The 144,179-nt window shown below is 41.6% G+C and overlaps 4 protein-coding genes and 1 pseudogene across 8 annotated transcripts; 4 read left to right on the top strand and 1 right to left on the bottom strand.

Annotated features, from left to right (window-relative positions):
• The first annotated feature begins 20,092 nt into the window (after positions 1–20,092).
• LOC115202026 (skin secretory protein xP2-like) lies at positions 20,093–24,932 on the top strand. Of its 2 annotated transcripts, none has more exons than XM_029765884.1 (7): positions 20,093–20,193; positions 22,364–22,424; positions 22,938–22,961; positions 23,121–23,192; positions 23,722–23,745; positions 23,950–24,051; positions 24,257–24,932. In XM_029765884.1, exons 2-7 carry the CDS (start codon positions 22,371–22,373, stop codon positions 24,632–24,634), a joined length of 654 nt encoding a protein of 217 aa, XP_029621744.1. In that variant the 5' UTR covers positions 20,093–20,193; positions 22,364–22,370; the 3' UTR covers positions 24,635–24,932. The 2 variants fall into 2 exon arrangements, with proteins under 2 accessions (XP_029621744.1, XP_029621743.1); XM_029765883.1 differs by having other exon boundaries at positions 23,118–23,192.
• Positions 24,933–40,442: 15,510 nt separating this feature from the next.
• On the top strand, positions 40,443–51,447 carry LOC115202063 (synaptopodin-2). 2 transcript variants are annotated; one of them, XM_029765924.1, is made up of 3 exons: positions 40,443–40,574; positions 44,267–46,419; positions 49,700–51,447. In XM_029765924.1, the coding sequence occupies exons 2-3, from the start codon at positions 44,632–44,634 to the stop codon at positions 50,234–50,236; spliced, it is 2,325 nt and encodes a 774-aa protein (XP_029621784.1). In that variant the 5' UTR covers positions 40,443–40,574; positions 44,267–44,631; the 3' UTR covers positions 50,237–51,447. The 2 variants fall into 2 exon arrangements, with proteins under 2 accessions (XP_029621784.1, XP_029621783.1); XM_029765923.1 differs by having other exon boundaries at positions 40,443–40,587.
• Positions 51,448–56,256: 4,809 nt separating this feature from the next.
• Positions 56,257–64,078, top strand: LOC115202062 (myozenin-2-like; annotated as a pseudogene).
• An 8,109-nt stretch (positions 64,079–72,187) lies between these two features.
• Positions 72,188–124,224, top strand: LOC115202061 (inactive ubiquitin carboxyl-terminal hydrolase 53-like). 3 transcript variants are annotated; one of them, XM_029765922.1, is made up of 19 exons: positions 72,188–72,655; positions 78,201–78,391; positions 78,836–79,011; positions 79,279–79,371; positions 79,816–79,950; positions 81,718–81,831; positions 82,452–82,534; positions 90,915–91,020; positions 93,291–93,437; positions 94,742–94,891; positions 95,987–96,155; positions 98,176–98,283; positions 98,609–98,731; positions 101,626–102,433; positions 102,853–102,920; positions 116,281–116,359; positions 116,459–117,336; positions 117,694–117,782; positions 122,921–124,224. In XM_029765922.1, the coding sequence occupies exons 2-18, from the start codon at positions 78,352–78,354 to the stop codon at positions 117,768–117,770; spliced, it is 3,354 nt and encodes a 1,117-aa protein (XP_029621782.1). In that variant the 5' UTR covers positions 72,188–72,655; positions 78,201–78,351; the 3' UTR covers positions 117,771–117,782; positions 122,921–124,224. The 3 variants fall into 3 exon arrangements, with proteins under 3 accessions (XP_029621782.1, XP_029621781.1, XP_029621780.1); XM_029765921.1 differs by having other exon boundaries at positions 98,173–98,283; positions 102,856–102,920; XM_029765920.1 differs by having other exon boundaries at positions 98,173–98,283.
• A 4,784-nt stretch (positions 124,225–129,008) lies between these two features.
• Positions 129,009–130,994, bottom strand: LOC115202060 (fatty acid-binding protein, intestinal). The gene is made up of 4 exons (XM_029765919.1): positions 130,852–130,994; positions 130,281–130,453; positions 129,602–129,709; positions 129,009–129,306 (listed from the first exon to the last, which is right to left on the bottom strand). Exons 1-4 carry the CDS (start codon positions 130,916–130,918, stop codon positions 129,256–129,258), a joined length of 399 nt encoding a protein of 132 aa, XP_029621779.1. The 5' UTR covers positions 130,919–130,994; the 3' UTR covers positions 129,009–129,255.
• Positions 130,995–144,179: the final 13,185 nt, after the last annotated feature.

The raw sequence follows: 144,179 nt of genomic DNA, 5'->3' as shown, positions 1-144,179 counted from the left end.
AGATAACATTTTATTTGGAAGACTTTCACAAAAATGTCTTTAGTATTTTACAGAAAGATACAAAAAAGTCAGATCCTGGACTGTCTTAACAAAATGAAACAAAAATATTTAAGCTGACTTCATCCAGTGTCCAGAAATGTTTATTTGCGTCGTATGCAAATATGGGCATATTTATTGAGATATCGCCTGATTTGCTTCTTATATTTGCGCCTCTTCGATGGTCCAACATCCCTGTCTGTTGTTCGGTGCTTTCCCGGGTAAGGGGGCAGTTGCTCTTCATCTGCATCAGATTCACAACTGTCAGTGTCCATGCTAGTTGGGCTAACAACAAATGTAGAATTACTGATTCTAGCATTGGATGTGCTTGTGGAAGCAGAACAACTTGTGTCATCGACAAGTGCAGGTGTAGTACTGCTGGTAGTAGCAGTACTACCAGTAGAGCTGGTACAGTGGGGGAAAAAAGTATTTAATCCCCTGCTGATTTTGTACGTTTGCCCACTTACAAAGAAATGATCAGTCTATAATTTTAATGGTAGGTTTATTTGAACAGTGAGAGACAGAATAACAACAAAAAAATCCAGAAAAACGCATGTCAAAAATGTTATAAAATGATTTGCATTTTAATGAGGGAAATGGTAGGTTTATTTCTTTGTCAGTGGGCAAACGTACAAAATCAGCAGGGGATCAAATACTTTTTTCCCCCACTGTATGTGTCTCTATGGACGCATGTGATTGGATGTGAATTATTTGATCAAGGTACCTTTATCTGACATTGTGTTGTTATTTCGCTGAACATTAGATGGTTTAATTTTATTTTTGGCAGTGAAATGAGAAAGAAACCTCACCCAAATGTATAGCCCCTTTGGAAAATATAAATGCACTGTTTGAAAATGTGAAGAAAAAATTAAAACACTGGGCCAATTGTGCTCCACTCTACAAGACTCCCAATCACAGCCAGGTGTGATACAGCCTGGATTTGAACCAGGTACTATAGTGACACCTCTTGCACTGAAATGCAGTTACTCAGACCACTGCACCACTCAGGCACCCAATATATATGCATATCTTTTTTTACATTTTTTAAAACACAATATAAGCACATATATGGACACAGTTCAATGCCATTACAATTATTGAGGATGACACAAAAAGTAAAAAAAAAAATATATATATTTCCATTGTGGTCCTCATGAAAATACATGGATACTAATTATACACAAGATTATAACATGAAAACAAAATATATACATCTCAAATACATCTCATCAATAGGGAGGAAACCATAAAAAATTAATAAAATCGATTACCATGTAACGTTCATTGAAAACAATGATACTTTCTTTAAGCCTGTGCATTTTAAGCCTGTGCATTTTGCCCGTAAACCATTTCTTAAGGTTTATCTCTGTAGCGTAGCATGCAGATCGCGTGGGTTCAAACCCAGTCAGGCACATAAGAACATTTATCTGCTCTTCAACAAACAAACACACTTCCCCAGTGTGTGGTCATATATTGTGGCAAATCTGTCTTCAAGCGGAATAAAAACAGTCAGATGATATCATACCTATACCCTGTGATCAAAGTTGTTTGTTGTGAGTAGCTTTGTGTGGTACACATATTTAATTAAACTCAACAAAAAGTACATCTCAGAAAAGGAACTGAGGACTCAGGCAGTGTTTTGGCTCCATCTTGGCTACAACATGTACACTTCTCAATTCAAGCACAGCCATGCACTTGTTCACAACTCCAGAGAATCTTGTTCACAACTCCAGAGAAGCCTCCCAAATTTCTTTAGTCATTAACTTCTTAAATTATTTATCATTATCCTCACCTTCGTCATCCTTATCCTCATCATCCTCATCATCACAGTCGACCGCAAGCTTCCTCCAATAACTCCACACTTAATACTTTAAATTATATAAAGTTGTAGCAATTCCATTTGGTTGAATATGCGTCTGACAGTGACATACCATTTGTCTACATTCAAGAATGAATGGGTGAAGGAATGATTCATTTTTTTGTATGTTTACTCACTTTATCTTGAGGCCATTAAGGTTAACCCTATTACTGCCACGACACATCAACCACATACCATATTGTTTTTTACTATACTAAAATAATCACCTGAAGTCTGTCTTTTTCAGACATTACAGCATTTTAGAGATTTACAGTATAACAAAATGAGGGAAGTCAATTAAATATAATCAGTCTGTGGCCGCTATCACTCCACCTTAGTCAGGTAAGGAAGTGATTCAGAACATACCTATTTTCCTGGCATCTGATTGGCTGCTTCTGTCGATGGACAGTGCATACGTTTCCCTTCCCTTTATACAATGTCTCATGTGAACAGTACCATTTGTTTCTTAGGTCAAATTGTTCTTGGTCATATTCTCGATTCTTCTTGAACGTTATCAAAGATAAGGTAACTGTAAAGTCATTTATACAGTCCTTCTATGAGCTCTTTAATGAGTGTTATGGTTATGTTATTTTTGGCAATGTGTTTGGTGAATTGATTTTAACATTGTAATTTCTTCAAGGTCTTTGAGATGATTGTGGCAATTCAACTGACAAGTATTGCGATGGAAGTAACTGCTGTACTCGTAAGAATCTTTCTATTTGACAAATAATTGTTATTCTAGGATTTCTTTAGTATCCCCTTAAAAAGAGACATATTTTACAAAGTGTTTTTAAGTACATGGTAGGAACTAGGCAGGCCAGACTTTCATGCTTATTAAAAAAACGCTGAATTCTTTTTTGGGGGGGGGGGGCCGAAAATCAGGCACATGATGACTAGGAGGTTAAGAATATACATATGTCGAATTTGATCAGTTTCGTCACAGGGGTAAAATAATCCTGCAGCTGGATACATTTGGTATGTTTGTACATTGCCCTACAATAGTAGAACATATATTCTGTCTGATGCTTTAGCGTTTGAGCAAGTGAGAGAGAAAGAGGGTTTTCAGTGAATTTATGTAAATCACAAGGCTCGTTTGAATTTCCTGCGGTGCAGGAACATTCTCAGCGACCAAAGCGTGATACAATTAAGATACTACACCTGTATGGGATGTGAGAGCTTATAAAGCATTTGACTATATTTCACCATATAAGTACCTGGTACAGCTCTACCACAAGCAGAGCTAAGAGGAGACCTAGTGCAGAGACGCCCATCAGTGGAGGCCTCAGCTTCAGACCCAGTACTGCTTCAGACCTGTGTCGCTGAGCAGCAGGGTCCCCAGGGTGGATCTTAGCCCCAGACCTGGACCCTGCAGGGGTCTGTCGCCCAGCCCAGACCACTGCCCCCTCATCCTCAGGTAAATGGAACAGACTGAATTTAGGCATTTTAAAAGACAAACAACTGGTTCCTATATCAGGATACTTTTAACAAGCCTAAGCTACTTGTCATTGTCTTAAAATGAGGGATTATCAACACAATTAGGGGTCATCAACATTTAACAATCATTTATTATTTAGCATAACGATATGCAAGGCCATAATAGTTGTACAGATATTGAATTTTAACATTGATTTTTATTTTACTTTATCTTCACATTTGTTCCCTTCTTACGGATACTTCCCCATGTTCTCAGCACCACAAGGGAATCAGCTGGTAAGATGACTATGGTAATGCTAATTAGACACTGTGAGGTACAATACAGTATACTGTATAGATACAATATGTGACAGTTTGAAAGTCAAACTCAATAAAAATCTTCTATCACCTGGTTTTCATCCAAAACCACATTTAATTAAGGTAAAATACGTAGCAAGCCCTCAAGGGGTTTGTCTTCAACTCAGTTCAATAGAATGGGGATTTTTCAACTTGAGATCTACTGTCAGAATATTTAGTAAACAGAAACCATCTGTGTTTGTCCTTGACTTGACTCATGGCAGACCTTTGATTTGTTGGGGAAACTTAAACTCAATCTAATCATTATTTGAGTTATGACGACAGAAGGCTACACTGCAGAGTGGTGGTAATAATGATTTATTGTAGATGTTTGACACACTATCATTAGAATATGGGATTTTGATGCCTGCCTTTGTACAACATACAGTTCATGTAAGGACATGGAGTGTAGTTTAGATCTCTCTTAATCTCTTTCTGAAGGCTAAATGAATACTAAAAATCCTTAAGTATTGTGTACAGTTCTGCCAATATGAATACCCATGGTTTTTCCAAGCAGCAGTCCCACATGTTCTAAAATCCTGGCAAAGGCTTTCACAGTAAACCCAGTGGCACCAGTCGCTCCACAATCACAATCAGTGCAACCAGCACAGGTAACACAGTCTGACCAACAGCAACAGCAGCAGCAGCAACAGCAGCAGCAACAGCAATAGCAGGTAGATACGAATAAATTACGATCAAGTCTAAATAAACCTATTTCATGCAAAATAGCAATATGCTTTTGTCTTTTTTTATAAAAAGGTGTAGTTTCTTCAAAAAATTTCGACAACTAATGGTAAAGATTCAGTAAGACAATTTTAATTGTACTACTGGTATTTGTCTCATTATACTGTGTGCCAATACTGTTCTAGAATGCTCCATTTGGAGGTCTGAACTCTGAAGATCAAAGATCCCTATCAATTTACGTTTATTTTGAAACTCATTCAACTCAATAAACTCATTGAACTCAGCGATAAAGATCTATCTGCAACAATATATAAAGAATGCATTAATTTCACACATTCCTCTTTATTTCTCTCTCTCTTTGTCTGACAGATGGCAGGTAGAATGGGTCTCATTGGGGAAGTACTTGCCCGGCTTAGGGAGAAGCATGCCCACAGCCAGTCAGCCCATCAGCACTGTGGCCTGAAATCCAGAGCTTCCCTCCTTCAGTCTGCCCTCGCCTGGCCTCCTACCCACCATGGGGTTCTCTCTTGGGGGTCTCCCCAGCAGACAGGCCATCTATCCTGGGTTGGTGGCCAACGTAGGTCTGCCTATCCCTGGAGCCTTGCATGATACCACGGACCCTGCCTTTGGTCTGGACACAGCCACTCCCCCACCACTGGTCTAGCACGGTCACCAATCAAATTACCACGCTGACACACACCTGGAGACTGCGTCCACTACCCCGAGTGTTGCCATGGAGACCAACGCGGACATCAAGCCTTGAGAAAAACACCCACCCCCCCTCAGATAGAGATTGTGTTAAGATACAAATTGAAGTTGCATTGATAGTGTTAATATCTGAAAGGTTTTGTGTTAATGGGTAATAATGAAACATGTAGTCTTCGAGTAGTACTGGTGAGTAGGGGTTGTATTTATATGTGTTGCATTTGTTCAATAATATTTAAGTGTTTTACTATGTATTTAGAATTAACAGGGTTGCAAGTTAATTCTTGACCGTGTTGTGAGTTTCGGTGTATAAAGTCCTACAAGAAATGCAAATAAAACCCCAGACCAGCATTTTGACAACCTCTTCAGTCATCTTCAATCTTGTTGCAACACCTGTCTATATCTGTTGTCTCAATTTCCTTTCTTGTCTCCACCAGTTTATCTGTGGCATTGACGACATCTAGCTTTCAAATAATTAAACCCAAACATAATTGTTGCCAAGGTAGCTGAGAGCTTTACATCCCAAACCTCCATGTTGCAGGCTGTTTACGTACTAATTATCTCCTAATTATCTCCTAAATATATATATAAATACACATCATTCAGATAATCAGCACTAACTCCCTTCACTTCATCTATGTGCCTTAAATACCCACTGAGAGATGAAGAAAGACAGAAAACAGAGAAAACCACACATTTTCCAATTGAACTTAATTACTGTAGGTTTCATCACAAATGGCACAATATTCCATATGTAGTGCACTATATAGGGAATAGGGTGCCATTTTGAAGGCAGCCTAGATGAATCCAAGCACAGGAGGGCCCATGTGAAGCCTCTAGCTAGGACCTGGATTAGAAATGATGGTCACGCTTTATTTGGATAGTCCAGATGGTCCATCTGTAGATGCTCTACAGATGGTTATACTATGACCAAACTAAATGTTGATAAGAAAATGCTTGCTAAGGTTATGGTTAAGGTTAGGTTTAGAATAAGGGTTAGGGTAAGGGTTAAGGTTAGGGTAAGGGTTAGGATAAGGTTTTAGTTTAGTGTTAGGATAAGGGTTAAGGTTAGGGTTAGGGCTACAGTTAGTGTTAGTAGATTGTTATTTGAAATATTACTGATAGTCTGTAGACCATCGACAGATGGACTATCCAAATAAAATGTTACTGAAATGATAGACAGGTAGAGAGGCTATTTTTCAGCTGTTTTTTATTAAGTTTACTGGGATACCCACACGACAGGTCTAGGTGATAGAGGTAAAATACATGACTATTCACCAGAGAATGGAATCAAAAGCAAAAAGCAATGTGAATACTAAAGCATAGAGGATGTAACACAGAGATATACTAAGTAAATATGAATTTCTAAAATGCACACTTAAAAAAAAAAAAAATAACTTAAGCCACTTTCGTGTCTTTACTATCATTAATGTGATGAATTATGTTGAATTATTACGATGATTAAATTAATCCTGTAACAATGAACTTATTAGCAATCTTGGGGCACCACGGAAAAAGTTTATTTAATAAGTTACCGTTTTCCGAATTAACTCTTAAAGATCTCTTACATTTCAGTCATCAATAAGTCATTAATTAATTTACCTTCAGTCTCATTCTGAATGTCACAAAATCCTTGGATATCTGCACGAACCCTAGCGTAAATGATGAATAAGTGATATACAAATTGGCTTAACTATTTATTTACTAACTAAATAATCACACACAATTACATAAACACACAAACAGGATAGTTTACACATTGATTACTACACAATGCAATGAAAAGTCCCTTGTGGACTAACCCGATATGATGGCTTGGTAGACAATGGAAAGGGGTGGGGACAGATAAAGAGCGGGAAAGACAGAATGGACCCACCACATACAGTTGATAACTACGCTCATTGAAATGCTAATACTTTGCACATGAATGGCCGTTCATTCGAAAATAATTGCAATGTACATATTTACGCTTGTCATTTATGTCTTGTCATCTCTTTCTGTTGAAATCACCTGCTCCATTTTCTGTGGAGAGTACTCATCAGAAGTCTCTGGTTGTGTTACCCAGAAGTCACAATGTCTTTTGTAACTGGAGCTTCTCAGATTTCTCGGAGTGTCTGTTATAATGGGTACGTCAGACGTACCAATGGTCATTTGATAAGGAAATGTTATTTTCTCATCTTCGGTCGAGTTTCAAGACTATTTTACATATATAGCTACAGACTGTGAATGTGAAGTCTTTCGTTTTGTAGATTTCTTAACCATTTGTAATGTATTCAGCTGGTGCTGCACGTAACTGGTCTATAGAGTGGTAGCCATTTAAATTGCCAACCCTTTCAACATGTAGCTACAGCTCCATGCTCTCTGGTCTATAGAGATTTTCTTCTTCTCTGTTGAAAGTTTCAGTGTTTAACCATTTCGTACCTTCCAGCTCACTCTGTCGGTCCCGCTGGTCTAATGTAGAGCTAGAACCATTTTACATGCACGTAGAAACCCGGCAATGTACTGGTCTCTAGAGATTTACATTTCTTAACCATTTCAGGGTGTGGACACATCCTCGTGTTCTCTGGTCTAATGTTAATTTCACGCCGACATAATGTCTGTGCTCACATGGGCAGGGTCACAAACTGGTTAATACTTTATATGAAAAACAAGTCTTTCCTTTAGAAGGCTAACATCACATTTCATCTTCTCACAAATAGTTTCATATTTAATCATATAAGTTCCCCAACATTTGGACGTGAACCTGGCGGATCATGGGCTGGCGCCTATGATCCTCACCCAAAAGCACAAGTCATGACACCACTGTTAGGATTGATATTATAGATATGCTTAGCGATTCACAAAGTACACTGCAGTACTAGGCTGACAACAGTGATGCGCGAGGCTAAACTTCTCCACAGCTGTTGTCCCGCAGCTATGTTGCAGCAGAGGGGTGTGTATCAACAGACATGGGCAGATTGATACTCTGTATAAGTGCATCATCTTACATCGCGATTATCTGAAATAATTTGGTTCATCCTGCTGCTCATGGCAAACTCATATTGCAGAGTCTTAGTTTAAGTAGGCCTAGCTTTAGTAGACCTTTCTTTTAATAAATTCACAAATCTAACAAAATCCATATTTTATTGAGGGCTTCATTGGAAAAGTTTGTTAATAATGTACATTGACAAAAACTAAATGAAACATTTGTGGACCCTTTCTTGACGATAAAGGGAAATCTGAGGTAGCTCAAATCAAATCAAATCAAATTTATTTATATAGCCCTTCGTATATCAGCTGAAATCTCAAAGTGCTGTACAGAAACCCAGCCTAAAACCCCAAACAGCAAGCAATGCATGTGAAAGAAGCACGGTGGCTAGGAAAAACTCCCTAGAAAGGCCAAAAACCTAGGAAATAACCTAGAGAGGAACCAGGCTATGAGGGGTGGCCAGTCCTCTTCTGGCTGTGCCGGGTGGATATTATAACAGAACATGGTCAAGATGTTAAAATGTTCATAAATGACCAGCATGGTCAAATAATAATAATCATAGTAGTTGTCGAGGGTGCAACAAGGACGTCCGGTGAACAGGTCAGGGTTCCGTAGCCGCAGGCAGAACAGTTGAAACTGGAGCAACAGCGTGGACTGGGGACAGCAAGGAGTCATCATGCCAGGTAGTCCCGAGGCATGGTCCTAGGGCTCAGGTCCTCCAAGAGAAAGAAAGAAAGAGAGAAAGAGAGAATTAGAGAGAGCATATTTAAATTCACACAGGACACCGGATAAGACAAGAGAAATACTCCAGTTGTAACAGACTGACCCTAGCCCCCCGACACATAAACTACTGCAGCATAAATACTGGAGGCTGAGACAGGAGGGATCAGAAGACACTGTGGCCCCATCCGATGAAACCCCCGGACAGGGCCAAACAGGCAGGATATAACCCCACCCACTTTGCCAAAGCACAGCCCCCACACCACTAGAGGTAGCTCCATAGCTATATCTTTTCAGGGTACATACATCCACCTCTGTGCCAAATGTGGTGCTTTTATCAAAATGTTTACTACTTTTAGATCTGTGTGTATTGCTGTGTATTGTTAGATATTACTGCCCTGTTGGAGCTTGGAACACAAGCATTTTGCTACACCCGCAATAACATCTGCTAAATATGTGTATGCGACCAATACAATTTGATTTGATTTGATTCGAGTCCACATTTTCAGCTTAGCATTGCACCACTAGTATACAAAAGAGAGACTATTTTTCATTCCTCCATATAACACATAAATAATCATAAATTATGTTTTTATGTCGGTAAATAGTTTCTTGACAAAGTCCTACAATTTCAGAAGGATAAAATCAACCCCCGTTGGTGCTTTTATGGTTATGACTGGTCTGTGGCTAGGAATACTGTTTTTACTATTTGGATGATCACAAGAAAATGTTAATTACTTGAAACAGGTCAGAGACCAAAATGTTTTGTTTTAAATGAGGGGGGAGGGGGGGGGGCATCTGTAATTACAATCAAAGCCAAAACGATATTTGGAGATCGTTCATATAGATAAACAATAGCTGCCAAAGCATGTTTTGATATGATCAAAAAAATGGCTTGGCTGGTCACCAAGTCAACATCAGAAGTTGGAGCTCCTTTTGTTTTTGGGGAGAATAAAAAGGAGCAGATCTCATCCTCAAACATCACACCCTTCTTCAGCAATCCTTCGATACTCCTGTGGTGCTGCACTACTAAAGGTGAGCTTCAATATTTGTCAACGCAAAAGGGAAAATAAACTAGGGAAAACTACTTCAAAAAGTCATGGGGGATTTTCAAAACGTTAGATAATTTTTGTCAACAGAATCATTCAAGATGAAAACCTTCATTCTGATTGCCTGCATCCTGGGGACTGCTCTCTGCCGCCCTGTGAGTTCATTTCTCCATTGTATTATTTATAGGCTGAGTGTTGCCTTTCCTATTTTATGTTTCTCTATTATTCAGTACAAAATACCTCAACCATTGTGATATTCTGTGATATTCTGAAATTATATGTTTTTTATTTTCTTTCATTTACAAATAAATGGATTGGAAACATTTACAAACAGTATTCATATATTTATTCATTATTTACTGTGATTACAGTAAATTACTGGTTAAATAAAGGTGAAATAAGTAAATAAAATTACAGTGTCTTTATAAGTGTTCAATTTAACATTAATCTAACATTCATCTGTACTTCACAGCAAAGGCTGGTCATGGAGTTTGACTTCCAGGCTGCCAACGCTCAGGTAAGAAACACTGCTAGTCCACACCTGTTGTTTATGAAGCATTTGATTTTATACATAGTTACGGTGTACATATTAGGACATATACATAACTCGAGGTTGTCCTTCCATGGACATGTGATGCTGTCACAGTATGGGCACCATAACTGATGTACTGTGATGAAAAGGTTTTCAAATATAAAGAATAAGAATAATTGTGACAATATGAATGGTTTTAAAATCACAAAGTGTCTGAAAAGGGAATAGAACACTGAAGAACTGAATTTGACATAATAAAAATGTTTGTTTCCCAATTCTTTGTAGGCTCTCCAAGCTGGACAAGCCAGACCTGATCTAGAGATTGTGAGTGTTTGACAAAATAAATAGTTCAAATTAATCACAATACATTTCCCATTCTAGATTGAAGTCAAACTTCTACTTTTACTGTGGTAACCAGTGTGTTCCAATGTTATAGATCCTTCCTGTTGGTGGTGGAGTACCTGTAAGTAACCATAGCAACATAGTGAAATACATGTTTGTGCTGTTGTCTTAGTGATGCGCCTGTGCATCTCACTATAATAGAGGGAATGTTCAATCCAGTCAATATAACACGTTAACTATCAGAAATCAGAAAGTCATGATGAAAGTGTGCGTGTGTGTGTGTGTGTGTCAATCCATAGTCGGGTGGTTTCATCAAACAGGAGATCCCCCAGCCACTCGGCCAGGAGAGCATCGAGATCGTGAGTGATCATCACCGCCATTAACATACAGTACATGTACACAGTGTGACAAATGTATTGTGTGTCTGCTTGATTGCATCTATGACTCAATCCCTTTCTCTCCTCTCCTCTAGTATCACCCCTTCAGCATCCAGGTTGCTCCACCTCCACCTGCTCCTGCTGCACCTGCCCGTGTAAGACCCAATACCTATCTGCCTTTATGTCCGCAACGTACAGCAAGTGGCATTATGAACATATTTGAAAGACGTCCTGCTGAGATTGAAACAAGTCCTGCTGAGACTGAGGCTGTACTTACATGTACACCGTACATATGTTCGTGTAGGAGCTACTGTCAAAGAGTATCATTCAATTATGTTGAAAAACAAAGATTTAACAAATGATGGATATATAGTGTAATACAGAGGTGATTGTTGATCGTGGGCCATGTGATTTTAAAATTAAAATATACTGATTTCCAACATGTTACAGTGGGTTACTTTAAAGATGCTGTCAAAAAAAGCTGTGAACAGTGTCTTCAACCATTCATTTAGTCATCGTTCATCATTAGTTCATCGGGATGTGAAAGGAAACTGTTCAAATAGGAGTGCTTATTGGTTAATTGGCAACCACTGTCATTGCAGACTCATGCATCCGATGAGGAAGATGACTAGAGATGTGAGTAAGACCTTTGCTCTACCATATGACACACACGTGTACAGCCATATTTAAGCTCATGAATTGCTGAAACCCTGAACCGTTCTGTCACAGAGCAATGCAATAGGCGTGATAATGTTGTGTGGTGCTGTGATTAAATCTTAGAGATACAGAGAAGTCTGCTTTGTAAGGAGACTGTTGACTTTGCACTTTTATGTATTTCTGTTTTTTTCAATCCCCCATTAGTTACTCGTTTCAGATGACCGACACTTGGAGATCTACAGTACCCTTCGATGAAACAACGTTGTCCTTCAACTCCAGAGCTGCTTTTAGTGTCCTAGATTGATTCAGTAAATGCAATGCTTATTAAGCCAGCAATAAACTAAGAGTAACACGGTGCTTAATTAACCAATGGCTTAATGTACGAAATCTGTGTGTAATTGTTTCTACTTGGCAGAATAATGTTAATAAAACCCCCCAAAAAATGTTTGCCGAACTTCTCCATACCATGCCTCAATTTTCTTCCTTCTCTCTGCTTGTTAGTCTATGGCATTGATAACGTTCAGCATTCAAATAATTACAGTTCTTAATCGGATTACACATCTTCGGAACAACATTGTCAAATTTCTAAACAGGGTACACAAGACACAAAACTCAGTGTCGTACATTTTCCAAATGTTGTTACCTTCTCAAAACAGCAAATACTATAAAAAAACAATATGATACTATAAAAACTATAGGACACCCTCAAAACTGCAAATACATCCATAAAAAGAACAAGATGGCCTGCAAAAAGAAACACAACCATACATACATGATATATACAAAAGTATGTGGACACCCCTTCAAATGAGTGGATTTGGCTATTTAAGACACACCCATTGCTGACAGGTGTATAAAATCGTGCACACAGCCATGCAATCTCCATAGAGAAACATTGGCAGTAAAATGGCCTTACTGAAGAGCTCAGTGACTTTCCACGTGGCACCTTTCCAACATGGATTTCCCGACCTCTGCCTGACCAGAGCCCGCCTGCTGATCCGGTGCCTTACACCCTATCTGGATTATTGACCCCTGCCTGCCTTGACCTGTCGTTTGCCTGCCCCTGTTTAAAGAATAAACTTTTGTTTCTTCAACACTGTCTGCACCTGGGTCATACCTTAAAACGTGATAGTTATTGTGAAGTGGAAACATCTAGGAGCAACAGGGGCTCAGCTGCAAAGTGTGACACAAGCTCACAGAACGGGACAGCCGAGTGCTGAAGTGCATAGCTCGTAAAAATCTTCTGTCCTCGGTTGCAACACTCACTACCGAGTTCCAAACTGCCTCTGGAAGCAACGTCAGCATAAGAACTGTTCATCGGGAGCTTCATGAAATGGGTCTCCGTTGCCGAGCAGAAGCAAACAAGCCTAAGATCATCATGTGCAATGCCAAGCATCAGCTGAAGTGGTGTAAAGCTCGCCGCCATTGGACTCTGGAGCAGTGGAAACCCGTTCTCTGGAGTGATGAATCACGCTTCACCATCTGGCTGTCCGACAGACGAATCTGGGTTTGGCGGATGCCAGGAGAACGCTACCTGCCCCAATGCATAGTGCCAACTGTAAAGTTTGGTGGGGGAGGAAGATGGTCTGTGGCTATTTTTCATGGTTTGGGCTAGGCTGTTTAGTTTCAGTGAAGGGAAATCTTAACACTACAGCATTCAATTACATTCTAGACGGTTTTATGCTTCCAACTTTGTGGCAACAGTTTGCTAGACAGCCATTTTCAAGTCTTGTCATAGATGAAGTCAAAACACTAACTAGGCCACTCAGGAACATTCAATGTCATCTAGGTAAGCAACTCCAGTGTATGTTTGGCCTTGTGTTTTAGGTTATTGTCCTGCTAATGCCTCCCAGTGTCCGTTAGAATGCAGCTGAACCAGGTATTCCTCTAGGATTTTGCCTGTGCTTAGCTCTATTCCATTTCTTTTTATCCTAAAAAACTCCCTAGTCCTTGTCGATGAAAAGCATACACATAACATGATGCAGCCACCACCATGCTTGAAAATATGAAGAGTGGTACTCAGTGATGTGTTGTGTTGGTTTTGCCACAAAAATAACGCTTTGAATTCAGGACATAAAGTTAATTTCTATGCCACATTTTTTGCAGATTTACTTATGTGCCTTGTTGCAAGCAGGATGCATTCTTTGAAATATTTTTTTTTCTGTACAGGCTTCCTCCTTTTTACGCTGTCATTTAGGTTCGTATTGTGGAGTAATTACAATGCTGATGATCCATCCTCAATTTTCTCGTATCACAGCCTGTAACTGTTTTAAAGTCACCATTGGCCTCATGGTGAAATAATAGAGGGGCTTCTGCCCTCTCCGGCAACTGAGTTAGGAAGAACACCTGTATCTTTGTAGTGACTGGGTGTATTGATACACCATCCAAAGGGATATTCATTTTTATTTTTTTACCCATCTACCAATGGTGCGAGGCATTGGAAAACCTCTGGTCTTTGTGGTTGAATCTGTGTTTGAAATTCACTGCTCGACTGAGGGACCTTACAGATACAGTACTTGTATGTGTGGGGTACAGAGATGAGATCGTCATTCAAAAATCATGTTAAACACTATTATTTCACACAGCATGAGTCTATGCAACTTATTATGTGAGTTGTTAGGCAAATTGTTACTCCTAAACTTATTTAGGATTTCCATTATAAAGGAGTTGAATACTTAATGACTCAAGACATTTCAGCTTTTCATTTTTCATTTATTTGTAAAAATGTCTAAAAACATAATTCCACTTTGACATTATGGGGTATTGGATGTAGGCCAGTGACACAACATCTCAATTACTCCATTTTAAATTCAGGCTGTAAGACAACAAAATGTGGAAAAAGTCAAGAGGTGAATATTTTCTGAAGCCACTTACCTCAGCAGACAAATTCTCTTTCTGGTCTAGGCATCCTTCTCCTCGTCCTCCTCACCAGGGCCCTACAAGTAAGAACAGGTCTATTGTGAGAACACACTTCACTCTTCAAAATAGAAGGAGAGACAGAACTCCTTTATGGCTGTTTCACCTCACAAGTCGTTGCCTACAGTCTTGGATTGTTTACAGCACCCACTAGACCAGAATCACTTAGAGCTTTCTTCAAGACAGGCCACCAACTGTTCAGCCTGTCAAGAGTTCACATTGAATGGTAAAACTCCCTACATACCAACTCGATACTATCACAAACTGATCAAACTCAGACATAATTAATTGAATGCTCAAGCAGTTAAAGAAACAGACTGTCCAGTGTGTCTACAGGTTCTATAATTCTGCCCTCTATGTACCAAAAAACAGATAAGTCTAATAGTACCATTTTTATCATATGGTATCTTATCAGACTTGCAGCAGGGGCTGCCTGTTCGAAACTGAATGGGTAGAACTGGAGAAAGGCCATCTCTATTTCTATCCCTTCTGTGGAAAACCTACTCATGGAGAAGTCAAGAGGTTGATACAGTATGTTCTGAGAGGGGTCAGAGTTCACAGTGTTTACTCACCACCTTGAGGTCTAGCTTTACCGGGACCCTGAGGGATGTCACGCTGTGGGACAGAACAGGAACACATCAATCTTTACATTCCATTCTATCTATTGAGTCTTTGTTAATGTGTGTAGAATTGCTCATATGTAGATAAACATATCAGAGGCTGGTGTTTCACAGCTGTGGCAACATTCTAAACGTCCATAATATCCACAGGTTCCCATTGGCCCACTGTAGGTTTAAACTATAGCATTAGCATTCAACATTAGCTACTTACAGGGTCGGCCCTAGCCTTTTGGGGGCCCTAAGAGAGTTTTGGTTGGTTGACACTGCCTGGCTACTTACCAGATGGTGGTAAGTGCTGTTGACTGAAAATGATTGAATGTGTCTCTTAAGCATTTTCCATAATTAACTGAATAAGAATTCTGAATACGACGACTTAACATTCCAGGCTTCTGCTGGGCTCTACAGTAAAGAATGACATAAACAGGAAGTGAACAAAAGTGACACAACCAACCAGAGGTCAAAGGGGAAAGAGAATGACACATACTTACAAACTCCACACTGGTACGTCAAGGAGTTCCCCAGCTCTACATGCATTCTTATGTGTTTCTCTCGCTACTCTGGGTGGCTTTTTGAGTCAAATTATTGGTACATGAGTGAACGTTGGTTCTTTTAGAAGTTCTTACCTGTGCCCGAGGTGCCTCCTACTCAATTAACTGTATTGTCTACGAGAGAAGTGGAATCACACTTTCAACATCACAATACAATTCAATTCACATAAACATCAACCTGAGTCTGAAATTGTACATAAGAACATATGAATAAGGTATTGTACTTACAGGTACACAGAGTGATGTGCCGACGACACGTGCTATAAGGACAGCAATGGAAATCTTCATGGTAGCTGAGTCGTTCCGTCGAAAGGGAAGTCAACAGTAAACAGTCAAAATCTCTGTCTCTGAATGTACCTCTGGTAAAATCCCATCCCTCCAAGCACTATCTTAGAATATAATCATTTTATTGTACTCTAAGATGGAAAATATTTTATAATTGTATAATTATTTTATTTTACACAACACTAAACCAAAAACTCAACACCAAGACACTGACATTTGCATTTTATTCACTTTTCTCAAGAATGTGTTTACAAGTAGAGCGCAAAACTAGCTAAGTCATTTGCTCAGCTGTGGAACAACAATAGCTACTTACGGAAGATGCAAGTAGTTATCTGAAGATGTTGTTAACTGAATGTGTTGATGGAGTATGGAATTTATCCTATTTATTCACTCTAGAAACAGACTTTGATGAGCCAGCAAAATGAATAATACAACTGCATTTTTGTATAGCAGTTTTTTATAGTGATTATCATAATTGATAAATCAAAGTTTTGGTTGCCATTAATTATAATGTTCAGAGATAATGCTTCTACCAACTTCTATATCACATTTTTATGCGATACATAGCATCTTATGGCTGTATTTTCTGCAAAGTGTTTATATTATACCACATTTCATGCATTGTAAGTGCTTCACATAGCATTAGAGTGTTGGAAAATACTCTTTCTTAGCTACACCCTTAGAAAAAAGGGTTCCAAAAGGGTTCTTTGGCTTTTCCCATATGGGCACCCTTTTTGGTTCCAGGTATAACCCTTTTGGGTTCAATGTAGAACCTAATGTGTAAATGGTAAAAGTGTTCTACCTGGTCCGCATTGATTCTCCTATGGTGACAGCCAAAGAACCCTTTTAGATTCTAGACAGGACCTTTTTTTCTAAGAGTGTAGCTGTCATCTCCAACACTGTTAAAATAAGCTACATTTGACTATAGTATGTGAAAGCTTTACTCACACCAGCTTCCCACCCTCCCAGTCTGGGATGTCTACAAAAGTCTCTAAACAATCAAGGTCTGCAAAGCACCCGGCCCGGACCTAATACCCTAGAAACTGTTGAAACATTTTGCCTGTGAGATCAGTACTCCCGTATGCCACATTCTCAACCCCTCTTTCGAGGAGGGCCTAGTTCCAAAGCAGTGGAAAGAAATAGTGGTCATTCCCATCCCCAAATCCCGACCTGCCCATGTAAAACAACTAAGACCAATCTCTCTAACATCCCAGTTTGCAAAGGTTGCTAAAGGCTTTGCTCTCCAATTGATACCCATCTCTTTCGACCCCAGACAGTTTGGAAGTCTTAAAGGCCAGTCCACCACCCATGCCCTTATTGACAGTCTCTCCAAAGACTCAGAAAAACCAAGCTCAGTCTGCTCATTGGTAGCCATAGAGTTCAGCAAAGCATTTGACAGGGTTAACCACACTATTGTCATCAAAACGATCCTATCAATGGGGGTGAGGCCTGAAATAGTCCCATGGTTTTGTGACTTTATCTGACAGGAGACAACAAGTGCGCTATTGTGCTGCCCTATGTGAATGGGAGTCCCTCACATGTGGGGTAGCACAGGGGACCATTACATTTACATTTAAGTCATTTAGCAGACGCTCTTATCCAGAGCGACTTACAAATTGGTGCATTCACCTTATGATATCCAGTGGAACAACCACTTTACAATAGTGCATCTAAATCTTTTAAGGGGGGGGGGTAGAAGGATTACTTTATCCTATCCCAGGTATTCCTTAAAGAGGTGGGGTTTCAGGTGTCTCCGGAAGGTGGTGATTGACTCCGCTGTCCTGGCGTCGTGAGGGAGCTTGTTCCACCATTGGGGTGCCAGAGCAGCGAACAGTTTTGACTGGGCTGAGCGGGAACCGTGCTTCCTCAGAGGTAGGGGGGCCAGCAGGCCAGAGGTGGATGAATGCAGTGCCCTTGTTTGGGTGTAGGGCCTGATCAGAGCCTGAAGGTATGGAGGTGCCGTTCCCCTCACAGCTCCGTAGGCAAGCACCATGGTCTTGTAGCGGACCATCCTTGGCCCAATACTTTTCCTTGCCCTCATCAATGATGCTGCACATGACGCTGCCCTACCCTGTGTGGAAATATCTTGATTACATGAATCTTCTTGAAATCAGGAAACTGAAGCAACCATCATGAATGCTAAAGCAACTGGACGATCTCAGTACCTGGACCGCTTCCAATGGCATGCTCCTCAATGAGAAGAAATGTGTAGTAATGCATGTCACCTTCTCTAAAACCCCTCCCCCCTACACCATCCGTCTTCATCAACCGAGTCCCCTTGTCAGAGACACCAAAGGTCAGGATGCTGGGTACTATTGTCCAGCAGGTCCTGCGCTGGAGCAGCCAGGTTGACACCATGACCACAAGGACCAGCAGGAAGCTGTTCCTCCTCAAGTGCATTAAGCGCTTCTCAGTAACCACTGTCCATCTACATTGGCTACATAAGACAAGTTCTGGAGTATGCTGTCCCTGCCTGGTACCCTGGCTTCACTCAAACCATGAGTGGTCAGCTGGAGCGTCTCTGAAAGAGAGCTTGCAGAATAATTCTGGGCGGGTCGTAAACCAGCTACCGGGACGCCCTCGAAACCCTCAGAATCATGTCATTGGAGAGCAGATCTGCCTGAGATTTCCTAAATCCCTGCAGAACTCCCAGTTTGCAGACTGACTCCCAGACAGCGGATTACTGGGACGGCAACCCACAACAGCCACAAACTGAACACTCCGATGACACGCACAGGCCGCTATCAGAACTCTCACAATCCATACTTCACTAAACTGATCAATGCACACCCCATACTCTATAGCCCAGGGGCCTTAGAAATGCATACCTAAGAACTCTAAAGATGCATTTTCTAAAGCTGCCACCCCAAACCTTGTCTTTGTAGTATTTTTTTGTTGTTGTATATATGGGGTATTTTAACGTTGTATTATATTATAAGTGTTTTGCTAGTTTAGGATTTTACTATTTGAAAATTATTTATGATTAATGTTATGATTGTACATTGGTGTACAATTCAGTCTATGACTGTGAGAAACCAATAAAACCTACTACAAATAGACTATTGTGACCAGGTGTGAGAATATAGTGAAGTGGAAGATAACCGTTATGTTTAGTAAGGTACAAAGACATGCTGTGGCAGTCCTCTTCATTTGACTAAAAGGCACCCACTTTCCAAACCGCCCTCTTCCTTCAGCACAATAGTATTTTTCAGCTCACTAGACATAAGCAGAAAGCAACAAGTGGCCAAGATTCCTATCTTATCTCCATAAAGTCTCACAGCTCAGCATATTCTTAAGTGGCATGTGTGTTCGTTATGGATTGTGGAATGTTTAGAATACTGTGCCTGGTTTTCACACGCTGATGTAACTCCTCTTATCTGATTTGGTCCACACCACCATCGTGGCTAACCTAACCTTTACCTCCAACATTCAAAATACCCTTGTGCATCTGTGATATGAATCAGACATGCCCTAACCAATGAAGAGGGGAAAAAACAGATGGTGACAAGATAAAAACCTGTTGAAAATATCACTGTGTTCACAACAATGACAAAGGAGAAGGATTGATGTTTAATATCTCTCTGCACCATCCGTGTGTTCTAGTCAGTGTGTTGACAGACTGGTAATTAAAAAACATTAAAGGAATGTATGCTTTTGAGCTCCAATATCTATCAAGGCCTTTGATTTGAGTTTGATTAACTTGGCACTACCCCTTATACCTTTATGGAGATTATTGCCCTATTGCTAACAGACTGTGAGAACTTTTAAGTCCCAAAAGAGATACTTTATCAATGTAACCATGAGAGATACACTCGGTTGATACCTTAGTTTGAGAATCTTTTCAAGTTTGGGGTTTACTTGGGAGGGGGGATTTGTGGTGTGCTAAGCATAATTGCACAGTGTGTAATTAAAGATAATAGGGGCATTAAGACCCCACGTCTTGATTTTTGAAGAGAAATGAGATTTCATCAAACAAAAGCGGCATGCAAATGTTTCGGGGTGCAAAGACCTGATTGGTTGTCGCAGGCGGGTCTAGAGTACAAATTTACTTTGTGTGAGAAATTATGTAGTTCATTCTTTCCCACACAAGACCATTGCTTCACTTGCTCCTGATACCAAGACAACGGTGAGATTCTAGATTTTCATTTCACAGTATACCGAAAAGCATACAGTATACAGTTTGGGATAAAGCTTTTGTTTTGCTGTGTTATTACATCATAGACTACTTACAATACGTTACAATATTGAATGCTTTTAAGCATATACTGTATTTAAGATGAAACTGCTTCTGAAAAGAAATGTTGTTTAGCAAGTAATATATAATTTTTTCCAAATTAAATGCAACCCTATTTTCAGTACCTTTCAATACCTTACCTTGTGAGGATAACGTCGCCTTTTTCTAAAATGTTTTCCAAGATAGGAGAACACATTTGTGGGGATCTTAGACCATTTCTCCAAACAGAATCTTTCCAGATCCTCGTTCTCTTCAATTCAAACGCAACTTTTCAATGGAGTTCAAGCCCGGAGACTGTGATGGCCATTGCAAAATGTTGATTTTGTTGTCAATTAACCATTTCTTTGTGGATTGTTATGTGTGCTTGGGGTTATTGTCTTGCTGGAAGATCCACTTACGGCCAAGTTTTAACCTCCTGGCAGAGGAAACCAGGTTTTTGGCTAAAATGTCCTGGTGCTGGGTAAAGTTCATGATGCCTTTGACCTTAACAAAGGCCCCATGAACAGTGGAAGCAAAATAGCCCCATCACATCAAAGATCCACCACCATATTTTACAGTAGATATCGGGCTCTTTTCTTTTCTTTGGATGAGCACTGGTGTGCTTATCCAAAGAGCTCTATTTCATGTCATCTGACCATAGCACCGGTTCCAATCCAAATGCCAATGTCTTTTAGCAAACTCCAGGCCTTTATATTTCTTGGATGACATGAAAATAGAGCTCTTGGCCACGCACACCTGTAGTGGGTCTTGTATTGAAAGAAAGATGCATAAAATAACTCCATACCTACTTTAGAATATGGTGGTGGATATTTTGTTATACAACGGGTGGGTCTAATCCTGAATGCTGATTGGTTAAAACCGCATTCCAGCTGGTGCCTATCCCACAAGTTACCACTGGCTAAATCTATGAAGTTAAAATGTCTATTTACTATCTTCCTGACTGTGCAATCCACTGTCTCATCAGCCCAGCCAAGCAATTTATAAACTTGATCTCCACCATGAAAAGCATCTAGACATTATCTCACATTTCTTTAACACTAACATTTCATTTTCAACAGCAGAGATTTGTATAAACCTTGGTGTCTGTCTCTCCTACATGTGCAACGTTGTTTGAATATTCAAATTCGATCTCTAACTGTCCCATGGTAATGGATGAGTCGGGACGAGACAGACAGGCAAGCGGCATTTCTCAGCCAGTCGAAATCATAAATCAGCTGGCATCATTTTAATGGATATATACAAATAAAAATGTAAAACAAAACGAAGCGCAGCTAGTTTGCAGTCTTTCCAGCTTCAGTTTGAAGTGATTGTGTTAGCTATCTCCTCTGAACAAGTGTCCTGACGAGTGAGCACATTTTCTATGCCAGGCGAAATCACGCCTCATTAGCTCATTCTTAATGATGTATCCAAATACATGTCTCTATAAAACAGCTTAAACAAATGCATCTACTTTGCTGCTATTCTGGCTGCACTTTTTTTTTGACGTGACTGTGAGTTAGCTAGCCAACTACGGCTAACGACTGGGTCGCGTCCATAGATACCGAACCAAAAGACTGAACGGCTGAGTCGCATCTCTACTGAACCGATAGAACGAACGACCAGCCAGCTTGGGTAGCAACCCTATATTTGCATCGGGACTATATCTTGTGGAAGGATAAAATAGTAATTAGTAGCATTTACTAATACTAATTTACTAATAGTAAATTAATCGAAATAACTTTTTTTAATGAAAATATGTAATTCATTATTTTAATATGTTGGTAATTTGTTGTATAAAAGTGATAATGCCCTCGACTTTGTCTCAGGCCTAACAACACCCGTGCCAATATATCCTCCAAACACCGGCTTCTCGGGCATTATCACTTAATTATGGGGCTACTTTTTTGAGAGAAAATATTACTTGTTAAACAAAATCTCTCTTTCTCTGAGCAATTGTGTTAGTATGAAATAATATAATACATTTTTGGGAGGAACATACGATATTAGTATTTATTTTATTTTTTATCAAGGATGCCAATAATTTCAGACCTGACCATATATCCTCTTTCTTTCTCTGTTGAAGGATCAAGATGATATCTGTGGTGCTATTGATGTGCATGCTGGGCTACTCCCTGGCTGCTCCAGTAAGTCTCCAAACCCAGAACATGTTGTTTACATTATAATTGAATAGTTTATCTCCTCAATCAATCCAATGCATTACAATAGACAGAGTTTTTGTATTTTCCTTTTGTTAAAAAAGTATTTTTAATCCATTGCATTACAATACATTTGTTTGTGCATCTGCTTGAACTGTACAAGTTGACGTTTGCTTGAGCTTCAATTGTACAAGTGTAACCGATGTGAAATGGCTAGTTAGTTAGCGGTGGTGCGCGCTAATAGCGTTTCAATCAGTGACGTCACTCGCTCTGAGACTTGAAGTAGGGTTTCCCCTTGCGTTGCAAGGGCCGCGGCTTTTGTGGCGCGATGGGTAACGATGTGTGCAAGGGTCCCTGGTTCGGGCCCGGGTTGGGGCGAAGAGAGGGACGGAACCTACACTGTTACACAAGCTCAAGTCTCAATGGTGTTCTCTTGATGTTGACATAAGTCTGTGTGTTGACTGGATGATCATTCTCAAACTGCTGTGTTGTGCCTTGCAGGCTCCTGATAGTGGAAGCGATGAGGTAGGTGGATTTCAGTTTCGACATCTCTTAACAACCTCATGCAATCATCATGTCACGTCATGTCATCCAAGGCATGATATGAACATGGGAAAGGGGTTTGAATGACCTTAATACTACCTTAATTACATGTTTGGCTCCACGTCTGGTATTTCCCAGCAGGTTGCAGCACACGCCAACGAGGCCCTGAGGTGGATGGAGCTCTACAGAAAGTATGGTTCCCTCGGACAACAGGTTAGAGGGCAGCCGTTTTGGTTCGGATTGAACTTGCACGACATCTTAGGCATATAACAACTTTCAATGGAATAAAAAGAGGGTGACAGTAGCCTCGAGTTTAGAGAGGCAATCAGCGACCGTAGGGTTACCAGTTTAAATCCTATTGCTGATGAGAGGAGGGGGGGGGGGGGGGAATCTGGCGTCATCATTATCTCACGTGCCATTTAGCAAGGAACTTAACCCCCCTAAACTGCTATTTGGGCACTGCACCGCAGCCATAACCTAATCTGTTTGAATATGTCCCGACTAATTGAGACTGTTTTGAGAGCAAAAGTGGGTGCAACTCAATATTAGGAAGGTGTTCAGTATCTACATTATGCTGCAGTGTTTCGCTCTCCTTCATATTTAGGCCATTTCCATTTACGAACTCCTCAAACACCCTCACTCAACAATCCATAAATACAGAAACATAATGGAATAATTAACTCTGGATATCAACCATATCAGTGATCGTCTAATCAATTTAATCATTTTCTTTCCTCCAAAGGCTGCACCAGCTCAGCTCTCAATGGTAAGTGCTACTTTTCTAAACTATTTTAAAAAACTGTCAACGCATGCTGTAGAAAGATTCTTCTGATAAAAATCCCTAGCTTTTCTACCACTTTTACCACTCCTTGCGAGACTCAAGACTCAATACCCTGTTTTGGAGCTGATAGTGACACCATAATGTTGGCAGAAGTACTCTTATGGGCTGAACCATTTGTGTTGTGAACAGTTGAATGCCCCTGCTGCAGCCCCTGCTGCCCCACCTCAAGCCCCCAACTTCTACCCACTACCACCACCACCACCAATGAACTCGGATGAAGAGGCCCCGGCGGTGAGCATAAATCATTTAAATCAGTTTGAATTCATCTGCTAAGGTTCCACACCTTCAACAACGAATGCAAGTCATTAAAAATAGCATCAGTGGGTTTCTCTCCAAGAAAATAGATAAGAATTACTGTAATATATGTTTACAAATGTGTTCATTGTGATGTGGGTGTGTGTTCAACCCCTTCTCATGCTCACTATCCCTCTTTCAGCCCCGCTATGGCGGCTATGGCGGCTATGGCGGATACTATCCCTACCCTGGCCAGGCTGCCCCTGCTGCCCCAGCCGTCCCTCTGAACTCTGACGAGGTTGGAGAGGACGCGGCTGCCGCTGAAGCCGAGGCTGAGCCAGCAGTGGACCTTGCAGCTGAGGAACCAGCAGTTGTGGACACCGCCTCGCCTGTAGACCCAGCCGCTGCAGCTCCTGTCGACCCGGCCGTGGAGGTGCCTGTCAATGTTGTTATACCCGCTGCCGTCGACATCCCCGCCACCATTGACGCTAACGTCGTTGTTGTCGATCCTGCTCTCATAGCGCCAAATGACACCACCATGGTGGCTGGGCCCTCAGACCCCGCCCTCCATGTTATGTAGGCGCCACGGCAACAGTCGCCAGCTTGCTCCTGTGTTGAGCCAGGAAGACATTCCCTCCCGTAGTTATAGTAACACAAAGGTGGAAACAACAGTGATGGAAAAGGGGCAGGGTAGGAGCAGAGAAGTCTATGGTGAATAGGAACAAAATTAATTTGCCGAATATGTGGGAGCTCTGTGAACCGCCATGTATAAATGAGCCTGTACTGTCATTGTGCAGTCACAAAAAATATGATGATCCAGTCTTTTCTCTTTGTGCTTTTCTCATTCTTTAAATAAAAATGCCTGTTGAGATACTGCACTTGATGTTCTTTGTTATCAGCAGAAAAATTACAATGTTTTATGATGTGATACTTCACATTACGTTGGAACAAGAGACAAGATGTGTACCCCATTTCAATTGTCAAGCCACGTCCTCCTTAGATAATGTTACTATCCAGGTCAAAAGTTTCCCGGGAAGCATCATCTCCCATTCAACCAATGGAAAAAACGAAGATTATACTAAAATAATGTATTTCAAAAGAACAGAATAGCATATTTTGAGTTTAATGCATGTAAATATGCTTAGTAGGCTATGGCCTATGGCTATGTGCCTTGCCAATAAATCAACTACTTAATTTGTTAATTTAGCAGACAAGACACACTTGTATTACCCTGCCCTTATCACAGTCAACACACAGTAGGTCTACATATGTTTTATAGTGAGAATATAATATGAATATAACAGAATAGTATAGAAAGGATATTTTTCCCAAACAAGATTTGTTTGGCAAATGTTGTTTGGCAAATGTAGGTGTTAGAAACTTTACATTCTGCTCCTTCCGATGCTCTATAGAAATCAAAACATCTGGACTGCATGCATTTGAAAAGATAGTTTGGCCTGGACGTTGAACTTGAGCTTGTCACAGTTGTCGTCGGTGAAAGAGGACCAAAATGCAGCAGGTACGTGTATGCTCATTTTGACTTTTATTTAACTATCAAAAGAACATTCCAAAACAACAAAACACGAAAACAAACGAACAACACCAAACAGTCTGGCAAAGCCTAGGGCTGAACACAGAACAATCACCCACAAATCACAAACACACCCTTAATTATGGGACTCTCAATCAAAGGCAGATAGACAACACCTGCCTTCAACTGAGAGTCCCAACCCCAATTAACCAACATAGAAACACACTCACCAGACTAGACATAGAAATACATACACATAGACTATAAACCAAAACCCCGGAAATACTAAATCAAACACCCTTTAACCAAACACACCACCCTGAACCACATAAAACAAATACCCTCTGTCACGCCCTGACCAAACGACAAAACAATTAACCTTATATACTGGCCAGGACGTGACAGTACCCCCCCTTAAAGGTGCTACCCCGGAAGCACCTGAACAACAAAAAAAATACCCCCAAACAATACCCAAAAGAAAAATTCCCCCTTACTAAAGGGAGGGAAGGGAGGGTGGCTGCCGTCAACGACGGCACTGTGCTACACCCCCCCTCCCCAACCCACCTATTTTTGGAGGTGGCTCCGGCTCAGGCCGTTCCAGGCTGTCTGGGCAGTCTGGCAGCTCGGGACAGTCTGGGCAGTCTGGCAGCTCGGGACAGTCTGGGCAGTCTGGCCGCTCGGGACAGTCTGGGCAGTCTGGCAGCTCGGGACAGTCTGGGCAGTCTGGCAGCTCGGGACAGTCTGGGCAGTCTGGCAGCTCGGGACAGTCTGGGCAGTCTGGCAGCTCGGGACAGTCTGGGCAGTCTGGCAGCTCGGGACAGTCTGGGCAGTCTGGCAGCTCGGGACAGTCTGGGCAGTCTGGCAGCTCGGGACAGTCTGGGCAGTCTGGCAGCTCGGGACAGTCTGGGCAGTCTGGCCACTCGGGACAGTCTGGGCAGTCTGGCCACTCGGGACAGTCTAAGCAGTCTGGCCACTCCGGCAGTTCAGGGCAGTCTGGCCACTCCGGCAGTTCAGGGCAGTCTGGCCACTCCGGCAGTTCAGGGCAGTCTGGCCACTCCGGCAGTTCAGGGCAGTCTGGCCACTCCGGCAGTTCAGGGCAGTCTGGCCACTCCGGCAGTTCAGGGCAGTCTGGCCACTCCGGCAGTTCAGGGCAGTCTGGCCACTCCGGCAGTTCAGGGCAGTCTGGCCACTCCGGCAGTTCAGGGCAGTCTGGCCACTCCGGCAGTTCAGGGCAGTCTGGCCACTCCGGCAGTTCAGGGCAGTCTGGCCACTCCGGCAGTTCAGGGCAGTCTGGCCACTCCGGCAGTTCAGGGCAGTCTGGCCACTCCGGCAGTTCAGGGCAGTCTGGCCACTCCGGCAGTTCAGGGCAGTCTGGCCACTCCGGCAGTTCAGCGCAGTCTGGCCACTCCGGCAGTTCAGCGCAGTCTGGCCACTCCGGCAGTTCAGCGCAGTCTGGCCACTCCGGCAGTTCAGCGCAGTCTGTCCACTCCGGCAGTTCAGCGCAGTCTGTCCACTCCGGCAGTTCAGCGCAGTCTGTCCACTCCGGCAGTTCAGCGCAGTCTGACCACTCCGGCGACTGTTGACTGACGGGCAGCTCCGACGACTGTTGACTGACGGGCAGCTCCGACGACTGTTGACTGACGGGCAGCTCCGACGACTGTTGACTGACGGGCAGCTCCGACGACTGTTGACTGACGGGCAGCTCCGACGACTGTTGACTGACGGGCAGCTCCGACGACTGTTGACTGGCGAGGCTGGGTTTACGCACTTGCCGTTTAGTGCGGGGAGCGGGAACAGGACGAGTCGGACTGGGTGGACGCACTTCCGGGTCCGCACGAGAGACAGGAGCTGGAAACCCAGGGCTATGGAGGCGCACAGCCGGTTTAGATCTTACCTCCTGCACAACCCGCCTTGGCTGGATGGAACTAGTAGCCCTGTACGAGCGGAGTGCTCGTACAGGGCAGACTGGGCTGTGCAGGGGCCTGATGGTAGCCGTGCGTAGAGCGGGAGTTGGGTAGCCTGGTCCTCGGAGGCGTACCGGCGACCAGATGCGCTGCGCAGGCATCCTCCTACCAGGCTGGATGCCCGCTCTAGCACGGCACCTGCGAGGGGCTGGAATAACTCGCACCGGACTGTGCGTGCGTATGGGTGAGATAGTGCGCTTCTCAGCAAAACATGGCGCTCCCCACCTCATACGCTCCTCCATATAACCACGGGTAGCTAGCTTCCGGCTCTTCCTTCGCCTAGCCAAACTACCCGTGTGCCCCCCCAAAAAAAATTCTTGGGGGTGCCTCTCGTGCTTCTCCCTCAGCGCGTCTCTGGCCTCGTACCATCGCCTCTCCGCCTTGGCTGCCTCAATTTCCCACTGCGGGCGCTGATAATCCCCAGCCTGATGCCAAGGTCCGGCCCCGTCCAGAATTTCTTCCCAAGTCCACTTCTCCCGCCAGTCCAACTCGAACGCCGTCTGCTCCTTCCTCTGCTGTTTGGTCCTTGAGTGGTGGGTGATTCTGTCACAGTTGTCGTCGGTGAAAGAGGACCAAAATGCAGCAGGTACGTGTATGCTCATTTTGACTTTTATTTAACTATCAAAAGAACATTCCAAAACAACAAAACACGAAAACGAACGAACAACACCAAACAGTCTGGCAAAGCCTAGGGCTGAACACAGAACAATCACCCACAAATCACAAACACACCCTTAATTATGGGACTCTCAATCAAAGGCAGATAGACAACACCTGCCTTCAACTGAGAGTCCCAACCCCAATTAACCAACATAGAAACACACTCACCGGACTAGACATAGAAATACATACACATAGACTATAAACCAAAACCCCGGAAATACTAAATCAAACACCCCTTAACCAAACACACCACCCTGAACCACATAAAACAAATACCCTCTGTCACGCCCTGACCAAACGACAAAACAATTAACCTTATATACTGGCCAGGACGTGACAGAGCTTGGTTAACGACACTGCGATTGGCTCAGCTAGTCAATTAAATGCTAGTCAATGACAGGAATTCACACCAAATTCTCGGGCGGGGTTTGACAATGGGTCAGAAAATGCAAGGCAAGGCAACACGATAAGACAGCAAAAAACGATTGTTTAGCTTAAAAAGGCTACTTTAAGATGATTTGGACTAAATATGCTAATATCGGGGATATTGACTTGTATTGGTTTGGACAAAAATGCAAATATCTTAGCATTTGCAGACAGTGGCCAGATAAACGCAAACAAACTAAGTTTGTCTACTTTGCCAATGAAGTAATCATTAAAATAATCTGAATCTGTCTTTCTGCCCTTCATTTCCTTAAGCATTTTCCATCATTCTTTATATCATTGATCTTGGCTTCATAATAGTTTCTTCTTCTTTTTTTGGTTGAGTTTAGTCACATCATTTCTCAATTTGCAGTGTCAGCCAGTCAGATGTGCAGCCAGACTTATTAGCCACTTTCTTTGCCCCATCTCTTTCAACCATACCGTTTTTCAGTTCCTTATCAATCCATTGAGCCTTAACAGTTCTAACAGTCAGTTTCTTAACAGGTGCATGTTTATCAATAATTGAATCAATTTCATGAATTCAAGTGCAGCGTCTGGATCCTTTTTAATCACATCAGACCAACAAATATTGTTTTAAATCATCCACATAAGAGTCACAGCAAAACCTTTTATATGATCTCTTATACACTATTTTAGGCCCAGCTTTTGGAGTTGTAGCTTTCCTGAATATAGCCAGTATATTGTGATCTCTGTTTACATCACATACACTAGCAAGCATTTCACAAATATTATTTAGAAGCTGACTGTTAGCACTTGGCTGGCCTATAGCAACACACCGAAAGAAAAAGCCTTAGATGTGTCAGATGAACCTGCAACCACAACACTTAAAAAACACTTGACATAAGATGTTGGTGGTCCCGTTCTGTGAGCTTGTGTGGCCTACCACTTCGCTGTTGAGCCGTTGTTGCTCCTTGACTGGGGCAGCTCTAGCAGTGCAGAAATTTGACGAACTGACTTGTTGGAAAGGTGGCATCCTATGACTGTGCCACGTTGAAAGTCACTGAGCTCTTCAGTAAGGCCATTCTACAGCAAATGTTTCACTATGGAGATTTCATGGCTGTGTGCTCGATTTTATACACCTGTCAGCAACGGGTGTAGCCGAAATAGACCAATCCACTAATTTGAAGTGGTGTCCACATACTTTTGTATATATAGTGTACAGTGGTAGGTGAAATAATAAAACATAAAAACCCACAACCCTCTAATTGTGAATTCCTGTCAATTATGTTGAATTATTTCACTTACTGTTGTAATCATGATCATCAAAAAATCACTGGGTCCATATTTGCTTTGCCCTATGGTTTAAAGCATTGGTCAAATATTTAGCAGCTGTTAGCATTTCCATAGAAAATGTCACAATTAGCCACCTTGCTACCACGAGCTGTGCACACATAGTTATATTTCTGGAAAGAAAGTGTTTTTTTATTTTTTTATACTGCTGGTCATCAAATCTTCATTGTCACTGTGTTGGCTGCACTTCCCTTCTCAACACAGTACTACAATAAGTGTAACGTTAAAATAAAATCTCATCTGAAATTCCAACCCATCCAGCAAACTGTAAAACTAATCCAACGCTACATTAAGCTATTTTGCCAGTCCTTGTGAGGTAGGTGACTTAGGTGTTATCATACAGTGGATTTTTTCCCGGAATCTCTGGAGAGACCTGAAATAGCTGTGCAGCGATGCTCCCTATCAAACCTGACAGAGCTTGAGAGGATCTGCAGAGAAGAATGGGAGAAACTCGCCAAATACAGGTGTGCCATGCTTGTAGCGTCATACCCAAGAAGATTCGAGACTGTAATCGCTGCCAAAGGTGCTTCAACAAAGTACTGAGTAAAGGGTCTGAATAGTTATGTAATTGTGATATTTCCAGTTTTAATTGTTTTATTTGTCATTATGGGTAATTGTGTGTAGATTAATGAGGAAAAATAAACATGTTATCAATTTTAGAATAAGGCTGTAAGGTAACAAAATTTGGAAAATGTCAAAAGATCTGAAAACGTTCCAAACACACTGTATGAGGTGGCAGGTAGCCTAGTGGTTAGAGTATTGGACTAGTAACCCAAAGGTTGCAAGATCGAATCCCCAAGGTAAAAAGCTGTCATTTTGCCCCTGAACAATGAACCAATTGTTCCTAGGCTGTCATTGAAAATAAGAATTTGATCGTAACTGACTTGCTAAGTAAAATAAATGTCTCAAACGTTAATCCATGTTTCAGTGCCAACAGCACAGTTAGCATTGCTGTCAAAGTCCTGTTTTTTTGCTCTTGGCAGTGCCCAGCCATTTTCAGATATTCATGCTGATTTGCCAGCTATAATTATTCAGCTCACCGCTACCAAAATTTACCAAAGCTAAGTGGGTGTGGCCTATAGTGTGACGCGGCACAACTTTCTATATTCTAAGAGGAAGACTGGATTGAATTCTGGGACAGCCTCAGAACTGACCATCACCCAATTAGTACTGCAGATAAGAACCATGCAGGGTCCCTGTACACATCCCTGAGTAACTTCAACTGTTTGATCACTTGGATTAAATCAGAATAACAGTGCACTGGTTGCTGTTTTAAGGTTTTTCCCTGCAGGAAGTCATCATTGATATTTCCAGGTACCTAAGGTAGGTAATATTAAATAAATACTAATGACTACTAGTTTAAGAGTGTCAATACTTTGAGCAGTGTTAAGTGGGGGAGAGGTAATAGTGCTAGTAGTGTAGTTTTTATTTTTGTAGTAGCAGTGGGATATTCTATTCATTTATTTGGGTTTTCATTCAAGATTGCTATGGAATTCAAAACTGTTCAGCTCAGGGCATGTATTATAAAGTAATTTTACCATTGTAAATGTAAATCTAAAGATTAGTCATATGCATGGCCTGTGCAAGTAAAGTGTGTGCAGCCTGTAGAGTATTTGGCATATACCTCAAGTACAATACTTCTAACATTGTTAGAGACTAAAACAAGGAAATACGTCTACAATTAACTTTACACTATGAACTGAATCGTAATAGTTTTCAGCATGTTACTTGTATGTATGTGTATGTTTTGCATTTCACATTAATTTGGACCTCACAATGGGTTTTAAATCAAATATTATATTATGTAATGAAGATGCTGAGAGTTTTGCGTAATATACTATTCCTTGCTGCTGTAATAAATGCTATTTTAAGATAATACAAACATAACAAATCCATTCTCAATCCTTAATTTTACCTGTAGACTCATAATTGTACAATTGTTAAATATCCACAAAGTGTCTTAACAACTATGCCATATAAGATTTGTTGAGAACCTGCCAAAAATATTTATTAGTGGGGGACATCCCCCATTAGTGGGGGACATGAAGTAGTCTAATTGGCTGATGAGACCTTGGAAATAGCCAATCCCCTGACTCCAAGCACAACCCCCCAGATTATGGGTTCGTCGTCTCGAGTGGTCACGGATGCTTATTTCTCCTTGTCCTGGCAGGATGAGTCATGATACTGAGGGCATAGCCTTACTAGGTCAAAATGTAAGTCTTCTTACTGATGTAAGGAAGGAGTGCACCAACCTTGACTGTGGATCAAGACAGTTAAGGGCTATATCATTATTTACTGTAGAATGTGCTTAAAGGGACATTCCAGTCCAAAATCAATGGTTGACAGATGTTTTCAGACCTCAAAAGTGGTGTTCTCTTGAGATGTTGTATTTGTATTTATTAAGGATCTTCATTAGCTGCTGCCAAAGCTAGCAGCTACTCCTCCTGGGGTCCAACAACATTAAGCCAATTTTCCGAAGTCCCTCTTTGTGGCACCTGACCACAAGACTGGACAGTAGTCCAGGTGCGACAAAACTAGGGCCTGTATGACCTGCTTTGCTGATACTGTTTTTAAGATGGCAGAGCAGTGCTTTATATTGGACAGACTTCTTCCCATTTTAGCTACTGTTGTATCAACATGTTTTGACCATTGCAGTGTACAAACCACAGTTACTCCAAGCAGTTTAGTCACCTCAACTTGCTCAATTTGCACATTATTCATAATAATATTTAGTTGAGGTTTAGGGTTTAGTGAATGATTTGTCTCAAATACAATGCTTTTATTTTTTGGAAATATTTAGACCTAACTTATTTCTTGCCACCCATTCTGAAACTGACTGCAGCTCTTTGTTAAATGTTGCAGTGATTTAACTTGCTGTAGTAGCTGACATGTATAGTGTTGAGTCATCTGCAAACATAGACACACTAGTGTTAATCATGGCATGTAATTAGTAAAGATTGAAAAAATTAAGGGGCCTAGACAGCTGCTCCTGGAAATGCCTGATTCTACCTGGATTATATTGGAGAGTCATTCATTAACCCCCTAACGTCAATGTCCGTGCCCCCGCGGAAATCTAATTAGCATTAAAAAAATCCCCATAAAAATCAAGAGACATAGTTTTTTTGATGCATTTGATGCAGTCTTAATCCACAGCATTCACTTATATTGCACTTCCGCATCTGCGGTGAAAGGTGACAGAGCTAGAGCGGTGTTGGCAGACCATGAGACATCCCGAAAATCATCTGTAGCGTTCTGACGGTTTGGCGTACAAGCTATTTTTCCCTCTATGGAAAGGAGGTACTCTCATGAACACGATGGTGTTTATTCCGTTTTGCTCTAACACCCCCACTAGTCTAAAGTCGGTACAACCGATCTGCCAACTTCTGTCTGTAGCATCCGAAGAGTTTGGGCTACACACTAATATGAGCACCCGTGGAAAGGTGAGACTCTCACGAACATGTACAGTACAGTACCAGTCAAATGTTTGGACACATCTACTCATTCAAGAGTTTTTCTTTATTTTACTATTTTCTGCATTGAAGAATAATAGTGAAGACATCAAAATATGAAATAACACATATGGAATCATGTAGTAACCAGAAAAATGTTAAACAAATCAACAAATATTTAGTATTTAGATACTTCAAAATAACCACTCTTTTCCACTCTTGATGTCAGCTTTGCACACTCTTGGTATTCTCTCAACCAGCTTCATGGGGTAGTCACCTGGAATGCATTTCAATTAACAGGTGTGCCTTGTTAAAGGTTCATTTGTGGAATTTCTTTCCTTCCTGCATTTGAGCAAATCAGTTGTGTTTTGACAAGGTAGGGGTGGTATACAGAAGATAGCCCTATTTAAAAGACAAAGCCCATATTATGGCAAGAACAGCTCAAATAAGCAAAGAGAAAGAACAGTCATTACTTTAAAGGTCAGTCAATTAGGAAAATGTCAAGAACGTTTAACGTTTCTTCCAGTGCAGTCGCAAAACCCATCAAGCGCTATGATGAGAATGGCTCTCATGAGGACCGGCACAGGAAAGAAAGACCCAGAGTTACCTCCTGCTGCAAAGGAAAAGTTCTTTAGAGTTAACTGCACCTCAGACTGTAGCCCAAATAAGTGTTTCACAGTGTTCAAGTAACAGACACATCTCAACATCAACTGTTCAGAGGAGACTGCATGAATCAGGCCTTCATGGTCGAATTGCTGCAAAGAAACCACTACTTAAGGAAACCAATAATAAGAAGAGACTTGCTTGGGCCAAGAAACATGAGCAATGGACATTAGAAATCTGTCCTTTGGTTTGATGAGTCCAAATTTGAGATTTTTGGTTCTAACCGCCTTGTCTTTGTGAGACACAGAGTAGGTGAACGGATGATCTCCTCATGTGTGGTTCCCACCGTGAAACATGGAGGAGGAGGTGTGATGATGTGGGGGTGCTTTTCTGGTGACACTGTTGGTGATTTATTTAGATTTTAAGGCACACTTAACCAGCATGGCTACCACAGCATTCTGCAGCAATACACCATTCCATCTGGTTTGGGATTTTTTATTTATTTTTTATTTTATTTCACCTTTATTTAACCAGGTAGGCAAGTTGAGAACAAGTTCACATTTACAATTGCGACCTGGCTAAGGTAAAGCAAGCAGTTTGACACATACAACAACACAGAGTTACACATGGAGTAAATCAAACATACAGTCAATAATATAGTAGAAAAAAAAGTCTATATACAAAGTGAGCAAATGAGGTGAGATAAGGGAGGTAAAGGCAAAAAAGGCCACGGTGGCGAAGTAAATACAATATAACAAGTAAAACACTGGAATGGTAGATTTGCAGTGGAAGAAAGTGCAGAGTAGAAATAGAAATAATGGGGTGCAAAGGAGCAAAATAAATAAATAAATACAGTAGGGGAAGGGGTAGTTGTTTGGGCTAAATTATAGATGGGCTATGTACAGGTGCAGTAATCTGTGAGCTGCTCTGACAGCTGGTGCTTAAAGCTAGTGAGGGAGATAAGTGTTTCCAGGAGGAATTGGCTTTGGGGGTGACCAATTAGTGGAACTGTAATTTGTTTTTCGAGAGGACAATGACCCAACACACATCCAGGCTGTGTAAGGGCTATTTGACCACAAAGGAGAGTGATGGAGTGCTGCATCAGATGACCTGGCCTCTACAATCACCTGACCTCAACCCAATTGAGATGGTTTGGGATGAGTTGGACCACAGAGTGAAGCAAAAGCAGCCAACAAGTGCTCAGCATTTGTGGGAACTCCTTCAAATTATATATATATATATATATATACACACTTTAGACTACTTTTGAGATCTGAAAAGTTATGTTTTGGAGTCAACTTCCCCTTTTTCTTATACACTCAACATACAAACAAATGTGTTCCAAATGTATCTAAGCATTGATAGAACTCCATTCCAACCAATAGCACTCCGACAAACATTGCGACTCTGGTTGGTGATTACCCTGTAGCAAAGGTTCATAACAAATGGCATATAGCGTTTGGATTAAATTGTACCTGTACTTTACAGTCACATTGCTCTAAATTAAACTGTGAAAACAGTGAATTGAATTCACCTCTATGTTCACCTCAATGTTTTAAGTAAAAAAAAGTATCAAATAAAACTATGACTATAAGTAGAGATATCTCTCATATGTGTCATTGAGTACAGTACACTAAGGGAAGCATGAATTATGGAACTTTCGATCATGACCGCTAGAGGGAGCAAATGTACAATGTTATAAAAAATGTCAAACAGTCAGTAAATTCGTATCACACGTAATAGATACAAATTGTCCTAAAAAACCTGTAGGTATTTTCAAGGTATAAAATTAGGTGTTACAGTTTAATATCAGTTTATTTGTGTATTTGGATCCCTATTAACTGTTACGATCCCCCCCAAAATAACTATTCAAAACAACAATGATACAATAACAATACAAAGACAACAAAAAAAATGTATTAACCCATATAAGGACAAATTACTGATAAAAAAAAAGGTCAACAGCTGAAATGAATGTTTATCAAATCTGTTTTGACATTGTTGTTGTAATGACACAGTTACTGTTTGTACAGTAGGCCTTATGGTTGAGAGTAAGTTCCTGTGTTACTGGCCATGCCGTATTGTGTCATCTTCATAGCACATAAGCTGTATGTATGAAAAGTGCTTCTTATTCCATTGAGCTGCCTTCTTTCTTTCACTGTTGTGGTCTTGGACTGTAGCCATGTGCACCTAATTAGTTCCATGGTCCTGTTCAGTAGCCAAACGTTGTCGAATGGCGAAGATACAAATTCAATTAATAGAGCCAAAGTGATTCCTTATTCTACATGTCAGAGAGGCTTGTTTGTGCTACATGGCATATTTCTATCTGAATGTTCCAAAATGCTGTGTCTTGCTGAATGCGCCCCTGTTCATCCCTAGTTGAGGGATGAACACTCTCAACTCCATGGAAAAGAAAGACAGGTCTCTTGACCCACTCCTGAGAAACATTGTCATAGACCATATTAGCAATATGTTACCAGCTCGTGTCACAGACATCTCAGCAGCCAAGAGATGGCTGCACAGCCGCGGCTTGAGGACTGAAATATCAAAGCATGGCTGTGAAGAGTAAGCACTTCTTAGGAAATACAAAATATGCTTTATCTCAAAGTACCAGCGCTGACTCATCTCTCGTGGACAGATTCACGTGTAGGAAGTGACAATTTTGCCGATATTTTACTTCTTGGTAATCGAGATTATTTAAGAGGTGACTGACTAGCTTTGGAGACCCTTAAAGGGAGTCTATGTTAGTCCCAGTTAATGCTATATAGTACAGCATATCTTAAACTGTTGGCGCAATGGTTTCTCTGTAAATAAAGGATCATTACAGGTTGATGCCATCAACTTTAGGCTTAAAGGGCTCTTCCTTCCCATGGTAAAATGTGTAGCTACTATCGCATTTGCGGGCGATTCCACAAGGCGGGCTCAATGAGCTAAGTAAAAAAGGAAACATTCCATAATATACGTTTTGCAGATGTTTTCAGACCTCCACAGAAGTATTTTGTCAAGAAGAATCCACGTCTACGGCCATATGTCATGTATATCCAAATTATGTCTTAAACGCAAATTAATGAAAAATACAAGCACATCTGCAAATTATATGGTACTTATATTTACCATTAATTTCAGATTTTGGCATACAGTTGAAATCAGAAGTTTACATGCACCTTAGCCAAATACATTTAAAAACTCAGTTTTTCACAATTCCTGACATTTAATCCTAGTAAAAAAATTCCCTGTTTTAGGTCAGTTAGGATTACCACTTTATTTTAAGAATGTGAAATGTCAGAATAATAGTAGAGAGAATTATTTACTCCAGCTTTTATTTCTTTCATCACATTCCCAGCGGGTCAGAAGTTTACATACACTCAATTAGTATTTGGTAGCATTGCCTTTAAATTGTTTAACTTGGGTCAAACGTTTCGGGTAGCCTTCCACAAGCATCCCACAATAAGTTGGGGGAATTTTGGCCCATTCCTCCTGACAGATGGTGTAACTGAGTCAGGTTTGTAGGCCTCCTTGCTCGCACATGCTTTTTCAGTTCCGCCCACACATTTTCTATAGGATTGAGATCAGGGCTTTGTGAGGGCCACTCCAATACCTTGACTTTGTTGTCCTTAAGCCATTTTGCCATTTGTATGATTGGGGTCATTGTCCATTTGGAAGACCCATTTGCGACCAAGCTTTAACTTTCTGACCGATGTCTTGAGATGTTGCTTCAATATATCCACATCATTTTCTATCCTCGTGATGCCATCTATTTTGTGAAGTGCACCAGTCCCTGCTGCAGCATGGCCATTATGGCCAAACAGTTCTATTTTTGTTTCATCAGACCAGAGGACATTTCTCCAAAAAGTACGATCTATGTCCCCATGTGCAGTTGCAAATCACAGTCTGACTTTTTTATTGCGGTTTTGGATCAGTGGCTTCTTCCTTGCTGAGTGGACTTTCAGGTTATGCCGACATAGGACTCATTTTTACTGTGGATATAGATACTTTTTTACCTGTTTCCTCCAGCATCTTCACAAGGTCCTTTGCTGTTGTTCTGGGATTGATTTGCACTTTTACGTTCATCTCTAGGAGACAGAACGCGTCTCCACGGCTGCATGGTCCCATGGTGTTTATACTTGCGTATTATTGTTTGTACAGATGGACGTGGTACCGTCAGGCGTTTGGAAATTGCTCCCAAGGATGAACCAGACTTGTGGAGGTCTACAATTTCTTTTCTGAGGTCTTTGATTTTTTTTGATATTCCCATGATTTCAAGCACTGAGTTTGAAGGTAGGCCTTGAAATACATCCACAGGTACACCTCCAATTGACTCAAATGATGTCAATTATCCTATCAGAATCTTCTAAAGCCATGACATCATTTTCTGGAATTTCCCAAGCTGTTTAAAGGCACAGTCAACTTAGTGTATGTAAACTTCTGACCCACTGGAATTGTGATGCAGTCAATTATAAGTTAAATAATCTGTCTGTAAACAATTGTTGGAAAAATGACTTGTGTCATGCACAAAGTAGATGCACAAAGTAAAGTTAACTACAAACAACCCCATACCGGAAACTACTCAGAACAGCTACCACAAAACTATGCAAAAAAATAACACAGCATACCACAGACCACCCAAAAGAGCTTGGAGTAGCTGTTTGGGGTGACTGGTATTTTTGGGATGTTTGAGGTAGTCTGGGGTGTCTGTTACCTTTAGTTTCTAGTATTTTGGGGTCGTTTCTGGTATTGAAGTTGTTTGCAGTAACTGTTTTGGGTAGCTTCTAACATGTAGGGGTTGTTTTGAGGTAGTTTGTGGTATAGCTGTTTAGGGAAGTGTTTTGTGTTTTCAGTTATGGGAAAATTAGAAGTGTTATTTGCACATGCATTTCTTACATATTACACATTTACTGTGCCATTTTACTGTGCCACACTATGAAAGAAAGAGTTCCCTTAATAAAACATCAAAAAGAAAGAGCTTCCTTAGCAACAGTACTGTCAGATAAAGTGCTACCCTTAACTGTAATTAAGTAGCAGTGGCTTTGTTTCTAGTTGACTTTGAGAGTTCTCTTTGGCAACATTTAATCAAACACATCCAGGGTTGAGTTCTTAAATGGAAATGCCGGCACTCCAGATCCGCAGAGCCGAGTGATATGTTTGTATAGAGGAGGGGGAAAAAACTATCTTTGTATAAATCATAGCTTGGAAAACAGCCTTGAATGTGAATGCTGTTTCCCGTGTGATATTGCATACCATTCCATTTAGAGTGGTGGCAGTGCAGAAGAAATTGCTGACGCAAGCCACTGCGACTTCCTATTGGGGATAAGGAATGCATTGATCGCACAGTAGCTGGATTGCAAACTCAATTCCTTGTGAAATATGTGGCTAAACCGGCTGCGCAAGTTATAACTGTAGTTGTTGTTATTTGGTGTCATTAGCTACCTGATTATCACCAAATTGAATTGAAACATAAAATATTAACTTGACTGCTTGAGATAGTTAAAGAAATACAGGCACTGCTCTCTCATCAGAATTGACAATGAGGATGATGTGTGTGTGTGTGTTATGTGCGTGTGTGCATGTACGTGCATGCATGCTCATGTACGTGGATGCATGCACGTGTGTGCATGTGTCTGTGCGCGTGTTCAAATTGTATCACATTGCTTTTCTGCTTTGTGTTTACAGCTGCAAGGTGATTTTGTTGACATTGATACTGAATACTTCATAATGTGTACATGATCAATTTCTTAGTGGAAGGTCCCTTTCTTCTTATTTATCATGCTCTCTCGTCTCCTGTCTTGTTCTAAATGTTGCATTTGTCACTTCCAGGACCCTATCTGTGTCTGTAACATACAAGACATGGAGTCAGAAACAGAGGACCAGGAGATCATTGTCATGTACGCTTGGTCAATCTCTGAGTACTGCCACTCCTCTGACGACCTTTACATCTCAGAGTCCCGGGATGGATCCTACTATGAAGAAAGGAAGAGTGATACAGAGCTCCCCATAGATCTCCAGCACACCCACATTAGACAGACTGAGTCCCCCCATTCTGTAGAGTCACCTGAACCGTACACCAAGAAAGCCATGGTGGAACATCAGAGACCACCCTTCGACTACAGCCCAGAAGAATGTAGCCCGGTCAGGGGACTGAGCCCCAGCAGAAGCCAAGAGATAGACACTTTATCACAGGTGCCGTGTAGCGTCTACCCTGGGGAATCCGGGGTCTCCGATGCCGAATCCTACTCAATCCTACCCCCTTCACCGACTCCCCCAAAGACCCCACAAGCCCCCGCCCCCGAACCCCAACTTGTGTCAAATATCAAGGCAACGGTCCACCTCCTCTTCCTCCGTTGGCCTGAGTGAGATGACCCTAACCCTTACCCATGGGAAACCCAGGGGGGGCGGCAGGAGGCTGGGCTCTGGGACCGGGGCCAGGGAGAATGGGAGTGTTGAGTCTCCGGAGGAAGGAGGGCCCAGCGAAACACCTCCTGCTTATCTACCCTTGGAATTTCAGAGCAGGGTGCTGAGCAGGCAGAGGAGTGGGACTCTGCGTCTGAGAGAGATCTCCCCAGTCCCAGCAGACACAGGGTGAGGCACGCACGTAAGTAGCCACCCTCCTCCTCCCTCCACCCCCTCATTCATTTACTGTAGATCGAGTACCAATGTAAATCTGTGCAACTCAAAACTATGTGGTAATTTTCTCTGTGTTGCATTCGGCTTATAATGAAATAAAACAATGTTCGAAATGTTATTTTAATACAATAATTTGAAAAGAAAAGGCATGTCAAAATATAATTGGCTTGTTGTCACTTAAATCATGTTATTTGTATTGTAAAGGAACTACTGTTATTGGTGCTACAAAGTACAGTGACGTTTATAAAGCAAAATAGATAATGATGCAATGTTTGAATTTGGACTCCAGGGCATGACTGCTGGGATGTGTGCTTATTGGAAGTGGGCATACAGGCTGACTCTCCTGTGCATTTAATAGTCTGAGTGGATCATAATAAAATCCGACCATCCATGTCTCTGATGAGACTGGCAGAAGTTAATTTGACGGACACCACCATGTGTCATCCTGGCTTGACACCCGATCCCTTTTCAAGCCATTAGCCTTGACTGTGTAATGTTAAGTTAGCTCCTCGCTTTTCTTGCCTCAGAGACCCCCCCCTAAGTTAGCTCTAAAATGAGACTAGTGCTTTTATTGCATCTTGCAATGTGGACCTAAAAATAAAAGTCCACCGTTGCTGAGTCTGCAGGTCCAGGTGATACTGAAATTAAAGCACATTAAAAGTATCTGTCCGACTTTAGTGAATGTTTACCCTCATTGGATTTGCTGTCAATGTATGTTATATGCACAAAGCAAACAGTTTGTTGCAAAGACCATGCAAACTCTATATTTATTATTACATTTTACTTTTTAAATGGGGTCAGATGTTTTGATAAATATTATTTTAAATTAACAGAAAATGTTATTGTGTTTATACATTGTTATTCTTTTTTTAGTGTAACCCTCCAAGTAAAGTCTCAACTATATCAAATGCAATAAATAATTTGAGTTCATTCAGTCTACAACACTGGCAGATGGACAATAACAGAAAAACATGGATAAATCAGATTGACCGAACATAAATAGATACTTCAAGACATTTAACAGTAACTTATTTGAAGAGTTAAAGGAGAAGTTAAGTATTTTAAAATGTAATGTTAGATGGTTCCTCATCCTGAAAGTAGTCTATAGCCCAGGGAAAAAACATGAATCCATGGTTCGGTTTTCTTTAAACTTCAGCTACCTTTAGCCACCGCTAGCTGAAAACAATGGGAGTGATGGGGGCATGTGGTTCATGTTCAACAAACTGGATCACCTTTAAGTAACTTTAAACCAAATAACTAAGTTGATTAAAGTTGATTTGGCCGTGAACATTTTAACAGGCACTGCATGCATTCTCCCATTACTTCCATAGATTTTTAGTTACTGTATAATACTGAACATCCCTTTTAACATTTAAAGTATTCATTTAGCGACAATGTAGGAGTATAGCAAGTAACGTATTATTTTAATGTAAAGATGAAAGTTGTAATATTAACAGGTTGTGTCTGTTGTCTAATGTTGCAAATCCTAATATGTAAATTGGATATATTTGTCGGCAAAAATATATGTGCACTATAAAAACTTTATAGCTCTTCGGATAAAATAAAATAAATTCAAACTGTCAACTGACTAAAATCGAACTTAAAAAGTATCATATTTCTATTATTTGTATTAGTTTTCTACTTATAATATAACTATTTAAAAGTATTATTAGACTGCACATGGTCTTTATATAAGCCACAGGTAATTGGCTAGGTAGCTATAATGGGTTTTTCTTAAACTGTGTAGTCAGTTTACATGACATCCATCATGTCAATAGACCTCAGTGTTCTGTAGACCTTAGGGTGGAAGCTTCAAGTAAATTGAAGTGTTTGCTATAATACAATACGAGCCATTTGTCAGGAGCCATCGTGACAAGGTAATAAATAGGTCTGGAATTTGAACTTCAAATCTCTGGCTCTCTATTTGTTCCTTTATTTTGGAGTTAAGTCTAAATATTATGAAGAAAAAGGTTATTCTAAAATATTGGCCGTTAATGTTGGAATGATTTGTAATACATAATGAAATGATGGAGCTCGTTGTTTGGAAAGTGACTTCCAAAGTTGTCTGTCTCCAAGCCTTCTATTTATAATGTAGTAAACTAAGGCACTGTACATGATCAATTCCTTTCCTCATGAATCATGTAGGCTGTCATGATATTAGCATGATATTCATAAACACTAACTGTTTTGCAGAAGGGCAAAGGATGATATGTGAACCATACTAATTCAACTCAATTCAAGACAAAAAAAGGCTAGATTTACCATAGGTGCTGTGATCAACAAGTCAGAAGCAACTAAGTTGAACAATGTCAAATGATCAACCATTTGACATTGAATAGATATTTCTATTCAATATCCATTATATTCTGCAGCTAACCCCATGTACAATGTATTCGGAAAGTATTCAGACCCCTTCACTTTGTTACATAACAGCCTTATTATAAAATTAATTTAATCAATGTTTTTCCTCATCTACCCACAATCCCCCATAATGACAAAGCGAAAACAGGTTTTTAGACATTTTTGCAAATGTATTAAAAATAACAAACAGAAATACCTTATTTACATAAGTATTCAGACCCTTTGCTGTTTCCATTGATCATCCTTGAGATGTTTCTACAACTTGATTTGAGTCCAACAGCGGTAAATTCAATTGATTGGACATGATTTGGAAAGGCACGCACCTGTCTATATAAGGTCCCAAAGTTGACAGGGCATGTCAGAGCAAAAATCAAAACATGAGGTCGAAAGAATTGTCCGTAGAGCTCCGAGACAGGATTTGTGACGAGGAACAGATCGGGGGAAGGGTACCAAAAAATGTCTGCAGCATTGAAGGTCCCCAAGAAAACAGTGACCTCCATCATTCTTAAATGGAAGAAGTTTGGAACCACAAAGACTCTTCCTAGAGCTGGCCGCACAGCCAAACTGAACAATCAGGGGAGATTGTCGTTATGGGGTGTTGTGTGAGTAAGGCTGTAACGTAACAAAATGTGGAAAAAGTGAAGGGGTCTGAATACATTCCGAATGCACTGTAACTGGCAATTGAGAAAGCTACACCCTAAAAGTAATCGGTTGATGACATTCTCAGGACACAGATAATTTGAAATGGGTAGACAGTACTATTGTATTGTCCTTTATGTGGGGTACTTTATGTGATACCTCCTCACATTACATATGCATCATTCTGAGGTAGCAAAAAACTATAATTTATGTAATTATACTGCTGTCACGCCCTGATCTTAGATTGTCGTTTATTTTCTCTTTTTTTGGGTTAGGTAAGGGTGTGATGTGGGGTGGGCATTCTATGCCATTCTATGTTTTCTATTTCTTTGTGTTTAGCCGAGTATGGTTCCTAATCAAAGGCAGCTGTCCATCGTTGTCTCTGATTAGGAATCATACTTAGGCAGCCCTTTTTCCCTCCTTCAGTGTGGGATCTTGTTTTTGTACAGCTCAGTAAGCCTGCAGAACGTGACGTTCGTTTTTCCTTGGTTTGTTATTTTGTTTGAGTGTTCTGAGTTTCAATAAATATAAATATGAGCACTTTCCACGCTGCACCTTGGTCTACTCCTTTTGACGACCGTCACAACTGCATTGATAAAATCTCTCTCTTTTTATCTCTGTCCTCTCTCCTCATATCTCCCTTCTAGGGTCCAGACAGAGCAAGAGCCAGTCAGACAAGCAGGTGAAGGAAGCCAAGTCTAAATGTAAAAGCATTGCTTTGCTGTTGACCGATGCACCAAATCCCAGAAACAGAGGGGTGTTGATGTTCAAGAAGCGGCGGCAAAGGGTTAAGAAGTATACACTTGTCAGCTACGGGACAGGTCAGCACCAGTTTGACGACAAAAGCGACGAAGACATAGAAAGTGAAGACGGCAAAACGGTCAGGTTTACTTTGACCACTAATGATTATTCAGAACTTGAAGAAGACTACTCAATGAATGTACAAGAACGAGATGTCAATTTAAACTAGGAGAACCTTGGAATAGCCAACATATTTCAGCACCTGGAAGAGATGGAGCGACTGCCAGAGACAAGAGGCAAGGGCATGGCAATGTTTGCGCAGCGCCGCCAGAGGATGGATGAGATTGCCTTAGAGCACGAGGAAATGAGGCGCAAAGGCTTACCAGGCGAAGGTATTGTAGAGCTTGAAGACACAGAACTGCACAAGTCTTACAAAATGGATGAAGCTTACGTGCAATCCAATCATGCTCATGGCAATCAACAACTGCAGTGCAAAGAAAACCAACAGGAGGTGCAACAATGTGCTCACATGATGAACAGAATGCCCAACCACCTATCTAGTGCCATACCAAAGCCTCTTGTGCTCAACAGAACAGCGAAGCCCTTCTTGGGATCCCAAAACAGAGTGCCTATCCCATTTTCTCCTCTTAGTGGTGTCACTAGTCCAGTGAAGCATCATGAACTCAAATTCAAGGTATCAGTCCCTATACACACAGTTCCACAGGTTTGGTCCCCAACTGGGGAGTTCATAGCGTCGCGTGATGAACGCATATCTGTACCAGCAATCAAGACTGGCATCCTACCAAACTCAAAAAGAAGAGGTGCTAATAGAGCATCCTCTGATAAACCATCCAATGCCTATATTCAAAACAGAGGGGAAAGAAGATCATACATTGAGTCAGGAGAAGAGGAAGACTACTTTAGTCTTGGTGCTGAGGCATGCAACTTTATGCAACCCCGAACAGTCAAGCTCAAGAATCCCCCACCTGTTGCCCCAAAGCCTAGCATCAACCCAGCCTGTCCACCATGGCTGAAGGAGAGTCCTTCAAATGTGCTACTTCACCCGGCAAGGAGTCCAATCCCAGCATCTTTCCCAAGTCCAGTGGGGGCTCCTCCTCAGCAATACTTCAAACAACAAGACTGGCTTTTGCCTCAGCAAATGGCGAACCCCCGTGAACCACCCCAAACTCAGGCACGACCACAGCCACCCATGAACACCGGGGTACCAGTCAACTCAACATCACCCTCTCAACTTCAGCCAACCATGAATAGCTGGAGTCCACAGCCATCGCGGTCCCCAGTGAGTATTCAGGCCCCGAACCCAACTCACACGGCACCTCGCCAACCCACAGTCTCAAAGAATAAGTCCCCAAATCCTTCGGTAGCATCTTGCCCACCCCAACAAGGGATCTCTTACAGCCACGCAGCCAAGGCACCATCTACATCTCCAATGGGTCACATCTCTGAGGGCCATGTTAGTCCAGCCATAAATGGTCCAACTCTGAGGGGAAGAGGTGCCGAACTCTTTTCCAAGAGGAAGACCCGTATGGAGAAATATGTGGTGGATACCGAAACAGTTCAGGCCAACAAAGCAAAGTCTCCTTCCCCCACCACCTCCCTTCCAGGTGCTTGGAGATATTCATCCAACATCCGAGCCCCACCTCCTTTGTCATACAATTCCCATCAAGCTCCGTTCTACCCCCCTGCAGGAGCTAAGCAGCCCCCTTCAACAAGTCCAAAAATCAAGCCAAAGACCCAGGCGAAAACAAAACCACCACTCCACAAGCACGTGGATGCCCTAGATGTCTTGAAACATCGGCCTTACCAGCTGGACTCATCACTCTTTAGATATAACGTAGGCACTGAGGCTGAAGGCCTTAGCCCTAGCCTCAAAATGGCCCCCATCCCAACCCCTGAGTCAAACCCACCATTGAGCCCTAAACCTGCCCCTGTTGTCAGCCCTAGACCTGCCTTTGCCATTTCTCTTTACCCTGCCCATGATCTTCCCCCAGCAAACCAACAAAGCAAGCCCATAGCTCCTGCTAAGTCTACTAGATTGGTGAGTGTCCTATACCCTTTCGGCTGTCAATCTACACAGTCAAGTGAACCACTCCAATTTAGCAAGCAACTGGACTGGAAGCATAATGCTTCACCTGCTCTGCATGATATCCCCAAAAAAGCTCCCCAAGCTCCAAGCACCCACTGCCCTATACCCACAAGCACTCCCCATCAGCTGTCTCTTAGTGTCAACTCAGAATCTATGTCTTCTATACCCTTTGATGCTGATGTCCTCTCTAGAGGTACCATTCAAATGGCTCCTCGGCCTACATTTTCTGCCAAAAAGCAAGCGGTAACAACCAAGCAGTGGAGGCATGTCGTTCTGCAACATTAGTCCCAACCCACTGCCCCATTTCGATGTTTCAGAAGATGCAGAGATTATACACTATTTCTTACAATATCTAAAGCACCATTTATTTAAAATGGTTTCAATTAAATTAGATGTGTCCTGCCAAGTATTTCAAATAATATAATTATTTTTGGTAATATCTCTGCATTGTTGCGGTGTCAAAATGTCACCCTATATCTTCTTACTTTCTACTATACATACAGTAGTATGCAAACCTATCACAAAGCATTTTACATGACAACTTTGAACAATAAAACTAAACAATTAATTCAATATTTAAAGGATTTACATTATGCATGACAGGTCAACAAGGGAAACCAATGAATGCATTTTCATTATGTTCCTCTCTCTAGCTTTACACATTTTTTTTTTACAAATTGCAGAACATTTAGATTTATAGTAAATGAACATGAGAAAACAAATGCCTCTGTCTTTGTCTTATGGAAGTAATTTTCCAGACCAACAACCTGTGTTATACCAGTGATTTTATACAGATAGAACATTTCAGTAGGTATCACTGCGTATGGTTGTTATCATTCATTGGCCACTCTGCCACCCTGCCTCGATCTACCTCTTTTGCAAGAGTTAACGCCCCACTTCAACTTCATAATGCTATCTGTTTGCTTCATAGCTTCTAAAACAATGAAATTAGAGACTGGCTGTAAGTGAGTGTTTCAGAATGAGAAACTATTGAGAATGAGAGACTATTGTAGGTGTTGTTGATGAAGCTGTGAATTAAGCTAATGTTGGCTACTGCTAATACCAATGTAGTGTTTGCCAATGAAGCTAGATAGCAAATTTTGCTAGCTATTGATACACAGTTTAGCAAGTCAAGGTAGCTGCTATATTGTTGTCTGCAGCGCTAGATCATTAGTGAAGATACAGATACTAGCAGGGGAGAGTTATATACGCATTAGGCATAAGAGGAAGAATTCAACAAAAAAGTCCCCTCCATGGCTGAAGTTTTGGACCCACTAGGGATACGTCGTGTTGAGTATTCTCAGGAAATTGTGATCAGTTGTGTGTGCAGCTGAAAAGAGGAAACATTTCTAGTTTGTCTATGGTGCCTTGCCTCGCCTTTTTTTTGTGTCAATTAATTTATGTTTAGGGCAGCCTGTATTCACCAGTGGTGTCATGACCACATGCAACATTACCATTATTTCAACAGTAATGTTCATACCCATAGGAAATGTTAAACAGAGTGGGTAGGTTGGATGCTAGTCAAAATGATCTTTGCAATGTATGCAAAATGATAGCAATGATAGTGCCTAACATAAAAACAGGGGGGTTTGTTCATACTTTTATGATGACTATGATTAGAAGAGATATAATATTAATAATAGGCACTATATTTGGATGCAGACCTCTTACAATTCCTTCAGTCTCATTCCAAACTATATTTAATAGTGTGATACAGCTCAAAGCTTTTCCTAATTGTGTTTTTAAAGCCCCCACTACATCTTTGTGCTGTTGACAATGTGGAATTTTGTATTTTATTGTCAATTATGGCCAGTCACTTAGTAGTTTTTATCAACATATTCATTTTAACACTTAATCAAACATGTTTTATGTTCAGGTTAATTGATATATATGTTACAAATAATATTTTTTTAAATTTCCAATCAGATTGCTGACTTGACCTTTTCTGTCCTTTGTTACATTTATTTTTCCTCTTTTATGTGTTCCATTGTATATTGCACGTCTCGTACTCTGCACAATCTTGCAATTAAATATCTCCCTTTCCCTGTGTGTGTTTTCATATTTCGTTAACACTGCATGGACTCTTGCAACATTTTCTTTCATGAATGCGTCACGCTTTAATTATTGTACCACACACTCATATTGTTCTCTTTATTCATTTGTAATACCGCTTCTATTTTAATGTTGCTTATGTATTTGTTAATGTTGCCAATTCACGGTACCTTAAGCAATATCTGGTTAAAAACAGTCATGATAAAACAATGATTTCCTCAGTTCAAATTTTCTACTTTACAGCAAATTAAACTATATTTGAGTCCTTTCCACCTGTTTAAGACACTTTTGTAGGTTTATGTTTTCAATGACTTGTTAAGGCAATGTGTTACGTCCACTAAACAGGTATTTGCTGAAACCCAAAGTTTGCATGGAGACCTGCTATGAGCAAAGGGCTCACCCGTTTCCAAATATAGCTCAGACTCACCATCTTTAAAACATGCTATCCCTTTCAAAAAGTTAGCTCTGCTAAGCAGAGACCCGATAGGATCAACCCCTGCCAAAGGTAAGTGCTGAAAACAAACTCTCTTCCCAGCCATTGGTCTTAATGAGCCATGGGGACTCGTTTATTTTAAGGAGAAACGACCCCATTATGTCACCCAGCTATGTTTGGAACATGAACACTGAACAAAATGTGCAGTGATAATGCATCATCAGGTTTGAGGGCCCGTTCACTACTGTGATTATTTATAGGCATTCATCTCCAGGCCACAATGCTACTGTATGAGAGAGTGATATGACTTCTATGTTGTGAAAAAAATTGCAATAATCATGGGGAAAGGTAATGGATGGTGATGAACACCCAGTTGAGTAGAATTGGCCTATGTCCATATGAAGAGTTTGAAAGTGGATATCCTGCTCTTTCACAGGAGGCAATGCCCTCTGACACTGTGTGTGTGTGTGTGTGTGTTTTATTGGACCGCAAAATGAATCACCTTACTGCACAGGATGAGGAATCTTCTCTCCTTTCTGCTCAAGTAATCAAGGCCAAAGCAAGATGTATAGAACTACTGTTGGTTGGAAACAGAGGGGTACAGTGTCATGAACACATTTATTTAGTGCCTCATGAATACATGTGCATTACATTACTTTTGGTATTTTATATTTTGACCCTGAGCCCCACACTATGCTTTATATTAGCTGATTCACATCAATCAAGTACAATGTCCTTTTCTTCCAGGGTCGTGGCAGAAGCTGCTCTCTGTCCCTACCCAGACGGATGTGCTCCATGTCCTACATGCCCTCACAGTCATCTAAGTCCCCTGTGACCACCCCTGTGTTCCATCCATCTCTTGGGAGGCAGACCTCCTGGCAGGAAAAAGTCACCCTCAAGCCCCCCAGCACTTGGGAGGCTCCCTCCCAGAGCCCCCTGGGTCTGGTGGACGATGCCTTCCGATTCCAGAACTTCCCTCAGTCCATCTCCACTAACGTCAACTCCGCCGCCAGCCGACGATCTCTTCCGGAACCTCTGGACGAACGGAAGCGCAAGGTGTCATCGGACGCCCCCAGTGTCAGCGGTGGTTACTATCATGCTCCACCCCCAGCCATGCATACTAGGTCTATGAGCTTGACCTCTGCCCCTTACGGGCCTCCCTTCAGACAGGCCCAGCCTCTGTGGTCATATGTGAGTGCTACTGTTGGACATATGGGTCGAGGCCCAGGCCACCCGTGTCAGTCCCTCTACGCTACCTTGCCACGCACAACTATGAGAAGGTAATCTCGCACAGCCATTTGTACATCCTCAGCTAGAAAACAAAAACAAAAAAACACTGCACTTGTAAGAACAAACGTAGAAAATGTCATTGGATGTACAGAGGTAAACAATAGGGCCAGCATATTATAATTAACAATTGAATCCATGTAGTGTTTCTTTTTTTTAAGAGGGGTATAGTGTCATGAACGCAAAAACAGGGTTACTGTAGTTGTTTTTAGCAATTTTGTTGTTGTAATATTGCAAACGGACATGGCAGTTTCACCACTATGGATTCTAGTTTTAAAGGTTTTCATTTCTGAAAAAAAAGCACTGTCCCGGGGCAAATAATTATCTCATTCTCTACTATAATTCTGATCAGTGAAGTGCATTCACACACATTTATAGTATGTTCTAATGTATGTTCCATTGGATGTTCTGTACCAGAAAAGTTCAAATTCAAAACAAGTTTTATGAATTTGTATAAATGGATACATGATAGGCCTATTATTTATTTGCATGTGTTTTACATTGATTTACCTCTAAAAGTAAGAGGTGTGGAAGGTGATTGAGTGAGAAAATGACAGATGGCAGGGAAAGGAAAGTTAGATGTGTTGAACCTATAACTTACATGTTTTATTTTCCACATAGTATGAAAACTAAATTGGAAAATTGATTGAGTACTGTAACAGTATGTGATGTAAGCGGTAACATCTAAAATAGAAATAGTAGAAATAGAAATAGTAAATCGGATTTCAAATGTATTGCTAGGGTTCCTTGATGGTTTGTGTAATATGCACAATAGAACGTGTAGCAGGTTAGATAGCAAGTACCAAGTGCACATGCTGATGAAAACAATCAATATTCATGTTCACGTTCAGACAATCCCTTCTGTTACTATGAAAATGAAGGACATTTTCTTAAAATAATAAATCAAATGTCTAATTTTATTGCTGAAGTATAGAAAATGAACAGTGTTTTTATTCATATAATTCAGTCAGTTTGCAAAACATAGGCACACACTATATTCAAGACCACGTCATTGAATAGAGGTTGAAGTTTCTGTGATTGGTTGGGCACTTTTGTGAAAGACATATGAAATGTGTCACACTTTCATATGGACTGTGGATGTGTTGAAGATATTGTAACTTTTATCACTTGATTGTGTTGTTCATTTGCTGCAGCACTGAAGATGAATATTGCACTCTTCCAATAAAACGTTCACATGGTCGAGTACACCGTGCCTCTGACGTCTTATTTAATGAACATGTATGTAAGATGTGCAGGATTTGTGAAATGTTTCTTACACTTTGGACATTTTTTTTTTAGCCATTCAAAATGTTTGGTATGCTGAATTCGTTGAGAAACAAACAATTGCTGAATACCAATAACACATATATGAATATATTAGATACATGTATAGAAATGGAGTGGAATGTGGAGAGTTCGTAGAGAGAGTACTTTTATAAAGTTACACTCCACTGCAGCTAAAGTGTTTGTTTTGCTAACATGTCAGGTTATTGCCTCGACATCTGTCACAAAGCATCTCCACAGGTCCATCCAGGGACTAGTAACCAAAGAGAGGGTTACATAATCACATCAGAGACTGAGCTATAGGGAGATGACTGGTGGGAGATGAACAGTGGTAGATGATTCATACTAAAATAAAGTTGTATGCGAAAAGGACTTTACACAGTGTAAATTATGTCGAAAAGAGAGTTACAATTTTAAATATCATACATTTTTTAGGTATGAATAGAGCCATATGACATCCCAACCATTTTAAATCTATAGGGATAAAAAATATAAATGCACATGCATCAATTTCAAAGATTTCTCAGTCACAGTTTATATAATGAAATTTGTCTATTTAAATTAATTAATTAGGCCCTAATCTATGGATTTCACGTGACTGGGCCTGGGAGGGCATAGGCCCACCCACTGGGGAGCCAGGCCCAGCCAATCAGAATAAGTTCTTCACCACAAAAGGGCTTTATTACAGACAGAAAGACCAACGTTGGAGGCAGCTTATGGTAGAGAAATGAACATATAATTCTCTGGCAACAGCTCTGGTGGACATTCCTGCAGTCAGCATGCCAATTGCACGCTCCCCAAAACTTGAGACATCTGTGGCATTGTGTTGTGTGACAAAACTACACATTTTAGAGTGGCCTTTTATTGTCTCCAGCACAAGGTGCACCTGCGTAATGCTCATGTTGTTTAATCAGCTTTTTGATATGCCGCACCTGTGAAGTGGATGGATTATTTTGACAAAGGACAAAATGCTCACTAACGGCGATGTAAACAAATTAGTGCACGAAATTTGAGATCAATATGATTTTTGTACGTACGGAACATTTCTGGGATCTTTTATTTCAGCTCATGAAACATGGAACCAGCACTTTACATGTTGTGTTTATATTTTTGTTCAGTGTAATTTTGTAGTTTCATTTTTACACTGAATGTTTCAATATTAAAATGTATTGACACAAATCCCCCCGATAGCTGACAACAAGTCTTTGTATTAAGATTGAATAACATGAGAAGAACCAGTCACTTCAGAAGTAGTTTGACAATTCAAGCAGTAAGTTTGTTTCTTGGCAGCACTGTGAAGATCAATTATTTAGTATCTTGACAGCACTTATCTTAGAAGCCCCATGAACATACAGTTATTTCTATAACATTACTCCTGCTAAGTCGTTTGCTTGGTTGCTACAATACAGTGTTAAAAGTTGGGGGGGTTCGCCCAGGGATCCATATAAGCTAGAACCGCCTCTGGCATAAGAGGATGATGAGCGCATAAGAGGCAATCCGTAATTTTGATTAAGACATTCATGAGTGATCTAGGATGGACGTAGTCAATATAACTATTTGTTCAACACTTTTGAAATGTACAGTGACAGAATTCAGAACATTGTCTGTTACAGTATTCTCCCTGTACACCAAGTCAGAACCGTAGGATAAATAAAGGGGTTATATAAGCAGACAATGAAAACTCTTACAATATTCAACGATTACATTTCTCTAAAACAGGCTATAGGCTACATGTGCACCATTAAGTCAGAACAGTAGGCTAAGTTATGAGGGGAAAGGGACTAAATTATTAGGGTGAGGCACATGGGATACTAACAGCTTACTACACAACATACACTTAGTATTACTTTCTTTGCTACAGTATACATAGTATCTCCCTGGCATATTACATAATTTATGCAGCAGCATACAAGTCATTTTTGGGGTGCTCTCTTGGACAGGGATGTGGCGCAGCGGTTCTTGTGGGAAAATTTTGGCATTCTCTGGATTTATGTTGCTTTCAAGACAACTGGGAACTCGGGGGAAAAAAACAGGTTGAATAATGATGTCAGTGATCTTCAGGTCGGAGCTCTAGAAAGAAGCCCGAATTCCCAACTTGGAATTCCGAAATGGATGACCGTTCAAAACGTATTTTCCAAGTCTGAGTTTCCAATTGTCTTGAATGCGGCAGAAGTCATGCTGGATTGACAGCATGGTCAATGTATTCAGCCTTCTCTGGCCCATGGTGTTGAATGTTAATCCTTTTAAGATTGGAAAAGATACCCTTAAACCCAGACTTGGACCACACACCCATTTCACTGAATAGCAGGCTAATGATTACTTTGTAACACTTGCAATTATATTTACAGAAACATCTGTATTTTGGAGTTGCCTTACTTAAGAAAGCAAAGAGACCATGTTTGTATACGACTTCATTAACTTTGAACATTGCTTGTAAACTCATATGTGACACGTATTAATGCCAAAATAACATGCAACAAAGGTTACAAAACATAATAATATATAGTACCAGTCAAAAGTTTGGACACACCTACTCATTCAAGACAAACGCACCATTAAATAACATATGGAATCATGTAGTAACCAAAAAAGTGTTAAACAAATCAAAATATATTTATATTTGAGATTCTTCAAAGTAGCCACTCTTTGCCTTGATGACAGCTTTGCACTCTCTTGGCATTCTCTCAATTAACAGGTGTGCCTCGTTAAAAGTTAATTTGTTGAATTTCTTTCCTTCTCAATCAGTTGTGTTGTGACAAGGTAGGGGTGGTATACAGAAGATAGCCCTATTTGGTAAAAGACAAAGTCCATATTATGGCAAGAACAGCTCAAATAAGCAAAGACAAAAGACAGTCCATCATTACTTTAAAACATGAAGGTCAGTCAATCCGGAAAATTTCAGTCGCGAAAACCATCAAGCGCTATGATGAAACTGGCTCTCAAGAGGACTGCCACAGGAAGGGAAGACCTCTGCTGCAGACGATACTCATTAGCGTTACCAGCCTCAGATTGCAGTCCAAATAAATGCTTCACAGAGTTCAAGTAACAGACACATCTCAACATCAACTGTTCAGAGGAGAATCAGGCCTTCATAGTCAAATTGCTGAGAGAGAAAAAACACTACTAAAAGACGCCAATAAGAAGAAGAGACTTGCTTGGGCCAAGAAACACAAGCAGTATACATTAGACCGGTGTAAATCTGTCCTTTGCTCTGAGGAGTCCAAATTTGAGAATTTTGATTCCAACCGCCATGTCTTTGTGAGACGCAGAGTAGGTGAACAGATGATCTCTACATGTATGGTTCCCACCGTGAAGCATGGTGTGGGGGTGTTTTGCTGGTGACACTGTCAGTGATTTATTTAGAATAAACTTAACCAGCATGGCTATCACAGCATTCCGCAGAGATACACTATCCCATCTGGTTGGGACAATCATTTGTTTTTCAACAGGACAATGACCAAACACACCTCCAGGCTGTGTAAGGGCTATTTGACCAAGAAGGAGAGGGATGGAGTGCTGCATCAGATGACCTGGCCTCCACAATCACCCGACCTCAACCCAATTGAGATGGTTTGGGATTTGTTGGACCGCAGAGTGAAGAAAAAGCAGCCAACAAGTGCTCAGCATATGTGGGAACTCCTTCAAGACTGTTTGAAAAGCATTCCTCATGAAGCTGGTGGAGAGAATGCCAAGAGTGTGCAAAGCTATCATCAAGGCAAAGGATGGCTACTTCGAAGAATCTAAAATATATAATATATTTTGATTTGTTCAACACTTTTCTGGTTACTACATGATTTCACATGTGTTATTTCATAGTTTTGATGTCTTCTTTCTACACTGTAGAAAATAGAAAAAATTACCTTTGCCTGGTACTGTACATAGTTTTTTTAGACCAGAGGAAAGAGTGCCTCCAACCAGCCCTCCAACACCACTTCCAGAGACATGTCTTCCCTAGACATTCCTAGGCTCCAGGAAACACAAGTGCTCATGAGGGGAGAGGCCTCCCTCGGTGTGGGCCCGGTGGCACAGGTCGGGTGCCCCAATCTCTCTCTCTCTCTCTTATAGCCTCCCCACGTCCCCATTGCTTTGTGAGTGGTTTGGAGTGTTTGGCCTGCTAAATTTAGCCTATTGATGTAAGCTACATTCCATTGACAACAGACACAGAGACACCCCCCAACAGATTGGCTTCAGTGGCTGGGAGTGTGAAGTTCAGGTTGGATCGAAACTACCTAGGTTGACCCCTGAGCCTCCTTGCCTTCCAGTCAAGGATCCAGTTTGTTTGAAAGACAAGACAGACAGGACACACACACACAGGTATGGACTAGTCCCATCAAGGTGTGCAGTTGTGATTCCGAGGTATGGAAAAATAATAGTTTGACCATTCACGAGTAACTCGGATTATGCTACTTTCTGACGTATTCAGTCATATTAACTTTGTATTAATCAATATTTCACATCCCTTACTAACAAACTACATCCCTTACTAACAAACTTCTTTATTTTTTTGAGAAAACAAAACAAGAAGCTACAAAATAAATACAACTGTTAGGTTCTACCATAGTCACTCTGAAATAATGTTTATGTTTTATTAAGAGCTGATTTTGAACATTGTGTACAATAACGTCTTTCAGGTTCTCATTATATTTCTCATGTTCCATATGTTATTTTTGATTGTAAACAATTAAAGCACTATAAATTATGTACATTTTAGTCATAACATTGAGAGTAAACATTTTGTTCAACATGTATGAAACATGGAAAATGCAAATAGGAGAGGATATGAACATGTTGGGGTAACATTGAGAGCTGTAGTGAAAGTTGTGATGTGAATACAAAGGGCATTGTTGTTTCATTTCATTTGTTTGCAAAGAAAAACAATGTGCACAGTAACTTCAAATTCAATATAACAAAAACATTTTTTACAGTTAAGTTGTGATTTTTTAGGACTGCTGGAATTAGATTTAGGGTAACTAGGCTGTTATATTTGTCACGAAACAGTTTATTTTTTCTCCAAATGCCACCGTGCCGAATGAAAAATATTTACTTTGTCAAGATCACATTAAGGGTTTCCAGTGTCACGTACTACCCTGGGACGCAATGTTCACATCTCACCCAACACTGATGATTCACAACACTGAATGCCATGTGACTCCTTAATGCGCATCATCTAGCATTCGTTACAAGGTTATTTTAAAGCAAGCGTTGACTCTGCTCTTCAAGCACAAACAATGAATTACACCTGCCAATCTGAGTTATATGACTTAGATGTAATGTTTTGGTTTGGGGTTGACAGAAACCCTGTCCTTGAATTAAATGCCATAATGCCAAGCTAATGCTATCATAAACCTGACATAAAGGCCATCATAATATTTTATGACTTTTCTCACAGGACATTAATGGCATATCATAATGCGGTCTAAACAGCATGCAGTAGTTATCCGATAGGTCAACCAGTATTGCATGTGCCATGTGAGCATTACAACTTTACTTCAAACCCTCACTAACAGTAATCTTATTGGCTCTCTAATGTTCAGTTCATATCAACACCACAATTTGAAAACATTTTCCGCTGGGGTAGAACAGAGCACATCCTGTGTCCTTTATGTGTTTCCAGTACCCAGGGACAAATTGTGTGCCACCCTTCCCAAAGCCAAAATGTCGCAATTCTGTACAATGCCAGCTGGAGAGAGGAAGATGCATGCAGCGGCTATTTCTCGAGAGGTCCACTGTGCCAATGGTATGATCTGGGCCAGGGCTCAACGACAGCCTCAACAGCAAAGAGAATCAAACATCTTCTGGTGGAGGGCAGTCATTCATATCCGGGTTGAACATGTCAGGGCCGTTTCTCTAGCGGTTGCCATAAATAACTAATAGGGATGTTTTACTACCTATGGCAACAAATCCTTCTGTCGTTGTCCTTTTGAAACTGCTATTTTGGGGCGGGTGAGGTGGGGAGTTGTTGAGGGCAGTGTTGGACAACTGCGTGTAGCGATTTAGGGGACTGTGAGGGTTTGCGCCAGCTGAAGTACATTCTGTTTGGGTATAGCTCATTGAAGCAGCATCATGTTCAGCCTTCAATAAGTAAAAGGAACAATAACATAATAAAAATTGAATTCAATAAGAAATAATACATACAAAATTGTAAGACTGCATTTGTCTCAATCGGAGTTGAAAATTCACAAAATTCACCTAGACTTTCTAGAACTCGCAAATAGCAAGTAGCGTTAGCACCGTTAGCACTGTTGAGTGCAAATTAATGGGAATTCACAAGGCTATGGTTGCATTGTCCAAGGAGCATGCCTAAATCAACTCAAAGCACAATTTTGTTTAATAACCATACAATGTAGAATCAACTATTGCAGTATACTGTATATTGAGGCAACCAATTATTATTATTATACACGTGCAACCTTTTATCATATTGTGATGCTTACTATACAGCTTGGTTTGAAGCTACGTTCATTTGATTTAGGCATGCTAATTGCTCAGCAGAAAGCATTTTGAAGTAACAATATGTCATTGATATTATCCCTTCAGATGATATCAGACTAATAATGTTAATGAACTTTTCCTCTGATAAAGGTCTCGCTGTAATCATAAATGATTAAAAATGCATGCTATGTACATTATGTCTTAGGGAGAGTGTCCGAAAAAATATATATTCTGTATATATTTAGGGAGACGATATATTTTGTGCAACTAAGACATAATAATACAGTCTTGGGGGAATCTTGAAGGTTACAGTTACTTTATTTTTAGAGCAGTAGACTCATGAGATCACCATATATGACATCATTATACAGCTGGAAGACCTCCGGTTGACAATGCTCAATGACAAAATCTGACTGCCAATACTGCACTATTAGCTCATCCTAATATGGGTATATCTCAAAGGATGGAACAAATTGCAAAGAACCAATAGTGGCGGTTTTGGACAGATTTAAATTCTGTTGTTATTTATGTCTGTAAACAGGAAGTTGCCCTACTGTGTTAGATGACGTCACATTGCTGAGTCTACCTTTAATGGAAAGTCAGTCATGGGCATCTACTGGAACTTGTTTTAATTCTTTTTCCAGGGGACACCATGGACCTGGGGATAAAGGTTAGCACTCCCAAAGATATCATGCTGGAGGAGCTGTCACTGCAATCCAACAGAGGCTCTCGTCTTTTCAAAATGCGCAAGCGAAGATCGGAGAAATACACGTTTGAAAGTATCCAAAATGAGGCAAACGTGCAGCTGAGTGTAAGGACTTTTACATGTACATTTGTGTAATTTAGTAATCTAGACGCTCTTATCCCAAAGACCAACAATAAGTGGATGCAAATATGGAGACTTATAAGCTCTTGCTTGCATATACTGCACGCCCTTGCCATTGTGTAACAAGCCGTCAAATCAGGTTAGTCCACTATGGACTTTTCATTGCATTATGTTAGTAATCAACATAAACACAAACACAGGATAGAGTATATGTAATTCTGTGTGATTATTTAGTTAGTTAGTAAATATTAGGAAAAATGTGTGTATCGCTGAATCATCATTTAGACTAGGGTTCGTGCAGATTTGAAGTCAACGTTGTTCAGAATGAAACTGATATGGGGTAATAATAATAATTAATGGACGACTGGTAGGATAACTATATATTCTGATATATTCTTGAGTTCATTCAGGAAACTGTAACTCATTAAACAAACTTTTTCCATGGTGCCCCAAGATTGCTAATGAGTTAATTGTTACATGATAGATTTAATCACGTAATAATTAAACATAGTTAATTGATTTGATAAAATAGCCGTCATCACATTAATGATAGTCACTTCACGACACTACACACAATATCCCATAATGTCAAGTGGAATTATGTTTTTATAAATGTTTACAAATTAATAAAAAATGAAAAGGTGAAATGTCTTGAGTCAATAATTATTCATCCCCTTCATTATGGCAAGCCTAAATAAGTTTAGGAGTAACATTTTGCTTAACAAGTCACATAAGTTGCATGGACTCACTCTCTGTGTAATAATAGTGTACCCTACACATACAATTATCTGTAAGGTCCCTCAGTCGAGCAGTGAATTACAAACACAGATTCAACCACAAAGACCAGGGATGTTTTCCAATGCTTCGCACCATTGTCAGATGGGTAAAAAAAAAAAAAAAAAAGCAGAAAATGACTATCCCTTTGAGCATGGTAAAGTTATTAATTACACTTTGGATGGTGTATCAATACACCCAGTCACTACAAAGATACAGGTGTTCTTCCTACCTCAGTCGTGGAGAGGAATGAAATGGCTCTGGGATTTCACCATGAGCCAATGGTGACTTTTAAACAGTTACAGAGTTTAATGGCTGTGATAGGAGAATGGATGGATAAACAACATTGTATTTACTCCACAATACTAACCTAAATGACAGAATGAAAAGAAGAAAGCCTATACAGAATAAAACTATTCCAAAACATGCATTCTGCTTGCAATAAGGCGCTTAAAGTTAATTTCTTAGCCAATTTTGTTGCAGTTTAACTTATGTCCTGAAAACAAAGTATTATGTTTTGGGGAAAATCTAACACAAAATCTCACTGAGTACCACTCTTCATATTTTCAAGCATGGTGGTGTCTGCATCATGTTATGTGCATGCTTGTCATCGACATGGACTAGGGAGTTTTTTAAACGGAAATAAAACGGAATAGGGCTAAGCACAGGAAAAATCCTAGAGGAAAACCTGGTTCAGTCTGCTTTCCAACAGACAATGGGAGACAAATTCACCTTTTAACAGGACAATAACCTAAAAGACAAGGTGAAATATACACTGGAGTTGCTTACCAAGACGACATTCAATATTCCTGATTGGCCTAGTTACAGTTTTGACTTTAATTAGCTTCAAGATCTATGGCAAGACTTAAAAATGGCTGTCTAGCAATGATCAACAACTATATTGTACAATCCAGGTGTGCAAAGCTCTTAGAGACTTACCAAGAAAGACTCACAGCTGTAATCGCTGCCAAAGGTATATGTATTGACAGAGGTGTAAATACTTATGTGAGATATTTCTGAATTTCATTTACAATAAATGTGCCAAAAACTTCCACAACCATATTTTAACTTTGTCATTATAGATGTGTGTGTAGATGTGTGAGAAAAAAATCTATTTAATGAACTTTGAATTCAGGCTGTAACACAACAAAATGTGGAATAAGTCAAGGGTATGAATATTTTCTGAATTATATGCATTATATGTTCATGTGTACATTGGTTAGATGCCAGTCCACGTGGGTAGCACTGCTAAATGACAAAAATGATTTGTTACATGTAAATATTTAGTAACTTGTATGGTGATTGTATATCAACTATGGGCGGGGTTGGTTGCAAATTACTGTTTTTACTTTTGGCAACTGTTCAAATTGAGCAACATTGCACATAAAGTGCCATGTTCTCAACATTGCACATCAATTCTCAACATTGCAAATAAACATTAATTAGTTGCTATTTCAAGTCTTTTGATGGGCATTTTGGTGGTAGCTGATCCTGCTTTAATGTTATGCCCAAGCTTTAGCTCAGTGTGCTAAGCTAACATGGTCGTAAAATCTGTGAGCGATCTACCCATTTACCTAGTGGGTCTCATTTACACAAAGTGAACAATTTGTTGCAGCTAATCCCCAAATGAATAAATGAGATAGGTTCAGAACTGAGTGAAAGGGTAAAGCTTAGCTAATAACAAAATACTTTTTTCCAGAGGGATCTTCTAGCTGAGAATGTAGACAGTGCCGAAAACACTTCCTTACACACCCGCCCCAGGAAACCCTTCAAATCCAGAAAGCATTGCACCAGGTATGTAGCTACCACATCAATATTCAAAATCTATGAATGCTTATAAGGCGGAATAATATAGTTTAAGGGAATAATAAGGGCTTATTAAAATATATTTATTTCATTATTACGTAGTATTAAGCATGAGTAACGCTTCACTTGAAGGGAACCTACATAAGGACAACATAACAGTCATAACTCATACATACCGCATTCATAAGTAAATGTCGTTTTCAACAACTACAAATTGATATGTATGCTATGTCTTGCGATTGTTGACATGAACAGTTATGAACTGCTTATGTACTGCTTATGAATGGGTTGTGAATGCATTTTTAAGGCCCTATTTAGATGTTCATGTAACCTCTAAGGACCAGTCTAATTAGTGACTCAGCAGACCTCTGGCCTTTAAGCAGGATACATGAGAAGCATTTCCTTCCCCTGCATTAAATTATCCGCAGGAGATATGAACAGAACACTCTTGTAGAATCTGATATGACCAAGCATGGTGTCAACCCATGTCAACTGGACCAACCCGCTTTTCACACAAAGGATGAACGCACACTTATGGTGTGCACTATTTTAAGACATGAGATGATGGACAAAATTGTCTCAATCTGCCAGTGTTGCGTCCACATCACTTTTTTCACTGCTCTAGTTCATACTGTTATTTAACTATAGTGACTATTAATAAAACAGCACCGCCATGGTCATTTTGACACCTATTTTGTTCTCGAAACAATAAAAGCAGGTAATACTAAACAAAAACGTACATAAAATGTTTGTTATGTCTTGATGAAATTAGCATGGAGGAACAGGTGGTAACAACGGAGTGACTAAAGTGTTGTGTTTGTTACCTTGCTCTGTCTACACCAGGGATCATCAACTAGATTCAGCCGTGAGCCGATTTTTATCTGGAGCGGATGGTCGGGGGGCTGAAACATAATTACAAATCATTTGTGGACTGCAAATGGACTGCACAAAGCCCAAACACATATAATGTTTGACTAAAACATAATCATTCAAACCTTGCTTCCATTTGTATATGATCCTGTGTCTCTCTATAATGCTTGGGAATATTTGGGAACAGATTTCTTAAATTACAATCACTTGGAGCTGATTTCCTGGTGTTTGTACAGTCTTTTATGTCTAGCAATGAAAATTCAACACAAAAAAGCTTGGCGGGCCGCCAGTTGGGGAACCCTGGTCTGGACAAAATACAGGCTCAATGCCCTAGTACTTTTCACATTTCTTGTGCAAGGACGACAAGCAAGAAATTGGCAGTAATCATTTATCACACTTAAGTCCAACCGCACAGATATACTAATGTGTTGATAGGATAAGTGAGTGTCTATACGCTGCACTGTTGGTCTTATGATCCTATCTTCTTGGCATGTGTCTCAGGATATGGAAGCCCCTTGAAGGATGTCCCTGCAGAGACGTTCAACTCTACAGCTATACCCAAGTCCTACCACTCCCCTTGGGAGCAGGCTATCATTAACGACCCCAACCTGGCCGAGACCCTCAATATCAGCATGCCTGTCCCTGAGCCCAGACCAGAGGCTCCTGAATACAAGAGCTTTAACAGGTGAGGTGTTCTGAGGAGAGTTTTCAGACAACTGCTATTCAACAACTCAAAGTTTAAGCCAAAGATTTCCGCGCTACTTGAACATACTGCATCAGCCATGCACTTCTCTCAATGGCAGACTTTGAGTTAAGTATGCAAATTTCAAGGTTGGTTGATATTGCAAACATTTCCATGGAATGAAATGGTTTTCTTATAACACAGTTCAGATTCACTGTTACATGGATGCACAACTGTAACGCTCCATAAAAAGTCAGCTTTCTATATTCTATGCAACCGTCACATCTTTAGAGATCTTCATTTTGATTTTGTATTCACACTTGTATCTCCACATCTGATTTCCAGGGTGGCCACACCGTTTGGTGGTTTCGACAAAGACCCCCAGAGCAGTGGCATCAGGTTCAAGCTCCCTGAGATCGACCTGAACCTCCCCAACTACTCTGAGCTCCAGGACCCAGGGATGAAACGGCCCACCTTCAACAGGGTCGCCCAGGGATGGATAACCGACGGCATCCCACTGATCCTGCCCACCGTGCCTCTGGAATCTATGCCCATCCCTGAGTCCGATGACCTCTAGATTACCTTTAGATGACCCATAAATACCTGGAAAGACAAGAGAGCACCGGTCCGACAAGATCCACTGCTGGCACTTCTAACCTTACTGCCTGATCTGCGATATAGGGGTCGGAGCTGAAGCCTAAATCATGATTATTGAATATGTGCAACCGACGACGAACTGATGGTTTCAAATAGGGGTTCCCTGCTGTCCTGTTTCAATTCTGTGCCATTTGCCTAAGTAATGATGCTGATGGTTAGTTTTGCATTGTGTATTCAGAGAATAACATGTAAATAAATAGCACACATGGCAGAAATGTTATTGAAATGTCTAAGAGAAAAAATATGAGTAATACATTGAAACTTCAATACATCTTTTGGCTTATATTGGATATCAGATACAAAAGTATCTTTGTCTTTAATTATGTAGACATGTTGCCTATTAATCTTTTAGAATGGGCTTATCGATGTGCAAATAAAAATGTATATCTCTTTTCATGACATTGTATAATTAATTGGCTTATGTAAATCAATGTGTGGTTTGGGTATGTGGAACAAATGAACCTGTTTGTCACGACTTCCGCAGAAGTTGGTCCCTCTCCTTGTTCGGGTGGAGTCACCGGCCTTCTAGCCATCGCCGATCCATTTTTAATTTTCCATTTGTTTTGTCTTTGTCTTACACACCTGGTTTCAATCCCCCAATTACTTGTTCATTATTTAACCCTCTGTTCCCCCATGTTTGTTTGTGAGTAATTGTTTGTCTTGTATACGGTCTGTTATTGTGGGCTCTGTATTATTGTGTTGTATTTGTTAATACTTGAGTAAATACGTTGATTACTCATATCTGCTGTCCTGCGCCTGACTCTACACCAGCTACACGCAGGCTGATTACACTGTTATGTATAGTACTTTGACTTGAAACACACAATTCTGCAAATTAAAAGAAAAGTAAGTGGGCTACAGTGTACATGCTATTTGTTAATTAGTAACAATACATCATTCATTATGAAAGTATTGCTTATGTAACGTCATATGTACTGTACTTATCAGAAGAAAAAAACATTACTGAGTTACAGTATGCTAACATTAAAGAACCAACACATACCAAATTGAATTCGTACCAATTCCCTGAATTCAAATATTTTTTTTAAAAATGGGACAATGCTTAGTTAGTTCAGGGTACTACCCAGGAACTGTATGACCAACCTCAGACCAACAACCATACACCAACAACAGTTGATGATGGCTTATACACACACACACACACACACACACAAACACAAAATAAAAAAATAAAAATTAATATAAAAAAAATCAGGTATGAAGGTAAGACCCAGATGCAGACAACGTCGAATTAACAATGGTTTAATAATGGGGAAAAGGTACAGGTCAGCAGGCAGGCTCAGAGTCAGGACAGAGTCAAAACCAGGAGGGCGAGAAAAAGAGAGACTGGAAAGAGCAGGAGCTGAGACACAAAACCGCTGGTTGACTTGACAAACAAGATGAACTGGCAACGGATAAACAGAGAACACAGGTATACGTACACAGGCGATAATGGGGAAGATGGGTGACACCTGGAGGGGGGTGGAGACAACCACAAAGACAGCTGAAACAGATCAGGGTGTGACACACACCCACATTGTAAATGATCTGCTAGGGTCCATTGACAGACTACATTTCAAGAAGGTAAAAATAGCTTTGCAGCAGACGTACACCACCTCAAAAGAATTTCCAGAAATCATTTCACTGTTTTTCAATGCCAAAATCACAATTTAAAAGGAGAGGAAAATACCCAGAACCAATGTCATTATTGTAAGTCATTCTGCTAAATAATTGGGTTGAATTAGCCTATAGCTTTATCCATAGCAATGTTGTTAGCGTTAACTGCAGAAGGTCATTTTGTGACCTGCTCATTAGCCACAATGGCTGGCAAACTAATTATAGCAGAAAATATGGATTGAACCATTTGGTTGCTAAAGAACCAGCCCGGCAGACAGGAGTGTGAAACAATTCTCTGTAGTCGGAGCAGTCTGAATGTAGCACTGATCTACTACAGGCCTATGTGTATAAAAATCACAAATTAACATTTAAACATGTATGCTATTTTAAAGGGCTAGTTTTATGACATAACAAGAATAGTTTCCTGACAGTAGCTAGATTTCATTCCAATTGGTGACAGATTTTCATGTGAATATTCTAGAATACACAGAAAATATGTTCATTTTCCCACCAGTGGTACGTTTCCATCAAACGGACTTGTTGCAGATAAAAATCAGTGTGTAGTGCACACAGAATGTACTTTTTCGCTAAAGTTTTCATGTACCAAATAAAAATCTAAAGTTCAATGTGTTTCCATTGCATTTTCAACTCCACCAATAGTTTATTCACAAACTGTTGCATTAAACAGCAAATGTGCCTCCTCTGGTCTTGGCACCTGTGCTCTAGCCAACAGCTCGCATATACGGTGTGGGTATGCTGTGCAGGTTGGCTAGTCTACATGATGAGATTATTATGGATAAGAGCGAGAATATTTTGATTTGTCAAATGGCAGTCAAGCATCGCTCATCATGTCACCGGAATAAGACCCTCAATATTTATTGGAAAGCAGCATCAAGCTCATCACTGTGCACTTTCACCACGCTATGAAGTTCATCATCATTTATTTCATCTGTAGCCTAATAAACTGTGTAGTTTCCAGACATCATATCATTGTGTGACTCAAAATGCATTTCCGTATGATTGTTATTATGTCAATATTTGCACATAAAGGCGTTTACACCAACATTTTCCACATAATACATTTTACCGACACAAAAAGATCCCACCATATCGAACAAACAAATTATCTGTCAGCATTTATAAAATTACACAGAGACTTCCTGTTTCTATCACAGCGGTTGTAATTTGTTCTTAAGCAATATGACTTTACTCGCATAAAAACTGTGGAGGGAAACGTGGTTATTGTAGCAGGTTATTGTAGCAATTCCTTAATGGGTTTTGTTTCTCAAAAGGAGTCCATGGAATCAGCTGTTTCAGTAGGTCATGTCAGCATATTGCTAATATTAGCATCCCATTGGTTTCCATTCATTTGTTTAGCTATAAACAGAACAATATTGAACATCCATTGTATTTCATGATGGTATGATATCACTACAGCTGCTGTAGATCTCATTTAATAAGAAATACTTTCAAACACAAACCATTACTTGAAACAATCAAAAGTTGGACAAGAGCTCCTCTCCCTTGCCTCCCAAGGCTGAACAAGAAGCTTAAAAGTGAGGTAAATATGCACATAAAGAGAGTTACAAAATTTGGGCTACAAATCGTTTTAAACGTTTCAAACATTGATTTCAAATTGAGAGGCTGTCAAATATAAATTGTGTCAGAGTCAAACAATGGTTCTGCCTCTACGTCCTGACCAGCAGATGGAGCTGTTGTAGTAGTTTGGGGGTCAGGACGTGGCAGTCTTGTGTGTGTCTTGTGACTCCTGATCAGGAACAGCTGGGAATCGTTGTTCCTGATTGGGAGTCATATATGTAGGAGTTGTTTGTCACTGGGGTTTGTGGGTGGTTGTTTTGCACTGCGTTTTCAAGCCTGCAAACTGTTGCTGTCGTGTTTTTTTGTTTCCTGTGGATGCTGTACTCCTTTTGTTGGATAATTAAAGATGAGTATTCACATACCTGCTGCGCCTTGGTCCTCCTTACAACAGCACGAAGTATTTTGTGACAGAACCACCCACCTACACAGGACCAAGCAGCGGAAGAAGGCTGGCGAGGACTGGGAGACACGACGGGTAAGGGAGACCGAGAGGCACCCCCAAGAATTTTTTAGGGGGGGCACAATGGCTGTGTGACGGGGCAGGAGCTGCCCGCCAGTCAACAGTCGCCAGAGCTGCCCGCCAGTCAACAGTCGTCAGAGCTGCCCGCCAGTCAACAGTCGTCAGAGCTGCCCGCCAGTCAACAGTCGTCAGAGCTGCCCGCCAGTCAACAGTCGTCAGAGCTGCCCGCCAGTCAACAGTCGTCAGAGCTGCCCGCCAGTCAACAGTCGTCAGAGCTGCCCGCCAGTCAACAGTCGTCAGAGCTGCCCGCCAATCAACAGTCGCCAGAGAGGCCAGACTGCCCTGAACTGCCGGAGTGGCCAGACTGCCCTGAACTGCCGGAGTGGCCAGACTGCCCTGAACTGCCGGAGTGGCCAGACTGCCCTGAACTGCCGGAGTGGCCAGACTGCCCTGAACTGCCGGAGTGGCCAGACTGCCCTGAACTGCCGGAGTGGCCAGACTGCCCTGAACTGCCGGAGTGGCCAGACTGCCCTGAACTGCCGGAGTGGCCAGACTGCCCTGAACTGCCGGAGTGGCCAGACTGCCCTGAACTGCCCGAGCTGCCAGACTGCCCTGAACTGCCCCGAGCTGCCAGACTGCCCTGAACTGCCCCGAGCTGCCAGACTGCCCTGAACTGCCCCGAGCTGCCAGACTGCCCTGAACTGCCCCGAGCTGCCAGACTGCCCTGAACTGTCCCGAGCTGCCAGACTGCCCTGAACTGTCCCGAGCTGCCAGACTGCCCTGAACTGTCCCGAGCTGCCAGACTGCCCTGAACTGTCCCGAGCTGCCAGACTGCCCTGAACTGTCCCGAGCTGCCAGACTGCCCTGAACTGTCCCGAGCTGCCAGACTGCCCTGAACTGTCCCGAGCTGCCAGACTGCCCTGAACTGTCCCGAGCTGCCAGACTGCCCTGAACTGTCCCGAGCTGCCAGACTGCCCTGAACTGTCCCGAGCTGCCAGACTGCCCTGAACTGCCCCGAGCTGCCAGACTGCCCTGAACTGCCCCGAGCTGCCAGACTGCCCTGAACTGTCCCGAGCTGCCAGACTGCCCTGAACTGTCCCGAGCTGCCAGACTGCCCTGAACTGTCCCGAGCTGCCAGACTGCCCAGAACTGTCCCGAGCTGCCAGACTGCCCTGAACTGTCCCGAGCTGCCAGACTGCCCTGAACTGTCCCGAGCTGCCAGACTGCCCTGAACTGTCCCGAGCTGCCAGACTGCCCTGAACTGTCCCGAGCTGCCAGACTGCCCTGAACTGTCCCGAGCTGCCAGACTGCCCTGAACTGTCCCGAGCTGCCAGCCTGCCCGAGCTGCCAGACTGCCCAGCCTGTCCCGAGCTGCCAGACTGCCCAGCCTGTCCCGAGCTGCCAGACTGCCCAGCCTGTCCCGAGCTGCCAGACTGCCCAGCCTGTCCCGAGCTGCCAGACTGCCCAGCCTTTCCCGAGCTGCCAGACTGCCCAGCCTTTCCCGAGCTGCCAGACTGCCCAGACTGTCCCGAGCTGCCAGACTGCCCAGACTGTCCCGAGCTGCTAGACTGCCCCGAGCTGCCAGACTGCCCCGACTGCCCCGAGTTGCCCCGACTGCCCCGAGTTGCCCCGACTGTCCCGAGTTGCCCCGACTGTCCCGAGTTGCCCAGACTGTCCCGAGCTGCCAGACTGCCCAGACTGCCCCGAGCTCCCGAGCTGCCAGACTGCCCAGACTGCCCCGAGCTGCCAGACTGCCCCGACAGCCAGGAACGGCCTGCACCTGAGCCACCTCCAGGATAGGTGGGTTGGGGAGGGAGGGTGTAGCACAGTGCCGTCGGTGACGGCAGCCACCCTCCCTTCCCTCCCTCATTGTTTAGGGTTAGTGTTTATGGGTTTTGTTGGGGATTTTGTTTGTTGGTGGTTTTTTTTGTGGTTAGGTGCATTCCGGGGTCTGCACCTTGAGGGGGGGGGGGGGTACTGTCACATCCTGACCAGCAGATGGAGCTGTTGTAGTAGTTTGGGGGTCAGGACGTGGCAGTCTTGTGTGTGTCTTGTGACTCCTGATCAGGAACAGCTGGGAATCGTTGTTCCTGATTGGGAGTCATATATGTAGGAGTTGTTTGTCACTGGGGTTTGTGGGTGGTTGTTTTGCACTGCGTTTTCAAGCCTGCAAACTGTTGCTGCTGCTGTCGTGTTTTTTGTTTCCTGTGGATGCTGTACTCCTTTTGTTGGATAATTAAAGATGAGTATTCACATACCTGCTGCGCCTTGGTCCTCCTTACAACAGCACAAAGTATTTTGTGACAATCTGCCACGGTTCAAGATCTAATAGGAATGAAGACATGTTCCCGATCAGTGGTCCCCTGCCACCATGCATGCATTTTTGTGGGAAATTAGCATAGGTCTACTAGTCACAACAAATGCAACAGTGCTTTCTGAGTTGTGGATAGCGGACTGAAATAGGGGCCATGGGCCTGCATATGCCATTATTATTATTTTTTTTTAAATGTTTAATTGTATTGTTTAGGAGTGCTGGAAGTTGGTCTACTCTATTGACTGGTCAACACAGCCACCCCCGGACTAGACATGCCCTCAATGACCGGGATTGAATCCCCAATATGGAAGTTTCTAAACTGTACTTCCCCTCTTTGTCTCTCCTACTCTAATTTCTCAACTAAAGCAACAACAAAAAAATAACACCTTGCAAAAAAAGAATGATCAAATCAAAGTTTATTTGTCACGTGTGCTGAATACATCAGGTATAGATCTTACAGTGAAATGCTTACTTACAGGCTCTAACCAATAGTGCAAAAAAGGTATTAGGTGAACAACAGGTAGGTAAAGAAATAAAACAACAGTAAAAAGACAGGCTATAAAAAGTAGCGAGGCTACATACTGACACCGGTTAGTCAGGCTGATTGAAGGTAGTATGTAGATATGGTTAAAGTGGCTATGCATGTATGATGAACAGAGAGTAGCAGCAGCGTAAAAGAGGGGTTGGCGGGTGGTGGGTGGCGGGACACAATGCAGATAGGCTGGCTAACCGGGCTAATTGAGGTAGTATGTACATGAATGTATAGTTAAAGTGACTATGCATATATGATAAACAGAGAGTAGCAGTAGCGTAAAAGAGGGGTTGGGGGGGGGGGACACAATGCAAATAGTCCGGGTAGCCATTTGATTCCCTGTTCAGGAGTCTTATGGCTTGGGGGTAAAAACTGTTGAGAAGCCTTTTTGTCCTAGACTTGGCACTCCGGTACCGCTTGCCATGCGGTAGTAGAGAGAACAGTCTATGACTGGGTTGGCTGGGGTCTTTGACCACTTTTTGGGCCTTCCTCTGACACCGCCTGGTGTGGAGGTCCTGGACGGCAGGCAACTTAGCCCCAGTGATGTACTGGGCCGTACACACTACCCTCTGTAGTGCCTTGCGGTCAGAGGCCGAGCAGTTGCCGTACCAGGCAGTGATGCAACCAGTCAGGATGCTCTCGATGTTGCAGCTGTAGAACCTTTTGAGGATCTCAGGACCCATGCCAAATCTTTTTAGTTTCCTGAGGGGGAATAGGCTTTGTCGTGTTGTCTTCACAACTGTCTTGGTGTGTTTGGACCATTCTAGTTTGTTGTTGATGTGGACACCAAGGAACTTGAAGCTCTCAACCTGCTCCACTACAGCCCAGTCGATGAGAATTTTTCTGTAGTCCACAATGATCTCCTTATCCTTTAAAAAAATGCAATTTTTTTTGTTTTTGTGACAATCGATAGAATTGAAAACTAAAGCAAAATAATACGTTTTGTGTGCACTACGTCATCACGCACTGATTTTTATCCTCCACAAGTCAGTTTGGTGGAAATACACCACTGGTGGGAAAATGTGCATATTTTCTTTAAGTGGATTTTAGAATATTAGCATGAAAATCTGTTGCCAATTGGATGAAAACCTAGCTACTAAGCACGTTTTCATCCACAGTTTTTATGCAAATAAAGTCACATCTTATTTAAAAAAAATAATGACAGCTTTGACAGAAACAGGAAGTGTTTGCTCGTTAGACATGGGATCTTTTTGTGTAGGTAAAATTAATTATGCTGGAAATGGCTGTGGAAACACCTTTATAGGTAAATATTGGTATAATAACCATATATAAAAGTACATTTGGAGTCATGATGATATGGTGTGTGGTCCTCCCACTACCACTTGGGAAACCATGCAGTTTATTCGCCTACAGATGAAATCTGTAGATGAACTTCACAGGGTGATGAAAGTACACGTGATGAGCTTGATCCTGTTTTCCAATAAATACTGAGGGTCTTAATCTGGTGACATTATGATCGATGCTTGACTGCCATTTGACAAATGAAATGTTCTCGCTCTTATCCATAATAATCTGATCACGTAGACTGGCCAACCCGCACAGCCTAGCTGCACTGTATTTGTAAACTGTTGGCTAGAGTGCAAGTGCCAAGCCCAGAGTAGGCGCATTTGCTATTTAATGCAACAGTTTTTGTGGCAAAACTATCCTTTGAGTTGAAAATGTGATGGAAGCACATTGCACTTTTATCAACAAGTGTGCCTATTTTCTTTATGCGTATTTTAGAATATTCGCATTAAAATCTGTCTCCAATTGGATGGATACCTTGCTATTGACATGGACTTTCCTTTCCTCGCAGAATGACCAATCTATATTTCCCTCCTGAATGTTTTTATCTCGAGGAAAATGGTCTTTAGATAATTGTATTTGATAATTACAAACATCAAAGCTTAACATAGAAAGCCTACTGCCACGTTACATGCCGCAGTCAGCCTTATAGTGAAACAAGTTTTTTGGAGAGCCATGTGAGTTTTAGTCTCACCTCAAATGGGACAAACCAAACGCCGAATGCTTGTGTCTGCTCTGCGAGACGAGCGATTTGCCATCAAGTGCACCCATGCGGCCGATATATCTCTTTGTGAATTGCAGTAGGCTACTGTACACTAGGGGCGGATTTTGACCTCGCAACTCTCGAAGCATCACTAATCTGCGGATGACATTCAGGCATAGACCACTACTGGATTTATTTCCAGAAATGATTTCCGCTATTGAACCGAAAACGTAAAAACAGCAAGGACATTATCAGGCTAGAATAAGACAATAGACAAAACGTATTCGGGTATGACGGTTAAAATGCCGGTTGGCATTGTATCACTGCACTGGCGTTGCAATTTATTGCAGCTATGCAGACCTTAATACTGCATTTGCCCACAGATTCCATCCACCAGTACTGCCTGACATGATCCACGAGCGGGTCCGAGTAGTCTATTGCAGTCATTTTTGCTTCAACGGTTTGTAGGGGACAAAACATGTGGGAATCTAATGTTGACAACTAAGCTGTTTTGGGAGATATTTTATATCGGCCAAATATTATCGACGAGATACAGTGAGTATGGCATGTGTGTTATGACATTTTTATCTAACGGGTATGTTTTAATTTGATGCAGTGATGCGAGTTGCGGTAAATAAAGCCGTTCCCCCTTAACACGCATGCGTCCTAACAGGTGTAAATTGCACGATATGCAATGGCATCTGAAGTAGCCCTATGCATGGTAGAAAAGACCCCTCATGTTCGTGTATTTAGAATAATACAATGCATGCAAGGATGGAGAGTTATAGGCTAAATTAAATCATATGAAGTGTTAGGTTATAATTATAGGGCTATGATACGGATCCTTTTTCTATTTGAAGAATACACCACATGTGCAGATAAGCAAATGTAATCATATTTGTTAATGTCTATTATATTTGCTTGTGATTATTCAGGTTTATATGTATACCACTTTTTGGTCACAACATGGGCTGGATACACTTGTCTGGATACCAAGTTTGGGCTCAATTCGAATTGAAGGCAGTGTATCTAGTGTATACAGTAAACATTTTGTAAATATGTGATTGTTACAAGCAAAAACATCTCATTTGCAAATAGTAGAAGTAAGGACAAACATGGGTCAACTACAGGTGCAGTCAGATATTATGCTAAAATGAGTGATGGCAAACATAATGTGAAAGGATAGTTCACCGAAAAAGCATCTCATTTCATGCATAACATAAATGAATGTATCGATAGGTGGGATGTTCTGTCATGTTGCTTATTCCTATCCAAACCTTTCAGATATGCATTAGTGCCTAACAGGTTGTTTCTGGACAAGACTATAGCTTTTTAAAACCAAGCAGCAGCCCTGTCCAGAAACAAACATCATCTAGCCCCTAAATCTTGGTAGTAATGAGGCAATATGGCAAGAATTACACCCACTAATCAGATGGAAAGATGGAGCTTTTGCCTCTGGCTCTTGTATGATCTCTGAAGTAGGTTTGTAGAGCACTTTGGGTTGGGATTTACTTGTCTTAATACAGGACTTCTTGTTTAACACATTACTATTATTAGGAGGTATTGGATGCATTCAAAATGGCACCCTATTCCCCATATAGTGCCCTATGGGTCCTGGTCAAAAGTAGAACACTTCAAAGGGAATAGGGTGCCATTTGGGACATAGACATACTATTAATGGGAGGTATACTTCTTCCTGCTCATTGTTTACATGGCACATCTGAGATCTGACTACAGTTGAAGTCGGAAGTTTACATACACTTAGGTTGGAGTCATTAAAACTAGTTTTTCAACCACTCCTCAAATTTCTTGTTAACAAACTATAGTTTTGGCAAGTCGGTTAGGACATCTACTTTTGTGCATGACACAAGTAATTTTTCCAACAATTGTTTACAGACAGATTATTTCACTTATAATTCACTGTATCACAATTCCAGTGGGTCAGAAGTTTACCTACACTAAGTTGACTGTGCCTTTAATAAACAGAAAACAATTGTAGACCTCCACAAGTCTGGTTCATCCTTGGGAGCAATTTCCAAATGCCTAAAGGTACCACGTCCAAATGTACAAACAATAGTACGCAAGTATAAACACCATGGGACCACACAGCCGTCATACCGCTCAGGAAGGAGACGCGTTCTGTCTCCTAGAGATGAACGTACTTTGGTGCGAAAAGTGCAAATCAATCCCAGAACAACAGCAAATGACTTTGTGAAGATGCTGGAGGAAACAGGTACAAAAGTATCTACATACACAGTAAAACGAGTCCTATATCGACATAACTTGAAAGGCCACTCAGCAAGGAAGAAGCCACTGCTCCAAAACCGCTATAAAAAATCCAGACTATGGTTTGCAACTGCACATGGGGACAAAGATCGGACTTTTTGGAGAAATGTCCTCTGGTCTGATGAAACAAAAATAGATCTGTTTGGCCATAATGACCATCGTTATGTCTGGAGGAAAAAGGGGGAAGTTTGCAAGCCGAAGAACACCATCCCAACCGTGAAGCACGGGGGTGGCAGCATCATGTTGTGGGGGTGCTTTGCTGCAGGAGAGACTGGTGCACTTCACAAAATAGATGGCATCACGAGGATAGAAAATTATGTGGATATATTGAAGCAACATCTCAAGACATCAGTCAGGAAGTTAAAGCTTGGTCGCAAATGGGTCTTCCAAATGGACAATGACCCCAAGCATACTTCCAAAGTTGTGGCAAAATGGCTTAAGGACAACAAAGTCAAGGTATTGGAGTGGCCATCACAAAGCATTGACCTCAATCCTATAGAAAATGTGTTGGCAGAACTGAAAAAGCGTGTGCGAGCAATGAGGCCTACAAACCTGACTCAGTTACACCAGCTCTGTCAAGAGGAATGGGCCAAAATTCACCCAACTTATTGTGGGAAGCTTGTGGAAGGCTACCCGAAACGTTTGACTCAAGTGAAACAATTTAAAAGCAATGCTACCAAATACTAATTGAGTGTATGTAAACTTCTGACCCACTGGGAATGTGATGAAATAAATAAAAGCTGAAATAAATAATTCTCTCTACTATTATTCTGACATTTCACATTCTTAAAATAAAGTGGTGATCCTAATTGACCTAAGACAGGGACTTTTTACTAGGATTACATTTCAGGAATTGTGAAAAACTGAGTTTAAATGTATTTGGCTAAGGTGTATGTAAACTTCCGACTTCAACTGTATATTGTCAGACAGGAGGAGAATAACCATCAAATATTATAGAATATAAACTATTATGTGTTATATACAGTAGCAGATTCAGGAGCCAGGAGCCACATTTGTATATCCAATGGATTAGAAACACTAAAGTGATAGTCCATAGCGAACTGTTAGAGAAGAGGATGAGAAAAGTTTACCGGTAAGACTTTGCATTATTTTGCACTTATACCTGTGTATTACTGTACTCACTACAATAACAACATTGTAATAACATTGTTTTAGTATTGCTTTACAATCACGTAGGGATAGAGATGGAGTTCAATATAGAATAAAGTGTAATTACAGTGTTATTACACACCTATAAGAGCAACCTAATGTTTTATAATGTGCTTCTGGGTTACCTACCTATAGGATATTAGGTATATTACTTGGGTCGAGGCCTAATCCTACTTCATATGGAATTAATTCTGTGGATTCCTGGAAAGCATCATGACTCGGCAGCATCACAGCTCAGCAACAAGATCAATAACCTGTCCTGTCTGTAATGCTTCAGAGTGCAGGGAAACTGGGTTTTGGTCAATTTGAATTGAAGGCAGTCAATTCAGAAAGTGATTTAAATAAAAAATAAAAAACATTGAACAATTTTTGAAATGTATATACTATATATTAAAAAGTATGTGGACACCCGTTCAAATTAGTCAATTCGGGTATTTCAGCCACACCTGTTGCTGACAGATGTATAAAATCTAGCAGACAGCGATGCAATTTCCATAGACAAACATTGGCAGTAGAATGGCCTTACTGAAGAGCTCAGTGACTTGCAATGTGGCACCGTCACAGGATGCCACCTTTCCAACAAGTCAGTTTGTCTAATTTCTGCCCTGCTAGAGCTGCCCCGGTCAACTGTAAGCACCGTTATTGTGAAGAGGAAACATCTAGGAGCAACAACGGCTCAGCAGCGAAGTGGTACCCACACAAGCTCACAGAATGGGCCCTCCGAGTGCTAATGCGCGTAAAAATTGTCTGTCCTCGTTTGCAACACTACCGAGTTCCAAACTGCCTCTGGAAGCAACGTCAGCACAAGAACTGTTCGTCGGGAGCTTCATGAAATGGGTTTCCATGGCTGAGCAGCCGCACACAAACCTAAGATCACCATGCGCATGAGTGGTGTACAGCCATTGGACTCTGGAGCAGTGGAAATGCGTTCTCTGGAGTGATGAATCACGCTTCACCATCTGGCAGTCTGACGGATGAATCTGGGTTTGGCGGCTGCCAGGAGAATGCTACCTGCCTGAATGCATAGTGCTAACTGTAAAGTTTGGTGGAGGAATAATGGTCTGGGGCTGTTTTTCATGGTTCGGGCTAGACCCCTTAGTTCCAGTGAAGGGAAATTAAGGCTACAGCATACAATGACGTTCTAGATGATCCTGTGCTTCCAACTTTGTGGCAACAGTTTGGGGAAGGCCCTTTCCCATTTTAGCATGACAATGTCCCTGTGCACAAAGCGAGGTCCATACAGAAATGGTTTGTTGAGATTGGTGTTGAGAACTTGACTGGCCTGCACAGAACCCTGACCTCAACCACACCGAACACCTTTGGGATGAATTGGAACGTTGACTGCGAGCCAGGTCTAATCGCCCAACATCAGTGCCCGACCTCACTAATCCTCTTGTGGCTGAATGGAAGCAAGTCCCCCGCAGCAATGTTCCAACATCTAGTTGAAAGCCTTTCCAGAAGAGTGGAGTTGTTATATTAGCAAAGGGGGTACCAACTCCATATTGATGCCCATGGTGTTTGACGAGCAGGTGTCCACATACTTCTGGTCATGTAGTGTATCTTCTACTTTTCAGTTTATTGAGAAGTCATTGTAAATAGATGCCCTTTTTTCAATTATTGGATTGGAATGTCAGTTTACTTCCAGAATCGACTGACTTCCATTCAAATTGACCACAACCCTGCAGGAAGCCTCATTGGCCTAGTTAGCTAGCTATATGTGCTTTTTTGGTATGGGGAGTATCCAGACTTCACACAGTTCTAATGTGATTAAATAATGTGCTGAAATGCCAGGGGGTACTGTATTTTTCAGTGCTGTGACAACCCGTGACTTGAAAAAGCAGCAAATACCTGTGAACTGGCTGTTGAATCTGTGCCCAAGTAGCCTATACAGTTGTAACGTTGTCCACCCAGCTCATGTCAATCACAACACAGAGAAGCTATTGCAACCGTAGGCCTAGTCTCTATGGTCACTTATATAACTATCATGATCTAGATTCTACTTAGGTGTATGTAAAATAAAATCATAAGACTTTGAGAAAGTCATAAACAATGTATAAAGGCATGGAATAAAACAATGGCAGTAACGCAACATGATAGCAGGGGCAATTTTAAGATGTATTTTTATGGGGGGCCAGAGGGGGACCAAGCACCAGTCAGGGGTGGCCATGGGAACTCAGGAAACTGTATCACAAATAGTGTTGACAATTGGCTTGAACTATGATGCGTTTTATTGAAAAACTGTTTCAACTGTTAATTTGTATCTGTCCCTAATATATCCCCCAAAAATCGATTTGAAAATGCACACAGGGAAAATATGAATATTAAATTAGATACATGCTAACTTAAGTGGTAACTCACTGGTATTGAATTTTATCAACCTTTGAAAGCAGTAGGGCAACTCACTTTAAAATGTATGTCAAACAAAAACCAATGATTGCAAAGTTAAACCATACAACTATATGCACAATTAATACTTTTAACAATTCCCGCAGGTTTTTATTTTATTTTTATTTTTTACAAAAGCACATTTACTTGAAGGACAGTGCAGATGCAAAGTTTGGTAACAGAATGACGGCTTGTGCCGTAATTGCCCAAAGTTTTTTTTAAAGCCAATGATTTGTCCCATCTCTCTTCCTCTCTTTAGACTTGGTCCCATTGTCATTCAATGTCCAATAGTGCTATTCAAAAGCTTCCCTATGGATGAGCCTGGAAATGACTTCAATGGATCTTTTTGGAAGTGCGAGGCAGGGATATAATGGATTGGTCCCATGGCCTGCTAGCTCCCTCTTCTCTGTATGTCCAGCTGTGGCAAGCCTCCCCCACTCTCCGGAGAAGGTAAACAACAGCTCCCATCACATAAGTCACTAAATCCTACCTAACCCAATGTCTGATCATAACCAGTGGCCAAGTGCTATTCACTCTCTAAGATGTGCATGGACACATAAGGACTTACCCCTCAGGATGTACAGTAAATTCCCAATCTAGCCCTCATACCATCACGGTCACCTAATCATCCCCAGCTTACAATTGGCTCATTCATCGCCCCTCCTCTTTCCTGTAACTATTCCCCAGGTCATTGCTGTAAATGAGAATGTGTTTTCAGTCAACCTACCTGGTAAAATAAGGGTTAAATAAATAAAATAAATGTATTGTATGATTAAAGTGTTCTCTATGGATATATCTCATAACAGCAGTCTTAAACTCCTGGTCCAGGAGCCACATTTGTATATCCAATTCCCATTAGAGCATAACAACAGCTGGTGACTGCTCTCTCCCCAGGGGCAGGCTCTAACTCTCTGGCATGGGTCAAGCTCTTCAAAAAGCCCGGAGCTGTTGGTGGTGGTGGGGGTGTGGGGACGTCCTATCAGCCTGGGAGCATGTTGTCTCTGGCTCTAACCAAAGGCCTGCTGAACGAACCAGGCCAGAATAGCTGCTTCCTCAACAGTGCCGTACAGGTGAGTGCTAAAACTTGTCAATATGCAGGTTTATGCAATAGTGTAAACATAGCTTATTTCCTACGGAAGGCTAAGGGGCAAGATTACTACTAAATTAAGATGTGCCCATGCTTTTTTCTATGTAGGATTTAGGTCTACTTTTCATGTAGAACTTCATGTAGGACTAAAACAGTCATAACATTTTATGTTACAGATGTTGTTGGATTAATACACATATACATGTGATTTGAACATGATCAGTGCAATGCTGTCATTTCACCTGAACAGGTACTATGGCAGTTGGACATTTTCAGGAGGAGTTTGAGACAGCTTCCTGGTCATTTTTGTCTTGGGGATGCCTGCATTTTCTGCGCTTTAAAGGTTTGTATATAATATCATCATCATCATCACAATACATCTACACCTAGTTTAATTACTTATTTAAGAGATTCACAAGATGTCCAAGTTCACCATACCACTCATAAAAAAATATAGAATAGTTATTTAGTTTCTATTTAAACAAAAATAGCCATTGATATTTGAAGATCTTTTAAACACACTGGTTGAATCAATATTGTTTCGACGTCATTTCAATGAAATAATGTTGAACCAACGTGGAATATACGTTGAATTGACATCTGTGCCCAGTGGGCAGAGTTCCAGACCTAGAATTCAGTCTAATCCTGGACTGCATTGAACATTCTTTTTAGTCCAGGACTGAGCTGAATCTGGGTCCAGAAAACCGGCTCTTAGAGACTTGATAATTAAGGCAACGTACAGTACCCCCCTCCCCTCAATTCTCTACAATGCTTTTTCCCCCTGCAGAGTATTTTCAGCCAGTTCCAGCAGAGCCGAGAGCGAGCGTTGCCTTCGGATAGCCTGCGCCACGCCCTCGCCGAAACCTTTAAGGACGAGCAGCGCTTCCAACTTGGCCACATGGACGACGCTGCAGAGTGCTTTGTAAGTCTAGGACCGTAGCACTTTCTTTTTAGAGATCGAAATGTCATGTCAGCCTTTTTTATTGAACTAAAGCAGTTTCCCAAAACTCTCCGTTGGTACCCCTTAAATTTGCAAAATTACAGTAACTTTCCCAAAAGTAATTTTGCAACCCTAACCCAGTACAAATATACCTGATTCATCTAGTCACTTAACCAGTTAAGTCAGCTGTGCTAGTTCTGGAATAAATCAAATAAGTGGTAACAGCTGAGAGTACTTTAAGGAGAGGTTTGGGAAACACTGAGCTAAAGGAACAGAAGCTAGGAGGTCAGAGGGTATTTTCTGCTTAGCACACACAAGGTTATACCTCCAACTGAGGTATTTGGGGATTCTCCTAGAGCCGTCCAATGGTACCATCTTACAGTAGCTGAAGACCATAATAACCCTATTCAACCAAAAAGGAAGTCAGGAAGACACCAGCGTAAGACAAGACTACATTTCTCCTGTGCTGTAAAAATATGTTTATAATTTTGAGCAGTTGATTTTGTCTTTCCATGACAGACGGACCAGGTGAATCCAGGTGACAGCTATGATCCCTTATTGATGTCACCACTTCAATCAGTGTAGATGAAGTGGAGGAGACAGGTTAAAGAAGGATTTTTAAACCTTGAGACAATTGAGACATGGATTGTGTATGTATTTGTATTTGTTAGGGATCCCCATTAGCTGCTGCAAAGGGGTACATATAACGCATACAACAATATTACAATGTACGTGTGTGTGCTCGTGCCTGTGTGCATATGCGTTTGTCTGTACGTGTGTGTCTCTTCACACTACCCGCTGTTCCATAAAATCTTTTTTTATATGTTTTTTAAATCTGATTCTACTGCTTGCATCAGTTACCTGATGTGGAATAGAGTTCCATGTAGTCATGGCTTTATATAGTACTGTGCACCTCCCAGTCTGTTCTGGAATTGTGAAGAGAACTCTCGTGGGATATGCGTGGGTGTCCGAGATGTGTGCTAGTAGTTTAAACAACTCGGTGCATTCAGCCTGTCAACACCTCTTACAAAAACAAGTAGTGATGAAGTCAATCTCTCCCCCACTTTGAGCCACGAGAGATTGGCATGCATATCATTAATGTTAACTCCCCATGTACATTTAATGGCCAGCCGTGCTGCCCTGTTCTGAGCAAAAGTCCCTCTTTGTGGCACATGACCACACGACTGAACAGTAGTCCAGGTGTGACAAAACTAGGGCCTGTAGGACCTACCTTGTTGATAGTGTTGTTAAGATGGCAGAGCTGTGCTTTATTATAGACAGATGTGTGCCATTCAGAGGGTGAATGACCAAGACAAAATATGAAAGTGCCTTTGAACGGGGTATGGTAGTAGGTGCCAGGCACACCGGTTTGTGTGTCAATAACTGCAACACTGCTGGGTTTTTCACGCTCAACAGTTTGCTGTGTGTATCAAGAATGGTCCATCACCCAAAGGACATCCAGCCAACTTGACACAACTGTGGAAGCATTGGAGTCAACGTGGACCATCATACCTGTGGAATGCTTTCAACACCTTATAGTCCATGCTCCGACGAATTGAGGCACGGACTACAAGTGCAACTCAATATTAGAAAGGTGTTCTTAACGTTTTGTACACTCAGTGTACACTGTTATGTTTCTACTCACAGATATGTGTATCAGGATAGTTTGGGCTACAGGTGCTAAGGATGTAATGGAAAACAGTGACTTCAGATGTCTGACCTCATTTTGTTTAATTCTTGGTGCACAAGGAGAACATTCTGGAGAGGATTCACCTGCACATAGTTTCTGACACGGCGACTGAGGCCTGCACATCCAAGTCCTGCATTACCCACCAGAAGTTTGCCATGACACTTTATGAACAGGTAATGTGATTTATTTAATCCACTGTTGATTGGAAAGAGGGAAAAGGAGAGACATATAGACTAGTGGGTGACACTCTATTTAAGGGATACAGGTGTGATGCATCATGATACGTTCATAATGCATTATAAGCCTTGCCATCAGTATCTATGAAGTCTTTATAATGTGTTATCATCTTATAATGAAACAGCTATTTTCAGCCATTTTCAGCCATTTGACAAATTTCCATATAAAAAGACGCAGCATTTTTTAAGTTCATTTCTAAAGCATTTATAAGGACTTATACATGCTTGTAACAAGTAATAATACACTATAACTGTATGCCCTAAGTAAAGTGTTACCCAATAGAGACATACTTACTAACAATAAAAAGATTGTAAAACCAAGTCAATTCAATTCAATTCAATAGATCTTTATTGTCCCCGTTGGGGAATTCTTGCGCCACCTAAGAAAGACATATACATGCATAAATAAAAGCATACATACAGCATAAATTAGATTTTGCCCCGAAAGCCAATCTGATAAGGCCTATACACATATCATCGGATTTCCAATTTCAACTTTCTGTCAGTTATTCTGTTATTTTAATTTGACATGAAACTTTGTTTTTCTCCCCCTGCAGTTTGTATGTCGTAGTTGTGGCGCCTCCTCGGACCCCCTTCCTTTCACAGAGTTAGTGCATTATGTCTCCACCACAGCCCTATGGTAAGTACTTCCTCTAAGAAACTTGACAAACAGAACTAAATCTTTGCTCTAAGCCAAAGGGGGATTTTCTGGTGAGATGGCGCTGAACTGGATAGCTGCCGTCTTACGGGCTCCTGGTATTGTGTTTTTTTACGCTGATCTTAACTTATTTCCACCATCATTTCCTGTGACCAAAAACAGCTTCTGGACATCAGAACAGCCATCACTAACCTCAATTTAGAGGAAGATTTCTACTTCAACGAGTCGGCAGTTCTGGACATTATGCTTACCCCGGACCAGGACCTGATCCCCGGGACTCGAAAGAGGCGATCGTCCAATGTTTTGTTGACGAACGGACAATCACTAGAGAACAAACTGGACGAGCTCTGTTCGAGACTATCCTATCAACGGAACCTGAAGAACTGTAACATCCTATGTTTGTTGAAGTTGTGACTGAACAAGAAATTGGATAATATACACCTCGCTGGCTTTTCCATGCATCGTCAAGATTGGACGGCAGCTTCGGGTAAGATGAGAGGAGGAGGGTTGTGTATGGGGTCAATTTCACGCCATATGTATTGAATTCAAAATAAAATAAATTGTGAACATGAAAAATAAAGTTGAGAATGTAAACATTATATTTTCGAGAACGGGTGAAATAATGGATGTTGAAATCAAAAACCAAACAATTGAAAGCAAAATGTATAGAATTGTAAAGAAAAATAAGACATCAAAAGCAAAACCCCAAAACATATAATTTTAAAGCGAGAGCAAAACTTTATGACAAATTATATAAAAGTATATTTGAAAACAAATGCAAAAATCGTTTTCAGTTAAACTTTCCCAGCAACCAATCCTATTGAATACATTTTGCCTACGCTCTTGCCTGCATATACTGCATGTACTGGAGTATTGTCATGCTGAAACAGGAAAGGGCCTTCCCTTTGCTACAAAGTTGGAAGCACAGAATCGTCTAGAACAGGGCAAAGGCCGGCCCGGGCCCGCGACCTGATTCAATACGGCCCGCGGAATCATGCTCAGATCACATAAAGAATTTGCGATAGTAAAGTTTTGAAAAACGTATTTGTTATTCAAATTAAAAGCCCAATGAATACTCGCCTTTGTGTAATGATTTAACTCCCACCACTTGTGGGACATTTATTTTGAAGGCACGTATAATTAACAACTGCACGAGGACAGACAGTGACTGACAGGCTGACACACACGTCACAGTTACAAATAGTAGCTAGCTATAAATTGCCAAAAATGTGTTTTTCAAAGATAAAAAAAAAAAAAGGAAAGTAGACAATGAATGTCGGGTGTTCCAGCAAGAGTGGACATCAAAATATTTCTTTATTGTGGTATCAGGGAAAGCTGTGTGCTTAGTGTGCAAAGAGAGCATCGCTGTCTTGAAAGACTACAATTTGTCCTGACACTTCCTGATGAAGCATGCAGAGAAATATAGGAATATGTATTCTGAGCATAGGGCAAGTGCATCGAAAGAGTTGCTTTCTCAGTTGCAAAAGCAGCAAGGACTTTTCACAAAACTGCATTCAGCAAACGACGGAATTGCGAGAGCTAGCTATGTACCGTCTCACAAAATTACTAAACATAGAAAGCCATTTAGCTGAGGGTGAATTCATTAAATAATGTTTAATTGACTCTGCAGCAATACTTTGCCCCGACAAGAAAGAGCTGTTTGAAAATGTTTCCCTGTCAAGACGATATGGTGTGTTGAGGACATCACAGAGAATATGGAACAACAGTTGAAAGACAAGGTAAAGAATTTCTCCTATTTCTCCTTGGCCCTGGATGAGAGCAGTTGATATTCTTATGAGGTATACCCCCAGACTTTTAAATTACAGAGGAGCTTGCTTCAGTACAGTCAATGAAGAGCACAACCACAGGGAAAGATTTATTGGAGGAGGTTAATAAGTGTGTGGCAAAGTGGGACTGAGTTTCGAAAAGTTATCCAGTGTAACCACTGATGGGTGCCCAAACTTGACAGGAAAAAAAGTTGTCCTTTTGAAAAGGATACAAGATCAAGTAGCTAAGCTGAACCGAGATCAGAAAATTATTTTCCTGCATTGCATTATTCATCAGGAGGTGCTCTGTAAATGTGTTCTGAAAATGAGCCATGTTGTGGATACAGTCACTAAAGTGGCACACTTCGTAAGAGCAAAATCGTTAACACACAGGCAGTTTGTCTCACTGTTGGAAGAGGCAGTTGGATCATGCAGATCTCCCCTACCACACAAACCCGAGATGGCTGAGTTTGGGGAAGGTGCTTAAAAGGGTGTGGGACCTGAAGTTTTTGCAAATTAAAAAGAAAATATGTGGATTTCCCTCAACTGCAAGATGAAAATGGTTGGCTGATTTTGGCATAACCATGGACATCGTGGCCGTCATAAATTAACTGAATTCCAAACTACAAGGGAAGGGCCTTTTTTCACATCAGATGTAAAGCCTTGCCAAAGCCTTCAAGGGAAAATTCCTCCTCCTGACCCGCCAAGTAGAAGCCAACAATCTCACCCACCTTCCGACACTACTAGTCTGTTCCCTATCAGATGACCAGCGGGAGAAGTATACATCGCTGCTGCATGCATTGAACGGTGAGTTTTCTTGTCATTTTCCAACACTTTGAAATCCTCAAAACGACATGCTGTTGGTTTCCTCTCCTTTCACCTTCAATGTGGATAGCGCTCCCACTGACATGCAACTTGAACTTATCAATCTTCAGTCTGATGCAGTGATTAGAGAACTATTCAAAACAATGTCACTGATTGTAACGCCCTGGCCATAGAGAGGGGTTTTTGTTCTTTATTTTGGTTAGGCCAGGGTGTTACATTGGGTGGGCGTTCTATGTTCCGTTTCTATGTGTTTTTTATTTCTTTGTTTTGGGCCGTGTGTGGCTCCCAAATCAGGCACAGCTGTAGTTCGTTGCTGTTGATTGGGAGTCACACATAAGTGCATGTTTTTCCGTTGGGGTTTGTGGGTAATTGTTTCTGTTACTGTGTTTAACGTGACAGGACTGTTTTGGTTGTCTGTTTATTGTTTTGTATGGTATAGTGTCCGTTTTCTCAATTAAATATGACGAACACTAACTCCGCTGCGTTTTGGTCCACTCTCTCTAAAGGCAACCGTTACACTGATAAGGTTATATGCATCTCTCAATGAAAACAAAACTTTCCAAAGATTAGGAGTCATGTTCAGAAGATGTATGTACTGTTTGGGTCAACCTATGTATGTGTACAGACATTTTTAGTGATGAAATATAACAAGTCGAAACTGTAATACCTTATGCTTCACGGAGTCGTGGCTGAACGACGACACTATCAACATACAGCTGGCTGGTTATACGCCGCATCGGCAGGATAGAACAGTGGCGTCTGGTAAGACAAGGGGCGGTGGACTATATATTTTTGTAAATAACAGCCGGTGCACGATATCTAAGGAAGTCTCAAGCTATTGCTCGCCTGAGTATTTCATGATAAGCTGTAGACCACACTATCTACCTAGAGAGTTTCTCTGTATTTTTCGTAGCTGTTTACAAACCCCCACAGTCAGAGGCTGGCACTAAGCCACCATTGAATGAGTTGTATTCCGCCATAGGCAAATAAGAAAACGCTAACCCAGAGGTGGCGCTCCTAGTAGCCGGGGACTTTAATGCAGGGAAACTTAAATCCGTTTTACCAAATTTCTATCAGCATGTTAAATGTGCAACCAGAGGAGAAAAAAAACTCTAGACCACCTTTACTCCATACACAGAGACGCATACAAAGCTCTCCCTTGCCTTGCATTTGTCAAATCTGACCATAATTCTCTCCTGGTTCCTGCTTACAAGCTAAAATTAAAGCAGGAAGCACCAGTGACTAGATCAATAAAAAAGTGGTCAGATGAAGCAGATGCTAAGCTACAGGACTGTTTTGCTAGCACAGACAGGAATATGTTAATGGATTCCTCCGATGGCATTGAGGAGTACACCACATCAGTCACTGGCTTCATCAATAAGTGCATTGATGATGTCATCCCCACAGTGACCGTACATACATACCCCAACCAGAAGCCATGGTTTACAGGCAACATCCGCACTGAGCTAAAGGCTAGAGCTTCCGCTTTCAAGGAGCGGGACTAACACGGAAGCTTATAAGAAATCCCGCTATGCCCTCCGACAAACCATCAAACAGGCAAAGCATCAATACAGGACCAAGATCGAATTATACTACACCAGCTCTGACGCTCGTCGGATGTGGCAGGGCTTGCAAACCCTAACTGACTACAAAGTGAAGCACAGCCGAGAGCTGCCCAGTGACACAAGCCTACCAGACGAGCTAAACTACTTCTATGCTCGCTTCGAGGCAAATAACACTGAAATGTGCATGAGAGCACCAGCTGTTCCGGAAGACTGTGTGATGACACTCTCCACAGTCGATGTGAGTAAGACCTATAAACAGGTTAACAGACAGATTACCAGGACGTGTACTGCGAGCATGCACTGACCAACTGGCAAGTGTCTTCACTGACATTTTCAACCTCTCCCTGTCCGAGTCTGTAATACCAAGCAGACCACCATGGTGCCTGTGCCTAAGAACACTAAGGTAACCTGCCTAAATGACTACCAACCCATAGCACTCACGTCTGTAGCCATGAAGTGCTTTGAAAGGTTGGTCATGGCTCACAACACCATTATCCCAGAAACACTAGACTCACTCCAATTTGCATACCTCCCCAACAGATGTGAATCTGTACACAGATGATGCAATCTCAATTGCACTCCACACTGCCCTTTCCCACCTGGACAAAAGGAACACCTATGTAAGAGTACTATTCATTGACTACAGCTCAGCGTTCAACACCATAGTGCCCTCAAATCTCATCAATAAGCTAAGGACCCTGGAACTTAACACCTCCCTCTGCAACTGGATCCTGGACTTCCTGCCGGGCCGAACCCAGGTGGTAATGGTAGGTAACAACACATCTGCCACGCTGATCCTCAACACAGGGGCCCCTCAGCGGTGTGTGCTCAGTCCCCTCCTGTACTCCCTGTTCACTCATGACTGCACAGCCAGGTACGACTCCAACACCATCATTAAGTTTGCCGATGACAGAACAGTGGTAGGCCTGATTACCGACAACGATGAGACAGCCTATAGCGAGGAGGTCAGAGACCTGGCCGTGTGGTGCCAGGACAACAACCTCTCCCTCAGCGTGATAAAGACAAAGGAGATGATTGTGGACTACAGGAAAAAGAGGACCGAGCACGCCCCCATTCTCATCGACGGAACTGCAGTGGAGCAGGATGAGAGCTTCAAGTTCACCAACAAACTAACATGGTCCAAGCACACCAAGACAGTCGTGAAGAGGGTACGACAAAACCTACTCCCCCTCAGGAGACTGAAAAGATTTGCCATGGGTCCTCAGATCCTCAAAAGGTTCTACAGCTGCACCATCGAGAGCATCCTGACTGGTTGTATCACTGCCTGGTATGGAAACTGCTGAGCCTCTGACCACAAGGCACTACAGATGGTAGTACGAACGGCCCAGTACATCACTGGGGTTCAAGCTTCCTGCCATCCAGGTCCTCTATACCAGGCGGTGTCAGAGGAAGGCCCTAAATATTGTCAGACTCCTGCCACCCTAGTCATAGACTGTTCTCTCTGCTATTGCATGGCAAGCGGTACCGGAGCGCCAAGTCTAGGTCCAAGAGGCTTCTAAACAGCTTCTACCCCCAAGCCATAAGTCTCCTGAACACCTAATTAAATGGCTACCCAGACTATTTGCATTGCACCCCCCTCTCTCTTTTTTACATCGCTGCCTCTCTGTTGTTATCATGTATTCATAGTCACTTTAATAACTCTGCCTACATGTACATATTACCTCAACTAACCGGTGCCCCCGCACATTGACTCTGTACCGGTACCCCCCTGTATATAATCTCGCTATTGTTATTTTACCGCTGCTCTTTAATTATTTGTTACTTTTATTTCTTATTTTTATCCGTATTTTTTGAAACTGCATTGTTGGTTAGGGGCTCGTAAGTAAGCATTTCACTGTAAGGTACCTGTTGTATTCGGCGCATGTGACTAATAACGATTTGATTTGAAGTCAAGGGACAGATAATCTCTTACTGACTCTCACCTCTCAGCAATCCTGCCCATTGCGATGTCAGAAACTATAGCTGACTTCACTGCTCTAGTCAATGCCCATCAGAGACTTCACTCCTCACACTGATTGAGTAATTTCAATTTAATGTTGAGCTCTCTCTCGTGTTATTGTGCAGTCCGTTAACAAGAGTTCAATCCGTGGTGCTGAATGCACAGTGTACTTTTCCCTCCGTGTAGTTCATTGCATGTTTAATAATGAAAATAACTACCAAAAGGAGAGCGTGGATGTGGTTTATTTATAGTTTATTATGTTAAAGTTAAATAAGTAGCATATCTGGACGTGATTTACAGTAGATATATCTGTCAACACAGTCATATATATGATGTATGATTCTGTAATATGATTCTGGTCCGCAATGATATATTGTCCGCAATGATATATTCTAATGTGGCCCTCCATGGAAAATAATTGCCCCGGCCTGGTCTTGAATGTCATTGTATGAACTAAGGGGCCTAGCCCGGACTATAAAAACAGCCACAACCATTATTCCTTCTCCACCAAACTTTACAGTTGGCACTATGCATTGGGGCAAGTAGCGTTCTCCTGGCATCTGCCAAACCCAGATTTGTCCTTTGGACTGCCAGATGGTGAAGCATGACTCCAGATAACGCGTTTCCAATGCTCCAGAGTCCAATTGCGGCGAGCTTTACACCATTCCAGCTGATGCTTGACATTGCGCATAGTGATCTTAGGCTGTGTGTGGCTGCTCGGCCATGGGAACCCATTTCATGAAGCTCCCGAGGAACAGTTCTTGTGCGGACGTTCCTTCCAGAGGATGTTTGGAACTCGGTAGCTACATGCTTCAGCAATTGGCTGTCCCGTTCTGTGAGCTTGTGTGACATAACACTGCGGCTGAGCCGTTGTTGCTCCTAGACGTTTCCACTTCACAATAACAGCACCTACAGTTGACCGGGGCAGATCTAGCAGGGCAGAAATTTGACTAAGTGACTTGTTGGAAAGGTGACCTCCTATGACGGTACCATGTTGAAAGTCACTAAGCTCTTCAGTAAGGCCATTCTACTGCCAATGTTTGTCTATGGAGATTGCATGGCAGTGTGCTCGACTTTATACACCTGTCAGCAACAGGTGTGGCTGAAATCCAGTCATTTGAAGGAGTGTTCACATACTTTTGTATATATAGTGCATCTACTTCAATTACCTCATACCCCTGCACATCGACAGCCTCAATTTGTCAGGGCATGGACAACAAGGTGTCGAAAGCGGTCCAGAGGGATGCTGGCCCGTGTTGACTCCAATGCATCCCACAGTTGTGTCAAGTTGCCTGGATATCCTTTGGGTGGTGGACCATTCTTGATACAGACGTGAAACTGTTGAGTGTGGAAAACCCAGCAGCGTTGCAGTTCTTGACACACTCAAACAGATGTGCTTGGCAACTACTACCATACCTCGTTCAAAGGCACTTCAATATTTTGTCTTGCCCATTCACCCTCTGAATGGCACACATACACAATCCGTCTCAATTGTCTCACGGCTTAAAAATCATTATTTAACCTGTCTCTTCCCCTTCATCTACACTGATTGAAGTGGATTTAACAGGTGACATCAATAAGGGATGATAGCTTTCACCTGGGTTCACCTGGTCAGTCTATGTCATGGAAAGAGCAGGTGTTCCTAATGTTTTGTACACTCAGTGTCTAGCAAGTTATCATTACTCATTGTGTATGTATTCCTTGTGTTATTATGTTTCTATATTTTTCTCTCTGCATTGTTGAGAAAAACCTGTACGTAAACATTTCACTGTTTAGTCTACCCCTGTTGTTATACGAGGCATGCGACAAATAACATTTGATTGGATTTAGCAACATTTTATATTACAGTGCATAGGCATCGTTCTATAATAACTGTAAGGCAATAACCTATGTGAATGCCTTGTACCAGGTGTGTACGCACAGCTAGTTGTAGAATAGACCTACTACTCTAATAGGTCGTCCCACAACTTCTTTTACCAAAGTACTCTAACTGCATAATGTGCTAGTGGTCGGTAAGACTTTACGCTACAGTGCTATTATAACTGTATAACGTGTGTGTAAGTACAGTGTGTCATTACAGTGTAATAACTTTACTGTAACTGTACTGCAAAGTGTGACCGTGCTAGCCTGCTAAGCGATCACAACATACGTTGTTCCTCTTACACTTTCTGTTAGGTTTGGATAAGGCTTATGTGATTTACAGTGCAGAAGGACACCCCTAATATCCTGCCCCCTCTGTGTCCCAGCCAACAGGTGGACCGCGTCTTGGGGCAGAACGACAGGCTTCGGTCGGACATGTTCGGGGAATTGCTGCAGGCGGCAAACACCTTCGGTGACCTACGGAACTGTCCGGTATGTTGCTCATTTTCATTATGAACCACAGTTTGATGTCTAATATCCAATGTGATGTATTTGGTTTTGATAGACATATGGCCATGCTGTTATCTATGCAGCCAGAAAGTTGTTGCTGAACAATGTGACTGCAATGTGCCGTCATCCCAGTTTCTAGCAGTACATTACTCCAATGGATTATTTATGTAATCTATGACCAAAATAGTCCAAACCCATTTTATTTAAAAAAAATATCCAGAACTCCTCGTCCAATCAAATCACTCTGTTAGTCAATTACTGTTGGTCAGGTCATGTAGTGTACAGGGATTGTGCTTTTTGAACTCTGAAAGTCCGTTACTGTAGCAATGTTCATGATGTTATTTGTTTATAAATCACTGTCATCTTCTGAATACAGAAAGGCTCTAGCGATTAATGGATTCTACCAGCTATTCTATCAGTATCAAAAACATTCTGTGATTGATTAACTATAGGACACATCTTCACATAAATGTTACTCTGTAAATACTACAATACTGTTTTATTGAACTGAACCTTAACGTATGACCATCAGAACAATATATTATAGCTACTGTACCTGCAGTATCCCAAAGCAAGTGAATGCAGATCCACAGTATTTAATTCAAACCCGCATCGAGCTGATTTCTACTCTCTGCATTCTGCTGTGTGACATTATGATGGAACAGGCCTGAAGGAGAGGCAGCCAGACTAGTGTTAGGGATATAAATAGCAGTTAAGGCTTATCCACTGTTGCTCTCTCATCTCGATTGGCTAGCACTGGTCTACCACTTCAATGTGCGTCAGCCCTGGTGCAAGTGCTTTGTTCCATTAACCCTTTCTACTGTTCCTGGATCAAAAAAATCTTATCACGCAGGATTATTAAAGGTAGATATTAAAGCTATTTTTGCATTTTATGTAATGAAAGTTGTATTTCATTTTTCATATTAACAACATTAAGAATAACTAACAACGTGTAAATAATAATTATAAAGGATTAGTAAATAGTTTATTAATCATTATACACTGGGTGGTTTGAGCGCTGAGTGCTGATTGGCTGACAGCCATGGTATATCAGACCGTATACCATGGGTATGACAAAACATTTATTTTTACTGCTCTAATTACATTAGTAACCAGTTTATAATAGCAATAAGGCACCTCGGGGGGTTTGTGATGTATGGCAAATGTACCACGGCTAAGGGCTGTTTCCAGGCACTCCACTTTGTGTCGTGCTCGGACATGCACGGTCAACGGTGGGACCTAATACAGACAGGTGTGTGCCTTTTAAAATCATGTCCAATCAATTGAATTTACCACAGGTGGACTCCAATTAAGTTGTAGAAACATCTCAAGGATGATCAATGGAAACAGGATGCACCTGAGCTCAATTTGAATCTCATAGCGAAGGGTCTGAATACTTATGTAAATAAGGTATTTCTGTTTTTTATTTTTTATAAATTTACAAACATTTCTAAACTTGTTTTCTCTTTGTCATTATGAGGTATTGTGTGTAGATTGCTGAGGATTTTTATTTATTTAATCAATTTTAGAATGAGGCTGTAACGTAACAAGTCAAGGGCGGTGAATACTTTCCAAAGGCACTGTATGTGCATATATTAGCATTTTCGTTATTTTTCTCAGCATAGAGTTTGTATGAAGGTACACATCACACTATTACAACAGTTTGACTGTTTTTGAATAAAATGTTCAATATATTTTCTTGAGGATCCTCTGTGTTGTGTGCTTATTGTTTAACCATTGATATATTCTATGGGCCATTTTGAGACCTTAAGGAGGTACTGCTGGAATATCTACCAATGGCATATCCTGTGATAAATGACACAGGTCACGCAAAACATTTATAAAGTGTATATATAGCCCACACTTTAGATGAGGCCACACAAAAATACTTAACTAACGATTAGTAAATGGTTTATAAGGACTTATATTAAACATCTTATACATCATTATTAAATACTTTAGAAGTTGTTCATAAATGTATGAATCACTAGGTTACTAACATTTACAAATGTGGGAGTAATCATTAATAAATGAATAAACTATTTACTAATCCATTATAAATTCTTTATTACGTGGAGTTATTATAAAGCGCAACCATAGTGCTGTATATATTATAGTTTATGATTTCTATATGATGCAACATGTTTCATGGCAAAGTTGACAAGGTTTCTGGAATAAAATACATATATTTATATATAGATTTCTGCTTTTAATTATCTCTCCTGGATGATAGTTTCTCATCGTCTTTGCAGAGCAACTGTGGCCAGAGCATCAAGATCTGTCGGGTTCTCATGAACCGCCCAGAGATCGTCACCATTGGCTTTGTGTGGGACGCAGAGCAGTCTGACCTTACAGAGGATGTGGTGAGGTCACTGGGTCCACATCTCAACCTCTCGGGGGTAAGAGTTAAAGATGCACAATGGAAGTTTAGTCGCTAATTGTTTACCTCAAATTTGGCTTGAGGGTTGACTGTATGGTTCATATACATGATTATGTAATATTTAATCAATTTATTTTAATAATAATACAGAGTAAGATAATAATAACTATATATATATATATATATATATATCATTTAGCAGACTTTTATCCAAAGCAACTTAGTCATGCGGCATTTTTGTATGGGTGGCCCCATTGCCAATCGAACCCACAAACCCTAGGCATTGCAGGCGCCATGATCTACCAACTGGCCCACACAGCACCCCAATCCCATTCAACCACACAGTTCTTCATTTTAGAAATTTTTTTACTCTTACATGGGTGTCCAACTATGTAATTTCTGCACAGAAATTTATCCCATTTGGTGGACCCTTTTGGTTTTAAACACACCCCCAGTGGCAAATCTTCAGTATACAAGATACAGTATATACAGTTTCATCTGTAAGATTTCCTGTTTCTCATTTTAACCGCTAAAATAAAGTAGCTACGCCTCCATTTTGAGGAAAACAACTTAAAAATGAAGATCATGAAAGAAAACAAAAAACGCTAAATCAAATGTTTGCATGTATGTGAGATATTACAAAATATGATAACAAGAGATAAACAAGTCAGGAAAAGCTGACAGCACTACAATGTTATTACTACAGTTATTACTGTGTAATTACATGAATACTGGAACTTTAGGTGTAGTGTTGAAACAGGTCTAACAGATGTAAGTTATACGTTACAATGCTATAACATATACACTATAATTACACTGACTGCACCTGCCTATGTAAGTACCATGTAAATACATACTGTAGGTATTAAGGACACTTATTGTAAAACGTGACCTTGTTATTATTCGTAAATCCTTGAATTTATTCATGCCACAATCAGGTATAACAATTGTTAGTAGTTTGTAGCAATATGTAAATGTAATTACACTGTACCTGCCTTTGTAACTACCATTTAAACGCATAGTTATTAGGGGCACATATTGTGAAGTATGATCAAAGGACAAAATTATGAACACACATTTCAAATGTGAAATGGCTCACACACAAAGAGACGACATGTTTGTCCAATGATTATGTTCACATTCCAGTCTGACTAAATCCTATCCAGGTCTGGCAGGCATCTGTAAAGTAGCCAGACTGGATAGCTGTATTAGGGTTGCTTGAGTATTAACCAAGTGTCAATGTTGGTTGAAGATTCCTGTCCTAATTGATCATTGGTATGCCATCTTTCATGTATGTCCTATTTCATGCATGTCATATTTCAGCTGTTCAACCGGGTCACTGATGAGAACGCCAAAAGGAGTGAGTTACATCTCGTGGGAATGATTTGTTTCTCCAGCAAACATTACTCTGCGTTCGCTTATCACACCAAGTCCTCAAAATGGGTCTTCTTTGATGACGCCACCGTGAAAGAAGTGAGTGTTCAAATGAATGTGTTGGTGTCTGTTTCAAATGAATTGAGAAAAATGCTTCTAATATCTCATAGATGATCTATTTGTGCAGATGTTGCAGAAGTCATGTCAAAACTTTGAAAACCACCTCAAAAGTGTTCTTATGTGGAGATAAGTCCCAGGCCATCAATTCAGTAGATCTAGCCACATCAAATGAATTGGAACATTAAGGACCAAATAATTTCCAGATCTTATTCGGTGCTTTTCTTTTTCATTCATTTGGTGTTGGCATACAGATAGATTGCCACAATCCAAGGCGTGGGATTCATCTTGATGTTAGACTACATATTAGGTTCAAAAACATCTGGTAAGTGTTGATTTTGGAGTGTAATGTACCTTTAACATTGCCGACCGGTAAACATAATCTGCGTTTAATGAATAAAAGAAAATAGGTTATTATTACTCTTTTGACAGGAGCCGTAAAAGCAATGCTTTCCTTTTAACAGCTGGGCTATCCTTTGATCTATCCTTGGGATCCTGAGTGGCGCACTGCATCGCAGTGCTAGATGCATCACTACACACCCGGGTTCAATCCCAGGCTGTATCACGACCGGCCGTGATCGCGAGTCCCATAGGGCGGTGCACAATTGGCCCAACGTCGTCTGGGTTAGGGAGGGTTTGGCCGGGTAGGCCGTCATTGTAAATAATAATTTGTTCTTAACTGACATGCCTTGTTAAACAAACATTTTAAAAGCTCAGCAATCAACTAAAGGCTCTCCCGAGAGCTCTGCCAAATTGTAATGATGAAACATGAAAGCAAAATGGAGAGGCTCACAAAAGACGGAAGCCATTTTAACATCTTACTTGAACTATCCATCGTTAAGCTGACAGTTATGCAAGGTCTATGCCTCACCATCAAAAACACGACACTGGACCATGTTTCATTTGGAATCACCACACACGCAGAAAGACACAGCAAATTCTCTGTACTTCACATTATATGAAGTAAATAAAAACGTCAACATACTAGTTGCTACTATTTAGCGTTTAGTCTCAAACATGTCAGTCACACATTAAAACATTCTTTTCACTTTTACGTTATTTTTATGTTCTTCTTAGATCGGATCCAAGTGGAAAGACGTGGCCTCTAAATGCATCCGGGGACATTTCCAGCCACTGCTCCTGTTCTACACTAACCTGGAGGGGACCCCAGTCTCCAGCGAGGACGCACCCAGACAAACCATTATGTGTCCCCGCTTCAAGGCCCACGTCAACGGGGAAGTGCCAGGTAAGACGAAACCTTAACGGTTGGTTTACACAATGAGTCGAGTTTTTGGCCGTGTGCCGCACTTCAAATTCTTGAAAATAGAACTAGAGCGTAATTTTATGCAAAGTTTTGTAGGTTCTAGGTTATATTGAAATTAATGAGAGTGTCTCACGTTCAGCCAAAATGTAAGTTTCCAGTGTAGCAGACCTTTATGGGAGGTGTGGGGCGTGGTAGGTGAAGGGTCGTTAAACATTCACTTAACTTTTTTGGTCACTACCACCTGGTGCAAAAATGTTGGTAACACTTTACTTAAGGCATTTAGGTAGAATGCATTATGATGTGATCATAAGGCTTCAATGGCCTTGGCCATACACAAGGTTCTATCTAGATCACACATCCAACACGTTTGCTTTCGGAAATGGTGCCCTGCTCTTTGAAACGGACCGTTTAGCCTGGGCGTCGTATCCGGTCACCTCTTTCGGAATGGGATTTGATTTTCATTGTTACGTGGATAAGCGTAAATAATTTAAGTGTTGTGTTGGGTTATTGTTTGATGTAGATTATTGGTTTATATAAGGACGGATATTTGTGAGGATGCTTTTGGGCAGTATTGGCCAGATTATTGATGCTGTTGATAGTTTTTTTTTAGGCATTGTTAACCTGCTTTAGCAGTGCTCTTGTCTGAGAATAACCTTTTCCCGATTTGGAGATTGTCTGGTCAGGAAAACGTAAATTGTGGGCTCGCCAGAGACTACATAGATACTTGTTTCATGTTGAAATCCAATCGAATATAAATACACTGTTACCATGCCATATTTGGCAAATTTTGTAAAGTAAACAAAGAGTGCAATTTTCAAGTCATATTGCTGCACCTGTGACCAAGTAAAGCAAAAATTATTTGGGGGGATGGGACAATCAAATCTCACTGGTTGCCCTATATACTGTACAGTCACGCATGCATTTCACAACACCCGCAATAACATCTGCTATACATGTTTATGTGACCAATAAAATTGATTTGATGACTACTGATGAAGAGTAGCTGGTATGCTGTAACACTGGTTAGGTGTCCGAATTCTCTACTTTTCTCCAGAAGTGTACACTCACAAAGTGGACGCTCCTCCCCATGCATTTAAAAGCATGACCTAAAAAGCTTATGAAATAATTTATCTAATTGTGCATGTGGGTTGATTCCAAAAGCAAGAAAATTATTTTGAGGGCCTAATTCCAATAGGAATCAGATATTAGTCTGGACCTTACAAGAAAGCATTTTGAGGGCCTGGTGTGGCTCCAGAGGCATGGGAGCATCCACCGTATTCTTTGCACCAGTCTTTTCCTTTTAAATCCGTGAAGGCAAGTGAAAATGTGTACACACTAAGCAGCAGGGTAGAGAATTGGTACGCAACATGGGCTGGCTAGATGCTACCGAAAATGGAGTAAACTAATGCCAGTTGCTGTTTTAGTGAGGCAGAACACCTTGGCAAGGATAGACACAGGTTTGTGACAGGCCAACTACTGAGCTGGGTCATGTCATGTGTCATAGAAACACAACCAAAGGAGCAGACAACACTTGTGGAAAAAGTGCAACTTTTTTATAATGTTTTTTTTAAATGCATTGTCCAATGTTGCGTTTTAGCTTACAGCAGCTGTGGCCAGCTCTCCTCCTGTGCAGTTGGCCACCACTGCAGGATTTTATTCTAATCTTACTTTAACATACTTTATTCTGCTAACTGTTAAGAAAGTCAATCAGCTGGGTTAGTGTAGGGCTGGAACAAAGGCCTTCATACACATAGGTTGCGTTCCAGACCAACTGCATTGCAGATGTTGCATTACAACAACAAATGGTTGTGTGCCACGTCATTGACTGCGCAGTTAAGCATCAGATTGCTATATCATATGATGTGGATAGCTGACATGTTAAACAGCCATCCAAGCGTTCTGAGATCTGGCATGCATCTGAAATGTAGTCAGCCTGGAATGTGGCCATTAGCTCTCACCTCATCTCACTGAATGCCTGTCTGATGTTCTGCTTCTGCAGCAGGGATGAAGAAGTTGGATGCCGTCTGGGAGAATGCAGGCCCATTCCGCTCCAACCAGGGGCCCTATAAGCAGATGCTACTTTCACCCTCCACCTCAGGCTACAAAAGAGGTAAGATCCAAATTGAGGCCAGTAGGCACAGAACAGTAGAAAATGCTTTGAAGCATATTGAACCTCATTTTCGTTTTCCATTTCAAAACATTGTACTTCGGGGTGCTTTGCAGAACATGACCCAGACTTGGATTTTGGCGGAGGAAGACAACGAAGATTAAAAAAAACACCTCAAAACATAACAGTGTTGTTAAACCTTTTTTGTGTTATATTAAATGATTTTAAATGCCATGTATCCACATCGTGTCGTTGAATTGTGTTTTTAAATCAAAACAAATGAGCATGTGTTGTAACTCATTTGTTATCCCAATCCTGATAACCATAGTGAAAGGCCCACCTTGTAGTCCCAACAAATACCGGGTTCCTTCCAAGGAGACTTCCCAGAGGGTTATAGAAGGGATAAAGAAGGAGGCCGAAAGAGGGCGTCGAAAACCAGATCCACACAAAGGTAACGTGCACTACAGTGATTGTTATACTCATAAGGTAACATTTTACTGTACTTTGAGGGGTACCTTGAAAAACAATGACAAGCGCTGATGACATGTGTAAGAACCAGTATATTGTGTCCATACTCTTTTTGTCAAAACAGTTTTACCTCTTACATCTAGACGTTCCGCTAGCGGAACACCCCTCCAATATCCAATGATAGGGCGTGGCGCGAAATACAAACTCCTCGAAAATCCGAAAACTTCAATTTTTCAAACATATGACTATTTTACACCATTTTAAAGACAAGACTCTCCTTTATCTAACCACACTGTCCGATTTCAAAAAGGCTTTACAACGAAAGCAAAACATTAGATTATGTCAGGAGAGTACCCAGCCAGAAATAATCAGACACCCATTTTTCAAGCTAGCATATAATGTCACAAAAACCAAAACCACAGCTAAATGCAGCACTAACCTTTGATGATCTTCATCAGATGACACTCCTAGGACATTATGTTATACAATACATGCATATTTATATAAAAAAACAGCTTTTTACATTAGCATGTGACGTTCAGAACTAGCATTCCCACCGAACACTTCTGGTGAATTTACTAAATTACTCACGATAAACGTTCACAAAAAACATAACAATTATTTTAAGAATTATAGATACAGAACTCCTTTATGCAATCGCGGTGTCCGATTTTAAAATAGCTTTTCGGTGAAAGCACATTTTGCAATATTCTGAGTAGATAGCCCGGCCATCACAGGCTAGCTATTTTGACACCCACCAAGTTTGGTACTCACCAAACTCAGATTTACTATAAGAAAAATTGGATTACCTTTGCTGTTCTTCGTCAGAATGCACTCCCAGGACTTCTACTTCAACAACAAATGTTGGTTTGGTTCCAAATAATCCATAGTTATATCCAAATAGCGGCGTTTTGTTCGTGCGTTCAAGACACTATCCGAAGGGTAACGAAGGGTGACGCGCCGGCGCGTTTCGTGACAAAAAAATTCAAAATATTCCATTACCGTACTTCGAAGCATGTCAAACGCTGTTTAAAATCAATTTGTATGCGATTTTTCTCGTAAAATAGCGATAATATTCCGACCGGAAGTCGTTGTTTTCGTTCAAAGACTGAAAGTGTAAAATGGCCTCTTCACGTGCACGCGCGCACCCGTCTCATTGTTCTCAGATCGACCACTATCCAAATGCGCTACTGTTTTTCAGCCAGAGACTGCAGAGTCATCATTCAACATTCTGGCGCCTTCTGAGAGCCTATGGGAGCCTTAGAAAGTGTCACGTTACAGCAGAGGTCCTCTGTTTTGGATAGAGATGACAAAGAAGGCCAAGAAATGGTCAGACAGGTTACTTCCTGTACAGAATCTTCTCAGGTTTTGGCCTGCCATTTGAGTTCTGTTATATTCACAGACACCATTCAAACAGTTTTAGAAACTTTGGAGTGTTTTCTATCCAAAGCTACTAATTATATGCATATTCTAGTTTCTGGGCAGGAGTAATAACCAGATTAAATCGGGTACGTTTTTTATCCGGCCGTGAAAATACTGCCCCCTATCCATAACAAGTTAAAGTGGCAACTTTAACTTGCACAAAAATTTAAATGACTATTCATTGAATCAGAGGCAGTTACTTGTCACTGACTACCACAAACTTAATATTGTGTGTGATGAGTGAACTATTCAACCAACCAGTGCTACAACCAAAATCAATGTATACTTGACTGTGTTAACCTGATTGTAGATTATTAAGATACAAGGGTTTTCTCTTCAAGATTGGTTGGATGATTCTTCACACTGTTTATAGACACAAATAGTATTGACTATAATGTGATATGATGCGGTGCACTTCCAATAGATTGCCTGAAGGGTCACTTGGATAATGTTTTGGTGCATTGTTTTTTAGATGTGGCCCCAAACCTAAGGGCAGCAATATGGAGTCAGGAAATGTTTTACAGGACTGGCCAATCTCCAAGAAAATAGCATACCATCTGTCCTACACAGATAAAGTTGTCTCAGGGCAAATAGAACCATGCAAGATGGAAATAATTGGTTCCAGAGTGCTTCACCACTTTCTGTTTTTTTGTGTAGTTCTAATCCTAGGTTTTATTATTTGTGTGACCTGCTTTTCTAAATTTTAGGCTACTGTATTATTCTTACATTTTCAGTTCAGAGGTAAGTTTTCTGATGAAGCTAAACAATGTGCTTTGCATTTTGCCAGTGTTTCCCAGAAGACCATGTGGCATGTGTCCCAAAAGTGCCCTTTCCAAATATATTTTTCTACGCAAAATTCCACCTAAAACAGAATATTCAGAGAAAGATTATGTAATATTGTCTTTTGGAATATCTGGACGATGTTGGAAGGCTTTGTATCCTATATCAAATATCTTCAACTTTTCCGATATAAACCTTGGACCAAGTGCAGGAGATTTTCTTCTTTCAATCGAGCCATTCATTGTTCATGCAACATTTATCCAATCCTGAGAAATATATTTAAAAACCACCTAGATTAAGTTTATACGTAGATTGTAGGCCTAAATACATTTTACGATGCTACACAAGTACAATATGCATGCTTGGCACACTAAAATAAAAATGCTGTTTCTTACATATGTAGGATCTTAATTTGATCACCCTGTTGCAGGTGAACTTTCGAGCAATCTAGGAAAATGTAAATGTGTAGTGTATTTGAGGTTTAGAATTTCTAAAGTTTGTAATTTCCACTTTGAAATTTCAGACTTGATCTGCCCTAATGTATCAACCCCTACAAAAATGTCCATTAATTATAATCCACATAATTCACATTTCATGTTGCTGCAGAATTATTGTCCTGCTGTAGCAAACTGGCACACATTAAGATCCTACATCTGTGTGTCACTTCCTGTTTAGATATGGCCTATGCCAGATCCCCTTCTGAGGGCGGGCTGAGGCAGCACGCTGACCAGAGGTTGCGAGGCGGCAGTGGAGCACGGGCTGACAAGTTGTCATCCTCCCACCAGAGCAGAGCTTTCCAGGACCCATGCTCTCAATCCGGTGCCCTTGGCGGACACAGTTCGAGACAGGAAACCTCCCCTGGTCGCCAAGAACAGGACGGCAGCCAGGACGCGTGGGATAAGGGCAGCAGGTCGGGAGTGGGCCGTAACAAAGCCAAGCCCTCCTGGAGGCCCATCCGGGAAGTTCTGAATGTGGACAGCGTCTTGAATGACCTTGAACGGCGACAACAACAGCAGCACTATGGCGGCGGTGGTAGCCCCCGGCTCGCTAAACCCTCCTGTCAGGAGATCCCGCACGGCAGCGAACAGGACAACCGGGACTGGGAAAAAGAGCGGGAAAGGGATAAAGAGCGGGAACGGGACCGTCTCAGGATGAGGGAAGAGTGCAAGCAGCAGAAGTACTTGATGACGATTTACGAGGACGAGCAGCGGCAAGAGACGGAGAGCCACAGCTCCCTCGAATCGGAGGGCAGGGCAAGTGGGCACGGCGACCGGGGCGGTGGAGGGGGTGGAAGCAGCGGGAGTAGGGCCAAGGGCGGGCCCAAAGCCCTGTTGCGCAGCGACACCTGGACCATCCAGAGGACTGAGTCGGGATACGAGAGCAGCGACCGGCTGAGCAGCGGCTCCACCAACCCTGACTCGCCCGGGGTGGACAGCTTTGCCGGGAAGGAGCAGCGGTTGACACCAGAGGTGCATTCTCAGAGGTATGATGGCAGACTGGGGTTTAAACCCAGATCTAGAGACCGGGCTTTAGCCTGCTGAGCTAAAATCTAGGAGCATAGATTAATGCCAGGTGTGCAGTCACAAAGGTAGACTTTGTTTACATTCAAATCTTGTATTAAGTGACTGTAATGCACTGTTCTTTAAGTTTAATCGAGTTCATGTGTTGACACCTAATAAACTTGCCTTATATTTGTTTATATAGATTTTTTGTATTTTCAGGGGACCCATGTGTTTCCAGACAATAATACAATGAATTTAACACTTTAAATATCACACAAGGATAGTTGTACCACAATGTCCATCATAAACTTACTCTCTTAGGTGAAACACAACGATCTTACTCTCTGAAGTCCATTTTGGCAGAGTTGTTTGAGAGTTGAAATCTTCTTATTTTTTTCAGCAGGGGTCAGCTTCACCCAAACAGGTGTGATTCAAAACCTGATGCGGTACACTCCCCTTTGCATCAAGGTAAGTGGATGTTCTGTGCTTTCGAGCGTGTGTGTTTAATATATACGTTGTACAGATGTATGATCTTAATTTGATCACTCTTTTGTTGCTGAGAATTGTTCTGCACAGTGGGAAATGCAGATGGGCTTCATGATTTACATAAATTCACTGAAAACATGCAATAACACATGGTTATATTAACAGTATTTCACTTTTCATGTAGCCTAATTTTGGCCGGCTAATAGCCTAACCACCAATCAAGCAACATGCTGCAGGATTATTTTTGCTGCGACAATACTAGTCAATTAATATCCTACAGCTGTAGTACAGTATGTAGTGAAGGTTCATTGTTTGTAGTTTAAACTGAAACTGAGTCATGTTCTCTCTAAAGGACATTTTGAAAATGTACTAGGGTGGGAGGGCTGCTCCAAAACGGGAGGGTTGTCTAACTTTTGTTTTGCTTTGGGTAGGGCTGTGTGTTTTTTTTATTGGGCAAAGGGGAGGGTAGTACATTTTTTCCCTGATTTACATTCACCATTTTGCAGGTTTTCATGTCTTCCATATATAGCCAATTTCCTCATCTGTTTGCATATGCCCATCCTATCTAGGTGTTTTGGCACTTCACTTATGCACTACACTTTTCCACAGGTGGTGTGAATACTTTCTCAAGGCACTGTATCTATTTTTAAATTACATTCTTAGAACATTCTTTGAACATTAGTAATATTTTCTTGTGGTTTTTATGGAAAGTTTTCTTAATGTTCTGAAAACATGACTTCATATAGAACCATGAGGAAACCTGCAGAAAACATTATCCTGGAGTACTGAAATTCACACAGAAGAACGTTGTTTCTTAATGTTCTCTGAACATTCTGAGAACATTACTTTAAATAGGACCATGAGGAGACCTGTAGAAAATGTTCTGCTGAAGTACTGAAATTCTAACAGAATAACATTGTTTCGTAACGGTCTCGGAACAATTTGATAACATTACTTTAAATAGAACTATGAGGAAACCTGTAGGAAACGTTACGCTGAAGTACTGAAATTCCCTCCAAAGAAACATGGTTCTCAAAATGTTACACTACATGATCAAAGGTATGTGGACACCTGCTCATCGAACATCTCATTCTAAAATCTTGGGCATTAATATGGAGTTGGTCCCCCTTTTGCTGCTATAACAGCCTACACTCTTCTGGGAAGGCTTTCCAATAGATGTTGGAACATTACTACGGGACTTGCTTCCATTCAGCCATAAGAGAATTAGTGAGGTCGAGCACCACTTGCAGTCGGCATTCCAATTAATCCCAAAGGTGTTTGATAGGGTTGAGGTCAGGGCTCTGTGCAGGCCAGTGAAGTCCATTCACACCGATCTCAACAAACCATTTCTGTATGGACCTTGCTTTGTGCACGGGGGCATTGTCATTGCAAAATGGGAAAGGGCCTTCCCTAAACTGTTGCCACGTCTAGAATGTCATTGTATACGGTGTTAAGATTTCCCTTCACTGCAACCAAGGTGCCTAGACTGAACCAGACCATTATTTCTCCTCCACCAAAGTTTAGTTGGCACTATGCATTGGGGCAGATTCCAATAGTCCAATAGCGGCAAGCTTTACACCACTCCAGCCGACGCTTGGCATTGCACATGGTGATCTTAGGCTTGTGTGCGGCTGCTCGGCTATGGAAATCCATTTCATGAAGCTCCTGACAAACAGTTATTGTGCTGACGTTGCTTCCAGAGGCAGTTTGGTCCCATTCTGTGAGCTTGTATGACCTACCACTAAGCAGCTGAGCCGTTGTTGCTCCTAGACGTTTCCACTTCACAATAATAGCACTTACAGTTGACTGGGGAAGCTCTAGCAGGACAGAAATTTGATGAATTAACTTGTTGGAAAGGTGGTATCCTATGATGGTGCCATGTTGAAAGTTACTGAGCTCTTCAGTAAGGCCATTCTACTGCCAATGTTTGTCTATAGAGATTGCATGGCTTTGTGCTCAATTTTATGCACCTGTCAATAACGGGTGTGGCTGAAATAGCCAAATCCACTCATTTGAAGGGGTGTCCACATACTTTTCTATACATAGTGTATGTGCTAGCTGGGTATCCTGCACCATTCCAGAATGTTGTGGAAGGTTGTATGCAAAATAACCATAGGACAACCTCACACTCACCAAGCTCTAAGAAACATATGTGCTATTATGTGCTAGCTGGATAGTCTACCAGTCAACTGTCTATCCATAGTGACAATCATGGTAGGTGAATCGTTTGTCAAGATCTGCAATAGGTTGACTATCAATCACACCACACAAAAAATTATTCAAATCTTCACAAATGTTCAATTTATATCCACATACATCCAGATAGAGGAATAGCTGCTAGGCAGCTGAGAGGCTAGCTGCGTCATTGCGCATGAAAGAACAGTAACGACACACAGCTCAAAAAGATCCCTGATTGGTCTTGTTTAGGGACAATAAAATGATCCAACCTAGACTAGTTTACAACACAATCCAATTAATAATTGCATTATTGTTTTCAAGTGTACAATTGAGTAAAATTGTACTACATGGTGTAAACTTGAGTAAAATGTTCATATCAGTAATTGTTCAAAAGACCTGTTATTTGAATGTTTTATTCCATTAGGATCACTTGTGGGTCTACTCAGGACAGATTATAGAAAGGCACAGTAGCAGGACAGTCTGGCTGTATTTTCTCTTCTGATACTATGTAACGCCCTGGCCATAGAGAGGTTTTTTTTTGTTATCTATTTTGGTTAGGCCAGGGTGTTACATGGGTGGGCGTTCTATGTTCCTTTTTCTATGTTTTTGTATTTCTTTGTTTTGGGCCGAGTAGGGTTCCTAATCTATCGTTGTCTCTGATTAGGAATCATACTTAGGCAGCCTTTTCCCACCTGTGCTTTGTGGGATCTTGTGTTTGTGTAGTTGCCTGTGAGCAGCCCAGAAGTCACGCTTCGTCTTCATCTGTATTGTTTTGGTGAGTTTTCATATTTATTAAACATGTGGAACGCTAAGTACGCCTTGGTCTACTCCTTTAGACGATCGTGACAGAAGATCCCACCAAAGAAGGACCAAGCAGCGTGCCCAGGAGGAGCAAGGATCCTGGGCCAGGGAGAGAAAGGACTGGACATGGGAGGACATCCTGGACGGCAAGGGATCCTACACTTGGGAAGAGATCCTGGTCGGAAGGGATCGCCTCCCATGGGAACAAGTAGAGGCACTCAGAAGAGCGGAGGCAGCAGGAAAGAAGGACCAACGGCAACGGTATGAGGGAACACGGCTGGCAAGGAAGCCCGAGAGGCAGCACCAAAATATTTTTTGGGGGGGGCACACGGGGAGTGTGGCAGAGTCAGGTTGGAGACCTGAGCCAACTCCCCGTGCTTACCGGAAGCGGCGTGGTACTGGTCAGGTGCCGTGTTATGCGTTGGAGTGCACGGTGTCTCCAGTGCGCGCTCATAGCCCGGTGCGCTACATCCCAGCCCCCCGCAAGTGCCATGCTAGAGTGGGCATCGAGCCAGGACGGGTTGTGCAGGCCGTGCGCTCTAGAACCTCCAGTGCGTCGTCAGGACCCGGTCTGTCCTGTGCCTGCGCCCAGCGCCAGGCCTCCTGCATGTCTCCCCAGCCGGGGGAATCCTGTGCCTGCGCCCAGAACCAGGCCTCCTGCATGTCTTCCCAGCCTGGTGAGTCCTATGCCTGCGCCCAGAGCCAGGCCTCCTGCATGTCTCCCCAGCCGGGGGAATTCTGTGCCTGCGCCCAGAGCCAGGCCTCCTGCATGTCTCCCCAGCCTGGTGAATCCTGGGCCAGAGCCGCCCGCCAGTCCGGAGCCGCCAGAGCCGCCCGCCTGTCCAGAGCCGCCCGCCTGTCCAGAGCCGCCCGCCTGTCCGGAGCCGCCAGCCTGGTGAGTCCTGTGCCTGCGCCCAGGGCCAGGCCTCCTGCATGTCTCCCCAGCCTGGTGAATCCTGGGCCAGAGCCGCCCGCCAGTCCAGAGCCGCCAGAGCCGCCCGCCTGTCCAGAGCCGCCCGCCTGTCCAGAGCCGCCCGCCTGTCCGGAGCCGCCAGCCTGGTGAGTCCTGTGCCTGCGCCCAGGGCCAGGCCTCCTTCATGTCTCCCCAGCCTGGTGAATCCTGGGCCAGAGCCGCCAGGGCCGCCCGCCAGCCCGGAGCCGCCGGGGCCGCCCGCCAGCCCGGAGCCGCCGGGCGCAGCCAGGGTCGCCCGCCAGCCGTTGCCCGCCAGTCCTCCGGCGCAGCTAGGGGCGCCACCTAAGTGGCCGAAGCCAAGGGTGGAGCGGGGTCCACGTCCCGCACCCGAGCCGCCGGCGTAGGAAGGCCCACCAGGACCCTCCCCTTCAGAGTCAGGTTTTGCTGCTGGAGTCCGCTCCTTTGGGGGGGGGTACTGTAACGCCCTGGCCATAGAGAGTTTTTTTTTTGTTATCTATTTTGGTTAGGCCAGGGTGTTACATGGGTGGGCGTTCTATGTTCCTTTTTCTATGTTTTTGTATTTCTTTGTTTTGGGCCGAGTAGGGTTCCTAATCAGAGGCAGCTGTCTATCGTTGTCTCTGATTAGGAATCATACTTAGGCAGCCTTTTCCCACCTGTGCTTTGTGGGATCTTGTGTTTGTGTAGCTGCCTGTGAGCAGCCCAGAACGTCACGCTTCGTCTTCATCTGTATTGTTTTGGTGAGTTTTCATATTTATTAAACATGTGGAACTCTAAGTACGCTGCGCCTTGGTCTACTCCTTTAGACGATCGTGACATACTAATGCGCTGTCTGTTGCCGATCATCATTCTCCGAAGTCGTCCTATATAGTGTGTGTCCACATAGGCCTATGCTCCCAGCAGGCCCATTATTCAGGAAAGTATAACAAGTGTTCTGCCTCCTTTCTGATCTGAGCGGCTATTCCTTGATCTAGAACCTAAAGCTTCAATAATGCCTAAATATTAGTTATTTCACTTTTAACATGTATTAACTTTTATGTGTGGCAATCTTTAATAATGAATAGTACACTATTAGATAAACTACTTTGGTTAACAGATTCCCATTGCTTGCCTCATTTTTGTATTTTATCTGAAAAACATTGTTTGGAATAATAAATTGGCAGGCTCTGTAATCATATCTTTACCTTTCCTCCTATATCACCTTCACTCTTCTTCCTATTCAGTCTTCCTCCTCGCCTTCCTCTCAACTCTTTAACAGAAAACATTATGCTAATGTTATCCATGAAAATTTCAAAGTATATTTTCACACTACTTCTTATAATGCCAAACCATTAAAATTGTAATCTACAAATAAATATTCTCATAATGAATTGTGCATTCATTTAATATAATCATATTTTCAAAATAGCCCGTCCACTGAATGTTTACATGTGAACGTTTTTTAACCTAGCTGCCATGACAGTAGCTGGCTAACCTAGCTAGCTAGCTAGCTAACTTAGCTATGTAGACTAACGTTAGCTAGCATAACCTATTTAAAACCTTATAGAGCAGATCATCTATCTGTAAGGACCAACGTCGGAGATGAGAAGCAGGTACGGGGAGTTGACATTTAATTAGGAACAGACAAAGAGCAAGACCAAAAAAACGTCAGCACACGGATACACAATGACAAACGACAATCAATGCAGCAGCGGGGAACAGAGATGGAGAACTGACAAATATAGGGGAGGTAGTAAACAGGTGATTGAGTCCAATACTGGGGAGCCTGGCGCCCACGAGCGCCGGGGGGGAAGAGCGGGAGCGGGCGTGACACTATCTATATAATAAATTGTAACATTATAACATCGCTAGCTAGTATCTCAAACGATTGTAACTCACCTGCCTTGAAAATAAGTTTGGGGTGATGTTGTGAATTCACTTGACACTTGCTAGCTTCTGGCCGAGTTTTCCACAGCAGTTTTCTCTAAAACTAGCGCGAGCAAGTAGTTAGTAGAAGAAGAGTGAATGAAGCTGCTATAGCGAGCAGCCCCCTCTGCTGGACAAAACAAGCACAACGCGATTTAGACGTCAACCGGTAGGCTCTGCTGCCCGGTCTTTCTTGCCATGTAAAATATAATTTCACTTTGCGGTCTGTTTTTAGCACACAGTTAAAAACGGGGACATTTCCGGGGACAGCTCCAGCCGGGAACAGACCACCAAAAATGGAGACTGTCCCCGGAAAACAGAAACGTCTGGTCACCCTAGCATAAACTAGTCAGTGTTTTAATCTGATTAGGCTACAGTACTTCCAAATTCTCTGGTCGGCTACCTTCTCACGTTCATCCACTCAACTCTAATACCATTCCATCATCCAAACTTTTTTTTTTTTCATTTAAAAATGTATTTCACCTTTATTTAACCAGGTAGGCCAGTTGAGAACAAGTTTACATTTACAACTGCAACCTGGCCAAGATAATGCAAAGCAGTGCGACAAAAGCAACAACACAGAGTTACACATGGGACAAATACATGTACAGTTTAAAACACAATAGAAAAATCTATGTACAGTGTGTGCAAATGCTGTAAGGTTAGGGAGGTAAGACAATAAATAGGCCATAGTGGCAAAATAATTACAATTTAGCATTAACACTGGAGGGATGGATGTGCAGATGATGTGCAAGTAGAGATGCTGGGGTGCAAAAGAGCAAAAAAGACAACAACAACAAAAAACAATATGGGAATGGGGTAGTTGGGTGTGCTATTTACAGATGGGCTGTGTACAGGTACAGTGATCGGTAAGATGCTCTGACAGCTGATGCTTAAAGTTAGTGAGGGAGTTATAAGTCTCCAGCTTTAGTGATTTTTGCAATTCGTTCCAGTCATTGGCAGCAGAGAACTGGAAGGAAAGGCAGCCAAAGAGATGTTGGCTTTGGGGATGACCTGCTGGAGCGCGTGCTACGGGTGGGTGTTGCTATGGAGACCAGTGAGCTGAGATAAGGTGGGGCTTTACCTAGCAAAGACTTAGAAATTATCTGGAGCCAGTTGGTTTGGTGATGAATATGTAGCGAGGGCCAGCCAACAAGAGCATACAGGTCACAGTGGTGGGTAGTATATGGGGCTTTGGTGACAAAACGGATGGCACTGTGATAGACTACATCCAGTTTGCTGAATAGAGTGTTGGCGACTATTTTGTAAATGACATCGCCGAAGTCAAGGATCGGTAGGATAGTCAGTTTTACGAGGGTATGTTTGGCAGCATGAGTGAAGGACGCTTTGTTGCGAAATAGGAAGCCGATTCTAGATTTAATTTTGGATTGGAGATGCTTAATGTGAGTCTGGAAGGAGAGTTTACAGTCTAACCAGACACCAAGGTATTTGTAGTTGTCCACATATTCTAAGTAAGAACCGTCCAGAGTAGTGATGCTAGGTGGGCAGGCAGGTGCGGGCAGCAATCGGTTGAAGAGCATGCATTTAGTTTTACTAGCATTTAAGAGCAGTTGGAGGTTACGGAAGGAGTGTTGTATGGCATTGAAGCTCGTTTGGAGGTTTGTTAACTTTTTAGGGTATAGGGAGCAGTATTTTCGATTTCGGATGAAAAGCATGCCCAGAGTAAACGGCCTAATACTCGGGCCCAGAGTCAAATATTTGCATATTATTAGTAGATTTAGATAGAAAACACTCGGAAGTTTCTAAAACTGTTTGAATGATGTCTGTGAGTATAACAGAACTCATATGGCAGGCAAAAACCTGAGAAAAATCCAACCAGGAGGTGTGGAAATCTGAGAATTGTAGTTCTTGTTTTGAATCCTTATCGAAACTACAGTGTCTGTGGGGTCACGTTGCACTTCCTAAGGCTTCCATTGGCTGTCAACAGCCTTCAGAAAGTTTTTCCATCATTCTCCTGTTACTGGGCAAAGATTAGTAGCGCAGTCCATGAGTGGACTGCCTGAGGACAAAGGGCTTGGTGATGCGCGAACCCGACAGCACGCCCGTCCTTCTTTTTCTTCTTGAATGAATACGCTATTGTCCGGTTGTAATATTATTGACGTTTTATGTTAAAAATACCCTAAGGTTTGATTGTAAACAACGTTTGACATGTTTCTACGACCGGTAATGGAACATTTTGACTTTTCGTCTCTGGTATGCCTTTGGATAGTGATCTGAACGCACAAACAAAACGGAGGTATTTGGACATAAATATGGAGTATTTCGAACAAAACTAACATTTCTTGTGGAAGTAGGAGTCCTCGGAGTGCATTCTGACGAAGATCAGCAAAGGTAAGAGAATATTTATAATACTAATTCAGAGTTTTGTTGATGCCAGAACTTGGCGGGTAGCTGTATAGCTTGCTTCGATGGCTGAGCTATGTACTCAGAATATTCAAGAATGTGCTTTCTTCGTAAAGTTATTTTGAAATCTGACAAAGCGGTTGCGTCAAGGAGTAGTGTATCTATAATTCTTTCAATAACTGTTGTAAATTTTATGATGAGTATTTTTGTAAATTGATGTGCACATTCACCAAAGGTTTTGGTGGGAATACAATTTCTGAACATCACGCGCCAATGTAAAATGCTGTTTTTGGATATAAATATGAACTTTATCGAGCAAAACATACATGTATTGTATAACATGAAGTCCTATGAGTGCCATCCGATGAAGATCATCAAAGGTTAGTGAATATTTTAGCTGTGCTTTTGGTTTTTGTGATGCATGTCCTTGCTTGGAAAATGGCTGTGTGGATTTTCTTGTGAAGTTTATGTCCTAACATAATCTAATTTTATGCTTTCGCCGTAAAGCCTTTTTGAAATTGGACAATGTGGTTAGATTAACGAGAGTCTTATCTTTAAAATGGTGTAAAATAGTTGATTGTTTGAGAAAATGAAATTATGAGATTTTTGCTGTTTTGTATTTTGCGCCATGCTATTTCACTTGCTGTTGAATAGTGTGGGACGGTCACGTCCCACCTAGCCCAGAGAAGTTAACACAGTGTCCAAGGAAGGGCCAGAAGTATACGGAATGGTGTCGTCTGCGTAGAGGTGGATCAGAGAATCACCAGCAGCAAGAGCGATATCATTGATATAAACAAAGAAAAGAGTAGGCCCGATAATTGAACCCTGTGGCACCCTCAGAGACTGCCAGAGGTCCGGATAACATGCCCTCCGATATGCCACACTAAACGCTATCTGAGAAGTAGTTAGTGAACCAGGCGAGCCAGTCATTTGAGAAACCAAGGCTATTGAGTCTGCTGATAAGAATGCGGTGATTTACAGAGTCGAAAGCCTTGGCCAGGTTGATGAAAACTGTCTTATCTATGGCGGTAATGATATCGTTTAGGACCTTGAGCGTGGCTGAGGTGCCCCCATGACCAGCTCGGAAACCAGATTGCATAGTGGAGAAGGTATTGTGGGATTTGAAATGGTCGGTGATCTGTTTGTTAACTTGGCTTTCGAAGACTTTAGAAAGGCAGGGCAGGATGGATATAGGTCTGTAACAGTTTTGGTCTAGAGTGTCTCCCCCTTTGAAGAGGGGGATGACCACGGCAGCTTTCCAATCTTTAGGGATCTCAGACGATATGAAAGAGGTTGAACAGGCTAGTTAGAGGTTGCAACAATTTTGGCGGATCATTTTAAGAGAGGGTCCAGATTGTCTAGCCCAGCTGATTTGTAGGGATCCAGCTTTTGCAGCTCTTTCAGAACATCAGCTATCTGGATTTTTGTGAAGGAGAAACGGCTGCGGGGGGGACTTGGGCAAGTTGCTGTTGGTAGGGGTAGCCAGGTGGAAAGCATGGCCAGCCGTAGAAAAATGCTTATTGAAATTATCGATTATCGTAGATTTATCAGTGGTGACAGTATTTCCTAGCCTCAGTAAATTGGGCAGCTGGGAGGAGGTGCTCTTATTCTCCATGGACTTTACCGTGTCCCAAAACTTTTTGTAATTAGTGCTACAGGATGCATATTTCTGTTTGAAAAAGCTAGCTTTAGCTTTCCTAACTGGTTCCTGACTTCCCTGAAAAGTTGCATATCGCGGGGGCTATTCAATGCTAATGCAGTATGCCACAGGATGTTTTTCTGCTGGTCAAGGGCAGTCAAGTCTGGAGTGAACCAAGGGCTATATCTGTTCTTAGTTCCACATGTTCTGAACGAGGCATGCTTATTTAAGATGGTGAGGAAGGCACTTTTAAAGAACAACCAGGCATCCTCTACTAACGCCATGAGGTCAATATCCGTCCAGGATACCCAGGCCAGGTCAATTAGAAAGGCCTGCTCGCAGAAGTGTTTTAGGGAGCGGTTGACAGTGAGGAGGGGTGGTCGTTTGACCGCGGGCCCCTTACGGACGCAGGCAATGAGGCAGTGATCGGTGAGATCCTGGTTGAAGACAGCAGAGGTGTATTTAGAGGGCAAGTTGGTCAGGATGATATCTATGAGGGTGCCCAAGTTTACGGATTTAGGGTTGTACCTGGTAGGTTCCTTGATTAACAGCCATTCGATTAATATAAAGAGACATCTGTTACAAAACACACAAAGGTTTCATGACATTTGGAGATTGTCAAAACAAGCCTTCAATACTGAGTAAGGAGGATGTAATTTCTGTTTTGTCGAGACTGACATACTCTTCTTGGTTGTGGTGTTGAGGACTCAAACCATGATGATAAGCGCTCGAAGTCAGTAATCAGTATGCAGTTATATGTTGCTTATTGGTTGTGTGTGGTGCATTGGCACAAGAAACCTGTTGATGGAAAATGTATTGCATATATTTTATATAATTATAAATATAGCATCAACATATTGAAAAAGCGATTTCCCCCTAGCTGATAGTTGTCTGCAGCCGGCTCTGGTCGTAATGATACAGGCAGGGAGAGTGAGCTTGTGGTCGGCGAACCCTCAACTTTCTGAAGTCGATATCCACGTTTATAAACACAGGGTTGCTACAGTTATTTTTATTTATGGTGGTAATCATTATTTTTTATTTGAGGGGGGAGGGTGTGCAAAACATTTTTTTCATGTTTCAACCTGTCCCTAAAGAGTTCATAACACCAAATCTCTCAGAACACTTGAAAAATTGTGTTATTCTTACAAAGGTTTAGCGTTATTCCTGCAAAATCATAGTAATAGTTCTAAATCAATACAATACATCATGTATCTTCTATCTAGCGTGATGTAAATGTTATACTTCATTTCCATCACACTATCATAGTTCAACCCTTGATAAAATGTTCAAACTGTATTATAAGATGACTTTGTATATACATCCGAGCAAAGACAAAATCCTCAGGGTTTTGAAAAGAGAGATACCAGTATTATCTTCCCCTCCCCTATACCAACGTTTCAGGGAAACATAGGCTTTAAAAAAGAAGGAAAAGCAGATTAAGGGACTGTTCATTTTGATCCCCTGACTTAATGGTGCTAGATTATTGCCAACTGAATATGGGTGCAATAGGCCCTAAACGCAAAGGACCTTTGTCATGACTGCAGAGCCCTGGTGAGTCATGCAAAATCAAGCCCTTCAAATCTCTTACGTTCTAATCTGCACTATCTATTTAAAAAACATGACGATATCCGAGAAGAAAACGCTAAATAAACCTAGTGTGGAAATAGATTTTGAGCCGAGCTAACAAATGGCCTACCGTTGCTACTGTAAATAGCAGTACTGTAAGTGACACGTCAAAATCTATCAGACGTGTAGTGTACAGTAGGATATGTGTTGTGTAGTACTGTAGGTCTCTGACTATTTTCCACACTGAGAATGAGGGTAGGCAAAATATAAAAATACAGTAACACCCTGACTCGATGATTTGTTGTTGCCATGTCGAGAGGTAGATATTATTAAACCTTGCCTAAGCTCGACCCTCTTGACTTTGTTTCCTAGAGGGAGTTTGTTGCGGTCCGCCTTGATAGCTAGATTCTAGATTTGTAGATTCTGTGCTCGCTACATCTTTTGACAGGATGCACAAATCCTATGTGAACTTGAGGGAAAAGATTACCTTCTATTCACGTTTTATCCTATGTGTATTTGATGAAAAATATGATATTCTATGCCATTGTATCCTATGTGTATTTGAAGGGCCAGAGTATGGCATTTTATTCAAGGTTTTATCCTATGTGTGTTCAGAGGCTAAAGAGGACATTTTAGTCACATAAAAATAAACATTTTAAACACCGTATGGGTGAATAAACGTACACAGAATGTCAATTTGGATTGTGCGCTGGTTGACTGTTGGTCTCTAGAATGCCAAAAAGTTGATTTAACCTGTTCACCCATTAAGCCCCTCCACATTCATTAATCTGACAGTAATCCCCAAATGCTTGTTCAGATGCCGCAGATGGACTTGACTGTTTCCGCCTTAGTCATTGTTGTTAATATGTTAGCTTGTGTGTAGAGCTCTGTGTGCTCCAGTAGGATATGTTCCCCGTAAAATATATAAAAGCTAAGCTATTCAAAGCTTTTATTGCAACTGAATCAAGTGCTGGCCCCTTTTTAAAAATTTCATATGATTGATTGAGTGTTGGCTGCAAGCACTCTTTCATTGTTTTATGCAAGAGCATAGAGTTGAACATGTTTTATCCCTTCACCTGAATATGTTAGCTAATAGCAATGCTTCCTTCTACAGTCAACCTTTATGAATCTAGAGCCAAACCGACTCCCACAGCTTTTATTCTTGCATGGCCCTCTAGGTCAGTGGCAGGAAGGGAAAAAAATGACGCTTCTATTTTTAAAGTGGATGAATTTAGCATGCATACTGCCTCCTGCTGTAGTGGCCGTCTGCCGATTGGTCGATCCAGCAGCAGGGCCAATGGCGGTGGAGATCAACCCTGTGCTGCCATCGTGCGTCAGAAAAACAGAACTGCTTTTACTCTCCCAACTCACTGGCACTGTGAGACAAATAGGCTATCTCCCTGAAAATAGGCCTTTCCCTTCCCTATTTCTCTTGCTCTTTTTCTCTCTGTCTCTGTGTCTGTCTGTCTACCTGCCTGTCCATCCCTCTTTCTTTCTTTCTTTCTTTCTTTCTTTCTTTCTTTCTTTCTTTCTTTCTTTCTTTCTTTCTTTCTTTCTTTCTTTCTTTCTTTCTTTCTTTCTTTCTTGTCTCTCCTGTGTGTTGCTCTGTTCGTTTTTTCTCTTCTCTGCGATTAGGTGTTAGTTTATATGTGTCTCTAGAAAATGGTGGTTTAAATGAAAATGTCAAATACTTATTCCTAATTTATAAATCATGAACAAATAGACCTGATTAACTGTTGATTTAATTTATTCAATGGAATCACCCCCAAGTTGTATTACTTTTCCCTTCTGGACAAAATATCAAGATTTATCGTGAGGGAAAAACTATCTATACTTTATAAATAATGTAAATAAATAACTCCATAAAATGTTGGTGATTGCATCATTTTGGGGTTTCATTTAAATTTTGTCCTAAGCTGTGAGTGTGTTAATTTCAGCTTTGTCTATTTTTCTTCTAGGCAAACATCAACTGACAACTCAGGGAAAGAACTGCGACCATCAAGTTTCACATCTCCTGAAAAGTAGTCCAAGTTCAAGGTAATGTTATGTTGATATGTTTAATGTCGTTAATTGTCAATGTGTACATCCATATTTTGTGCACTTAAAAAGTATATTGTGTTCTATTCTATTCTACAGACGAAAATGTAGATACAGCCCCGGTATTTCTAAGAAAGGTGCTGGTCCAGAGAGGGACGCTTGCTCCTCAGACAACAGGAGCAGTCACATGATGGATTCGCCAGAGATGAGTAACAACAACAGATGTGGTCACCATGGCGATAGCCCCGCCCTGCGGCACTTGGGTAAACCCAGCAGCTCGGAGTGGAACAGCTCCGACAACCTGGCTGGGAATCTCTCGGAACCAGAGGACAGTGCCTACCGCTCCAGCAACAGCAAGCCCCTTCTGTCTGAGTCGCCCTGTCCCCCCCACCACCTGGCCTTCCACCAACCCCCTCATATTGAACTGGAAGAGCCCTCATCTCAACATCAGCCCACCACACCACCACTGCCTCACCCCAAAGCCGCCCAGCGAGCTTCCCCTCACCAGGGGGATGTTGGCCGCCACTGCTTCCGTCCCAGGCTACTCCAGGAGCCCTCCCAGACCAGCCCCCGGCCCAGCATCCGGCCCACCCCGGCCTCACATACCACCAGCCCTAACCGGAGGTCGGAATCCAATGGCCCTCTGCAGAGGCCCTCATCGGGTGCCAGCTCCAAGTCGGGCTCGGACCCAGAGAGGAGTAACCCGTCGTCGGGCGAAAGCGAGGAGAGGCTGCCCATCTGCAGGCCACCTGGAGCCGAGTCAGCGGCAGCCCAAGGGGTTTCCCTCACCACGTACTTCAGCGTGGACAATTGCATGACGGACACATACAGACTTAAGTACCATCACCAACGACCCCTCCTACTCTCGGCTATCGTGCCCCGAGCACTGACAGAGCCCAGAGAACACCCCAGCCACCACCTGCACCCCGCAAACACACACTCCATGCTAGACCCACCCAAAACCCGGCCTGATGCAGGTAAGCTTGGACAGTCACAGCGGCTTGTAAAAACACCTACGGACATTCATGTACAGTACACTGTTCCAAAACGACATGTTCTCCTCGTACTGTACAAGTGATCTCAACAGTAAAATTACAACTCTAATAAAGCATAAATATTAAAGCATCCAAATATTTTAAATGCTGGCATCTGCCTAAAATTTGCTTTGACGTCATCTGTAAAAAAAATATATCTATTTTCCATGTGTGAAAAATATATATTTTTTTTTTACAGATGACTTCAAAGCAAATTTTGGGCAGATGCTAGCATTTAAAATATTTGCATGCTTTAATATTGAGTTCATCTATATTGTTTTATTTTTTTCTCGAAAACAGGCCATAACAGCAATAAGCCCACTGCAAAATGGAACCCAGTGACAGCCAAAGGACTGGACGAGCGTGGCTATTTGTGATGGTATTACCTGGTAAGTGATACACAGTTCCTCTTATCGGCACATTTTTGATGGCTCCACTACCAGATCCTTCTACGAATACAGATGCAGTTTATTTTGTACAAGCATTTGCTGCACGGCATGCTGCACTCGCCTGAGTCAAAATCAGTGAGAGAAGGGCAGACACAAAATCATTTCATTTCCCTGGAGATGATGATAATGCATGACATTTCTTATTTTAATTTAATGCAGTAAAAAATATATATTCATCTGTATACCAGAACTTAAGCTGTTCAATACCACTACTCAGGACATGCACTGACTTTGCTGCTTATTGAGGAAATATTTGCTTACAGTAACCATGTTTCCATCCACCGTTTTTATGCGACTAAAGTGATACCGTATAAAAAAAAAAAAGACAGCTGTGATGGAAACAGTTTCGATACAATTTTATAAATGCCGACAGATCATTTGTTTGTTGGACCTGGGATTTTTTTGGTCTGTAAAATGTATCATGCGAGAAATGGTGGTGGAAATGCCTTTATACACATGTATTTATTAGAGGTCGACCGATTATTGGAGGACCAAAAAAAGCCAATACCAATTAATAATTGTATTTATTTATTTGTAATAATGACAGTTACAACAATACTGAATGAATACTTTTATTTTAACTTAATATAATACATCAATAAAATCAATTTAGCCTCAAATAAATAATGAAACATGTTCAATTTGGTTTAAATAATGCAAAAACAAAGTGTTGGAGAAGAAAGTAAAAGTGCGATATGTGCCATGTAAAAAAGCTAACGTTTAAGTTCCTTGCTCAGAACATGAGAACATATGAAAGCTGGTGGTTCCTTTTAACATGAGTCTTCAATATTCCCAGGAAATAAGTTTTAGGTTGTAGTTATTATAGGAATTATAGGACTATTTATCTCTATACCATTTGTATTTCATATACCTTTGACTATTGGATGTTCTTATAGGCACTTTAGTATTACCAGTGTAACAGTATAGCTTCCGTCCCTCTCCTCACCACTACCTGGGCTCGAACCAGGAACACATCGAAAGCAGCCACCCTCGAAACATCGTTATCCATTGCTCCACAAATGCCGCAGCCCTTGCAGAGCAAGGGGAACAACTACTTTAAGGTCTCAGAGCGAGTGCCGTCACCGATTGAAACGCTATTAGAGCGCACCCCGCTAACTAGCTAGGCATTTCACATTGGTTACACCAGCCTAATCTCAGGAGTTTATAGGCTTGAAGTCATAAACAGCTCAATGCTTGACGCACAACGAAGAGCTGCTGGCAAACGCACGAAAGTGCTGTTTGAATGAATGCTTACGAGCCTGCTGCTGCCTACCACCGCTCAGTCAGACTGCTCTATCAAATATCAAATCATAGACTTAATTATAACATAATAACACACAGAAATACGAGCCTTAGGTCATTAATATGGTCAAATCCGGAAACTATCATTTCGAAAACAAAACGTTTATTCTTTCAGAGAAATTCGGAACCGTTCCGTATTTTATCTAACGGGCGGCATCCCTAAGTCTAAATATTGCTGTTACATTGTACAACCTTCAATGTTATGTCATAATTATGTACAATTCTGACAAATTAATTACGGTCTTTGTTAGGAATAAATGGTCTTCACACAGTTCGCAACGAGCCAGGCGGCCCAAACTGCTGCATATACCCTGACTGCTTGCACGGAACGCAAGAGAAGTGACACAATTTCCCTAGTTAAAAGAAAGTCATGTTAGCTGACAATATTAACTAAATATGCAGGTTTAAAAATATATACTTGTGTATTGATTTTAAAGATAGGCATTGATTTTTATGGATTAGGTACACATTGGTGTAACGACAGTTTTTTTGGAGCGAATGTGCTTGTTAAATCATCACCTGTTTGGAGAAGTAGGCTGTGATTCGCTGAGAAATTAACAGGCACCGCATCGATTATATGCAACGCAGGACAAGCTAGTTAACCTAGTAATATCATCAACCATGTGTAGTTAACTAGTGATTATGTTAAGATTGATAGTTTTTTATAAGATAAGTTTAATGCTAGCTAGCAACTTACCTTGGCTTCTTGCTGCACTCGCATAACAGGTAGTCAGACTGCCACGCAGGCTCCTCGTGGAGTGCAATGTAAGGCAGGTGGTTGGAGCGTTGGACTAGTAACCGGAAGGTTGCAAAAACGAATCTCCGAGCTGACAAGGTAAAAATCTGTCGTTCTGCCCCTGAACAAGGCAGTTAACCTCTTACATCTAGGGGGCAGTAATTTCACGGCTGGATAAAAAACGTACCCGATTTAATCTGATTATTAGTCCTGCCCAGAAACTGGAATATGCATATAATTATTAGCTTTGGAGAGAAAACACTCCAAAGTTTCTGAAACTGTTTGAATGGTGTCTGTGAGTATAACAGAACTCCTATGGCAGGCAAAAACCTGAGATGCTTCTGTTCAGGAAGTACCCTGTCTGAACATTTCTTGCCCTTCTTGATTCTCTCTATCGTTTACAAAGGATCTCTGCTCTTACGTGACACTTCTCACGTCAACAATGGAGTCTCACAGCCCGGGAAAAACAGGAATGATGTAATTCAAAGCCCTGGCTGAAGCACACGAGAGCAAAAGCTGAGTGGTCAGTCAATGGACTAAGCCTTAGGCGCGTGACACGCCCCGCCCCCGGCTTTCGGTTTTTTCCTCAGTTTACAGACAGGCAGATTCCCGGTCGGAATATTATCGCTTCTCTACGAGATAAATTGCATAAATATTGGTTTTAAACAGCGGTTGACATGCTTCGAAGTACGGTAATGGAATATTTAGAAATTTTTTGTCATATTTTGCGTCATGCTCGTGGCCGAGATTTAGCGTTGGGATAGTGTCTAGAACGCACGAACAAAACGTCGCTGTTTGGATATAACGATGGATTATTTGGGACCAAACCTACATTTGTTATTGAAGTAGAAGTCCTGGCAGTGTATTCTGATGAAGAACAAGCAAGGTAAGAACATTTTTCTTATAGGAAATGTGATTTTGGTGAAGGCTAAACTTGCAGGGTGTCTAAATAGCTAGCCCTGTAACGCCGGGCTATGTACTTACATTATTGCAAAATGTGCTTCATCCGAAAAGCTATTTTAAAATCGGACATATCGAGTGCATAGAGGAGTTCTGTATCTATAATTCTTAAAATAATTGTTATGCTTTTTGTGAACGTTTATCGTGAGTAATTTAGTAAAATCACCGGAAGTGTTCGGTGGGAATGCTAGTTCTGAACGTCACATGCTAATGTAAAAAGCTGGTTTTTGATATAAATATGAACTTGATTGAACAGACATGCATGTATTGTATAACACAATGTCCTAGGTGTGTCATCTGATGAAGATCATCAAAGGTTAGTGCTGCATTTAGATATGGTTTGGGTTTATGTGACATGATATGCTAGCTTGAAAAATGGCTGTGTGATTATTCCTGGCTGGGTACTCTGCTGACATAATCTAATGTTTTGCTTTCGCTGTAAAGCCTTTTTGAAATCGGACAGTTTGGTTAGATAAAGGAGAGTCTTGTCTTTAAATAGCTGTAACATAGTCATATGTTTGAAAAGTGTAAGTTTTCGGATTTAGAGGAGTTTGAATTTCGCGCCCCGCCCATCATTGGATATTGGAGCAGACGTTCCGCTAGCGGAACGTGTAGATGTAAGAGGTTTTAACCCACCGTTCCTAGGCCGTCATTGAAAATAAGAATGTGTTCTTAACTTACTTGCCTAGTTAAATAAAGGTAAAATCAAAAATAAAATCTGCCACAATCGTTGTCCAAAAATGCCCATTACCGATTGTTATGAAAACTTGAAATCGCCCCTAATTAATTGGCCATTCCGATTAATTGGTCGACCTCTAGTATTGATATAATAACCATCATATCGAAGTAAACTTGGAGTCACGCGATGATATGGTGTGGTCCTCCCACTACGACTGGGTAAACCATGAAGTTTATTAGGCTACAGATAATAAGTGATGATGAACTTCACATGGTGGTGAAAGTACACATTGATCTTGATGCTCCTTTACAATATATATCGAAGGTCTTATTCTGGTGACATGATGATCGATGCTTGACTGCCATTTGACAAATACAAATATTCTCGCTCTTATACAAAATAATCTCATCATGTAGACTAGTCTACCCGCACAGACTACCCGCACTGTATCTGATAGTTGCTGGTTGAGAATACAATCTACACATTACCTTATTATCAGCAGGTTTGCATGGGCGGGAGTTTCGGCTTTCCATGGTGACATCACCATGAGGTAAATTGATTAATTGACCAATAACAAAGAAAGTTCCAAACCTCTGTGGCAGTGACAGCTAGTTTTCAGTTTTCCCCTCCCCACTCAGACCACTCCCAGACCTAGCAAATTTTTTGTTTGAGAAAAGTTTTTTTTACTAAAAAGCAATTTTTTCCCATTTTAATGGAAATCTATTACAGTAAGGTACTTAATTGTTACCCAGAAACGATTTGATATTGATAAATTAACAGTTGCATTGGGCCTTTAAGAAATGCACTAACTAAGCTGCTCTGGATAAAACTGTCTGCTAAATGACTAAAATGTAAACTTATACAAGCAAAAACAAGAGCTGAAAAATGCACAACCAATAAACCAGACTTGGGTCAAATACATAGGTCGAATACTTTAAATTATCTGTTAATCAGAAATATTTAGTTTGCGTGGTGCACTTCTTTTACTGTTGCGTTGGTTTCATTGTACTCAACCAAATGAAATGAAACTCCATATATTTTACATAATATATTTTACCCAGGTCTGCAATACAAGAAGTGTGTAAGGACAAGAAAGGTTTTTAGTAACAAGCTCTATAGCACATTGGTATTGTGGGCCTCTGTAGCTTAGTTGGTAGAGCGTTGTGCTTTGAACACCAAGACAGTGGGCCTAGTGGTTAGAGCGTTGGGCCAGTAACAAATGGTTGCTGGACAAATCCCCGAGCTGCCAAGCTAAAAATCTGTCGTTCTATTCCTGAGCAAGGCAAAAAGTGTCTGCTAAATGGCATTTCTTTCTTGGAAATGTACTCATGGCGTACTCATGGCGTACACATACAGTATGATCCATATCATAATAATCTACTGTCCTCTTCTTACTCATAGGTCTGATGTCCATGGAAAATAATCTGTTGAACTGGATGCCAAAGCGTATGCTGACTGGAAAAGTGTTGCTCCTAGAACTTCAATTGAAATCAGTGTCAAATGCCAAATCACTGATGCACTGTGGGTTATAGAAGTACTTATATGTATTTTGAAGTAAGATACAGTTTGATAGTCCACTGTCAGAGTATTATGTTGATAGATGAGTTGGAAGTTGGAAAGGGCAGTCTAAGGCATAATACAGTAAAATATAATGATAACCTGTTGAATATACACTTGCTACAGTGTGACATTGACCTCTGGGATCAAGAGGTGTACCTTTTGGTTTAAGGTAATGTGCATCCCTGATTGTGTGGCCAACACAAATTTTATTTCCGAATATGAGCACCAAATTCAATCTCGGAATACAAACACTAACATTGTGTTTGCATACTTGTTATCCTGCTGAATAGACAACTGTTACAATGTTAGCCAACCTGCATGAGGACTTATAAAGAGGTAACAATAGTGATGTGTACAGTATGAGCATGAGCATGCGCATGGCATACTTTACATTTGTATCCAACCGACATCCAAATTCCAATTGGTTTATGTTATTGGGTCTACTTAAATTATATCTTCACTTTTTTTGGGACCTGCCTCAATTTTTCCACATACAGTACCATGCAAGTACTTTATAGGCCAGGAGAGACATCAGATTTATTTCAACCACTGCTAACTTGACCAACTTTAGCCACTGCTAACCAAAAAGTAAAAGGAATGATAGGGGAAAGCTCACTATGTTCAGAATCTATGACACAATCACCTCTAAGTAACTTCAATCAATCAAATATATTTATAAAGCCCTTTTTACATCAGCAGATGTCACAAAGTGTGTATATAGAAACCTTGCCTAAAACCCCCAAAACAAGCAATGCTGATGTAAAAGCATGAACCTAGGAAGAAACATAGAGAGGAACCAGGCTTTGAGGGGTGGCCAGTGCTCTTCTGACTGTGCCGGGTGGAGATTATAAGAATACATGGCCGTTAAGGCCAGATCGTTCTTCAAGATGTTAAAACGTTCATAGATTACCAGCAGGGTCAAAAATTAATCATAGTGGTTATAGAGAATGCAACAGGTCAGCACCTCAGGAGTAAATATCAGTTGGCTTTTCATGCTTGAGCATTCACAGGTTGAGACAGGTCGAGAGGGTTGAAAAAGCAGGTCCGGCATAAGGTAACCGGTTCGGTAAAAAGGTCAGGGTTCCAGACAGAACAGCAGAAACTGGATCAGCAGCACAACCAGGTGGACTGGGGACGGGGACAGCCAGGAGTAGCCAGGCCAGTTAGTTCTGAGGCATGGTCCTAGAGCTCAGGTTCTCCGGGAGGGGAGAAAGCGAGAGAGAGATTGGAGAATTAGAGGGAGCATACTTAAGATCACACAGGACACCAGATAAGACAGGAGAATTACACCAGATAGGACAGACTGACCCTAGCCCCCCGGCACATAGACTATTGCAGCATAGATACTGGAGACTGAGACGGGGGGGTCGGGGGACACTGTGGCCCTGTCCGACGATACCCCCGGACAGGGCCAACAAGGCAGGATATAACCCCACCCACTTTGGCAAAGCCCCCACACCACTTGAGGGATATAAACAGACCACCGACTTACTACCCTGAGACAAGGCGGAGTATAGCCCAAAAATATCTCCCCCACCGCACGAGCCCAAGGGGTGCAAAAACAGACAGGAAGATGACCTCGAGTATAGTGAAAAAAGCTAGACCCCTCCTAGGGACGGCATGGGAAGTCAGTGACTTAACCCCAGTAATCGGGTCAGAGAGAATACCAGTGGAGAGAGGGAACCAGCCAGGCAAAGACAGCAAGGATGGTTTGTCACTCCCAGTGCCTTGCTATTCACCTTCGCACCACTGATTTGAAGGTATTTGAGTTGATTTTGTCGTGCAATGTTGAACATGGTGAGCTTGCCCCTATCACTCCCATTGTTAGTAGTGGCTATTTAAACAAATCAAAGCTGTGGATGACAGTTTCTCTGGCTCCGTAGACTACTTTCAGAGTAAGTGGAAAAAATAGAGGTAAGTCTGAAAACAGTGAAAATATCCTTTAAGTTGTCATTATTATTTTTTTTTATTTAGTGAAGATAACGGTAGGGATTCAATATGATCACGGGTTATAGCTATTGTAGCTTTTAAAGGCAATGTTCCCACATTCACGGAGATCCTATTCATTGTAAGTGCTGTTAATGTTGTCTCAATCGGAAAAATAGCATAGTGTCCCAAGGTGTGGAATACTAATGTATGCAAGCATGATAGTGTCAATATGTTTTCGTCAATGCCTATAACCTGCGATCAGATTGAATCCGAGCCAAGGTTCTGGGACACTATGCGAGCATGATTGTGTCAATATGTTTTTGTCAATGACACCCATAGTATCGCAATTTAAGGTGCAATTTATTACAATTTTGATAAAGATGATAGCAAGTTGTCCTCTAGATGTTTTTGAATGAAGCCAAACAAATATCATTCACATTAGAATTCATTTTATACCGTTTTCATTGTATAAGTCAGGTCATTTCCTGTCAAAAACCAGGAACCATAACTTCTACTTATTTTCATGTTTTTTTTTACATACATCATTTTGACATTTCACATTGTGAATGGAAAATAGGAATACATTTTTTTTATTTAAGTAGTCTTAAGTCAGTTAAGAACAAATTCTTATTTCCAATGACAGCCTACCGGAGAACAGTGGATTAACTGCCTTGTTCAGGGGCAGAACGACAGATTTGTACCTTGTCAGCTCGGGGACTCAATCCAGCAACCTTTTGTTTACTGGCCCAACGCTCTAACCACTAGGCTACCCGCCTAAGTATTAAGTAAATAACCCAATGGGAAATGGCTTCAGTTTTGGTGATAAAAGAACCATTCAGATCATTTAGTGCAATGCTAATGTATAAAACTTTAAAGGCCCAGTGTAGTCAAAGTCTAGATTTTTCCCGTGTTCTATATATATATTTCCAAACTATGAGGTTGGAATAATACTGTGAAATTGGGATAATAAGAGCTGTTTTGAGCTGTTTGAAATTTCTCAAATTTCAGCCTGTTTTGGTGAGAGGGAGTTTTGGCCTTCCATGGTGACATCACCATGCGGTAAATTAGTTTTTAGACCAATAAGAAAGACAGTTCCAAACCTCTGCCATTAACAGCAAAAACATAATTTTGTAGTTTTTTGTAGTTTTCCCCTCCCCACTCAAACACTTCCAGACAGTCCTAGCTAAATTCTTGCTTGAGAAATTGCTATTTCCTAATAAGCTATTTTTGTTTCTTTTTGACCATTTTAATTGAAAACAATCACAGAAACAATTTGATATTGAGTGGCTGCATTGAACCTTTAACACTTCATAGTTTAACACTTTATGGGTGACATTTTCTTCCCACAGAGTAACACTTTGCTTATTTTATATAGGTGGGATGGTACTTTATCCATGGGGATTTCTGAACACATTTATGTTGCAATTTGGACATTTGGACATTGCCTTGGATCGCGTGCCATTACATATTGAAAATGTTATAGGTAGTTTGCTCATGCAAAGTGCTTATTTGTGAGAGGAAAATGTCACATTCCAGATATCTCAACTCCATTGCCTGTTATAAAAAAAATTGCAACAGAGCTACATCGTGGTTTTATGGTATTTAAGTCATCAATGGACAAAGCCACATTGGGGCTAACTGGGATACGTACAGTGCCTTGCAAAAGCATTCATCCCCCTTGGCGTTTTTCCTATTTTGTTGCATAACAACCTAACATTTTAATAGATTTTTATTTGTATTTCATGTAATGGACATAGACAAAATAGTTCAAATTGGTGAAGTGAAATGAAATAAATGACTTGTTTAAAAAAAAAAATTAAATGGAAAAGTGGTGCGTGCATATGTATTCACCCCCTTTGCTATGAAGCCCCTAAATAAGATCTGGTGCAACCTTCAGAAGTCACATAATTAGTTAGACTGTCTACAGGTGGACTTTATTTAATTGTCACATGATCTGTCACATGATCTGAATGTATATATATATATTTCTACGCCTGTTCTGAAAGGCCCCAGAGTTCGCAACACCACTAAGCAAGGGGCACCACCAAGCAAGCAGCACCATAAAGACCAAGGAGCTCTCCAAACAGGTCAGGGACAACATTGTGGAGAAGTACAGATCAGGGTTGGGTTATAAAAAAATATACGAAACATTGAACATCCCACGGAGCACCATTAAATTCATTATTAAAAATTGGAAAGAATATGGCACCACAACAAACCTGCCAAGAGGGCCGCCCACAGGCAAGGAGAGCATTTATCAGAGAGGCAACAAAGAGACCAAAGATAACCCAGAAGGAGCTGCAAAGCTCCACAGGAGAGATTGGAGTATCTGTCCATAGGACCACTTTAAGCCGTACACTCCACAGAGCTGGGCTTTATGGAAGAGTGGCCAGAAAAAAAGCCATTGCTTAAAGAAAAAAAAATAAGCAAACACGTTTTTGGTGTTCGGCAAAAGGCATGTGGGAGACTCCCAAAACATATGGAAGAAGGTACTCTGGTCAGATGAGACTAAAATTGTGCTTTTTGGCCATCAAGGAAAACACTATGTCTGGCATAAACCCCCCCCCCCCCCCCCATCACCCCGAGAACACCATCCCCACAGTGAAGCACGGTGGTGGCAGCATCATGCTGTGGGGATGTTTTTCCATCGGCAGGGACTGAGAAACTGGTCAGAATTGAAGGGATGATGGATGGCGCTAAATACAGGAAAATTCTTGAGGGAAACCTGTCTCAGTCCTCCAGCGATTTGAGACTGGGACAGAGGTTCAGCTTCATCTTTTTTCACCCCCCCCCAAAGTATTGAAGTTATGCACACTCAAGTTTTCTGTAATTTTGTCTCATTTCTTGTTTGTTTCACAATAATAAATATTTTGCATTTTCAAAGTGGTAGGCATGTTGTGTAAATCAAATGATACAACCCCCCCCCAAAAAATCCATTTTAATTCCAGGTTGTAAGGCAACACAATTGGAAAAATGCCAAGGGGGGTGAATACTTACGCAAGCCACTGAATGTAGATTCATTAACATAATTATTTATTTTAATTGCAATGTTCCTCTATCCATTTGCAATATGTGCAAAGAACAGATACAGCAATTGCATGGTTGGGCAGAAGCAAAAACAAAACTTGAGTCTGAATCTTGCCCCATGTCCCAGAGGACCCTGGTACCTTCAGAAAAATAATTTACAGGGATAGTTCACTCATAATCCAATTGTGTTCTGTCATTTGATTTGGGGCATTTATTTAAATGCATGATGCTTTGAAATTCACGGTTTTGCCATTACTTCTGGTAAAATAAAAATGTTGTAATGGTAAAATAAGTATTGACATTTTGGCTTTCAAATAATTTGGGGTAAGACTCAACAAACTGGGACCTTCCAATAAAAATGGATGTCATAGTATTTGTTCACTAATGTTCCTGGGCTGTTGAAATACTGTATGAATCCTATTTAATATTTTTTACTGTAGCTCAACATGAAAACGTGTTCCCAGTTCTCACTGGTAGTGTTTGTTTTTGCTTGTTGTAAAGTTGGTTATTTCAATGCTTTACATTAAATGATTCATGTAAAATACAGTTTATTATTCATTTATGTAAGTCTTGCTTCTCACTGGCTATTTTTGGGAGTATGGACTTTGTATATATTGCTCTGCTGTTGTATCTGGAGTGCCTTTGCATTTTTTTCCATGAGAAAGTTTAACATGTTCCATTTAAAAAGAAACATGTACAGTATAGCTGACTGCACACTTTATATTTTTGGAGATGCCTATGCATTTATTTTCTTTTCTATGTTTAATAAACTTAAAATTATGCAATCACTAAACGTGATTTGTATGCCTCTGGTTTTTGCAGTCACTTGATTTCCATTGATGATTGGCAACAGTGAGTTAGTCATTGGCAATAGCGTATTGCACTAGTGTGCTTGTACTCATCTAATCTTGAATATTCAGAAATATCTGTATACATTATGTGCACATTGAGAAATTGAGAAAATCAGTCCATAAATAATTCAAAAACGTGTTTACTTCTTAAAATATCAAAACTTGAAGTGCAAATCAAACCTGCTTTATATATTTCTATTACAAATAGTACATTTTGTACAGCTAATAATTATGTTGGCGTCACAAAGACCTGAAGTGGTCCAATGGCTTAGGGAAGGTTGTAAAATGTTCAGTGTCACAATGGTATCATTCTGGATTCAAAGGTAACGCCTCTTGGTCTTAGTGGTTGGATTGGTTGATCGGTTTCCTCTAACCCCTCTTGAAAATTCTCTTGGCTTCGACTCCATCGTAGTTGTAGCTCTGTTGGAGGAAGAGTATATATATTTTATTATGACAACAAAAATATCTTACAACCAGACCTGGTTGAAATCCATATCCATGACAAATACTTCTGTCAAATGCTGCACTTGATTTGGTTTGCCATGTACAATTGAACAAATGGAATATTCCCAACATTGCAAACTCCAAGGTAAATCAAGGTGGGTACTTTCAAGCATTTGGTCTGCTGCCTGTTTTCTTCTTCAGAAGTGTAAATATGTTTTATGGAGGTTTTCATTAAGGGTGTGTAAAACATTTTCCAGAGAGGGTAACTAACCTGTACAAGTTCATCTCCAACAATGGCTCTGGTAGTTGTCAGCACCTTTCCATTGTCCTTTCTGGTGAATGTACCTTTCATCATGTCTCCTTCCATGCCCCATGAACCCTGAGGGGTGAAAGGTTAAATAATTCATCACGATACTGGTCCAAGAATCAAGTGGCAACATTCCAGGTTATCGTTGTTGCAGTCGTGCTGCACATCTCAAAAGATTATATCATATTCATCTAGTTGCTGAAAGGTTTGATACTTCATCAGGCCTGTGGTTCTACTGTATATGCACAGTAGTATACTGTACACAATGAAGAAATCGATTGTGAATGTGTTCTAACCGATATCCTAGTGTGGACACATTGGAACATAGCCAATGGGACTGTACTGTTTCATTGAGTAAGAATAATTGCCTTGTACTTTGCAACTCATTATCAAGTACTGAATAGCTTCTCAATAGCTTGTGAGCACAGAAAAATTATGCAATACACTTTTGTTATTGGAAAGAACAGATAGGAATAAAATATTTTGAATTGTGGTATGCACCCATTCAATTATATTGTTACTAATCTATTACCCTGGGAATACACTATGCATCAACATAACAACTATGCCTAGGCTCTTCCCCATTGTCTGTATGGCTGCAATAATATAATACTATATAATAATGTATAAATGCATTGCTTACTGATAGCATTGTCCCATCTGCAAGGGCATACTCAAAGGTGACTCCCAGGGTAAATTCCATATCCAGCGTGCGGAAAGTACTGGCCTCCTTCACGACAAACATGTCTCCAGTTTGTTCAAGGGTGATCTTGAGGTTATCGTGAGTAGCCAGCTTCCTCTTGACCATGTTGACACCTGTGAACAGACACACAATCCATGTGTCCAACCCCAAATCTCATTGAACCATGCGCAAACGACTATACAAGATATTTCATCTGCATGTACTACAGTGCAGCACCTGGCTAGAGATTATGCATTCATTTTACAGTGCCTTAGGTGCAAGGTGCATACATAGTCGTCTAATCTAAAGGCATTTAATGCATTAAAAATAGCTTTTATACAAACACTGAATTTGGCTCCGGTACAAAAAGTTAATTGACATTATTTGCATTATTTCTTAAATGCACTTTGTATGCCTGTTTATGTATACATTTTGTAGGCCAACTTGTCTTTGCTTTCAAATCCATTTCTGCCATTTGTGCCCAAAAGTCTTTCCCCCAAAAAAAATTCTCCAAAAGCGATCAATCTCTTACCCAGTTGCTCCATGAATTTCTCATAGTTCTCGCTGCGGTCTACTTTCCAAGTGCCATTGTAGGTCATGGTTGCTGGAAGGGTTGGACTGGCTCTACTCTAAGGAGTGACCTGCCTTAGCCTACCACCTGGCCTTTTAAACCATGTCCCATGTTAGCTCACTCTCTTATCACTCTCCCCTATCTCATATGTTGATGTGGCTGTGTAAAGCTCATATTTCCTCAAGGCTACACAAGTCATGATCTCCCACTGTGTAGTGCCAATAGCTGTATATTTTTTATTTTACCTTTATTTAACTAGGCAAGACAGTTAAGAACAAATTCTTATTTTCAATGATGGTCTAGGAACAGTGGGTTAACTGCCTGTTCAGGGGCAGAACGACAGGATAGTTCCTTTGTTATAAACAATGGGTCACTGTTTTCCATCTATTTAGTAGAGCAGTACTGCTGCTGCTCCTAGTCCTACTACAAGTAGTAGTAGACAAGTAGTAATAGTAGTAGACAAGTAGTAACAGTAGTAGTAAGTAGTAGTAGTAGTACAGTAGTAGTAGTAGTAGTAGTAGTAGTAGTAGTACAGTAGTAGTAGTAAGTAGTAGTAGTACAGTAGTAGTACAGTAGTAGTAGTAGTAGTAGTAGTAGTAGTAGTACAGTAGTAGTAGTAACGGAGCTCAGCAATTTAACAATTTATTACTGTCCCAAGCTGCCCCTTGGTGGTACCTTGGAATCGTCTGACACAGCCTCTGAAAAACAAACATAAAATATTAGTTCAATTATGTGTGTCTCCTAACCCCATTTTTTCTCTCTCTAGCTCTCTTTAAGCGTTATTGCCTCTCCCCCCCTCTCTCTCTCTCTGTCTCTCTCTCCTACTCTCTCTCTCACACACACTTTTAGGGTCTGTTGGTTATTTGTGCTGAAAGGGGTCTAAAGTGAGAGGTGAGCAATTGAAAATGTGTGGGAATAACTTTCAGAAACGAGTCATATCATTTTATCTTCGGTTATATGTATGTCATTATATACTGAACAAAAATATAAACGCAACTTGAAACAATTTCAAAGATTTTACTGAATGACAGTTCATATGAAGGAATCAGTCAATTTAAATAAACTCATTAGGCCCTAATCTATGTATTTCACGACTGGGAATACAGATATGCATCTGTTGGTCACAGATACCTTAAAAAAGGGGCCTCACAATGGGCCTCTGGATCTTATCACAGTGTTTCTGTGCATTCAAATTGCCATCAATAAAATGCAATTGTGTCCGTTGTGCGTAACTTAAGCCTGCCCATAACACAACCCCACCACCACCATGGGGCACTCTGTTGACAACGTTGACATCAGCAAACCGCTCGCCCACACGACGCCATACATGTGGTCAACAGTTGTGAGGCCAGTTGGACATACTGCCAAATTCCCTAAAACGATGTCTCTGGCAACAGCTCTGGTGGACATTCTTGCAGTCAGCATGCCAATTGCACGCTCCCTCAAAACTTGAGACATCCGTAGCATTGTGTTGTGTGGCAAAACCGCACATTTTAGAGTGGCCTTTTATTGTCCCCAGCACAAGGTGCACCTGTGTAATGATCATGCTGTTTTATCAGCTTCTTAATATACAACACCTGTCAGAAATGCTCACTAACATATAAACAAATATATGCACAAGATTTGAGAGAAATAAGCCTTTTGTGCTTATGGTACATTTCAGGGATTTTTTATTTCAGCTTATGAAACATGGGACCAACCCCACCCCCCAAACACACTCATCCCCAGCATCTCACCTTGCTCCCTGCTGCAGCCACTTTCACATTTCTCTCTTTCAAATCTCATCTGGTGGGTGATGCCACTGCAGCCATTTTTGCACCAGAAAGTTCACCACTCATCTAACAATCACACAAATTGAATACTAAAGCAGTTCTTATTTTGGGAGTGGTAATAAACATGTGTATTGCATTTTTGTGTTTGTTAGCTGTTGTGTGGTGAACTTTCTGGTGCAAAAATGGCCTCTGTGTGTCACGTCCTGACCAGTAAAAGGGGTTATTTGTTATTGTAGTTTGGTCAGGGCATGGCAGGGGGTGTTTGTTTTGTGTGTTTCGGGGTTTTTGATTTATGTTCTATATTTTCTATTTCTATGTTTATTCTAGTTTTCTATTTCTATGTTGTGTTTTTCAATGACCTCCAATTAGAGGCAGCTGGTTGTCGTTGTCTCTAATTGGAGGCCATATTTAAGTGTGTTAGTTTTTCACTTGTGTTTGTGGGTGGTTGTTTCCTGTATAGTCTGTGCACCTTACGGGACTGTTTTCGTCATTTGTTTTGTTTAAGTGTTTTTCTCTTTAATAAAAATAAGAAGATGAGCACTTTACCCGCTGCATTTTGGTCCACTCCTTACGACACCCATGACAGAACCACCCACCAAAAGAGGACCAAGCAGTGGAAGAAGGAGCAGCAGGAGAGCTACTTGGAGTCGTGGACATGGGAGGAAATATTAGATGGAAAGGGACCTTGGAGGCAGGCTGGGGAGTACCGGCGACCGAAGGAGGAATTGGAGGCAGCAAAGGCAGAACGACGGAGGTATGAGGCATTATATCCTCCATTTCAGGAGGTGAGGAGGCAGCCCCAAAAGCTTTTTTGGGGGGCACACGGGGAGTTGGGGTAAGTCAGGCAATAGACCTGAGCCAACTCCTCGTGCTTATTATGGGGAGCGTTTGGCGTGGAGAGCACCGTGCTATGAGGAAGTGCGCACAGTCTCGCCCATCCGCACGCACAGTCCGGTGCGGTCGATACCAGCCCCCCGCAAGTGCCGTGCTAGAGTGGGCATCCAGCCAGGAAGGAGTATGCCTGCTCAGCATATCTGGCCACCAGTGCGTCTCCTAGGCCCAGGCTACCCTGCGCCTGCTCTATGCACGGCAGCCATCATTCCTCAGCACAGCCCAGTTCGCCCTGTGCCAGCACTCCGCCTGTGCAGGGCTACAGTGACAACTCAGCCAGGACGGGTTGTGCAGGCTGTGCGCTCCAGACCTCCAGTGCGTCTTCAAGACCCAGTGTATCCTGTTCCTGCTCCTCACACTAGCCCTGTGGTGCGTGTTACTGTTCTGGCGCCTCCAAAGCCAGCCCCACGCATCAGGTCTCTAGTGTGCCTGCCCAGTCCAGTACGTCCTATTCCTGCTCCTCGCACTAGCCCTGAGGTGCGTGTCAATAGTCTGGCGCCTCCAAAACCAGCTCCATGCATCAGGCCTTCAGTGCGCAGTCCCAGTCCAGAGCTTTCGGCGACAGTTCCTCGTCCAGAGCTTCCGGCGACAGTTCCCCGTCCAGAGCTTCCGGCGACAGTTCCCCGTCCAGAGCTTCCGGCGACAGTTCCCCATCCAGTGCTTCCGGCGATGTCCGGAACCGACAGAGACGGCCCACAGTCCGGAGCCTGCAGAGACGGCCCACAGTCCGGAACCGACAGAGACGGCCCACAGTCCAGAACCGGCAGAGACGGCGCACAGTCCGGAGCCTGCAGAGACGGCGCACAGTCCGGAGCCTGCAGAGACGGCCCACAGTCCGGATCCTGCAGAGACGGCCCACAGTCCGGAGCTTGCAGAGACGGCCCACAGTCCAGAGCCTGCAGAGATGCTCCTCAGTCCGGAGCCTGCAGAGACGGCCCACAGTCCGGAGCCTGCTGAGACGGCCCACAGTCCGGAGCCTGCAGAGACGGCCCACAGTCCGGAGCCTGCAGAGACGGCCCACAGTTTGGATCCTGCAGAGATGCTCCTCAGTCCGGAGCCTGCAGAGACGCTCCTCAGCCCGAGGTCTCCAGAGACGCTCCTCAGCCCGAGGTCTCCAGAGACGCTCCTCAGCCCCCAGAGACGCTCCTCAGCCCGAGGTCTCCAGCGACACTCCTCAGCCCGAGCTCTCCAGCGACGCTCCTCAGCCCAAGGTCTCCAGCGACGCACCTCAGCCCGAGGTCTCCAGCGACGCACCTCAGCCCGAGGTCTCCAGCGACACACCTCAGCCCAGAGCCTTCAGCAGTGGTCTACAGCATTGAGCCTTCAGCGGGGGTGGGCAGGTCAGAATGGGGACTAAGGCCGGAGCCAGAGCCACCTCCGTATTTGGAGGATTGGGGGGGTGTAGCACGGGAGCCAGCGGTGACGGTGGCCGCCCTCCCTTCCCTCCCTTTAAGTTTGGGGTTAATTTTTGTGGGGTTTTTGTTTTGAGGTGCATTCGGGGTCTGCACCTTTGGGGGGGGGGGGGGGGGTACTGTCACGTCCTGACCAGTAAAAGGGGTTATTTGTTATTGTAGTTTGGTCAGGGCGTGGCAGGGGGTGTTTGTTTTGTGTGTTTCGGGTTTTTTGATTTATGTTCTATATTTTCTATTTCTATGTTTATTCTAGTTTTCTATTTCTATGTTGTGTTTTTCAATGACCTCCAATTAGAGGCAGCTGGTTGTTGTTGTCTCTAATTGGAGGCCATATTTAAGTGTGTTCATTTTTCACTTGTGTTTGTGGGTGGTTGTTTCCTGTATAGTCTGAGCACCTTACGGGACTGTTTTCGTCGGTTGTTTTGTTTAAGTGTTTTTCTCTTTAATAAAAATAAGAAGATGAGCACCCACCAGATGATATTTGAAAAACAGAAATTTTAAAGAGACTAATGCACTCAGATGGCTTCTGTTGTTAATTTGGAAGAAAACCTTGTATCTCCACAATGGAAACTTTTCAGGAAATGGACAGCACAAGAATGAAGGTGAAAGGTTGGTGAAAGACTGATGAGTTAATTCCTTCCCACTACTCACATGAACTCCATCTGGAGTTGGATGAGATTCATGGCCACGTACAAACTAAAGCTCTGTTTGTACCTGGTGCTCACGTGTGGTTGTTGTCATCCGATCAAGATGATCCAATAACCATAATCTGATCAAAATTTGCCATGCCTACACTTGGCATTAAAATGTGTATTTTATCAGTCCACTGTGACCACACTGTGAACAGATTTTGTGGGTACATGGCCATATTTTGGTTACACTTAAAAAATGAATGTATAAGTATTTCATCCATAAACTAATAAATAGCAGTTCATAAACTACATTTAAACACATTTATAAATGTGTTTTTTCAAGCAAGTAAACCTTAAACCAATCATCTCAAATTATTTAATTATGATATTTTTACTTTCTTCCTAATCATGTATATTTATTCAATAGCACAATGTGCTGTATATAATTATGTATTTATTTTATATTATGTATAGTTTATATTATTGTCTCTTTGGTTTGGATTGTATGTAGTTTGCTGTGTCATCCTGCCTGCAGATCAAATGTCCCTATTAGTCCATGGACTAAATATATGATGGCTCTATATAACTAAAATACTTTCTCAATGGGTCTCCATGTTGTATGTGAAATTTGGTGTTAGTTATCATCAAGGTAACATGTCACAATAGAGCAATATAAATATAACCCACAGACATTGACCTCAATGAAAATATTTTTTAACCCCCCCCCCCTTAGGACAGTAAAGATGCCATGATAAGGACAGTTATGTGTTAGGGCTGGTTCACATCGGTGGCCTTGGATCTTAACCGTTGCCTCTCTATTGCCTATCTTAATCATCTGCAACTCTGATAAAGTTTGGTTCTATTAAGACTTTAACCTTAATAATCTTCCCACTACTTGACCTAAAAATGATGACCTTTGTAGCTGTCAGTTCATATTGCACAGGGATAGTGTAAGCCCTAACAGATTACTTATTGTGACGTCTTTACTGTCCTATAGGAGAATAGCAGATGATCTTTTCTGTTAAGATGCCCTCAGTTTAGGTGGTCTGCCACAAAAAGAGCCAATGGGGAAATAATCTGACGTGTAGGAGAACATTGGCTGTAATGAAGGGATTGATGTTTGTGTGGCACTGGGTTGCTGTGTTTCTACTGTTCATTTCTACAAATTTGTGTAGCTTTCTTTAAAATGAAAACATAGGTTAATAGATAGAAAAATGATTCCCTGTCTTGCACCATTTCAAACTTGTATGCTACCTACAGTATGTCAGGTTCTTTCCCACTAAAGAATTGTACCATATTCACCATGGTACACACTGATTTATTCCAGAAGTCTCGAAATGAATGAATGAATGAGTACTATACAATATGCAGACATGACACAACTGTCATCCTTAAGAGATCCTTCTGGACACCGTTTGCCATTAGCAAACTTCACATGACCTTTACATACACCCCAAAGAAGCTGTCTTTGGAAGATGCCTTTCTATTTTAGCTGTAGTGATGTTATCAATGAAGGGAACATTACTCAACAACGTAGATGTGGGAGGTTAATCATCAACAGCATTATACTCAGTAGTAGTGATAGGCATCAATATGGAAAGGCCATATCGATATATGTAAATAATTGTAATAATGATTTCGATATCAAGCATCCAATTGCATTTGAGCACGACACATAAAAAGCTCAGAAGAAAGGCCAAGAGTACACCACGTAGTCTAAGCTTGAATAAATAAGTCATACTAGCAAGAACAGCGTGCTGGTTTTTATTTTCTTTGAAGTTATCGCATTATTCCCATGAAAACCTGCAACGAGATAACTCAGAAGTGCGAGTGCTTTTATAAATTGTGAATCAAAGCACATTAAAAGGAAATTGAAACATTCAAACATAATAATACTTCATATGAATGTTTGTAAAGCTGATAAAACTGCACATCTGGTTTAAAACATTTGACAATTTTTTTATTTAATTTAGTTGCTTATTGAGATATAACAGTTACAGGAGATGGTGAATGGAGAAAATAATAAGGCTGCTATTCAATCCGATCGCGCTTTTTCGACAATGCGCAATTTGAAAGGTAATTTCCGATTGAGCCAACATATGCAGAATTGACCGTGAATTTTGACTCTGCAAACACGGGAACATTGCCTTTAAAGGGTTAATTGTTGACAAGGAACGATGGGATTAAATCATGGCCTGAGTTACACTATAAAAGTATAATATATGTCATCCTATTTGGTGTTGCTTATCTAAAGGCTAAGCAATATGACTGAGACTGAGAGAGCCCTCAGGTTATCTTTGGTGCTGATCGATAACATCAGAGACTCAACTTCAGGGTCACAACCTGAGTCACACATCAGGAGGGCAAAAATATGTGACTCATTTCATAAAGGCCTCCCTGTGCATTCGGAAAGTATTCAGACCCCTTGAAAGCCTTATTCTAAAATGGATGAAGTTATGTGTTCCTCATCAATCTACACACAATACCCCATAATAACAAAGCGAAATAAGTATTTATACATTTTTTTGCCAAAAAAAGAAAAAAAGAAATACTTTAATTACATAAGTATTCAGACCCTTTACTATGAGACTCAAAATTGAGCTCAGGTGCATCCTGTTTCCACTGATCATCCTTGAGATGTTTCAGCAACTTGATTGGAGTCCACCTGTGGTAAATTCAATTGATTGGACATTGGATTTGGAAAGGGACACACCTGTCTATATAAGGTCCCACAGTTCACAGTGCATGTCAGAGCAAAAACCAAGCCATGAGGTCGAAGGAATTGTCCGTAGAGTTCTGAGACAGGATTGTGTCGAGGCACAGATCTGGGGAAGGGTACCAAAAAATGTCTGCAGCATTGAAGGTCCCCAAACACACAGTGGCCTCCTTCATTCTTAAATGGAAGAAATTTGGAACCACTAAGACTCTTCTTAGAGCTGGCCGCTCTAGGAAGTGAGAAATCGGGGGAGAAGGGCCTTGGTCAGGGAAGTGACATTCTGACAGAGCTTCAGAGTTCCTCTGTGGAGATGGAAGAACCTTCCAGAAGGACAACCATCTCTGCAGCACTCAACAAATCAGGTCTTTACAGTAGTGGCCAGACGGAAGCCACTCCTCAGTAAAAGGCACATGACAGCCCATTTGGAACATGGCAAAAGGCACCTAAAGGACTCTCAGACCATGAGAAACCAGATTCTGTGGTCTGATGAAACCAAGATTGAACTCTTTGGCCAGAATTCCAAGCGTCACGTCTGGGGGAAACCTGGCACCATCCCTACGGTGAAGCATGGTGGTGGCAGCATCATGCTGTAGGGATGTTTTTCAGCGGAAGGGACTAGGAGACTAGTCAGGATCGAGGGAAAGATGAAAGTACAGAGAGATCCTTGATTAAAACCTGCTCCAGAGCGCTCAGGACCTCAGACTGGGGTGATGGTTTACCTTCCAACTGGACAATGACCCTAAGCACACAGCCAAGACAATGCAGGAGTGGCTTCCGGACAAGTCTCTGAATGTCCTTGAGTGGCCCAGCCAGAGCCTGGACTTGAACCCAATTGAACATCTCTGGAGAGACCTGAAAATAGCTGTGCAGTGACGCTCCCTCATTCCAACCTGACAGAGCTTGAGAGGATCTGCAGAGAAGAATGGGAGAAACTCCACAAATACAGGTGTGCCAAGATTGTAACGTAACAAAATGTTGAAAAACTCAAGGGGTCTGAATACTTTCCGAATGCACTGTACCAGGGATGTTCTTACACACTTCAAAGTGATACAAAGAAGTCACTATACTAATGCCAAACTGGCTAAATTCTACTCCCAAGTTGACCCCTTAAATGTGGATGATGCCAGCATACCACTGCAACTCATGCACATATATTTTGGTTTGCACATATAGCAGACTATTTGGATGCTATTTTTTATGCACTATCCCATATAACACTTTCCCATACTGTATAAATCATGACCCACTGATAGCTATCTTTGGGACAATTCTGGTCGTTCAGGAATAGAAACGGCAGAATCAAATGCCTTGGGATATGCCTGTCTGATTGCCAGAAACATGGAACACCGGAAAGGCCAAACCCACCATCTTACAATCAATGGGTTAATAGCATGTTACAAAGTCTCACTTTGGAGAAAATCAAATGCACAATAAGCAAATCCACAGCCTTATAATTGTTTTGATCATTTTGGGAATTTGTGTGCATTGTTAGGTATTACTGCACTTGTAACGATGTACGCCGAGAGTCGGGAAGCAAGTTCAGGGAGTGAATATTTTTAATAGATAAATGAACAAAACAAGAAACACAAACAACGCACCGACATGAAACAGGAACAATGACGACTGGGGAAGAAACCAAAGTGAGTGACATATAAAGGGCAGGTAATCAAGGAGGTGATGGAGTCCAGGTGAGTGTCATTACGCGCGTAACGCTGGTGACGTGTGCGCCCTAATGAGCAGCCTGGTGACCTAGAGGCCGGAGAAGGAGCACACGTGACAACACTATTAGAGCTAGAGACATAAGCATTTCACTACGCCCGCAATAACATCTGCCGAATATGTGTACGTGACCAATAACATTTTATTTTATTTATTTTATAGGACATGGCAAGCTTTAATATATGCTGTGGTCTGATTGATTATGTACCTGAGTTTTCAGTTGTATTGACGTGTGTACACTATCATTCAAAAGTTTGGGGTCACTTAGAAATATCCTTGTGTTTGAAAGAAAAGCACATTTTTCTCTCCATTAAAATAATGTCAAATTGATCAGAAACACAGTGTAGACATTGTTAATGTTGTAAATGTGTATTGCAGCTGGAAACGGCAGATTTTTTTATGGAATATCTACATAGGCGTACAGAGGCCCATTATCAGCAACCATCACTCCTGTATTCCAATGGCACGTTGTGTTAGCTAATCCAAGTTGCTCATTTTAAAAGGCTAATTGATCATTAGAAAACCCTTTCGCAATTATGTTAGCACAGCTGAAAACTGTTGTCCTGATTAAAGAAGCAATAAAACTGGCCTTCTTTAGACTAGTTGAGTATCTGGAGCATCTGCATTTGTGGGTTCGATTACAGGCTCAAAATGGCCAGAAACAAAGACCTTTCTTCTGAAACTCGTCAGTCTATTCTTGTTCTGAGAAGTGAAGGCTATTCCATGCGAGAAATTGGCAAGAAACTGAAGATCTTTTACAACACTGTGTACTACTCCCTTCACAGAACAGCGCAAACTGGCTCTAACCAGAATAGAAAGAGGAGTGGGAGGCCCCGGTGCACAACTGAGCAAGAGGACAAGTACAGTAGAGTGTCTAGTTTGAGAAACAGACGCCTCACAAGACCTCAACTGGCAGCTTCATTAAACAGTACCTGCAAAACACCAGTCTCAACGTCAACAGTGAAGAGGCGACTCCGGGATGCTGGCCTTGTAGGCAGAGTTCCTTTGTCCAGTGTCTGTGATCTTTTGCACATCTTAATCTTTTATTTTTATTGGCCAGTCTGATATATGGCTTTTTCTTTGCAACTCTGCCTAGAAGTCCAGCATCCCGGAGTCGCCTCTTCACTGTTGACGATAGTGTAGATATTTGACCCTGCTGGTCATCTATGAACATTTGAACATCTTGGCCATGTTCTGTTATAATCTCCACCCAGCACAGCCAGAAGAGGACTGGCCACCCCTCATAGCCCGGTTCCTCTCTAGGTTTCTTCCTAGGTTCTGGCCTTTCTAGGGTGTTTTTCCTAGCCACCATGCTTCTACACCTGCATTGCTTGCCGTTTGGGGTTTTAGGCTGGGTTTCTGTACAGCACTTTGTGACATCAGCTGATGTAAGAAGGGCTTTATAAATACATTTGATTGATTGATTGAGATATCTATATGATGTGTACCTCAATACTGGGATAGGAAGAAACAAAAATCATTGAGGACCATTAGGGAAGGTGGGTGGTTGGGAGGGTGCGTAGGACACATGGTGCTAAACATTTCTTTCCTTTGTGTACTCTGTTATTTCAACAGAACACAAATAAAAGCTATGGAGCCTTGCCAAGGCCCTGATCTGTCAGTATCAACAGTTCTACAACTGGCCACTTGAGAGCGCAATAACCAAGAATGACTTCCTCTGCAAGGTTGACTATTTCAGTTGAAAACAGTGACTGTTCAAAATGTGTGAACTGTTTTCTAATTCCTCTGCTCAGTTGGTACAGTAGTGTATGTACAGTAGAATTACCTCTTGCCTCACTTATTCCTTGACAGTCCACCCCTATTCAAATATTTGATACATTTCTCCCAATTATTGTCCCAACTATCCGATCTCTGCTGGTTCCACAAGGCTACCAACGAACCCCATTACATGCCAGCGTGGAAATAAGGAATAAAAACGAACAAATAAACAATACCACAGCTCTGGTAGCCTCTTTTTATTCAACAAAAATCATAAATGAAACAAAAATCTCCTGCACAATAGCATCCACGTTGTGAGGCACTTGCACATTAACAAGGTTTTTTGGGTGAGTGTAGTTCAAAATAAAATGTTACACTTACAGAACATATTGACAGTGTTAGGGAAGCTACTCTGAAAATATAGTTTACCAAGCTACCAATTACTTCACACTGGAAGAAGTTAAGCTACACTAAATCTACCCTTGAGAAAAATCTAGTTTACTTAACTTTTATTTTTATTTAACTAGGCAAGTCAGATAAGAACAAATTCTTATTTTCAATGATGACCTACCCCGGCCAAACCCTAACCTGGGCCAATTACGCGCCACCCTATGGGACTCCCAATCACGGCCAGTTGTGATACAGCCTGGAATCAAACCAAGGTCTGTAATGACGCCTCTAGCACTGAGATGCAGTGCCTTAGACCGCTGCGCCAATCGGGAGCCCGAGTCACTTTGAAAAAGTAGTTCTCTACATCAAATCGTACAAATCGTGAAAATTACGATACGTAAATCTGAAATGTCATAGACTACAAATTCCAAGAACAGATCTCATTGGGGTCATATGTTAACAGAATATGTAATTTAGCCTATTAAACACAAAAACTATGTTTCAAGTGAGAATTAGGCAGGTCTGAGGCCGAAAAAGAAAGGAAATGATTGCCTACCTCACCCATATTTAATTTTATTTTTGCAAAAAGAGTAGTGTTTAGTTCCAGCAGTTAGCTACACGGCAAAGAAAGTCATTAACTACTGAAAACACTACATAGATTTGAATTTAGTTCAACTACCACCAAGCTACTGCAAAATGTAGTTAAATTACTAGTTGAACTACATGTAGTTCACTACTACACAACACTGCATATTGGTGTTAAAATGTATTTGGACGGTTAAGTGAAATATTTAATGTGTTTAATACATAATACCAAACGTTCAGTGTGTCCTACAGAATATGGAATTCACAGCTGAGATTATGATTTGTCCTATACATTTTGACCTATACATGTATATTACACCACAAATTAAAATAACAAATACAATCAGTGCACAGATTTAACATCAGTGAATAAATACATAGAATACAGAATACTTTGAGTGTAAAATACTACTTCAAATGCTGGAATGGATAGAGAAAAAAAATACATAACATTGTATTTCAATATGTGCCCGTACCTACAGTATATCCATAAAATAGGTTCTTCATCTGTGTCATATCATACTAAATTAAACCTATAAATGTACCTTATTTGTCACTTGAAACAAACATACAGTTGAAGTCTGAAGTTTACATACACCTTAGCCAAATACATTTAAACTCAGTTTTTCACAATGCCTGACATTTAATCCTAGTAAAAATTCCATTTTAGGTCAGTTAGGATCACCAATTTACTTTAAGAATGTGAAATGTCAGAATAATAGTACAGACAATGATTTATTTCAGCTTTTATTTCTTTCATCACATTCCCAGTGGGTCAGAAGTTTACATACACTCAATTCGTTTTTGGTAGCATTGCCTTTAAATTGTTTAATTTGGGTCAAACGTTTCAGGTAGCCTTCTACAAGCGTCCCACAATAAGTTGGGTGAATTTTGGCCCATTCCTCCTGACAGAGCTGGTGTAACTGAGTCAGGTTTGTAGGCCTCCTTGCTCGCACACGCTTTTTCAGTTCTGCCCACACATTTTCTACAGGATCGAGGTCAGGGCTTTGTGATGGCCACTCCAATACCTTGACTTTGTTGTCCTTAAGCCATTTTGCCACAACTTTGGAAGTATGCTTGGGGTCATTGTCCATTTGTGAGACCCATTTGCGACCAAGCTTTAACTTCCTGACTGATGTCTTGAGATGTTGCTTCAATATATCCACATCATTTTCCTACCTCATGATGCCATCTAGTTTGTGAAGTGCACCAGTCCCTCCTGCAGCAAAGCACCCCCACAACATGATGCTGCCACCCCCGTGCTTCACAGTTGGGATTGTGTTCGTCGGCTTGCAAGCCTCCCCCTTTTTCCTCCAAACATAACGATGGTCATCTCTAGGAGACAGAATGCGTCTCCTTCCTGAGCGGTATGACGGCTGCGTGGTCTCATGGTGTTTATACTTGCATACTATTGTTTGTACAGGCATTTGGAAATTGCTCCCAAGGATGAACC

Source organism: Salmo trutta, chromosome 11 (genome assembly GCF_901001165.1).
Source record: "Salmo trutta chromosome 11, fSalTru1.1, whole genome shotgun sequence".
Taxonomy (NCBI): domain Eukaryota; kingdom Metazoa; phylum Chordata; class Actinopteri; order Salmoniformes; family Salmonidae; genus Salmo; species Salmo trutta.
This window is presented reverse-complemented; position numbering and strand designations above follow the sequence as displayed.

What these genes read in the sequence shown, in the direction of transcription:
- LOC115202026 (XM_029765883.1), top strand. Translation starts at nt 22,371, where the DNA reads ATGATATCTGTGGTGCTATTGATGTGCATGCTGGGCTACTCCCTGGCT. An exon ending in CTGATAGTGGAAGCGATGAG is followed by an intron (nt 22,962 to 23,117) that starts GTAGGTGGATTT and finishes GGTATTTCCCAG; the next exon opens with CAGGTTGCAGCACACGCCAA. An exon ending in ATGGTTCCCTCGGACAACAG is followed by an intron (nt 23,193 to 23,721) that starts GTTAGAGGGCAG and finishes TTTCCTCCAAAG; the next exon opens with GCTGCACCAGCTCAGCTCTC.
- LOC115202063 (XM_029765924.1), top strand. Translation starts at nt 44,632, where the DNA reads ATGGAGCGACTGCCAGAGACAAGAGGCAAGGGCATGGCAATGTTTGCG. An exon ending in CTGCTAAGTCTACTAGATTG is followed by an intron (nt 46,420 to 49,699) that starts GTGAGTGTCCTA and finishes CTTTTCTTCCAG; the next exon opens with GGTCGTGGCAGAAGCTGCTC.
- LOC115202061 (XM_029765920.1), top strand. Translation starts at nt 78,352, where the DNA reads ATGTCCAGCTGTGGCAAGCCTCCCCCACTCTCCGGAGAAG. An exon ending in TCCCCCACTCTCCGGAGAAG is followed by an intron (nt 78,392 to 78,835) that starts GTAAACAACAGC and finishes CTCTCTCCCCAG; the next exon opens with GGGCAGGCTCTAACTCTCTG. An exon ending in CACATCTCAACCTCTCGGGG is followed by an intron (nt 93,438 to 94,741) that starts GTAAGAGTTAAA and finishes GTCATATTTCAG; the next exon opens with CTGTTCAACCGGGTCACTGA.
- LOC115202060 (XM_029765919.1), bottom strand. Translation starts at nt 130,918, where the DNA reads ATGACCTACAATGGCACTTGGAAAGTAGACCGCAGCGAGAACTATGAG. An exon ending in GAAATTCATGGAGCAACTGG is followed by an intron (nt 130,454 to 130,851) that starts GTAAGAGATTGA and finishes GTCTGTTCACAG; the next exon opens with GTGTCAACATGGTCAAGAGG. An exon ending in TTGGAGATGAACTTGTACAG is followed by an intron (nt 129,307 to 129,601) that starts GTTAGTTACCCT and finishes TTCCTCCAACAG; the next exon opens with AGCTACAACTACGATGGAGT.